General features: G+C 40.0%; 6 protein-coding genes across 9 annotated transcripts; 5 read left to right on the top strand and 1 right to left on the bottom strand.

The window, feature by feature from the left end:
• Positions 1 to 4,195: 4,195 nt before the first annotated feature.
• On the top strand, positions 4,196 to 21,987 carry ipo9 (importin 9). Its single transcript, XM_023400928.2, has 24 exons — positions 4,196 to 4,462; positions 7,701 to 7,762; positions 7,877 to 7,963; positions 8,076 to 8,277; positions 9,112 to 9,200; positions 9,386 to 9,472; positions 9,795 to 9,914; positions 10,271 to 10,371; positions 11,177 to 11,235; positions 11,416 to 11,567; positions 11,641 to 11,739; positions 12,009 to 12,115; positions 12,454 to 12,593; positions 12,925 to 13,087; positions 13,947 to 14,173; positions 14,498 to 14,646; positions 15,722 to 15,850; positions 16,471 to 16,746; positions 17,739 to 17,905; positions 18,468 to 18,601; positions 18,813 to 18,932; positions 19,251 to 19,364; positions 19,542 to 19,618; positions 21,134 to 21,987. The coding sequence occupies exons 1-24, from the start codon at positions 4,303 to 4,305 to the stop codon at positions 21,242 to 21,244; spliced, it is 3,132 nt and encodes a 1,043-aa protein (XP_023256696.1). The 5' UTR covers positions 4,196 to 4,302; the 3' UTR covers positions 21,245 to 21,987.
• Positions 21,988 to 23,571: 1,584 nt separating this feature from the next.
• Positions 23,572 to 32,166, top strand: shisa4 (shisa family member 4). Its single transcript, XM_023400941.2, has 5 exons — positions 23,572 to 23,874; positions 26,427 to 26,604; positions 28,057 to 28,193; positions 28,405 to 28,596; positions 28,914 to 32,166. The coding sequence occupies exons 1-5, from the start codon at positions 23,790 to 23,792 to the stop codon at positions 28,952 to 28,954; spliced, it is 633 nt and encodes a 210-aa protein (XP_023256709.1). The 5' UTR covers positions 23,572 to 23,789; the 3' UTR covers positions 28,955 to 32,166.
• A 1,159-nt stretch (positions 32,167 to 33,325) lies between these two features.
• lmod1b (leiomodin 1b (smooth muscle)) lies at positions 33,326 to 38,173 on the top strand. 3 transcript variants are annotated; one of them, XM_023400940.2, is made up of 4 exons: positions 33,326 to 33,438; positions 33,616 to 33,933; positions 35,215 to 36,936; positions 37,016 to 38,173. In XM_023400940.2, exons 2-4 carry the CDS (start codon positions 33,646 to 33,648, stop codon positions 37,040 to 37,042), a joined length of 2,037 nt encoding a protein of 678 aa, XP_023256708.1. In that variant the 5' UTR covers positions 33,326 to 33,438; positions 33,616 to 33,645; the 3' UTR covers positions 37,043 to 38,173. The 3 variants fall into 3 exon arrangements, with proteins under 3 accessions (XP_023256708.1, XP_087028651.1, XP_023256707.1); XM_087172525.1 differs by having other exon boundaries at positions 33,335 to 33,438; positions 33,640 to 33,933; XM_023400939.2 differs by having other exon boundaries at positions 33,343 to 33,933.
• Positions 38,174 to 40,581: 2,408 nt separating this feature from the next.
• timm17a (translocase of inner mitochondrial membrane 17 homolog A (yeast)) lies at positions 40,582 to 44,618 on the top strand. The gene is made up of 6 exons (XM_023400944.2): positions 40,582 to 40,661; positions 41,474 to 41,573; positions 41,826 to 41,889; positions 42,548 to 42,676; positions 43,417 to 43,527; positions 43,679 to 44,618. The coding sequence occupies exons 1-6, from the start codon at positions 40,636 to 40,638 to the stop codon at positions 43,753 to 43,755; spliced, it is 507 nt and encodes a 168-aa protein (XP_023256712.1). The 5' UTR covers positions 40,582 to 40,635; the 3' UTR covers positions 43,756 to 44,618.
• A 1,423-nt stretch (positions 44,619 to 46,041) lies between these two features.
• Positions 46,042 to 69,102, top strand: LOC111650973 (ras-related protein Rap-1A-like). Of its 2 annotated transcripts, none has more exons than XM_023400929.2 (8): positions 46,042 to 46,176; positions 53,523 to 53,611; positions 54,602 to 54,670; positions 55,053 to 55,109; positions 56,014 to 56,154; positions 60,750 to 60,893; positions 61,067 to 61,196; positions 68,085 to 69,102. In XM_023400929.2, the coding sequence occupies exons 2-7, from the start codon at positions 53,555 to 53,557 to the stop codon at positions 61,154 to 61,156; spliced, it is 558 nt and encodes a 185-aa protein (XP_023256697.1). In that variant the 5' UTR covers positions 46,042 to 46,176; positions 53,523 to 53,554; the 3' UTR covers positions 61,157 to 61,196; positions 68,085 to 69,102. The 2 variants fall into 2 exon arrangements, with proteins under 2 accessions (XP_023256697.1, XP_087028650.1); XM_087172524.1 differs by lacking the exon at positions 46,042 to 46,176 and adding an exon at positions 49,682 to 49,812.
• Positions 69,103 to 102,278: 33,176 nt separating this feature from the next.
• Positions 102,279 to 116,437, bottom strand: inka2 (inka box actin regulator 2). The gene is made up of 2 exons (XM_023400924.2): positions 115,991 to 116,437; positions 102,279 to 105,724 (listed from the first exon to the last, which is right to left on the bottom strand). Exons 1-2 carry the CDS (start codon positions 116,057 to 116,059, stop codon positions 104,474 to 104,476), a joined length of 1,320 nt encoding a protein of 439 aa, XP_023256692.1. The 5' UTR covers positions 116,060 to 116,437; the 3' UTR covers positions 102,279 to 104,473.
• Between the last annotated feature and the right edge of the window lie 6,064 nt (positions 116,438 to 122,501).

Here is a 122,501-nt window from a genome sequence, read left to right as displayed (position 1 = left end):
CCTTTCATCTTGTTCTCTCACCTCTCCCAATCCCACTTCCTCCCCCTCCCGGCTTTAAGTACGTCTGTCTTTATTTTACTGCTGGACTATTATTCTTGTACAGACTGTAAAATGTATTATTTTGTACAACTTTATTGAAGAAAAAAAAATAACTTGTAGAAGATCCCTGTGCCTTGATCACGACTGTACGTGTAAAAATGAGCTAATATGTAAGTTATGTTTCACTGCGCTGTACAGCTGGACGGGTCTGTCCCACCTCGTCCGTGCTAGCTCACCCCTCCGCTGAGGGCTGGGGGGGAGGGGCATCGGATCGGGGCGGAGGCCTTTCGTCTGTTGCTTAGTTTCCATTTTTTTCCCCCATATTTGTTTGTTCGTTGATTCATTTGTTTTGCTTTGACTCTCCTCTGGTTTATATAATAGGATTTGAAGAAAAAGAAAATGAAGAAAAAAAAAAGATAATCAGACACACCACCTTAATGCTGTGTAGTGAAAGAAACTGAACCCTAACACAATTTAATATATATAAAATATATTTCAGATTTTATATTTTATATATATATATGTACTGTACACTTATATCTATCTCCCTTGTGAGCTGTCCCCCAGCTTTCCTTTGCTTTCTGTCAGTAACATCTGCATACATTTTCAGAAGGTGGCGATTCTGGGTGCAGTGGGATGGGTATTAATTTCTTTTTTTTATTTTAGCTTTAACTCTTTTGAAGGAGAGGGAAATATCCAATTGCAAAACATTGCTTGTTTCTACATAAACCAAATTCTTTTTGCTTAAACAAGAAGAAACGGTTGTATTAGTGTTTGGTTCATTCCTAGACTCAGTATACTAGATCCTCTCACCTGAGGTCCACATCACATAAACTCAGTTGCCAGTTTAATAGGTACACCTAGCTAAAACTAATGCAGTCTAATACAAAAGTCCTGCAATAAATTCTTCTTTTATGAAGGTTATAATGTCCAGCAAGAGGTGTTTCTTATACTTTGTCGTCCCTATTTGTCTATCAGTGAGGGTAGACAAAATGTTAGAAACACCTCTCAGTAAAACAAGGTGCAATTAATGATGATAATAATGTTTATTTATATAGCACATCAAAACTGGAGATTATAAAGTGATGTACAAGGAAAAAGAAATTCCAAATATATATAAAAAATAAATATAATACAAAATCATACAACATACAAATACAACATGGTAGCAAATTATCCAATAGGGTAATAAAGAAGCCTTTTGATAGAAAAATATTTTCATAAGAGATTTTAAAACCTCCAAAGTGATCAAGTTAATTCAACACCTTTCTGAAACAAAACAAAAACTGAACATTGTAACCATCATGAAGGCAGTATGTGCTGCAGGACTGTTGCATTAAACAGCATTAGTTTTAGGTAGGTGTACCTAATAAGCTGACAACTGAGTGTAAACTAATTAGTGTTTCTGACACATATCAGTCTTGAGGAATATTATGGTTTTTTTCCTTGAAACTTTTACCAAAGTCGCATCCTACACAACTCACTTTTCATAGTACATGGAATGTATTTAATTGAGACATACAGAGCCAGTGTCAGAGTCTTGTTCCCTACACAGACTATTTTATTCTTGAAGATCTTTGTCAAAGATACAAATGTGGTCTCTGCCATGGCCTTGCTTTGAAGTAGCCTTATTTTCTCATGTCTCTCAGAGTCAGATTGTTCCCTGTGGTCTCAAAGACAAAACTGAGATGAGTATTGTAGGTTGTGATACACTAAATGCACCAACCAAGCACAGGTGACATTATCAAAGAATTAAGAAAAAATTAGTATGTTTTCAGTCTGTTTGGCTTTGCAAAGGCCCACAGAGTATAGATGAGGTTGTCGACCAGCTCGATATTCTACACACTATCTTCCAAAACACAGTGACTGGCTTCCCTGTGGGCCTGTTGTCATTAATATACTGCAGTATATGATTTTTTGATTTATTTTCAGAGCGATTTGAGTCTCCAGGTTTACATCTGTGGCTTAATCCTTCAAATCTGCAGCAGTGATAATGTGAAAGAAGAGATTACATTCACTGTTTATTTTTATGTCAACACCTCCTCACCTGTGTTCTCCTTAATGCCACACAGGCTGCAGCAGTGAGAGAGTTTTATTTTTAGCTCAAAAACAAGAAAAACCCATTTTTCTATTTTGGCATCAAGTGTTCTCAGTATTTGTTGCTTTTCCATTTCTAATTTTTCCTGTACAAAGACTGAGAGACACAGCAGATACAGGTGCGTACATTTTTAGGTAGGAAGGAGTCATAGATTAGCTGAGTTCGTTTGCACATTGGGCTGGTGTGTTTAAGATCTCAAGGACACAAAAGTGTTATTGCAGCTAAACAGCCAGGCCTGTACATGCCTTGTTTATTGTTGATGGCACACAGTGAATTGCAAAAGGAGTAACCTGATGTAATGACTTTCGAAAGACAACAACCTTCTGGATCCAGAAAATTAATAAACCTTAGAAGATGGGAGCTCATCTTAGGAAGAAATTAAACTGGTAAGCATTTGCAGCACACACAGTAAGTTTGACCATCCAGAGAAGTCTTAACCGTCGAGATTCAAGAGGAGTCAAACAGCATGTCACATGCTCATCTCAATTTCATGGAAATCTTGCTGATAGCCCATCTGTTTCCTTGTTGGAGCAACAGGATTATGTGGTGAAGCTGGTAATTCATCCTCTAGTAACATGGTCCAATGCCACTTCCGGGGCTACAGAGTGTGCACACTGACAGTCACGCCTAACAAAGAATCGCACTATAGTTTCACTTTACAGTGGTTTAATGTTATTTGCCTTGCCATCTATGCAAAGTATGAAGAAGTGAAAGGTGTGAAATGAAGGTTCAAGCTCCTCTGAAAGGTCAGGTGAAGCTACACCCATCAACCAGAAGATGCAGAGAGGTTTCACGTTTTCTACTGCAGCTGGCTAGCAACTAGTTAATCTGCATGATATTGCACCACCCACAGGAGTAAAAAGGAGTAGTACAAGGAGTAACTAGGCAGATACTTGCAGCTAAATCCATTTAAGTGCTCTTAAAGGGTAGAAAACTCTGCACCGCTCTCTGTTTTCAAATGTTCACACATGGCCAAAGGCATGGTGACACCTGAGTATTACATCTATATGTGATTGTTGAACACCTCATTCCCACAACATAGGCACAAATATGCTGCTATAACAGTGTCCACTCTTCTGGGAAGGATTTCCACACAATTTTGGAACCTGGCTGCAGGACCTGTCTCCCATTTGGCTACAAAAGCATCATTGAGGTCAGACATTGATGTCAGATGATAAGACCCAGCTCGTACACTGTGTTCTGGATCATCCCAAATGTGTTGGATTGGGTTGAGGTTAGGCCTCATCATGTTAAACCAGGAAATGCTTCCCCAAACTGATGCTACAAAGTTAGAGACACACTTTTGTGTGGTCGCATAAGGATTTCTCATAATGGAAATCCTCAGACCAAACCATGAAAAACAACACAAGTAAACAAAAGTGTAATGTCCGCACTCATGCCTTTACGTTTTAAACCACAGAGAGCAATGCAGCAGCAGATTTATCTCTCTATTGTCTTTACACAGCTGAATGTGTATACTATACATTTATTATAAGCCCTTTTTTATAAGAATTCAGAATAATGTTTTGCTAGCCTTTCACTCGAACTCAAAACAATGTGTCTCTTACAGCTTTTAAGGTTTTAGCCACAAATTGCTGCATGCATGATATCCTCTGTGGCAGTATCATCCACTTTCTTGGTATTTTATTTATAACTTTATTAGGTATGGAAGCAAATAATGTCCATAAAGACGTGGATTTTACAGGCAGGTGAATACGTCATTTTAAATTTAACCACCATGGCATACTTGATGTTGAAGTTTAAACAACACTGCATTTATAGCATTTAAATGTTTTACTTTGAAAATCATAATCTGATTTACTGTGGTCTCTTTGAAGTTTTCAATTTTCAATCTCAGTTTGAGTGTTGCGTCATTTGAAAAACTTTATAAAACTCAATTAGTATGACGGTAAAGGTTCAGACTACAGTGAAAGACATGCTTTTCCCCCGCTCCACAAGAGGGAGACAAAGTTTAAAAAACAAAGACAAACTAAAAAGAAAAAACACGTGGGCCGAACCGGACGACAAAATGTGCTTCCTCCCGCAAAACCCCGCCTCCACGTTTCCATGCATTGGCGCGCTTCCCCTCTGCTCTCTGCTCCTCCCCGGCTGCTGGTGGTGGTGGACTAACTCTGTAGCGGGCTGCGGGTGAAAACACAGCAGGCATGAGTGCGGCGGGTACTGCGCGGTCCGGTTCGGCGGCCGGCCCGGTCCAGCAGGGATTAAAAGAGGCTCTGATCGAGACGCTGACGGCCATCCTGTCCCCGGTTCAAGAAGTGCGCGCCGCCGCGGAGGAGCAGATCAAAGTGCTGGAAGTGACAGAGGGTGAGTGGTAGCCAGTTTCTAAACGGTAGTTTGAGGGAGTTAACGGTGGTTAGCTACCCGGTGTTCTCACTCATTAACGGCGTGGGCCTCTGTAGACACAAGCGCCAAGCGGACAGCTGTCTGCTGCCTTTATTGTTGCTTATTTTGAATGTGTCGGCCAGGCTGAGAAATAGCTAACAGTCAAAACGTTAACATTAGCCAGGGGACTGCCCCGGCTCCCAATAGCTAACGTTAGGCCGTATTTTCAGAAGTTAGTGATGACTAAGTTAGCCTGAAAACTCATTAAAACGTGCTGTTCTTACCCAGGGTCTGAGGTGGTCTCCTTGCCTTGCTCAGCCCGACGTGATCGGACAGGTCGCAGGTAGCCGTGTCACATGGGTATTCATTTGCTAGTGAGTAAGTTATATTAAAGCACATGGGGACTGTGTGGACCCCGGCCTCAACAGCACAGCAACAGGGTGGACACCGGTTTATTCTTCCGACTCAATAAAAACGTGTATGTGACTTAGTAAGTTACGATTTCGGGTCCGTTATTCGTGGGGATATGTGGCCATAATTCTGAAACTATAGCAACGCACGCACCATTCTAGTCTCGAGCACATTAGAAAGAAATAACGTCACTTGAAATGCAGGAATGACAGCAGCAGCTCCTGCACTGTCCTCAGCCAGTAGCCACCCCAACCGTTAATACATCATTTAGAGCGACAGGAAATGAGATATTGAACAACTTCCAGTGGTCCCAAATGTAACCTTAAACCCAAAGCGATTCTTATTAATTTCCACGGTCGCTATGGCAACCGTATAATGTCCGATGATAGATTTTCCCGCGAAGATGCCTTCCAGGGGCTTCTTCCTCGGATCCCGCCTAACAAGCTGCCAGCTTCCTCCATCATCATTGGAGTTGCAACAATTAGTCATTAGTTGATTGATTTAGAGGTTGATCTACAGGAAGATAATAGGAAACTATTTTGATAATTGAATAATAACCCTTGTATAAGCAAAAATGGCAAACATTCTCTGGCCTCAGCCTCTCAAATGTGAGAAAGTTTTGGTTTTGTCATATGATAGTTCATTGGATTGGATATTTGGGGGTTTTTGTCGTTGTTCAGACAAAACAAGCCATCTAAAATCATTACTTTGGACTCTGAGAAAGTCTAACAGGCTTTTTCACTAATTTCAGACATTAGATGAAATTATTAATAGAGAAAATAAGTGAAGCGTTAAAGGATCTTGAAAATGATAATTAGTCTCAGCCCTAATCATCAGCACCATTGGGATGCACACAAGAGAAAGAAAGACAAAGAGCACTACTGCGCTATACAGTTTTTTTTGATCAGTTTTTTCTTTATTGTTACTGGAGGGCAAACCAAAAGTACCCTGAGAGACTCTCAGACATTATGTAGATTTTACAAGCTATACACTACAGAATATAAAGCATTCTTACATTGTATAGTAGTACCATTATCTGTTTATGTACATCACTGCAGTAAAGACCCAAAAGAGCTCCTGCAATCCTCCAAGTTGTGCTGATTGGGTTAAAATAAATTTTCAAGCCTCTTTACAAGCAAGAGTATGAGCATAGTGGCACCTTTTGTCTCTGGTTTATAATTACTTAAAAACAGTGAAAGTATTATGAAGGTCTTCAGTAGCTTGGTGCACAGGAGCATCAAAATGTTAGACCAGAAAAAGATCTTCCCTAAACCACTGCCACAAAGTTAAAAGCACACCTTTTGTCTAAATTACCATTGTGTGTGAAATAAAGTACACTAAAGTATGTGGACAAGAGGTGGCAGTCAGTGACAGTTGGTGTATGTGGACAGAGGTGTCCGTATACGTATTTTGGCTACAACCTGATAATAAAATATAATTGTATAAAAAACAGTGAAAGAGTTATGAAGGTGTCTGAAAGCCCTAAAATGAGTCTAAAGTTATGAGATTTCTTCTATTGAGAAATTAAACCAGTTCAGCACTCTGTCCTCTGGTAGGCAGATAAACAGCTGAATATCCAGTTTTTATTTTGCAGCAACAGAATCTGTCTGCTTTCTTTTGCAATTTATGAATGAATTAAAATATTATCATTAAAGGTCTCAAAATACCTAATGGACTTGGATATTGAAATTGGCAGTATACCCCATGTGAGTAACTGGTGACGGTTGGTGTACAGGGGAAATAATGCCCATAAAAAACCACTGCCTTTTTATTTTGCTAAAGGACTAAAACGTGACAGATGGATACACTACCTAGTGGCTGTAGCTTATACTCCACTAGACTTCCCATTGTCTGTCCAGCGATCCTCATGCCCATGGTGAAAGGCTAATTGTGCAGACTGTCTGTCGACCGTACTGCAGCGTCGCAGCGAGGCTGACCCTTTCAGCTGGCCCCTCTCTAAGGCAGCCGCTCTGCAGGATTGTCAGCATTAACATTGTCTTCTGGCGCCTGATGTCACTCTTACTAAAACCCAGTGAGAGGGACTGAGCTGGTTCAGAGCTGAGGTTGATGCTGAATCTGAACTCTGTTTTTATCTCTCACTCTCTGCATGCCTGCCAGGCCAGGTTCAAACCAGGCTGTTGTTAGCAGCCGTACAGTTACTTGATTTTTACACCACTGATAACCTAAATAAGCAAATCTTGACAGTTGTGGTGGTACCCAGGCTCCTGATAACACCTGGACATTTGAAAAGTTTTGCAATGTCACGTTTGTTTATTGACCCACATCTTTGTAAGAATTCAGCCAATTCGGTGTAGCTTTTCACTTGGCATCACACAGTGTCTTGTTGTTTTTTAATGTCAGTATCTCAGTTCCAAGGAATTAAATAGGGATGTCCTAATTGGATTCCTGGGAAAAAATGAAAAAGCACCCACATATACTTTCTTCTTTAATGTCACAAATGTTCTAAACAACTACAATTATATCAAATACTACTACTGACTTACCTTTATAAAACACAGAATCATCGTTTTGATTGAAGTCACCTTTTATCAGAGACATCTTTGGCAGCAGTTACAGCTTTGAGTTTGTGTGGATCAAATTTGTTTTAAGACAAATTTTTTTCTGTTAATCAGTGTCTGAAAATCCTCAAAAGAGTTTTTTTACCTTCATTTCTTAACTTGATATTTCTTCCTACATCTTATTGCAGTAGGCCACGCTTTGAGCCAGTTGTATGTTCAAAGCTATCTGATTTGTGTTTGCATTAATTAATTAAATTTTTGTCTGCCCTGCTGATACTTTTGTGTTGTAGAGTTTGGCGTCCACCTGGCAGAACTCACAGTTGATCCTCAGGGAGCGCTTGCCATCCGTCAGGTGAGCTGAAAAAAAACCCAAAAACTTTTTTAGAGGAGCTTTGGGACAGACAACACAAACACACATATAAAAAGGCAGTTGCTGATTACATAATTATGCCTGTGACTATTACAGTTAGCATCAGTCATCCTGAAACAGTATGTGGAGACTCACTGGTGTTCCCAATCTGAGAAATTCAGGCCTCCAGAAACCACAGATCAGGTAAACTAATCTTCAACTTAGATGAATTTCTTCTGTCTGTTCTATATTTTAAATTTCTTCCCGAGGGTATCTTTGAGCCACACTTTGTCAAACCCCTGCCGTGTTCCTCCAGGCTAAAGCTGCCATCAGGGAGCTGCTGCCAGGCGGTCTGCGGGAGTCGATCAGCAAAGTCCGCTCCAGTGTTGCATACGCCGTGTCGGCCATCGCCCACTGGGACTGGCCTGAAGCCTGGCCGCAGCTCTTCACCCTGCTGATGGAGATGCTGGTCAGCGGAGATGTCAATGCTGTGCACGGGGCCATGAGGGTCCTCACAGGTGTGTAATAAGCTCCACATACACTAACATACAGATTTTCCGAGTAGGATGTTTTTAAGATGCAGCTGTGATACCAGGTGATTTTTTCCTGAGGGCAGAAGCAGTGTTAATATTGTTGTATTATTATATATTATACTTTTTTTCAGAAATATTTTCAATTTATATGACCTATTTGTTTACATGTAAGCATCCACACATTTATATCTATCTCTATCACATTGAAACTTGATTTGAGTTAATTGCAATGTGCTGCATTCATTACTGATGCACTGATATGATATGTCAGATCTAGTGTTATCTAATGCCATTTAATCTAATCTAATAATCTCTTGTTATAAAATTGAATAAAACTTTCTAGTCCAATATGATACAATTTTTTACAGCCCAAAAACAATGTTGGTGTATTTATATCTATGCTTACAGTTAAGTGACTTTGAATTTATGATGAATTACACATAGAGGAATCCCAATCAGTTTCACACAGGGATTTGAAATTGAAAAGTAATAAGGAGCCAGTGGTATGGGATTGGTATACAGTAATGTTTACCCAAAGAAAAAGTGGGTTCAGTGCATCCCCATTTATTATATCGTATTTCACAAATAGATGTGTCACTCAAGGGTTTTATGTTAGATTGGGAGTCATACTGTCATTTTGACTGTCATCGCTTTACTTTTTGGGGCAAAGATGTTCTCTTTCTCTTGTTTCACTTTTTGCTCCTTCAAGGATGACAAACACTTTGGATCCTCCCTTTGGAGAAGGAAAATCCGAGAAAACAAACACTTTTTTTCGGTTTCTTTTGTGTATGTATGTAACTGTTTGTCTCACATTTCCAGAGTTTACTCGGGAGGTGACAGATACACAGATGCCGCTGGTGGCTCCAGTCATCCTACCTGAAATGTACAAGATTTTCACCATGGCCGAGGTACTGCTACAGCTCTTACCTTCTCTCGTCACTGAAGGTGTAACGATATGTTGCGGCATGCTATTTGTGATTTAAAAAGAATACGGTGACATGGATCAGAGAGCAAAAGCAGAGAACTGCAGTTTATTCTTTGTCCTGGTGAACATGAACTTTGGGTTAATTTTAATGTTCTCTAACTGTCGCAGATTTACAGTATTCGTACCCGCTCCAGAGCAGTGGAGATATTCACCACCTGTGCCAACCTCATCTGTGCTATTGAAGAGCTTGAAAAGGTGAGACAACCACAGCAAGACGTGTGATACTTCTCTTTTAGATACATTAGGTATAATTATATAATAGATTTAGTCTGGATTAATTGTACAATGGAACATTTTTTACTTTTGATTGAACTTCTTTTAGCATGGTTCATCCTGTTGATTTGCAGCTGATAAATTATGTTAAGCGATACCTTTCCAAAAAATGACAACAGATGATAGAGTGTTTTTAGATTTGTTTCAGAATCACATTTATATTTGTGTAAAGGAAGTGACATGGATGAGTAACTTGTCAATGCTCTGCAATTAATGTAACTGTACCTCGTGGGTGTTGGTTTAGGGTGCAGCCAAAGCGTTGATCTTCCCTGTGGTGCAGCAGTTCACGGAGGCATTTGTGCAGGCTCTGCAGATGCCTGATGGACCCTCGTCTGACAGCGGTCTTAAGATGGAAGTCCTCAAGGTGAGAGACTGTATAGGCCAAAGGGTCATGAAGAGTTTCTTGTCAGTAGAAACTTGTATATTTAGCATCTAATGAATTGCTGCAGTTTTGTTTTTCAGAATCTGACTGGAAAGTAAACCTTTGTTCAAATATAAATGCACGAAATACGACTTTGTAAATTTGTTAGTCATTGAACTGATTGTGTCTAATTTGTATGAGCTGTAGTGTTATAGTAGTTAAGGTTTACAACTGGTGGTAGTAGACATATCCTTTCAAGAAATAAGCACCTGGGAAGCAAATTGTAATTTGTGCTAAAAAGGAAAATGTGTTGTAGCTAAAATAAGACTTTAAATCTTCATTTGTTCTTCCTCTCCCAGGCAGTGACAGCGTTGGTAAAGAACTTCCCCAAACCCATGGTGTCGTCCATGCAGCAGATATTACCCATTGTGTGGAACACACTGACTGAAAGTGCAGCTTTATATCCTTTACAAAGCCAACTGTGTATTAGCTAGTTCCATGCTGGGTTAATCATCGCTGTGTGCTGAAAACGTTGTTGCTTCCATTTTTGGGCTGAAAGAACATAATTTAACTGGAGGATTGACTTCCCTTTTATGCTTTTCCCAAAGAGCTGTTCAACACTTGTTGTGGTTTGTACTTGTGTTCTTGTGGTTACAGAGCATCCTCTCTCAACCACTAATCCACTTCACTGCAGCAGTTACATGGTCACCTGCTTGGTCAGCAAAATCAAAACACTTTCACATGTTTAGAGAAAGACAGTGTTGCAATGGGCCGTGGAAAGTAATGTATTGTATTCAGAGAATAAAATCTGCTTCCCGATATAAATTGTGCGAACATTTTCATCTGATAGATTGCATAAGGATAAGAAGAAAAAGCCTTTTTTCCGTACCATGGCAGGACATTATGTCATCTTGCTGGAGTGTGTGACTCTTTAGATAATGTTCTTGTGAACGTGATAACTCAAGAACGATATATAGTAGAAAATTCATACCTACACAGAAAGCAGCCCACATTTTTGAAGCACCTTTCTGCATAAATTTACATATTAATGGAGGGAAACTGATTTCCCAGAAATTGTGGTCACTCCTAAACACTTTCAAACAACAAGTTCAAATTCGTATATTGATTCAAATGGAAACTTTTGCATATTAATGAGATTAGAGTTTTTTTTTGTTTTTACTTCTGTTATCATTCTTGATGACAAGAATGGCGGGACATGAAGCAGTCCAAGTGTTTAACTGAGTATTCCTTAACCAGATGTTCACTTATGTAAGAACAGAAGTCAACTACACGGAGGAAGTAGATGACCCGGTAGACTCGGACGGTGAGCAGAATTCACATCATCCCTCCCTTTTTTTGTTTCTACATCTGCTGCTGCACGTAACAAGGGCTAGCAAGTTTGACAGAAGTGATGATGTACTGAGTTTGTTGTAGGGACACTTCTCAACTGTCTTCTGGTGTTGATTGTTTTGTTTTTTTTTTGTTTTTGTTTTTTTTTTTACAGGTGAGGTCCTGGGTTTTGAAAATCTTGTGTTCAGCATCTTTGAGTTTGTTCACACGCTGCTGGAGAACAACAAGTTCAAGAGCACAGTGAAGAAAGCCCTGCCCGAACTCATCTACTACATCATCCTGTACATGCAGATCACTGAGGACCAGGTGAGTACAGCATTTGTATTTATGTTGAAACACTGGTGTGAGGCCTGATTGTTTTGCACTGTTGTTTCTTTAGATCAAAGTGTGGACGGCTAACCCCCAGCAGTTTGTAGAGGATGAGGATGATGACACTTTCTCGTACTCTGTCAGGATCTCTGCGCAGGACCTGCTGCTGGTGAGATACTGTTAAAAAAAAAAAAAATATCATACAACTGTTACTTTAAACATAGGACAATGCTGCATGAATATGCGATGGACAAAATGTGGCTATTTAAAGCTCAAATTGAAATAACTCTGTGTTAAAGCATGGGGACTGAGCAATGCCCGGCTTTCCTAAGTTCCTAAGTGCAGTGGTTTCATGGCAACTCTTTGCTCACTTTGCGGCGTCTGCTCCGCCCTGACAGTGTGTGTATAATGATGGTAATCTTTGACCTGTGCTTTCAGGCTGTTGCTGCAGAGTTTCAGAATGAGAGCGCAGCGGCATTGGCAGCGGCGGCGACCAGACACCTCCAGGAGGCAGAACAGGCCAAAAACAGTGGCAATGAGCACTGGTGAGGAGCGACTCTACACTAACACTTCTCTCTTACTCTCTGTCTTTATATGAAAACATCCCAGTGTCTGGTCTTAAAGCTTTGCTGGATCTGAGCCACATTCCTGCTGATTGACGACAATGGGTAAATGAGGAAAAAAAAAACCCTGGCGCTGCCAAGCATGACATGTAGAGACGTACCGGGCCTGTTGAAATGAAAGAAACATTGCTGGCGGTACATCATATAAGCTGCCATTAATTAATGTTAATTCTATGAACTTGATGACAGGCAGTTCACAGTTTGATTCCACCTGTGCTTTTAAGTCAGAATAGTTTTGTTGTTGTTTATTTTTAAACTAGGTGGAAGATCCATGAGGCTTGCATGTTGGCTCTCGGTTCAGTCAAAACCATCATCACAGAGAACGTGAAGAACGGTCGTATCCAGTTTGACATGCATGGTTTCCTGGCCAGTGTTATCCTCGCTGACCTCAACCTGGCAGGTGAGCCTGACACTGACCTTTGGAGATTTATAGAAGTGATCGCCAACATAACAGGAAGACCTCTAAAATCTACCACAAGTGCTGACTTTGTGAAGGTTATGAGGATTCTCTCAAAACTGATGATGATTTTTGAGGAACTTAACATAAGTGTTTGTTTCTTGCCCCTGTAAGTGCCACAGTTCCTCATAAAGACCACATTCTTACAATGTAAAATTGCAAATAAAAGTGATAGAATTGTTGCAAAACTGTTTTTCTTGTTTCTTGTTTGGCTTCTCTTTTCACTGCTGTCTCTTGTTGTTGTTTTTTTTCTTTTTTCCTTTCTCTTGACCAGCGGCGTCTCCGTTCCTCCTTGGCCGGGCTCTGTGGGCGGCCAGTCGTTTCACAGCAGCCATGTCTCCTGAGCTCATCCAGCAGTTCCTCCAGGCCACCGTCAGTGGGCTCCACGACAGCCAACCGCCCTCCGTCCGCATCTCCGCGGTCAGGGCCATCTGGGGGTGAGCAGATCTCGGGGTTTTTTAACTCTTTTTAGTTGTTAAACTGTGCTGTGGTAATATTTTTGTAATCTAACACAGTCAGTGCGAACATCTTCATCTCACAGCAGACTCGTCATTTGTCATTTTAGCTGGCAACTGTTGATTTTGTCTTCTGAAAATAACAGCTGTCTCTTGCAGATGTTTATCCGTGTTTGTATACCAGATATCTCTATTACTACAGCTCCACACACACGGCTTTAACATCTGGATAAATCTCAAGTTGGGTGGGGCTGCCATAGACGATGACTGCTCACCAACTGTCAATGAGCATGTTGAAGAACGTTTAAGGCTGAAAAATACTGCACAGTTACAACATATTTATTTATTTTATTTTATTTTTTGGGCATTTTTGCCTTTGTTCTGATAGGACAGTGAGAGATAGACAGGAAAGTCAGGGAGAGAGAGAGGATGACATGCAGCAAAGGGCCATGGGACTCGAACCCATGGCCGCTGCGGTTAGGACTGAGCATATGTGGTACGCACTCTACCAGGTGAGCCACGAGGCGCCCCGATAACTACATATTAATGTTTTTGTTTTCTTTATACAAAGGTTATATACGAAGTGTAGATCTATGAACATGTTAATGTTGTTTATAGTAGCTACTGCATCTCGAGGAGACGGTTGACATTTTTTAATCTCACTTGTACCTTATGGAAAAAGCTGTCAGTTTGTTTCAATATGTTTTGTTTCTCAGAAAAACATGTAAACATTTCAAGACTTTGAAAAGCTCACTAAACAATCATCAACATGTAAAAATATTAAGGAGATACTGGATGCTTGTAGACACCCACGTATCCATGTCATTCTCCAATTCTGCAGCTACTGTGATCAGCTGAAGCTGTCAGAGAGCACCCATGTCCTGCAGCCCTTCCTCCCCAGCATCCTCGAGGGTCTGGTCCAACTGGCCGCCCAGTTCAGCTCGGAGGTGCTTACGCTCGTCATGGAGACGCTGTGCATCGTCTGCACCGTCGACCCGGCCTTCACCACCAGCGCCGAGAACAAGATCTGCCCACTCACCATTGCTATTTTCCTTAAATATAACAATGGTACTGACAAAGCTCCTCTAACCACATCCTCTGCCAGGCTGTTTGTGCTCTTGTCTTTTTATATTTTTTTCTCTCTTACTAAATCTGTTGTCTTTTAATGGTTAAACAGAAGATAGATTTTGCAAGATCTGGGACATTTCCCTGTTTGTCTCTAATACGTTGATATGGATTAGCTCGATGCATTGAGGAGGGGAAAAAAACTTATTTAAGCAACAATCACAAAGTGTTTCTCAGAGAAGACATCAACATGTTAAGTTAAGAGACGCGTAGATTTGATTCGTCTCTTATCTTTTCTCAGGCTGTGTCTCCCCCTCTTCTCCTCAGACCCTGTGGTGGCGTCACTGGCTCAGGACATCTTTAAGGAACTGGCACAGATCGAAGGCTGCCAGGGCCCCATGCAGATGCGTCTTATCCCCACACTGGTCAGCATCATGCAGGCTCCCCCCGACAAGATCCCCTCTGGACTCTGTGCTGTAAGTGGTGCAAAGAGACACCAAGGTTTTCTAAAAGACAAGTAGGAGGCACATTAATGTGTCCATGTTTGTTTCCCCGCCAGCACCAGGCCCTAATGATTCTAAAGTCAGTTGTTATTTCATTCTGTCCTCCCTCTTTGGTCCAGAACAAGATACAACAACAACAACTGGCAAGATTGCCATGATTTTTGTATGTCAAATAATGGCGACCGAGAGGCCCCTGTGGCCCTCTGTTTTGTGCCATTATCAGGTAAAACATTTTCCCTTGACCAACACTTTGGTGCATAACCAAGCTTCTCAAAAGCGAATGGTCAGATTTCAATTAAATTTGCAGCGAATATTCATTGTTACCAGACAATGAATGACAAATTGTTCTCATTTATTGTTTCTCCACCAGCTGCCGTTGTCCTTTGTCCAGCTTCATATCTTTGTTGCACTCCTGACAGTGTCTCCACAAATAACCATTGATCTCCTCTCATAATGCACCAAAAAAAAAAAAAGAATCCTAATTTGCAGCTGTTGGCAGACAGTTTATAGTGTGGGCATGTCTTCCATCTGGCACACACACTCAGTTCATTTCAAACTTTACAGTGTGTAGATAGTTTAATAGACTGGACACAGGGCAGGGTGTGTGCTGCTGAAATGACAAACTGGTCATGTTCCACAAGTCACAGTGTGTAAGCAGTCACCTCAGTCATCAAGCCCAGAGCAAAAGACAAATGTAATTACTGTGTAGATATAAACCTGTAATTTATACTGTAATTTTATCATTTATGCTTCTTTTGCACTTGCTCATGCAACAATACAACAATATATTCTATTGTTAACAATAATCTGACTAAATCATTCTCAGTCAGAACTCAGATCAGCAATCAACCACGCAAAAACTGGAATTGATGCGTTCCCAATTTCCTCCTCACCGTTCACCTTTCTTTTCCTTTTAATAGTAAACGACTCTGCTCATTGACGTTGTTCATCTGAAACCTCAGTTTGTCTGGATGGGACATGTTTGAAAATGTTACAGGACCAAGCCCAAATAATTAGTTCTGCATTGTCCCTTCCTTCTGTACCACAGACGTCCATAGACATCCTGACCACAGTTGTGCGCAACACCAAAGCCCCTCTGTCGGAGATGCTGGTGTGCCAGGCGTTCCCTGTGGTGGCACAGTGCACCTTACGTACTGACGACAACACGATTATGCAGGTGAACCCAGGTTTTTTGTTTTATTCAACCTCACCTTTATTGCATTTGCACATGAACTCATTAAATACAGTAGGAGAATGAGGAGAATGATGATGTTGTCCACCAACTCTCATGAGCCACTTATATAATAATAATAATAATAATAATACCCCAATTCATTAAACTTACTGTCTCCACATTTATTTTTATCTGAGGTCTTCACTGGTTTTGGACCCAATCCAAAATGTGGCTGTGGAAAACCCACCTGAACCCGACTGAATTCATTTTCATAAAAAAAGACACAGCCAAACTCAACCTGAGTAGATCAGAGGATAATTTGAGATGATCCAAAATGTGATCTCCCCGAACAGAGAGAGAACACAAACACTGGCAGCAGCATGATACAATATCAGGTGTGGGAGATATTGACCCAGATTTTACTGAATAGAAGTTGGACCCGGTGACCCTGTAAAGACCTCTACTTGTTTAAGTAGAGGTCCTGTTTAAAAGAATATAAAAATATAAAGAGCAAACATTGCAAAGTCCAACATCTATGATCTGCATCACCTCTGCCTTTAATGCTACACTCCTCTCACTCTCCTTATACTCCCACTCTCTCATCAATGTCTTCCCCTCTCCAGAACGGTGGCGAGTGCCTGCGGGCGTACGTCTCTGTCGCCCTGGAGCAGGTCGCCCAGTGGAGGGACGAGCAGGGGAACAGCGGCCTCTGGTACGTCATGCAGGTAGTCAACCAGCTGCTGGACCCCCGGACCTCTGAGTTCACGGCTGCCTTCGTGGGCAGGTTGGTGTCCACTCTGATCTCTCGGGCGGGAACCGAGCTTGGGGAACAGCTGGACCAGATCCTCCGAGCCATTCTGAGCAAGATGCAGCAAGCTGAGACTCTGAGTGTCATGCAGGTAGGAAGGGGAGGATGCAAACTATTACAGGTCATGTGATTATGTAAATACGATTTGGTTGTAAATTACTTGAGTGGCCAACCTGGGGCCTCATTTGTCATGTGAGAGAGAGAAAAAAACTATGCTCTAATAACATGTCATAGCTGAGAACCCCAGATCACTACAGTAATTAATGAAAATCTGTTAAGCTAAGCCGTTCATTATTTGACACTTCCACAAGTGGCTTATCCAAAGATAAATAAAGATACAGACAATATGGGTGATTGGCAGATCATTCCAGTTACATGATGGTCAAATTAAGATTTGCAGAACACTGGGCACATTACTACTTCCTTAAGTAGTAACAATTCATAGGAATACAAATTTGTTTTAATTTCCTTTTTAATTGTTGTACTTTTTAATAGTTTAAGCATAACTGCAAATATCCCTGTCAATTACGATTTGTGATACTGAAACAGTTCATTATTAATACAGACTAATTCCAATTGAATGTAATTAGCAGATCAGCTGGATCTCATTATATATAAAGTCACATGTGCTCAGTGTGCAGTTCTAGAGAAACAGCATGAAATATGACAATTACTCTGAAAGAAATTATCCAAATAAGATGCAAATCTTAAGGAACAATAGTTAGCGATAATAATCCATTATTACATGGCGAACAGTAGTCATACTTGTGTGTAATTTAATCAGCTTGTCCACAATTATGTCCGTGTTCCACTTGGTGTTTGTTGATACGCCTGGCCAGGAGTGGTTAAAAATGTGTTAAGCACATTTTCAAGCACAAGAAATGGTTAAGTTGTATTCTATGCATAGAAATGAGCGTCCCCATTGTTAAAGCACTAATGAATGATAGGTGAGACCCTTGGCCTTAATTTTGTTATTTATTTCTGCCAACACTTTACTGTTACAGTTCCCACAGGTGCAGTTGCCCCCAACCCTCACTTTTTCTCCCCCCCTGCCCTTTTCTCTCGTCCTCTCCCTCTCTGTAGTCTCTGATCATGGTGTTTGCCCACCTGGTTCACTCCCAGCTGGAGCCTCTGTTGGAGTTCTTATGTAGTCTGCCCGGACCGACGGGGAAACCTGCCCTGGAGTTTGTCATGACAGAGTGGATGAGCAGACAACACCTCTTCTACGGACAGTACGAGGGCAAAGTCAGGTGAGGCAACATTTTCATTAAGAATTTCTTATTCAAATATGATAGTTTTACCAATTTTTATTTAAGAATGAAAACAATTCACTAACATGGGTTTAATCTATAGTCAAGTGACCTTCGTTACACTTGCTGTACACTGCAACTAATTCATTTTTCTTCTTTTGGTCTTTGCACCCAGTGAAATGTATCCACACACAAATTAAAACAGCATTTATAAAGACAAAGAAATGTACAGTCATAACATTCATTGTGCGCAGGTGGCACAAGTGTTGCAGCCACTATTATCATCTGTGCCTGTAGATGGCGACATCAACATTTTTATATTTGCTGCTGTTACTTTTCCTGGAACTGAGGCTCTACAATACTAGTTAAGCCTGCGTTTTAGGTGTTTTGCATTAATGGCACTGTGGTTGTCACAGTTTTGTTTTTGTTTTTTTGTTTTTAATCATTAATTTCTTCTAGTATAGCTCTTCAACAGAGCTGCAACTGAAATGTCTCAAATGAGATGTAATACAAGGATTCTCAATTTTTGATCTGATTTTTTTTTTTTTTTTTTTCCCTGTAGCACGGTGGCGCTCTGTAAGCTGCTGCAGCACGGCCTCAACACCGACGACAAACGTCTCCAGGACATTGTGGTGAAGGGAGAGGAGATCTACAGCCCAGATGACGGCATCCGCACAAGATCCAAATCTGCCAAAAGTAAGGCACCAAACGAACTTGAGTTGTTACTTAACTTGACTACTTCGTTCTATATTGTAAAAACGCAGCTTCTGACTGGTGAGATAGTTGCGTGTGTAAATGACTGTGAATACTTAATAAATATATTTTTAAAGCGGTTTCAACAATCCCAATACATCCACGGAGTGATGTTAGGAGGTTTACCACGTTCACTTTGATGTCTCCTCCACAGACCCAGAGCGGTGGACCAACATTCCTTTGCTAGTAAAGATCTTTAAACTGATCATCAATGAGCTGTCGACAGTAGTGGAGGCGAACGCCAGCAGGGCAAACGCAGCAGACTGGAGCCAAGGTGAGGACAAATAGTACAAATGCTTCCGTTACACTCATTCAGCTGATGTTTTTCCAGTTAGTCAGACTTGAGATGTTTCCGCAGTGGGACAGATTCTCTGTGACACATCTGGGACTATTTCTTACAGTTACAGGTGATGTGATTAAAGGGTGCAACTGATTTGCTAGAAAATAGTTGCAGTGAATTTTGTCACATTTGGCAGATGACTTTGAATTGTATTAAAAAAATTAATAAATAAATAAAAAAGCTCAGTCCCATGTCTGCAACCTAAAGAATAGGACAGCAGACACTTGAGTCACCAGCTGTTTCTTGTTTCAGATTCCAGCGGCATGTGGGAGGAGCAGGAGGAGGAACAGGGGGAGGATGATGATGAGGAAGATGAAGGGCTTGCAGGGCAGCTGCTTTCTGATCTCATTGCCTCCAACAAATACGGTACGAGTATCTCCCCTGCGCATCAGCTATTCCTGTATTTTGTTTTCATTTCAACTTTCATGAATATATACCTGTTTCCTTGTTTCTTATACTTTGTTTCAGGTTACCATTGTTTTCCTCATATCCCTGTGTTTTTTCTTTTCTTATTTCTTTTTTCTTTTTTAATTTTTCTGGCAGATGATGATTATTACGAGGATGATGAGGAGGACGATCCAGATGCCTTGAAAGACCCCATATACCAGATTGATCTGCAGGTACATTCTCTAAACTTTTGATTTCACACATCTTTATCTCAAATATGACCATTGTTGGTACAGAAAGGTGGATTTATAAGTCGGGAGACTCTCGCCCGTCTGGAGGATCTGTGTTCAGGCACTGCAGGGATACTCTGTATGTGAGCTGTAACTGTTCCCATCATAACACCATGCTGCTGATTGTTTTCAGTAATTATAATGATGATTGTTATCATTAATATTGTAGTATTACTAATAAGTTTTGTAGCACATGAAAGGTCTTCTCAATGTGACCGTGTCGGCTCTCTGGGAAGAACCTGTCATTGCTGCAAGACGCAACCATCGTCACTGGTCTAAGAGTTCTTTCTCTTCTAGAACGTCAAATCAGATCAGAAGATGCTTCAATTATGATGGAGCTTTAGGGTACAATTGTGCCCGCCTTGGCGGATTATTACATTGAAGCACGCAACTTGCCATCCCAACTGCTGATGAACAACTGTTATTTAATCATGCAATATTATTTTCCAGGACATTCCTAAATATCTTGGTGAACAAAAGGTAAACTGTCAAAGAGCTTAGGAGCAAAAAGACAATTGAGTAAACACTGCCCGCAAGAGAGGGAATGGATTCCCAGAGATATCAAGGCACAAACTGCAAGTAGAGAACGTAGGAGCCTTAATTATAGGGATGGGATTTGATTAGATTTTATTGATACCAGTGGCATTATCAATTCTGCTTATCGGGCAATTCTTTAGAGATTCCCTTTATGATTGGGGCCTATGCAGATTTTTGCCACACAGTCACACCTGACAGCTTTTGCTCTACAATATAAACATAAGCCTATAGACTATGGCTGCAGCATGATCATTGATTTTATTAAAATAATCCCACAATTCACTTTCAGGCTGTTTTTCTTTTCTTTTCTCTTTTCTTTTTGTGACCAGAAGCAAAGCTCCACTTCATCCTCTCATCAAAGTTGCATACATTGACACCCGCTTTAACAAAAGGGGGATGCGGAGCCCTTGTGTAGTTTGCGGAGCCTTGCGCAACTCTGAAAAACGTACAGAAAAACAACAAAAGAAATTGCCGAGCTTGGGGCGTATTAGTAATGTAAATATACACTCAGTGGTCACTTTATTACGTACGTCTGTATAATCTAATGCAATCCAACACAACAACTCTGTCATAAATTCTACCTTTACAAAGTTTATAAAGTTCACTTTTTGTTGATGTTGTTGGAAACTAAATGTTTTTTTACTTAGGATTTAAATATTACAAGGACATCTGATCGAATGTAGTCCAGTACAAGAGCATCACGACATCATTGTTCATTTATTTACCACGCCTGTGAGTGTCAATAAAAACTGAACATTATAGGCATCAGAAAGGTAGACTTGATGGCAGAGCAGCTGTATTGGATGAGTGTATATACATGTTTAATTGATTTTTCTTGAAGCACTACAGTATAAACGATTCAATGAACCTCCAAAGTGTCAAAGTGAAAACCCCTGACCCGTGTAATGTGTCTTTTCCCAGGCTTACCTGACAGACTTCCTGACACAGTTCGCCCAGCAGCCCTGTTACAGTATGTTCTCAGGTCACCTCAACAACGCCGAGAGACAAACCCTGCAGTCTATAGGTCTCTAGCCCCACCCCAATCTGTCTGCCGCTCCAAGACATCATGTTCCATCTACAATGCCCTGAAACTCTCCTCAATTGCCCCATCACTTACGCTCTTATGATGAATTTACAACCTAGCAAAAGAAAAGAAGAAAAAATTTTGGGATGTTGGTCCTGGCAGAGGGAGAGGACGGGGTGCACTTACGCATAACTCTTCAGTTCTCCACACTTGTGCTGGGATGAAGAACTTTGCAGATGTTAAAGTGAGGAAGATGAAGAGGTGAGAGACTGCACAGAAGGTCAGAGGACTCGCCTTTCTGGAGTAATTTCAAACTGGACAAGAGCTTTGAGGCTTCACAGTCGGACAGGTGAACCATGAAATATGAGTGGACTATTTTGCCATGTCCTGTTTGTAACTTAGCCTGTTATTTTTGTGTTTCTGTATAAACAAAGTGAAATGCAACATGAAAAACACTTCCAAGAGACTTTACATTGATTGAAGGAAAGTTAAACAAAAAACAAACATCCCGATCTTTGGAGAGGGAGAGAAACGTTGGCGGCCTTATAGTCCAACGTAAAACGTTGACTGTTTCTGACAGGAAATGAAAAGCTCTTAGACCAGCTATCATGTCCCGGGGTACGGTGGGTATTTGGTAATTCACACTGTTGCCATGGTGATTCACAGCCCTGTCATTTCCTTGTACCCATTGAAATTTGGGATCAAGAAATTTCTAAATAAAAGTCCTGAATGGACAACATTTCCAGATTGAGTTCCAGACTCCTTTCTTGTCTCCCTGACCTCAGAAAAATATGTCATAGTGTTTTATTTTTTATTTATATAGCAAAAAAAGAATCAGTATGTTCTTGACACTGAAAAAGCATATGACATGCTGTGAAAGGAAGAGTTATTAAATTCTTCACTATATATGAAGCTGGGATAGGAGGAAGAATGGGAGTTAGTATAAAAGGACCATTGTCCTGTGGAAGGCATGATTAACACCTGAATGTGTGACTGATTGAATCATTCTTGTCAGGAGTTGGCAACTGTTCTTTTATTTGCCTAATGGTATATAAAGCAAGACACTGAAAGTCCTTTCAGACAACAACCATGCTATGGTCTTTTCTCCATGTGTCATGAATGAAAGAGATTTGATTCATCACATCAAGTATGTAATTCTTCAGAGAACTAGCAACTCTCAATATTAAAGCAGAATTTATTTTACAAGGTCAAGACAGGTGAGCGTTGGAAGTGAGCTACCTGAGGAACTTGAGGGCTGATGGCAACCTCCAGGGGAGTGTTATTATCCCTTTCCTTTTTAACATTTTAGTAAATGAAATATTGAGCAAAGTGGGAAAAGAACGTAGTCTTTCATTATCTTCAGATGATGGAGCCATCTGGAAGCGAGGAAGGAACCTCTCATATTTTCAACCAAATTCAAAGAAGTCTGGATACGGTGATTGAGTGGGCCAATGACTGGGGCTTTAAAATTTCCACATATTGATATTTTGATATAAAAAGAAATTGGCAAATCAAGTTTTTCAGAATGTGGTTAGATGAAAGGATGACATGGAAAGTTGAGAGGGTTTTACTTAAGTGTGAAAAAATACATGTTCATAGGTAATAATATGAGAGTAAACCTGGCGCTTTTGTGGCCCCTGAGAAGTATCACATTTTGCCTTTCGATAATCCTACATTGAATATAACCCTGACCCTAATTTGCTATAAACAACATCAGACCCATAGACTGTATAAAGTAAAGCTGCAACTATCAATTATTTTCACGATTAATGAAATGAAATGTCAAAAAATAGTGAAGAAATGCCAATCATGATTTTGCAGGATCCAAAATGATGTTTCGAATGCATTGTTTTGTCTTACCAAAAGTCTAATATATGACAAAGGGACGCCTACCTTTTGTGATGCTGGAACTTTTGAATGTGTAGCATTTTTTTTCCATTTCTTTTCATGGGAAATGGCTAAAGTGATTAATCAACTATTAAAATAGATGCAGATTATTTTTCTGTAGATTGATTCATCAATTCTTTGACTGATTGTTCTGGCTCTATTAAAGAGTGTATATATGCATATATCTGTAGATATAGACTGTATCCTTTCAATCTATGGTCACACCTAAATCAATTTCTTGAAAATATTAGATATAGGCTAATATTGTGTTTTTAAATGGTTTTAATTGTTTCATTTCAATTTTACATATCATCGTGTTGCCTGCATCTTTTTTGCACAAGTGTATTATCACAAATCTTGAAACACAGCTACTGCATTGGTCCTTCACGCCCACAAAACTAGCCCTTGCAGAAACGATAGCAGTTATTTCCGACGTTTCAGGCAGTCCGTGAACGCGGCACCCTGCTCATCCCGGCTGAACGGCGTCACAGCCGCGATGTGTCATTTCGACGGATAAATTGCCGACCGTCAAACCCGTCCCGTCTCCTGTGCTGTTCCAGTGCCAGGATAATGACTGAGAACGACCGTTAGCCTGAATACTCTCGTTCGTTTACACCGATGAGAACAACTGCTCTTTAATTTGTTATCGCTGGGTTGATATTCAGGATGGGGATGGTCTTTCCAACGGGCAACATGTCCCTCATCTCGGTGACTTTGGCGCTGCTCGCCATCGTCCTCAGCACTTCTCAGGGTAAGATTGCGGCTCTTCATCCAGGCCGCGCCGCTAGCCGACGGCGGATGGTTTAACGGTAGATTCCTGCTAACGTTTTTCTTCTGTCTGCACGGCCGTTGTTGTAGTTCTCTCAGCCGTGAACAAGCAGTCGCTGCTGGTGCCCTGTATCATCTTACAGGCTCGCAGCAGCCAACATGATCTCGTGCTGCTTTCTGGCTGTTTACTTGTGAACCTCGATGTTTATTTAAGGCCTGGGCAACTGTAACAAACTGCTCAGTGCCCGACCACGTTTAGCATCCACTGGTTCAGTCTTCCGTGATCTAGTCTTACTGGTTTTTGTGTATTTGTTAAGTTAAATTGTTTGCTGTTTTTTTTTTTTCACTTTTTTCACAAATATTTAGCGTTAAGTTAGCTTTTCTGTTAAAGATACTATGCTAGAGCTGCAAAAAAATAGTCGATTAATCAAGTGGTCAATCACAAAAACAAGAATCGGCAATAACTTTGATAGAAGAGTGATCATTACAATCATTGTTCTGAGAAAAAAATGCCAAGTTTTTGCAAAACCGGCAAATATTTCCAGCCTATTTCTCAAATATTAAGATCTTGTGCATATCTTTGTCATATAGCAATGTGAATATCTTTGTGTTTTGGACTGTTGGTTGGACAAAGCTTTGGGGAATGTGGTACATTATAGTGAGAAAATTTACTGTAGCTGGCAAAAAAATGATTTGAGAAAAAAAATCATCAGAATAATCATTAATGAAAATAATCATTCAATCACTAATAAGTACTATTTTTTATTTGTTTTTAAGGAATGCAAAGGTTCCTTTCTTTTCCAACACATTAGGCTACGTTTGCTCAATAGCTCAGGTTTAATAATTCTTGCCTTATATATCACTGTCAAAAATAATTTGTATAGCACCTTTTGTACGGGGGGGGGGCAGTTCAGAGTGTGACATGTAACTGACAAGCCCATAATAACTAGGGCGGCTTCATTAATCTGACAATAATGTTCTCGATTAATTGATTAATCATTTAGTATATAAAATGTCAGAAAGAGTGCAAAATATCCCTTTCTAGTTTCTCAGAGCTCAAGATGATATATCTTCAGATGTCATTGTCTTTGTCCAACCAACAGTAATAAAATAATATTGCAACACTAGTTTAAATCTAATTTTATATTGTGTGCAAAGTTGCCAGTTTATTCAGTACACCTTGCTAAAACTAATGCAGCTTGTGGTACATCTGTATTACGTTATGCATAGAGGTGTTTCTATTATTTAGTACCCTCACTGATAAGAATGGAGTGGACAGAATAATAGAAACACTTGTCAATATAATTTTTCTTGATGCCAGCATTTCAAAGTCCTTGTCCAAAATTAGCTTTAAGTTTATATCAATTTTGGCTTACCACTCTACTGCACGCATCCTCTAATGTAGTTTCCATTGTTTAGTTGAAAAACGTAAATACTTCGTTCAATAAGGAAGACCAGGTTAAATGTGTTGTTTTACTTACAAAAGGGTTTTACTCAGATTTTATGGTCCAAGATACTTTATGATATGTGTCAGGCTTCAGAAAACCCGTGTTGAATGTACAAGGCCGGTGTGACTTTTAGCAGCTTGCACGCGTGGCTGTTGTGACCAAGCTGTAATTTGGTGTTGCCTTAAATTATACATTGTGGAAAACTTAATCATACATAACCTTTTCAATTCAATCATGGGCTTATGTGTTTATTCTTATGCAAGATAGTTTATGTCTTTCTGTTGGTATATGTGAGCCATTATCTTCCAAGCTTAGAGACCACAAACGGAGATTTGAGTGTTATTCCTCCACTTCTTGGCTTTTGAAAATGGTTGGTCATGTGTGCAGGAGTTGATTCAATTTTCTTTATAGTGACAAAAAATATTTCAAGCAAAATCCAAGCAAAAATGCCAAACATATGATGGTTCCAGGTTCTTTAATGTAAGAATTTGCTTTGTCTCCTTGTATTAAATCATAGTAAATTGAATAGGTTGGAGTTCTGGACTGTTGGTTGGACAAAACAAGAGTTATTGACATCATTTTGGGTTGTGGGAAACTCTAAACTCTATTTTCTGACGTTTTATAGGCCAGATGATTAATCGATTTTAATAAAAAGTTAAAATGATAATGAAAATAATTGTTACTTGCAGTCCTATGATTAATAAATCGTCTCCTCTACCGTTTCAGACAAACAAATCTTAAATCTTCTGGTTACCTTACTTGAGCTCTGATCAGTTTTCAACCTCTGCCACAGGGAAGCGTTGAATAATGTATTATGACTGTGTTTGGCCTGGAATAAGAAAGACGTAGAGAAAGAAGAACCAGTACAAGTTTGAAATAAATATTTATTTTCTCCTGAAGGCAGGACAAAGCCGGATCTGTAAGTGAACATTCAGGAGTTTTCTCACTTTAAAACCGTGTGATAAAACGGAAACAACAGCATGTCGCTCCAACTGAGAGATGGGAAGTAAGGACTATTCTTTCTCTCTGCTTCCTTCTTTTCTTTACGCTTTCTGATCATCACCCCCTTGTTGCTCTTGCTTTGCAGTCAGTGGGAACGAGGACTGTTTGTGGTATGTTGATAAAAACGGCACCTGGCACAATGGCTTCGACTGCCCTCTCATCACGTTCTGCTGTGGGAACTGCCACCGGCGCTACTGCTGCCTGGACGCCTTCAAGATGATCACAGAGAGGGAGCAGAAACGATGCATGCTCTTCCAGTTCAGGTGGGGTCAGCAGCAGCAGCTGGGTTTTCATTTAATGACATATTTATAAATTTACTCGACACCAAGAGTCAGTGTTTGTGTTCACAAATCAAGGCAGGATCACGTGTCCTTCGTTTCTTGAAAGCAGACAGATACTTTGTTGTTCTTCAGGAGGTTATTTGTTGCCACAGTCTCTGCCCTGCAAGATAAGATATATATGAACATATATCCATGCTCACAAAGTATACAGTATACTGAAAATAATGATTCATTAAAGCCACCGCTGGCCCATAGAACAAACAATACAGAGGTACAGAGAAGATAAAAAGAACAGTACACATCATATGCTGTGCAGTCTTACATAGTGGGTAGTAAGGCCTGAAAATAGTTACAACTTTGTTCCCTCTCATTGAGGTCAACTCCAATCAAGCTGTAGACACAATAAAGCAAACAGGATGCACCTGACATCAATTTGTGCCACAGCAAAGGGTTTGAATAGAGATTTCAGTTTTTCATTTTTAATAAATTTGCAAAACATTTCCCAAAACATGTTTTTACTTTTTCATTATGAGTTATCGAGTGTGGATTGATGATCTACAACTCAATTAAGTGTGCAAGAAGGGAAGACTTTCCAAAGCCACTGTATGCACCATACCTCCAGTAGATAGTAATATAAAGGGTAATGAAACATAATCACAAAGTAAGTGAGGAGAAGGAAGTTGCAATTAATTATTAAATACAAAAACCTATATGTGAACATGAAACAGTTATATTAATTCATGTAGGGTAATGATAATATGTGTGCGTGGAGACTTAAGTTGGGAGAAAAATAGACTAGAATATAGAATATATGTAGAAAATATCGTCCACCATCACCATGCATTTTTCCAGCTATTCCTACTAAAAGTCTGACGTGTAGACTCTGAAACTGGCCTGTTCCTTATGTCCCATTGGCTGCATTTGACTAAATGACCCTGCTTTGGTCCCCGAAGTGAAATATCTTATCATTAGTCTTTCAATCACATCAGCTACCTGTGCGTTCAGTGGTGTTTAATGCCCCCCACGAGGGATCGTGTTAATGCTGGACTAAGCAAGGTTGTACCTGAGAGGCTGCAACATGGCAGTTTTCCTCCTACCGCACTGGAAACCATCCATCACTTTCCAGTAGCGAGCAGGCAACTTACAGCTTATTAAGCCCAGTGGGAGATCAGATCAGTGGGTGGCAGAGGCTGTGATGAAATGGGGGGCTTTGTTGCTTCACCACGAGGTGATGGAATCTGGTAGAGAAACAAAGAGATGAAGGGTGTACGTCATTAACTGAGATATGATTTCCGTGTGTCTGAATCACATCGCAGCCACCGCTACTTTAATCCTCTCTAAAGTGAGCTGTAATTATCAAGATAGATGAGGAGGAACAACGTGAGCCTAGATGATAAAAGTAAGTGCTTTACTCTCTTCTTCCTCTCTTCTCAGCCCCACCACTTTAGCCGGCATTGCCTCCTCCATCCTGCTGTTTGTGGCCATCATTGCCACCATGGTGTGCTGCTTCATGTGCTCTTGCTGTTACCTCTACCAGAGGAGGCAGCAGCGGGGCAGGACACCTTATGATGGTAAGACACTTTGTGTCAAAGTCAAGTGGAGTCAAATTTTACTTATAATGTTTTACATTGTTAAGCCGCTTGAGGCAGATTTGTGTTTTTGAGATATGCCCTCTGTCCGTAGACCCTAGTTTCAAGTCCACTCTTCGTGTCCATGCTTTTTCAGCCGATGTTAAGTTCATGGTTTTCCTTCACCGTAGTCTGTATGTTTTCAAACCCATAGCCCAGCAGATCCCAATGGCCAGCTACCCACTGGAGCCCATGTACGATGCTTATGGAAAACCACTGGGCCCCTCTGAGTATCCGCATGCAGGTTATCCAATGGCGCCCCAGTACCCTGGCATGCCCCCCCAGTATCCAGTGATGCAGCCTGGACCGTATCCACCACACCCGATGGATCCTGCGTACAGCCAGGGTGAGATTAGCATCATTGCTTCAGAGAGGAGATAGAGAAGGTTATAAAGCCTCCTGACCATGATATGATTTCCACATTTTGTTGGCCATCATTTATCATTTGCTGTTTTGCTGAGCTCCCTGAACCTTCAAAGAAAAAATAAAGATAAAAAAATTCAACAGGATTTTGATTTTTAATCTGGACAGAAAATTGTAGCAGAACCATTGTACCAGAAAATTGTACCATAGTTAAAAGTTGCCTTGAAGAAATTACTTTTGCAGGTGATTCTATGAAGACCTGACTTTGTTTTGTTTTTTTTTGTTTTTTTCTTGTTTCAGCCCCTCCACCTTACTCTCCACCTCAGTATCCTGGTCATTGATGGGCTCGTCTACACACACACACACACACACACACGCACGCGCACACACACACACACAGCGGGGAGACAACAGCAGCTGAGAGACATGACTGTTTCGAAAGAAGACGGCAGCAACACTCTCGCACACTCAAACACAAACACACTCAAATAAACACTACAGCTCGACTAGCAGTGGTTTGCCTGTGAAGTAGAAGGAGCCACTTTAAGTTTTTTTTTTTTTCTCCATTGTTTATTTACAACGTTGTCCTACTTTACGTAGTATTTACGTTAATCAAATTCTGTTCTGCAACCTGACGCCTGATTGCTCTGGGCCAGTTTCACAGAGGGCGTCACGCCATTCCCCCGAAAGTGAGGAGGTGTCCGGCTGGCGTCTCAACTGTGTGCTGCCACCTCTGCTCTCTCACACGCTCACCTCAGTGGCAGGGTGTTACGTAAAGGCAGGGCTCATTACATTCCAGAAGAGGGTTAAAAAAGGGATTTACAACAAAGATAATGCACTCCCTTTTTATGTGTTAAAGGGGAAAAATGCTGTTAAATGTTAAATTTTAACGGATTGATAAACTGCCTAAGACGACATTCCAGGTCATCTGATCCACATTCTCCAAATATGATTACATGATGTCTTTATATCTGTATCTGTTTTGTAATGTGGTAGAGGCGAATGTGAAAAACAAATTGGAAATATGGGACGCATGATTGATTAAACAGGTGACATGTTTGGGTTAAAGGCAGATACTGATACTGCCTTAAGTTTGCTCGGATGACCTAATGGATTTCATGGTACTCCTAATCCTGCGTAAAACGCTTTTAGTCACCTGTTAGTTTCAACTTTGTCTCTTCTTGACTAATTACATCATGGTAATATATTAGCTGCATTGTTCTAATGTAACATCTCAACATCAGCATGCTACCCGGTCAAAGTTACCTGTCCCCTCCTGCTTCTTTTCTCATTTTGAATGAATTAGAAATGAGTTTTAAGATTAATCCCATAATGCCAGGTAGGATGTTTTGTGGCAATTCTTGTTTATTTTCTTCTAACATATCAGGTCAGTGGAGCTGCAGGTCATGCTGCTTGATAAAGCAAAATGTTCCTGCCTTACAATAATTAACCATGAAAAAAAAAACAAGAGATTAACTATTTAAATACATATTTTGTAAATCTGTTCTTCAGCTGAATATTTTATGATAATGTAACAAGTTATTTTAAAACAATGTATTGTTATTGTAACATAAGATATGATGTTTTGGCATTTTGGCATCTTTCCATTTGGTATTTATTATCATTGAGGTTACCTTTTACTGTGAATGGGTTCTCACCTTTTGGACTAAGCTACAAAGCCAAAAATCACTACTGTTGAAAAAGCAGATTTTGTTAACCACCTCTCTTTAAAGGTTTGACATTTTGGGTGATGTGCTTATTTTCGCTCTTGCTCGGAGTTAGAAGAGACGACTGATATTTTACGTAGGTAAAAGTAGCAATACCACAATGTAGAAATACTCAGTTACAAAGGTCCTACATTCAAAATTTTACTTGAGTAGAAGTACAAATGTATTGGCAGTAAACCTGTAATTGTAACTATTGTATGTGCTGCTGGGTAGCTTTATTTATAATACAGCATGGTTTGCTTGTTGATTATGTTTTGTATTAATGTGAATATGCAAAGCAGGAGCTAGAGCTATCAAATAAGTATAGCGTCATATATTGCTGAAAGTACAGTATTTCCCCTGAAGTTAAGTAAAGTACAAGTACATCAAAACTGTACTTAAGTACCATTCTTCCCATTCTGCAACATGGCAGAATGGGAAGAATGGGGGAAAAACACCTGTTCTTCCGACTTGCTATCAGAATTTCATTGTTATCAGAATTTCCCAATTATTCCAACATGCAATTAAAGGTTGGGGACTAACTTTACTGTTTTTTCTGACCCGGCTGCTTATAATTACGGTTTAAACAATATAACCTGAATGCACCGGCTGCAAGGAAATGGTTTGTTTCCCAGTCAAAAAATAGTCTGGCACATAAAGCTATATAATATGCGTAACTGTCATTTATGTACTTTACATTGGGGTTGGGGGGAACTAAGAGGTGGATTTTGTTACCCTCAGAAAGAGCCATCTGTTTCCAGTTTCATTCTAAGATCTGTTCAGAGAATTCACATAATAGATTTATTTACCATTTAAAAACGTGTTCTGTTTAATCACACATTTGATTAAGTGATTACATGAGAATAGTAAAAGGAAATGCCTCGTGTTTAGCAAATGTATTTGGTGGTAATCAAAATATATTCAGAAGTAGCCTATATAATGCATTCACCTCTTAAATCGTGACATATTTCTCTCCTGTACATGATAGTACAATAGCAGCTTTTAACAATAAAAAAGTATCGGCCCTGGTTTCTAACTTGGCATCAGATCAAAACCAAATTTTGTGATAAAACCCAGCTTTATGGTTCGGGCGTGAGAAAGCAGATGGGTGCATTTCCCAAAATGTCAAACTATTCTTTCAAATATTCTCTTACAGATTTGGGCTCCAGTGAGGTCAGGGCCTGGAACCTGTGAAATTAATTTATCTGTAATTGGGTCTAGTTTAGCATTTTGGTGCAGACGAAAACAGCCCTGTGCTCTTGTAAGATGTATGAACTGTAAAACACGACGTCTCTAGCATGTGTTGTATATTTAACTGACTACTAATACGTGATGCCTGGATTATCTTTATTTAGGTGTAATGTATCTCAACCTGAAAGCCAAATGAGGCACATATTTAAAAAAACAAAAAACAAAACACTGTTATATCATGCTGATTAGAGAAGCCTGGGCTTTCTCAAACTTTTCCTTGAGACTTGTTTCACCTCTAAACCATGCAATGAATCAGACAACAGTTATTCCCGCTAGTTTACAGCATAAATTCAGTGGCGATGTCCATGTGTACAGATCTGTTGAGCCTCTGTTAAGCACAAAGAAAACACTGGAGTTCTCTTTGTAAGATGCTTTACATGTAGTTTGACCTAACATTTGCTCAATGATGTTTCTGTTTATTTGTGCTTCTAAACCAACTCCATGAGTGTGTTTAATGAAACTGACATCAGTTGGCAAAGTAACTTGTCTAGATATGGCTTTTTGTCTGTCGTCATATGGATGGTATGACATTGTAATATAAAGTCAGTGAAAAGTTTTTATTTCTATTAACATAAAATTTAACTTTGGAATGTAAATGCAACAGTCTGCTGTGTCCTTTATTATATTTTTACAGGAATTTGTTTCCAAGATATATTATTATATAACATTTAAATAGGGGAATAGTGTGTGTTTACATCATTTTGACCACTAGATGTCCATATTAACTTCAAATCGATGTTATATGTCTTCAGATGTTTGGCAGATTTGATTTATTTCAGTCATTTCATCACAAGCAAGATCCGAAACATCCATTCATATACAAAAGAAAAGTGTGCCCCGAAAAACACTGATTGTTATTAACATAATTTGTCATTTGCATATTTGTATTCAAGTGTGCACAGAATGTAATTGTATAGTTTGATTTACAGCTGTGACACATATTTAGCAAGTTATATTACATATATTTATATTACTCGATCTCAATCAGAATGTATTTATTATTAATTTAGATTGAAACTTTCAATTTACTTTGTTCTGACAAACAATTGAATTATTTTCTAAACTTACAAAGTGCGCTACACATTTTCACTACTACAGCTGTTCCATAAATTCACATAATTAACCATTTGTTTTTCTTAAACATGCATGCCCCCCTCATTCCTCTCATACTGACTCTCATTTTAAACAACTTTTGGATACTCAGGTAGTAATTGGTTTTTTGACCTGATATGTGGTTTGTCCTGCACAGCCTCCAAATTCTAGAGCCTGTAATTTAATAAAAAACAGTGGGATATTTCCATTTCATTTTACTCCACATATTGAACAGAGCGTGTGAATCTAACACATAATTCATCCCCCTAAATCACGGGCTTTCTGGTGTTTTATAGAGCTCCTGCAAAAACAAAATTATATTTTTACCTGGAACTGTTTTCCAAAGATTTAGGATTATGTTGTTTTTTTGTTTTGTTTTTTTATCACGAAACAACGAATTAGGAAAGTTCCTAAAAGAAACAGGGATGCTTCTCATTATGGCAGATTAACTAATGTGACATTCACAGCTGTTCAAATTTATTATTACTAGGGAAATAATCAGGAACTGGTCTCAATATAAACATGAACTGTGTAATAGAAAGTCTCTGTTACTCTGCTCTGGCATCTATGTAAACTTCAGCCCTTCCCATTACCTTTAAAGGAGTGTGTACTCTGAACTAAATATGGACATGCACTTTCACAGGATTTCGAAGAATGTCCAGCCTCACAGTCCACTTTGATGATGCGAGCCTCTTGCAGTTCGTCACTGGTACCCCTCAGTGCAACACTGAGTCTAGCCTCTTTGCACCAGGATTGATGCCTCTGGTGGCTTTTTGGTGAGCGGGACGCAGCAGGACAGCAGGACATCAGCTTTGGCCTATGAGAATATGTGACTTCTCCCCATAGGAGAGAAATTACACGACAATCTGATTTTAAATAAAGGGATTTACTGTACTAACACCATCAGCACCTCCAAAGAAACCAAATTTCTCTGTTCTTCTCCACGGGTGTAGCCTTTACCCCTGATTTTTTTGTAGGCAACCATGTCAAGGAGAAAGGTGAGAGGCCTGACCCGTACGGGCCGCCAGGTCAGCGAGGACCCAGACCTGGACAACCTGCTGTCCACCCTCTCCCCTGAGGAAGTGGAGGAGCTGGAGAAGACCATGATGAAAGTGCCTGACATCAAACCAGAGGATGGCAAGATCATCGTCCAAGGGGAGAGCCAAGCTGCGCAGCCACCTACGAGCAACAAAGTCCGGGACGCTAAACTGGACAGCAAACGGGACAGTGACACTAAAGGGAGGCTCAGTCAGAGGGAACTGTCTCTTGAGGTTTGTGGATGCTTAAATTGATTCCTTATCTGCTTTAGTGGCAACTTGTTTTGGGTTTTACATGAAAAAAACACCTATAAGTGATTTGTGGTGAATTTAATGATTTCTATGAAGATATATTACACTCTTCAGGTGTTTATATTTGAGCTCCTTCCTGTAGTTTTCAGTAGAAATAACCTGAAAATTGGGGCGGTTAGAAGGCTTTATAAAATCCAACAACAATGTATGACTGATGGATTACCGTATTACATAACATCCAGTGTCCCAAGGTATTCTAATGATAGCTTTCATGTGCTATTTTTCATTTAGCTTGAAGCAAATCGCCAAGTGGACCTCATGCACCCTGAGTCCAGTCCATCAGCTCATAAATAGTGGTCCCCAGAGTTGGCTTCTGTGCCAGGAAAAATATTGTTTTCCCCTCTGAGGCATGCTTACATCCATTTCACATTATTAATGCTCTCCTCACAAGCAGAGAAACAGCCTCAGAAAACACATGAAACCATCTCTATTATTCCCATGTCAAGCTATAAAAGTTTTTTTTTAACACAAAGAGCCCTCCCCGGTTGAGTGTCACAAAGCCAGACTTCTAGCAGTTTCTGTGTTTAAAGGAGAGGCACTTCAGTCGATGGAGCGGCGGCCCTGCGGAGCTTCTTAATCCCGGCCTGATGGAATTCCTTGGTTGATTGCTCCTACACTCACTGCCTTTTAAGGATACATCTGCCAGGGCTGCGGCCTCGCACAGCAAAACAGATGGAGACTCACAAATCAAACACTTAGCAAGCTACTCGCTGCAAAATGTATCCCTGCACTATAAAAATGGTTCCTTGTCCTTTTGCTGACTGTAAACACACATGCCATATTGTGCCAGGGAGAATGTGAGTGTTTACATGAGCAGATGGCTGGAGGAGCTGTTTTACAGTAAAGAAATACAGTATTTACACAAGTATTTGCATGGTTAGGTGTTATGTCATACTATACATGCTATGCAGTATCTACTGTCTAACAACAAGCTCTGTACTGTAAAACGAATAAATTATTTGAATTATCAGATTTTGAAGGTGTCTTTTAATTTTGTAAAAAGACAGTCTAATTTTGTATTTTATATGATTTAATTTGGTGTAGGGCACTACATCCTTTGACACACTCCTGCACAAGCAAGTTGGTTTGGAATAATCCTATAATTGTTTGTTTTTGGTGTTGACATACATTTAATTGCTTTACTGTCTAACCCAATTTAAAATCCTCTCTCACATCGCACTCCTAATATTTGCACTCCTGCAGGCTGAGCTGAAGAAGGAGAGCCGGAAGCAGGAATACCTGAGGAAGATGGGCCTGAGCCAGGAGGGGAACGACGACAACAAAGTAGGGTTACGAAGACAAGCTAGTTTCGCAAGCGAAAGAGATACCAAGGTGGAAGACAGAAACAGAAAAGCTCCTGAAAGTACAAAAGAGGAGCGAAGTAGGCTTTCCAGTAGGTTCAGGAAGCAGGAGACCAAAGACAGTGATGCGAAAGAGGAGGCTAGTGAGAAAGAGAAATGTGAAGACAACAGGCTAAGAGACAGAAGAGAAAACAGAGAGAGCACAGGGAGCAAAACAAAGGATATGATCTCTAAGTTACAGGATAAGAAGGAAGACAGCAGAGAGAAGGAGAAGAAAGAAGACTGCAGGAGAAGAGATGACAGCAAAACCAAAGACATTATCTCAAAGCTACGAGAAAAAAGTGAAAAGGAAGTGGGCAAAGAAAAGGAGAGGGAGAGAAAATCAGAGGGTTTCAGGACCCAAGGGCTTGTCTCTAAAATGTTGGAGAAGCAGAGCAAGGTGCAAGAAAGCCAGGAGAGTAAATCAGAAGAAAAGAAGCCAAAAGCAGAGGAGAAAAAAGCTGAAGATAAAAACAAACCTGATGTCAAACTTGCGCGACAGCCGTCTGAAAAGGGTGAGGTGAAGGTGAAACATGACAAGGCAGAAAAAAGAACAGATAGAGAAGAGCTGGTCAACCACAGCGACCACGTGAAAGAAAAGGAGAAGGTGATTAGCACAGAGAAGAAAACAGAGGAGAAAAAGGAAAAAGATGTCAGTAAAGTAAAAGTTAAAAAAGCTGAGGAAAGTGAGAAACTTGGCAACTGTGTTGCCAAAACCACCCCGAACAGCAAGGCGAAGGAGGAAGAGGGGGATGAAGAGTCAAGCATGTTTGATGAGCTGATGGAGTTGGTTCGAAGCAACAACCCCTCCCTCACTGAGCTCAATGTCAACAACTCAGAGGTGATCAAGACAAAAACACTTATCGAGTTTGCAGAAGCTTTGCAGCGCAACACCCACATTAAAACATTTGCTTTGGCTAACTGCCGGGCAGATGACCATGTGGCTTACGCCATCGCTGGTACAATACGCAGCAACAAGACTATCACCTGCATCAACGTTGACTCCAACCATCTCACGGGCAAGGGCATCCTGTCTCTTATCCAGGCGCTGCAACACAACTCCACACTGACTGAGCTTCACTTTCAAAACCAGCGCCATGTCTGTGGTGGGAAGACTGAGATGGAAATGACCAAAATTCTGAAAGAAAACACCACCCTGCTCAAACTGGGCTACCACTTCGAGTTAGCTGGGCCCAGAATGACCACGACGAACATACTGAGTCGCAACATGGATCGGCAGAGACAGAAGCGCCTGCAGGAGCAGAAGCAGGCCCAGGCCAACGGGGAGAAGAAGGGGACATTGGAGGTGCCCAAGACTGGAGGTGGAGGATATCGGAGAAGCTCACCCAAAGCTTCCCCCAAACCTTCTCCCATACCCTCACCTATGCCTTCACCCAAGCTGACACCTAAAAGAGGAGCTGGAGGCCCACCACCACCTCCACCTCCACCTGGGGGTGGACCTCCACCTCCTCCTATGCTGGAGGTAAACAACCTGAGGAACTCTCTGACTCCAGGTGGTAGTAAGAACTCAAGGGACCAACTGCTTGCCTCGATCAGAGGGAGCAATATCAAACAGCTGAAGAAGGTGCGTATGGTGGGTTCATGGAAAGGGTAGCTCAGCCACAGTACATCCAGACTTACTTACATTTTATATTTCCCCACAGGTACCGGTGCCAAAGTGGTTGCAGTAACATTTCCTGTTGGAATATAAAGTGAGAAAGAAGAGAGAGGAAGAACCGACATCAAGGAGTCTTTCAAGGAGATGAACTCTACATTCACCCCGGCTGCAGTTGAAGAGCTGTGCTGTGGGACAGATGGAGGAAGTGAAACATGAGATGCCCATCGGTTGGATGAAAAGCCCTCACTATGAGTTCTCCCCTCAAAACACTGGACCAAAAGGACTCTGTGGAGAATGAGTGATGCAGGGCTCTCTATTAGCCGACTGCAGAGAGTGCCATGAGTTTGTGGTTGTTTCTCCTTAGTTCATATTGACGCTTTGCTGGTTATTTGCACTAGATTATATAAAGCCCATCATATAACATGTTGGCTTGTGTATGCATCTGAATGTGAGTGTGGTGGGAGTGTGCGTTGAGCTTAATAAGAGATTCAAATAACTCTATAAAATTCTAATATACAAAAGTTTATCAATGATATAGTGGACATTAATTTGACCATTTATTTATTTGTGGAGAGGGAAGCCACCTTATACTTGTCACTTGTAAATCTGTTCAAACTGGGAATTCTGAAATGGCGGAAATATCAGGGAATTAACAAACATGGCGGCCTGACTTAAGAAAACCTGGTTAAGAAAAAAAAGGTCAAGGTGGTCCTTGATTGTGTGTCTCATTGCCAAATCTCAAGACATCTCAGGCAGGGTTTTAACGGATTGGAAAGCAGCCCAGTGGAATCCTGGTGCATGACGAAAGAGTTTAAGCATGGAAATAATTACATAATGTATTTTTATCAGGAAGTGCAAATGGCTGTCCTTCAGTATCTGATGTTATATTTTGTACAGAATCATTCTAGCGTGGGTGTTTGAATACCTTACATACCTTTTTATGTAATACATCTACATGTCTTAACCTTTGGGGATTTGGTAAACCATTACTGGCTTATATCAACACTCCTGTTGATTTACGTTGTACTTTTAAGTGAATGTCATTTCTAAAGGAAGTTAATGTGATAAACAAAAATCAGAGTGGCACTAATACTGTATGTGTCCTGTGTAATGAAGGTTTCTCTGCCATATTTGATTACACATGCCTTTCTTACAGAGCCTGTATGTCTTCAATAAAAGATTCTGGTACATCTGCAATGACAAATCACAAGTGTAATGTTATGCCTGGCTGATATCATTAAGAGGAATATGTTCAGTATATGCAAAATGAAATTAATTGACTTTTTGCAATATTTTTCATTATCATAAATCAAGGTATGTATGTATTAACATCTGTTGAGCTCTCCTTCATTTAAATTGGTTTGTGGTCTACATGAAGTTGCACACTGTATTTCCATATGTACACTATGTACATTCAACCTCAGATCTAGGTTTTGCTAGGAAAGGACATACACAAGATATACAAAACCATGTATAGATATGGACACAGCTATCAACCGACCTGCAGCATAAACCATGTCTCTAACTGGATTTAAAGGGCTTGCGCTCCTGTAATTACTGCATGTGAATTCTGACTGAGTTACGTAAGTTAATTTTATGAACTTCTCCATAATTATAAACATATTTACATGTCAGTATCTCAGCAACCACCAATAAAAATGTTTAGAGAATCTGTTGCTGTTTCCATAACATGCTTGAAGCTGCAGGGAAACAGTGGGAGTTGTCTAGTGACTATTCACCAGCTGGTGAGGCAGCCATCATCCTGGGTGTTCAGAGGAAAAGAGGAGAACAGCAACAGCAGCAGCTACAGGCCAGTTTATGTCTATCGCTCTGCCTCAGCCTCAAATGCCTATATTTGGTCATTTTTCAATGAAGGCTTGCTCTGCAAGTCATTCCTTTCTCGTTCCTAATAATGGGCAGCAGGCCAGTGGTCCGTTTCTCGGCTGTAGCTGCTCCCCTGACCAACAGCACTGATCTCGGAGGAAAAAGAGGAGAAGGAATGAAAATGTTGAGATAACTGGTTGGTCAGTGAAAAGGGGGTGGGAGAAGAACATGGTCATCACTTGTGTTCAGAAAATAACTCAGTCGACATTATAATGTAGGACATTTTTTGTTTGGTGTTTACAGCAGGTATGCAGTATACTGGCAATCTGTAAACACCTTAATCTGATTTTAAACAAATTATTTTAGGAATATTCAACATGTAAGAAGAGTAATAGGTAAAATAATGAGGTCTTGAATCTAGATATTGACACACAAGATCAGGCAATAAAGTAGGACTGGCCTTTAAACCCTTACTATGTGGCTTTACATTGTGCTTTAATTGTGCATATTCACAACCAATTCACAATTAATTGTCACACAAAGAACCTGGGTCTTTTGTAGTCTCTGTGGATCTGAATGTTCTGTTGAAGTTGCTCATGTTGCCCTTTTGGTAATCCAGCCTTGCTCTGTAGAAACCAAAGCAGCTCATATAGCTGGATGTTGGTCTGAGCCTTCAACCTCAGGCTGACCAGCACTGTCTCTCTAATGGCCATGAAGTTTTTGAGGATGAGGAACTACCAAGTCTTTTTAGTCCCTCTGGGCCATGTGCCCACTGAGTGAGGACGGCAGAGCTCGCTGCAAATGGCCTCCACCAGGTGGCTCACACTGGGCCAGTTTACAGGGCCAAGTTCAGTCCAAGAAGACAGTTGAAAGATAATCATCAGTGAGCAGTGTGAGTTAATATAGATCTGACATTCATTAGAGAAAATTGTGATATCTGAAGTGAATCTTACCTCTGGAGACTCTTCTTCCCAGGACTGGAAATGTTCTTCCTCTTCGCTGCCTTGAACTGTCCCCTGGGCTGCCTCTCCAGGTATCTGGGAGACAACTCACCATTTGTCCTGCTCTGGCAGGTGTTGGCAGGAGCTTGGAAGTTCTTGGCACTAGCTTTAGGAAAAAGTTTTTGGATCAAAAAGTTACATTGATTCGTGCTGTCATTTTTGGATATGTTTGAGTTTCATTTTTCCAAATGAAAGTAAAAAGGTTTGTTTTTTTATTCGCATGATGAGAACAATATTAGCTCATGTCACAAAATGTATAAATAAAGACATTTATTTTAAAAGGTCTGGTTTCTGGTAGTTATTCTAACGTTATTTCAATGTTTCAAATTCAATCATAGGCCCCTTTCAGATAATGGGTGAATAAGTGTTGATTCAGTGTCAGTCATGATTGAAAATCTGACGTAATACAACGTAATACATAACGAGCGCTTTCAATTTGGTTTCAATGTTAGGCATCAACGTAGATTCAATATTACTGCCTGACATCTATTAAATGTTGTTTCAATCTGATTTTGCAATCTGCGGTTTGTTTTAGAGCACACAAACACTGTACAGACCTGTCACCTGCCCAGCACGGTGTTGATACCTTTGCTGAGAGTGAGCTGCGCTCAATGAAACACACAATCACCAAAGTGTTTCTCTTAACTAATTTTGATTTTAGCTACACGTATAATACTTGTCTGTAGGATCAGTTCATTGTTGGTTTTAGGCTTTTTACGTGATTTGTTGACAATAAAAAAGTATATATATAACCATATTCATTTTCTTTAACACAGCACGTGACGTTGTTACGTCAGGTTATCGATAAGCGTTACGTCAGAGGGAACAGCAAAAGAACAAAATGGAGGAATATGCTAGAGAACCATGGTGAGTCCTAAAAACAGAAAAAACATTACCTTTCGGTCGCATTTTGCGAGGTCCAGTCCCTTCTTTTGTTTGAAGTGGATACCATGTTAAATGTGTATAATTATTTTTATGGTACAAAATGTGGCTTACTCAAAACACTTCATATCCGGCTAGTTAGCTGACGTTAGCAGGAATGCTAATTTTACATTGATCTGCACTAGCAGTGTGTACGTTCTTGAGACCGCAGTTGCTAAATCACGTTGTTAGTGACCTTGTCGGTGTTTCAGTTCACTAACTCATATGTCATTACATTTCAAGAAATAATTTATGTACAATGTGATAGGGGACCTACGGTGAATGTGAAGCACCTCAGTAATAATTTTAGCTGTTTTAAAAGAAGTGAGATAAGGATATTGCCTTAGCATATGTAAGCTAGTTAAGTTAGCGACCTGAGAGCTATCTGTTGGGGCAGCATGAACATTGCACAACATTTGGAGAAATCCCACCTATTGAGAATTCAAAATTACACGTGTCTATGTCGATTTAACATGCTGTGTTTTTTGAACTGGGAATGTAGTGACATGTTTATAGCTATGTTCTCGTATCATTTAGTATACGTATCAGTCCTGGATCAGTGACAATGTTGCTGTCGGTGACACCAGAACAGGTTGTTTATCATACTTTGCCATATCACAACTGTTTTTATAGTTGTGATATGGGAGACAAAGTAAATATCAGACAAAATATGACAACTTCAGTGACTGTTTTTGTATGAATATTATCTGACAGTGAACTGGTTAGCTGGTTGGTTAATGGCTGTGTTATTCTTTTAGCCCCTGGAGGATTGTGGACGATTGTGGGGGAGCTTTCACCATGGGAGCAATTGGAGGAGGAATATTCCAGGCAGTAAAAGGTTTCAGAAATGCACCCTCAGTAAGTTCAGCCATGCAGCTTAAGACTATACCTTACTGTATTGCCTCAGTCAAATGCAACAATGTTTTTCTTGTATAGATCACTCCTCTACATATTTTGTGCAACACTTCAAGGTTACCTGATTTTGCCATGTTTCACATAAATATAATTAAGAACTCTGGCATTTTCACATCAGTAAGAAATGTTAGGTAAATGTTTCCTGAGTAGACATGGAAGTTCCATTGATCCCTGTTCTTTGTTGCTCTCTTGTAGGGGATGAGCCACAGAATGAGAGGTAGCTTGACTGCCATCAAGACCAGAGCCCCACAGCTTGGAGGTAAGAACAAATGCTAAATTTAAATATCATCTGCCTCTAAGTAATATTTTATCTTTAGTATCAAATACTCTCTTTAGGCTGCAAAGGTTACTTTGCCCTCCTTTGAGAAGAACTGGAGCTGTAGTCAGCTTTGACTCGTGTTGTTTACGATGCTTATAGTGCTTACAATTCCAGTGTTGTTAAGTCTTTTTCTGGGATCAATTATTTATTGTATACATAAGGACATACAAAACACAACGCAAAATAAGATATACCTGGAGAGATCAAACAGTTGAGGCAAGAAACCAATAGTTGATAAGTTGATCATGGCAGGAAAAATCCTCCTCAGAAACTTCTCAGACCACTGCTGCATAATCCATTTTCCCATGCCATCTGTATACTAAGTATGCTGCAAATCATCATTTCATCAGAACATGGCTGAATATACTGCTTTTGGAGCCCTTGTTGAAACTCAGACATAAACTGTATGGGAATTTTTTTTTCTTTGGTCCATTAAAATCCTTTCTAACTGCCAAAATAGATACAAATCTTAGTTGTCTGTCATTCATTTTTGAGAAGTGTTGGTGAGGATCTGATACCAAAAGAATACACTTTGTGTCAACAAAACCTAACAAAGCGCAAAGCATATCGTAACAATTTTTTGTTTTTTGTGTTGCAGGTAGCTTTGCAGTATGGGGAGGCCTCTTCTCCATGATTGACTGTGGTTTAGTAAAAGTGCGAGGGAAGGAAGATCCCTGGAACTCAATAACAAGTGGGGCCATGACAGGAGCTATCCTCGCTGCAAGAAGTGAGTAAGCTTAGAGGAAGCTGGCAGTTGAAAGTCAACAGAAAGCACATAGATGCCTCATACAAATGGCAAACAGTGAAGCTGCAACTCAGTAATTGGTATACAATGAACTCACCTTCTCAGAGAGGCAGTGTGACTTTCCAAAACTGTCTGATACCAGTGGAGAAATTGGAACTTTAAAGCTGGTCAAAGTCTTAGTTTTGCAAACTACAATCCTAAGTTCAGGAATTAGGTCAAAACAACTAGATGTGGTTCTGAACTTGTGTTGTCAAGTGTTGTATCTGTGCTCTATGTGTGATCTCATATGTCCACATTTAAACTAAGTTTTAACTCTGTTCACCTTTTGCTACCCACTTCGCTTTTTCGCCTGATTCGATCTCTTCCCAGGACTGTGAGGGCATTTACAGATCAGGCTTGATTGACATCTGACCTCAGTCACCTTGTCTTATTTCTAGCAGAGCCCCACTTAACTTTAACCTAAGCAGAGGTTTAATTAAGCAGAATAAAGGAAAACACCTTAATGGTTGTGCATGGTTTTTAAATGATCTTATAGTGCAAATGTCATGAAGAACAGCATTTTTATTTTTTATTATTACCTTTATTTAAAAACAAAATAATGAAAATTGAACAATGATGGACCTTTTCACGTAAAATCTCAACTTCCAAGTTGAATCTGAAGATTTATGGGAGCTGTGGACATGAGTTGTACTAATGCATCATTATGTCCTGTTCCTCTGTAGATGGACCAGTAGCCATGGTAGGATCTGCAGCCATGGGAGGTATTTTGCTGGCATTGATAGAGGGCGCTGGAATCTTGCTCACTAGGTTTGCCTCTTCACAGTTCCCAACCGGTGAGTGGTGCTTCCAATATTGGATGTTTGTGTCATAGAACTAACTGATTGAGTAAATGAAGATTAAAGGTTATTGCCACTTTATTAACGGCTGTTAGGCCTTTAATTGGCTGTTATCGCACTCTGAGGTTTACCTTTTTTTTCTCTCCAGGGCCTCAGTTTGCAGAGGAACCTGCCCCTGCTCCCATGCCCACCCCTTCCTTTGGAGACTACAGACAATATCAGTGAGAGGACTCCCCATGTCTTTATCCACTAGGCCTTTTTGAATTCCTTGCTGAAGTTACAAAGAAGAAATGGGGATGTAGATTACCACACATCAAAATAGAAGCTGCACCCGATTTTATGGACTGTGTCAGAAGTGAAGGACAAAATACAACTTCATTTTCCTACTCCCAAGAGCCATGTACAGATCTGCCTTTTGCCATTCTCAGCCTTGTCGTGTGCATCTGTTTCACCCAACATTTGTTAAATACAGAGATGTGGTGGGATTTATTGTTTGATGTTCATGGGCTTGTGGGGATGAGGTGTGTTTTTCTATTTTGTTCATATAAAGTATATATACTGCATGTAGCCCAACAAGGGAATTCAGGACAGACCAGCTCTGGATAATGTTGAATCTCGCAAAAACACATGTCACACATGGAACGTAATAAATTATACTTATATATAAGTATAATACTTATGTGTATATACAGTAAAAACTTTCTGCTTGTATTCAGTCATGTTAGTCTTTATTTGCCTTAAATATGTCACCTGCTTGTGCTGGCCATTGTCACTTGGCTGGCTCTTTTATTTGGTTTTATTCAGAGTTATGAAGGCAAACATCTATCAAATACAATTCTATTCCTGGAATATTAGTTTGTTTGAAAGTGATTTATTTATTTTAGATTGTAAAGAGTTGTGCCAGATTGTTGTATTCTATCAGACATTGCTTTTGCATTCAACACAGAGGTGTGGAAAAGGCTGCTAATGACAAAGGATGGCAAAGACAGTACAAATAAATGGAGAAACTCGAGCAAGGGATTGACGCATATACTGTATTAAATCTGTATGACAGATTGTATTATGGTACAATAAAAAATAAGTTGTAAGATCTTCTCTTGTAGCCTTATGAATACAGTTATCCTATTAGTTCTGGTCTGGATTGTGAAAAATATAGATTAAGGATGAGAGTGGGTTTAGTTTTTCTTTTTTTATTACTGTACTTCTTCCACTATTGCCCAGTGTCTCGGCAGGATTGTTTATTCCCCGCTAGAGGGAGCTCCTCCCAAAGATATCCAGACCAGTGCTGCTCTCCTTACCTGCCCAAATCTGTGTAACTGACTCTTTTAGGACACATAAGGGAGCAGTTTTCACTCACATTCTTGTAACTATGTGTCACACACCTGTTATCTGTTTGACGCCAGCTTGGTGTAGGTACAGGTGAAGGACACTGGATAAATAGGGGCCTGGGGAAGGGCCAATGATGCAGCATCTACATTTTCAGTTCAGGGTTAGGGATTGTTCATTCATGGCAGTTCTATAGACGAACATATGTCATGTAATAATAATAATTTCCAGCCTGGCTACATACGGACTTGAGCATTAAAAGAAAAAAACAAGTCTTGAGTTTTAACCTAAAAAGACATTTCCAGAAGATCTTATACTTGCCACACACCTTGGATATCCAATTATTAGGCCTAGAACTAGACTAACCATTAAGAGACTTTATTGATCAATCTGACTATAGTTATCTTGATTAATGGAAGTAATTGTTTGAGTTTAAAATGACGTCACAGTTTCCCGATTGACAATCCCATCTTGATATTTAAATGACCTGTTTTGTCCAGCCCACACTCCAAAACCCAAAAATATTCAGTGTGCTATCACAGAAGAATTAGAAGACCAGCAAATATTCACATTTGAGAATTTTTTTGGGATGTTTTTACTGTAAAAAGAACTTAAACAATCAAAATTGTTTAATTTTATTTTCAGTTGAGGATTGACACACATATAGTGCTGTTTTGAGTATGGCAGCAAGATGTAACAGTGATAACAATAATAATCCAACGCCTGTCCAGGCATACCTATATAAACATATACACATAAAGGGTGAAAAAGCTTACACACGTATGAAAAAAGGGTGAAAAAGCCATAATATCTGCCCTCCTTACAAATTTGTCTCTTTTTCATATCTGACCTTTAGTGCAGATGTATTAGTCTATTTGTTTTTGCAGCCATATGGATAATTAAACATTTGTGTTTTCATATTCCATATCTATATACTATATGAGGTTTTATCTACATAGAGAATACATGTTTGTAGGCTCAATTCATTGGTGGGTTTAGTCTTTTGATGGGATTTGTCGACAGTAAGAGACATACGGAATGTCACTAGACTTAAGCTTTGAATATAAGTCCTGGAAGAAATGTGCAGCTGATTAGACATGTATCACCTACAATGAATAAAAACAGTCTGTGTGTGTGTATCTCTATTGACACTCATCATTACTGTGCAGCCCGTTATCATGCAAATGGTGCGGGACGGGTGGCCCATGTGTCATGCCCTTTTAAGAAAAATGAGAAATAGTGGGGAGTGACGTCTCTGCGCACAGAGGCCGGAGGCAAACTGACACTTGCGGAGCGGCGAGAGACAGCGAGCGAGAAACGGTGAGTGCAAATACCAAACTTTACCAGCTGCTAAACGCCGTCAAATAACTCATTTACCTGGGCGCAAGTAGCGTCGACACTTGGGGGACAATAAGCAGATACGGTAGAGTGCGCAGGGTGTGTTTTATTTGTCGGATAAATGAGAAGAATTGTCCGCAAGTACAAAACGGGAGTGTGCACTCCCATTTTAGTCAAGGCCAGGCGGAAGGGCAGGTAGCGTTAGCAATCAGTTGCCTTTCCCGAGCAAATAACACCGGAATGCGGGTTGATTTAAAGCCTGCCAAGCCCCTTGGATATTTGAGCTGTAAAACGCGTTTGATTGCTGCGTATTCCTGACAGCCTAGCTATGTTTTGATCATACGCCGAGGACAGGAATGTGTCGGCTAGCTAGCTTGCTTGCTAACGAGCCGTAGCTAGCGGTTTATGAAGTGTCGGCCCGTCGCAGGCAGTTAAAGCTAGCTAGTTAGCGGCATTTTGCTAACAAGCTTGATAACAGGACTCAGAGTAGATGCTGGTATGTAACTGGATTGTTTATGGACAGATGCTGGCCTCAGTGGCCGGGATTATAGCTTATGGTATTTTAAGGATTTATCTGTAAGCGGGTTTATGATTTGAACTGATTTTGATTAATTTTAGGGAAGCTACGTTTGTAATAATCACACATCTAACGAGTGTTGGTTGGTGGCTCTCTGGTGTAGTCAGAGCCACAGATTGCAGGGACTTAGCATGACCTGGAGTGATAAACATATGCTACTGCTGTAAGCAAATTAGGTAGATTCACAGTGAGATAACCTTAGAGCTCAAATGATTTTCTCTCGTCTGGGTCCAAGCTTTTTTTGCAGCCTGTTGCAGGTTTTATCTGCTGCAGAGGAGAGTGGTGAGAAACAGGAAAGGTGTGTACTCATCATCCTTGAACTACTTGATTGATAATAGAATATTCTAACAGGGCATCTGCAGATTTTGAAAAGTCTTAAAAACACTGTATTTAGCTTCCCCAGAAGAAGGTCATAGAAAATGTGAGAGAGTCTTGAATATTTTCTGTTGCCTCATATTGGCAGTAATGTTGGTCATAAATTGTCTTTGAATCCAATTTCAGGGTGTAGGGAGGCATTACACACCTTTTAAAACAAAAAGTAGGATTCTTGTGATAATGGATTGTTCACAATTTTTCCTTTTTTTTTTGTTGTGGAGTTTCCTGTAGAAAAAACTACCACAACTGCCTACAGGAGCTAAAAAAAACTTCTTGGCCATATTGTTGATAATTGTTTTCCATCATATCTTCACACTGGGGATGGTATGGTCATGAAACATACATTAGATATGTTCTACATGGTGTTAAAGATGGTCTTAAAAAGTTTAGAATTTATTTTGGTGAATCGCACAGAAACCATCCCCAACTGCTGTGTGAAATAGACATTTCTGCAAGGAGGTTAAGTATCTCAAAGGCGCTGTTTTACACTCTGTGTTGATAGGTACGATACTTCTGCCTCATCCTGTGCCCCCGAATCTCTTCATAACTAAAAATTTTGATAATGATATACAAGCTATTAAAACCTCTTCCCCCTTGTTCAATACAAGCCTGTTGTCTGGAGTCTTGAACAGGAACAGAGACTGGAAGACGCTATTTTAGTAGGCTGCTACTCCTTTTCCATCCTATCAGCATGAAGCCGCCTTGTGCTGTGGAAAGAGGATGTGGTTACAGGTCAAGGCCCCAGTGACACATATGCATTTGGCTGATGGTGTTTGTCAGTTACAGATCTTTGTCATAATTAAGTCACAGCAAAGTTTTCTGAGCCTAGCTGCAGTTTTTCTCTGACTCATGGGGTCATTCAAGGTTGTGGTGGGCCTGAAAGGAGACATAAGGAAAATGCAACTATATAATGGTAACATTTGGTTCTTTAATTTTTAATTTTTTTTTTTAATTTTAGGTTAGATCAAGTTGTGCAGTAAGTTTAAAAACCATCTTCAGAGAGATGAACAAATGTCTGTATTCCCTAGGTAGATATTAGACACATCTCTATTACTCAGAAGGCTTGATTTCCTGAGGCCAGTTAATGTAGGGTTAGTGCCCTAACCCTAACCCATCTATCACACATGAAGATCAGCTTTTAAAAAGTAACAATACAGTACTTGGCCCCTGTGAAAATGTACCATTTCTATTTCTTTTTTAAGCTTTGCTACTAGCATTTGTGTTTTATCATCTTTTATAGGCCCATAGGTTCCTAATTTCCTAGGAAGTTTCCTGAGAAGAACTATGTAATTTGGGACAAATTTCAGGTAAATTAGAGACAGTTCAATTGTTATACTTCCAATTAGTCACTTCCGATTAACTGCTAAACTAGCAAGTCTTTTAGGGCACAGCATGTCAGCTGAACATGCAAAAATGTGCATTTTGACCGCAGGTAATCATGTAGTTGAACATGAAGAGCAACATGAAGCTTTATTTTACAGGTCCATTATTTCCCAATAAATTCTTGAGAGTTTCCAGGGAACAACCATGTAGTTTGAGTTCAGTTTCAGTCTCTGTAATTGGTACCAAACTCAACTGTTTTTAATTTATTATTGACTTCAAGATGAATTTCTGTGAAACAAATGTAAACCCCAGTGAATATTTATTACTAATTTTTGCAAGGGAAGCTCACCTGCAAAATTCTGGAGGTTGTTCCAGCTTAGCGTTTAGAAATAACTGAAAGTGTACCAACTGAACGCTCTTTACTTTACCTCTAATTAATACAAAGGAAAGCCTTTCAAAGAAATCTTATTTGGAATAAGCTGGAATGTACAGACCTGTAAAATAGGCATTACCAAGTTTCAAGTAATTACATAAAATGCATAATAAATTAAATAGAATGAATATTAAAATCATTTTAACTTGGGTTTAAGTGGAAAAGTAGTTTTGAAAGAAATTGCTCTGGAAATCCACACTTATTTCCAGGAAGTGATTAAGAAATTATCAGGATATTAGTTGGAAATAAGTTAGCTTTAAAATAAAGTCAGTTCTTCATCTTCTTTACTTAAACCCTTTCTTTGACAGGTTGTCTGCTCTCAGTAGCGTCTTGGTTATTCCCCTAAACTTTGTGGGTTTCTTATGCTAAGCTTGCTGTGAACAGTAGATGTGAACTGTGGTTGTGGTGAAGGTAATGAGTAACCAGGAGCTTATCAACATCAAAACACACTCCATCAGAACAGTTATTAGCTCACGCTGTTTTTTCCTTCCCTTAAACCTAAAGGAGATACTTTTTTTTTTTTTTTTTTTTTTTACAGTGTAGATGCCATAATTGTCATGTGGGTCAACAAGCAAGCAAAAAAGATCCAACAAGAGTTGGTATCATGCTGCTAGCTTAACCAGCGGATGTGTGCATTTTTACCATCCGCACAGGGTAGAAGATAGAGAGGGCAGCTGTCAATCATACTGCCTGCTGAGTCAGTTGCTGTGACAGCTTCTTTGCTGTCGGATTAGCCTCGCTAGAACAGGAAATAGTGGATGCTGTGTGTTGTAGTTTAGCTGTGTAGCCTCCTGCTCTCAGATTGAGTTTTGTAGTTGATGCAGACTCACATTCGCTGCATATTCTTGCTAGCAGCACCACCTCATCCAGTTTCCAGCCATAGATGGATACATACCTTTGGTTGTAGAGGGTGAGTGATGCAGTGATGTCATGGTGGAGCATGTTTTCTGTGGCATGTGGCTTTCCCTCTCTCCTTATTTGCTGGGGTTACTACGAGAGCAGAGGACCGGCCATGATGTGTTTGTTTTGTTGGGAATGACACTGTGTAGTCGAGGGCAGTGGAAATGGCGAAACGTTTGGTGTTAAAGGGAGATGTCCTTAAATGGCCTTGAGTGTGTGTGTACCCGCGTGAGCTTTGTGAGTGTGTAGGCAGTTGGATGAGAGAGTGCAGCGTTTATTGTAGTTCCCTGGTATGAAAATTTGTATGCAGAATAGGTGTCAGAGCAAGAGCATCCTAATCAGTCACATCCCTGGTTCTGTTTTTGCCTTTTGTAGAAAAGGCTGCAGCCATGAGCGGATAGCTCGAAAAGAAAGGAGTTAAGGGAGATGGGTGTCGTTCACTAATTGAATATTAAGCAGAGTTTGTTTTGAGTCTTGATCAATAATGTTATTTAGTTTGTGGAAGGTGGTGTGTCTTGCAGGGATCAAGCACAACCACATTTCTTTTTTGAGAGCATGAATTAAGACACTAGAGCTAAGAAAGTTTGTCCTTTATTCCTACTCGCGCTCGGTTATACATACTTACAACCTTGCCTTTACAAGGGGTTTAAAGCTCAATGAAGCGTTTCAGCTTCAAAACTTGATCGTCTTTACTTCCAGGCAGAACTTGTTTCATCTTTAAATGACCTGCCAAGCCTCATGTAGCATTATAACATACATATAAATAAAAAAAACACAGGTGGATGACACAGTTACAGTAGGGAGATTTTTTGAACTACTAACCAAATCACCACTGGCAACGTTGCTAAAAAGATGGGTCGTATTAGGCTGTTAAACTAATCGTTTTCATGTTAGACTTAAAAAATAAAGATTTTTCATTTAAACTAAAATGCTTAGCTGGCCTTTTTTTTTTTTTTTTTGCTGTGCTAAGCACTTTCAGTTACATAAGGAGAAAAATTATCTTAGTTCTCTTTTTAGTAAAGTTTTTGGTTACGAAACTTGTGTACATGTCAGTAATATTCAACCAAAAGCTCATCCTCAGTATCCACATAGTGTATAAACCCTACAAACACAGTGCATACAATGGGCTCATATTCAATTTAGGTATTAAAAAGAACACGTATATGTATTTTTTATTTTGAGATATTTAAAAAGGAAAACAATTTAATTATATGTGACTTCAGGTGACTTCCTCGAATGTCTTTGTTTTGTCTACTGTTTGAGAAGCTGGAAACGGGATTTTGGGAGTTTGTGCTGTTGAGCGTGTAACCGAACAACTTTTTGATAAAATGCAGATAGACATTAAACAGATCTACCTATTAAAAAAATTCTAGGTACTTTATTGGCCAAAAATTTAAACATTGGTGTGTTTTATGTGTCTCATTTTTGGCTCATCCCTCAAGGAATGAATTTAAAGATGGTACATTTGGAGGAGCAGATGTCCTTTTATAACAACCTTTTGAAGCAGTCACATACTGTAATAATCTAACAGCCACTTACAGAGTGGGCTCCTGACGTCATCTGTCTTAGCAGGGGTCAGTCCACAGTGTCCATACAAGAAACATGATGTGCAGATAGCTGACAAGTGAGGCCTAGCCTAAATCGAAGTCTGACATTGCCTGCATGACATTGTATATGGTGACACTGTGCATGCACTTGACTCTGCACTTGAATGTTTACATGAGAGTGCAGCAGAGACTGTTTGCATAGCACTTGTGCAGCCCTGTTCTTTTTCTTCTCCCTCCAATGGCTCCTCCCTAATCGTGCAAGGAGAACTTCTTTGTGTGTAGAGGATTAGTGAATATGAATTATTCACAGTCAGGGCTTCATATCCCACATGGTCACTGCTTGTGATTGAAGTTGGAGGTCCTTAGTCCTTTGTCCGGCTCCCCTGAGTATTTCGATGGAGTGTGCTGTAAAAAGAACAGTGTAGGAGGGGATCATCTGCTTCCCACAGTGGCTGGCGATTAGCTTTTGATGGTTTGCAAAAAGGGTTGATTATCAAGCGAAGCTATATCGTCTTCTTTGGGACCTGATTTTAACATAAGCCACTTTCTGATTTTCAACACGGTCATGATGCCAACAAGCTGCACTTTTCAACCAGTGAGCCACAAGTATTAGTCTCTTGTTTTCAGGACCAAGGTTCATTAAAGCATAAGCTGTTAGTTCTCTGGTGTGTACAGTACAGAAACACAGTGTTAAAGAATTTCATTTTTTCCAGAGAGAAAGTGTGGAAATGGCACAGGCAGAGATCAAGCTTGTAACAATTATTGGAAAATTTGGATGGCAATATCAGCACCATTTAGTTGGATAATTGATTAGTCGATCGACAGAGAAATATCCAATTCATCCAGCAAAATATCTGGTTTCAACTTCTCCATTGTGATAAGTTTATATCATTGTAAACTAAATATCTTTGGGTTTTAGACTATTGGTCAGACAAAGCAAGACATTTAAAGATGTTACCTTGGAGTCCTTGTCATTGGCATTTTTTCACTTCTTTGTTAGACCAAATGATTAATTGATTGATAAATTATTCTCCATATTAAATCATCATATTAATAATCGTTAGCTCTTAGTCTCATCTAACTTGAGTGTGTGATGTGATTTGATTTTTAAACTATTACCATTGTGATCTGCTTTACTTTCAGTGCAGGTTGAAAAAATATCTCTAATTCAGCAGAATTGCAAAATTCATTGTATTTACAAGAAAAGAGTAATGTCAACATAAGTTCTAAAACTGTCCAGGTGAAACCATGTATATCCAAAACTAATTATTGTGACTTTTTCATATCAATTGAAGGAAAAGTGTTCTTCGATGAGTTTAGAGAATTTCTTCTGTCTATTAGCCAAATAAAACATTTTAAACCCTTTGGATTATTAGGATTGTCTTAGAGCTCAAATGTTTGTAGTTAAAATCAGTCGTTTAAATAGTCGTTAGCCATAGACCTTTTACAGAATTATAATTTGATATGAAGTCAGGTCAGTAGACGAGGAACCAGAAATCCAACTCTTCATCCAGCTACAACTAAACTTTAGAGAGGCAGCCTCTGTTGCCCAGCTTGTAGTGACCCAGTTGGCTAACTCAACTGACTTTACGCCACAATGTGTGCCAATGATTCAAAGCCTGCATGTCTCTTAAAGGGATATTTCAGTGATTTAATAATTTCCTCCCCATTGCAGTTTCCTCTTCCCTCAGCTGTTTTCTGTCATTAGTGAAAACGACTGACACCATATTGCTGTTTTAAAATACCAAAAATATGTCAATGACTCAAAATCTGACAGCAGGGTGTGTTTTGGTGTGTGTAGGCCAGATGATTGTGTCATTAGGATGAATATCTGCCAGATCCATGTATCATCTCCCCTTCAGTTCCCCCTGCACTCATACACCTCACAGCTGGTTTGTGTTAGAGAGGGGTCACATACTCTTCACCTCCTCCACCCTGAAACAGCTCCACTTATGGGTGTTCCCTCTATTGTTGTGCTGCGTCTTGTCCATAACCTCCAGGAATGACTAGAATCCTTCCTTACTAGAGAGGAAAAATTCAGAGACCAGACTGGGAAAATTCCTTTGTTTTGCTTGAAAAGAAGTAGAACTTGTTTTTAGTTTCGTTTCACTTTTTCTCACAACTTTCTCATTTTGTTTGTCCCATTTTGCTTCTCCCTGTTTGTCCACTACAGACTGTTGGGCTGTCCAGTGAAGCAATCCCGCCATGCGTGAATACAAGCTAGTGGTGTTAGGCTCTGGAGGTGTGGGCAAGTCCGCTCTGGTGAGTATCCAGACTCCTGACCCCCTTCCTGCCTCCCTCTGTCTCTGACTCCTGTGCAGTGTGTTTCCTAAAGACTTTGTAGGACTCTCTCAGATAACTGTCAGTGAAACAGCAAGACATTTTGCTCGCTTTTGGAGAAAAGTATGTGGTAAAAGAAGGTAAGGCAAATCAGGGTGGGTTTTTTTTTGTTTTTGTTTTTTTCTCTTATAGGAAGCCACAAGAGAACAGACGAAAGTGTCCTTTTCCTGATTTTCTACTTGTGTTTCCTGACAAGAGTTCACGCCTACTGTCTTTTTGACCAGTTTTATGTAGTTCTTTTTAAAAAACTAGGTATGTCTGCTGCAGCCTTGTTGATTTGTATCCGTAGTTCTCATCCATCTGTTAGTTTCTAGATGTTGTAATTGTGAACCAGTTTGCTGTGATATAATTCAATCCAAATTCCATAAAGGCAGATTAAATATATTAATCAATTTTCACTTCTTTTTTTTTTTTTTTTTTTGCATGGGTTTGATGAAGAGCAGACACAAAATGTCGAACTCGTATGTATTTTATTGGCAAGGTTGTCAGGAGAACATGCATGTCTGTGAAATGTTATATGCCCAGCTTATCCAACTTCAACCAGGTGTCAAAGTCGGATTAATCCCTCGAACTGGCAGGCTGACATGTTTAGACCTTAAGACGTTATCAGGTGAACTCAGTCTACCCCGAATGTAAACCTGCCACTAAGCGCAGTGCTTTATATAGCTCAGTCCAAACTTTTCATTTGCAATATAGTCACACATGTCAATAAAATGAATGTACTGTGGTTTTAGTTTAATTCTGTCTGCTGCTCATCACCTTGATGAACATCGTCAATCTAGATGTCCGAGTTTTTATAATAAGCCAGAAGACATGGCACTCTGGCCATATTTGCCACTCCTGACATTTTGTTTTTGTGCCCGGAAGGTGACATTGATCTGATGTCGGCTTGTTCTGTGTCTTCTCTTGCAGACAGTTCAGTTTGTACAGGGAATCTTTGTGGAAAAATATGACCCTACAATAGAAGACTCATACAGAAAGGTGAGTGTCCCGTGAGGGGGAAGTGGGAGAGGCAGTGAGCGCTTGCTTGGAATGAGCTGATTGTTAGCAGCTGCTCTGCAAGTTCACGTCATGATATTGTGCTCTTGTTTTTTGTCATGTAACTCCTTTCATTTTCTCAATTCCTCTCTCTCTCTCTCTCTCTCTCTCTCTCTCCTGATTTTCCTTCATTTTCTTTCCTCCTGCTTTACATTTTTTTATTCTTTCTTGCTTTCCCTTTTCTGCTGTGGGTTAATTGTCTCTCTTTGTACTTATTGTATGCAGGAATTTAAACATGGAATATAATGTGCCCAGTGACCTAAAATTAAGTTTTACATTATCTCATTCTGTTGCCATGTTTCTTTTTTTCCCTTTTTATTTACAGCAAGTGGAGGTAGACGGGCAGCAATGTATGCTTGAAATTCTCGACACAGCAGGCACAGTAAGTGAACTCCTTGCCATTAAAAGCTCTGTCAATATCCAGCTTTTCTGTATATCCGGAATGAGTCACTGTATTGAACGCTGACATTGTAGGTTATGGGAAACTCTCTGTCTTCCAGAACAGTAATTTATTTTGAGCAAAAACAGGGCTGGTGAAGATAAATGACATTTGATGGGATGTAAACACATGGAAGGGAGGTAAAAGTACAAAGTTGCAAAGATTCTGCTGGTGAATAAATCAGCAGAAATTGCGTTAAAAGATTTTCATTTGCTGAGAAGCCATCAAGTCACAACCTTACAATTTTCCCCCACATATTGCAACCTCAAAGTAACACAGTATGGTGTGTTTTCTGGAAGAATGTGAGTAAGGTACTTGCCTATGGTATACCCAATGCTATAAGTAGGTTGCCATCATGTTGATGGTGGACAAGCAACAAGTGGAGGTCAATGGGTGCTTGACAGAGGTCAAACTTGACAGAGATCCAAAAAATTGTACTGCACTGTATCCTTTCTGCGTCGACCAGGGCTGTAACTAATCATCATATTTCCTCCAATAATCATTGATGTATAAAATATCCGCAGATAATTTTAAAAATGCATGTTGTGTGTGACAAACCGGCCAAAACCCATACATATTTTTAGTTTACTATGAAGAAACACAAGGAAAGCGAATCCTCACATTGCAGGAAACATCAAATGTTTCACACTTTGACTTGAAAAGCAACTGACTCATTTTTTGACTCAAACATCCGCTATACAGTGCATCTCGGAGCAGTTCACACCGGTGTGACTTTCTGTTAAATGCAACAGACTTTTACAATAAATCTTTAACAGGATATAAAATGCCAGAAGGCATATGACAGAGATCATGCCCGTTCTTTCTCTTCATTTTTTCCGCTGTGTAGGAGCAGTTCACAGCAATGAGGGACTTGTACATGAAGAACGGCCAAGGCTTTGCCCTGGTATACTCCATCACAGCACAGTCCACCTTCAACGACCTCCAGGACCTGAGAGAACAGATTCTACGAGTAAAGGACACAGAGGATGTAAGTATACAGTGTGCACACCGAGGCTTACAAGCATGTTTATAGCAACTCTTCCACATTTCTTCACAGAACCTTTTCTCATTTTATTTTATTCTATATAATGTCTCAATATGTTGTAGTCACCAGATTCAGTGGAAGATAGTACAGATAAGTAAGCGCCCCACTTTCATGTTCTCAGCCACCTACATTGTTCAGGGATGTGATCATGCTGTTGCTATGGATACCATTCAACAGTTTAATCACTGCATCTTATGCCAGTAATTACAAATTTGTATTACCTCGACTTAATGCTCTTGGTGTCATGATTTGGGTTCTGTGTTGTCTGTGGAGTGCAAACAATGAGAAAGCACTTAGTGGAACTTGTGTACTGAATGTAGCCTAGCATTAGCTAATGCTACCATCATGGAGGTCCCTGTGGTTTGTTTACCTCATCTGTGTTTAACATGGAATCACAACACTGGTCCCAACTTAGCTAAGAGTCCAGTAAAAAGTTGGGAAATTTATCTAACTTGGAGATGTTAAACCCATAGTTTTTGCTGTATGTGAATACAATGTGGTACAGTGCAAATAAGGATGTCTCATCTAATTGTTTTCCTGCTTTGCTTTATTTGTCAGCAACACATTTCCATGTTTTTGTATCTCTGGTAAATTGTGAGGCTGTTGGAGTGAGTAAACCCTCCAACCCCTTTCTGGTGGGGCAGTGCGTCAGCAGAATCTAAGATGCCCTTTTTTGGTGATCTCTGGAGGGAATGAATGTTACCATAACCCTCTCTCTCTCACTCTTTCCTCCCCTCTCTTGCTCTCTGTTCCCCGTCAACCATCTATGAAGCTCCTTTGCAGCCTGGTGCAGAAGTTTTTCACCACTCTTTTCTGTCCATCGTTTTATCGGTCCTTCCCTTGTTCCCCTTCCTCTATATCAGTGCCAGTGTGCTCTGCTTTTTTTTATTTATTTATTTATTTTTTGGACTTGCCTTTTCAGTGCCTGTTGCTCTGTATTTCCCCCCTCTTCTCTATGGCCTGCCTTGTGGTCTTACTGTGGTCTGGCACTCTGTGCTGGTGATTGGACTGTCAGGGATGATGTGCAAGGAAAGCCTCAGCTCATCAAAAACACACTGGATCGTGAGGCTGTGGTACTTCATTAGAGCCTCCGTGGTTAGGGAGCTGAGGTTAGCCTCAGGCTAACAGATGGATTGCAGGATCAGTGGCTCCTCAACATGCAAGAAAACAGTTGATGTCCCTTTTCTTCTCTAACTGTTCCCTCTTAATATATCCCCGGTTTAAACAGTTGTGCTTATCTGGCAATTATGTCCACTCTGTCAGCTATCAGTCCAGTGGTGGTTTAAGCCTTTACCTATGATGGCAGTGACATCTGTTTATCTTTCTTTGCCCCTTGCAGGAATGCATGACCGAAGGAAATGCTTAACTTTTTTTCATCCAAGAGGACAGATTTCTTATTCATTGAAAGCTTTCAAGCTATTGCAGAGCTAAAGCAGACACTCTAGTTGCTGCTACAGCTGTTCTCATTCTCAGCTCTGCCACGCACCATTTACTGCAAAGCTGGCAAAATGTACAGACGCACCTAATGTTGCCAAGCTCAATTAAAACAGTCTTTTAATGACTGTACATTGAACACAGTAGGGCCAAATTCCGTCTCCTTAAATAAGTCGTTAGGAGTCAAGAATAAAGTAGTCACCAGTGTATTAAAAGCTCACTTCCCTTCACTTCCTTCCCCAGTTCTTATGTAAGAGAGGTCTTATGACTTTTCCGGGCCATGTCCGTCTCTGCTTGTCTGACTAGGATGGTACAAATAACTGACTCCATGCTTGTGACTCACCACGCCATTTGGAGCGACTGGCTCCATTCATTTAAACTACTCTATACTGTCCTGTTCTGTGTTCCCCGCAAGCCAATCTCTAGCATGCCATTGTGGGCGGGATAGGACCTGTCTGTAGCATGTTAACAGCGTATGAACAGATTCTCTGTGGACTGTGTGGATTCTTCAAGTAGGCTAATGCTGCCTCGTGTGCTGCTGACACTGAGCATTTTTTCTTCCCTGCATACCTTCATCCTTCCATCCCGCTCTCCATCCTTTTCATCCCAGCTTGGCTCAAAGTTTGTGTTAGGAGGGCATACCACTGCTTCTCCCAGGACCCCTGGGAGAAATGTCATTCAGCAGTCCAGTGCGAAGGCTTGTTTGGATATCAAACATCAAGCAGCAACCTCCGTGGGGTTAATCTAAACATCGTAGTTTCCTGTCGTCTGCCCCACAGCCCAGAGAGAGCAAGAGAGGGAAAAGAAAAGAAGGACCCCGGAATATTCATCCTATACCTTCAAAAAGTAGTCGGAGGAATGTGGGCATACCGCTGTCAAATACGACCTCTTAACAGTCCCCCAGACTTGTGGGTGGGAAAAGGTCTGAAGTATGAGCAAGTTAGCACATGTCAGGATACTACCATATTACGTACAAATATCCAGTTTTTTCCAGAGCCACAAGACACGTCTGGGGGCAGTTTCTGGTTCAGAAGAGGGTAGTGAAGACAGGATTTCCCATGCATAGATTTATTTGTTGCAGGCCCACCACAAATAGATTTCTCCAGCTGATAAGTTATTGGCGCCTGTTGTGCTGCATGCAAAGTTTTCCACTCGTTGATTATGTCTGTTAATTGCTAAGCTTCACCACCAACATGAATATCCTGTGAACCTTTGGAAAAATTTGTGCTCAAAGTTGAGTCTTGAGGCTTTGTCTGTTGTCCCAAGGTTTTACAGTGGGATTGTATTATAGAGCCTTGTTTAAATGTGAAATGTGAATACGAAACAAACGCGCGCACAAACAAACAGTCTGACACTATCATGTAATTCCAGGGAGCAGCCAGAGCATGGAATCCAACTGAAATGTTCGAAAACATTCAGGAAGGAAAGCGATGTTATCCCGGCTGGGCGGGGCTGCCATGGCTTCCTCCGGGCCAGCGTGCTCCCTAGATAGCCGGTCAGGAAACAGCAGGCAGGATGAGACGCATCCCGACACCCTGACTGCCCCAGCGCTGCCCAGTGTGACAGTTAGGGCTGAAGTTTTGCCCAGAATATTCTCTCTTCCTCAGAGAGTTTTTGTTTTTTTGACCTTGGTTGTTAAAACATCTGGCTGAGTGCACAAAAGCAGAAGTGTTGGGTATTTGGGAGATTCCAAAACCAGCTGGACTTCATGTCAGCAGTTGTGTTTTCAGTTTTAGTTGGAAAGGATTTCCTCTTTACAGCAACAAAACAAAAATAACCTACCTTCCTTGTTCATTCATATTGATTCTTTAATCTCTTGTTGTGTAACCCAAATGATTTTCTTTGCCTTCCCAGAGGGATGGATTGATTTTCTTAATCGTCTTTGCGACCCTCCCACATTCAGGCTTCAGATTGAAATGAATAGGCTACATATTAATTAGGTTTTCTCTTTTGTACTCTGAGATTGAACAAGTAATTTAGTTTCCTTTATGTGAAAAGTTGTCCTGATATTGATCTTTCCACCTCCCAGGCCTAGTTGAAATGTACTCCCTTTGCACTGAACCTTCACAAACTTTAATGTTGCCAGTGTCATTGTTACACTTCGGGGGTAGGCTGTATGAAGGAATTTTTCGAACATACTGATGTGACTAAAATTAGGTCTGTTTAGAGTCATTGTGATGGTTTCAGTGACGTTTGATTAATTTCATATGTGCGAGTGCAGGAGGTGATTGCTTCATGATGAATGGTACAGCACTGAACTCGCACTCTTTTTTTTTTTTTTTTTTTTTTTTTTTTATTCTCTCCTGCCTTTTTCGGCTGCAGAAGATGCATATGAAGATGCTTTGTTTACAGCACAGCAGGCACTGCAACGCCAGTTTATTCAAGTCTGCTTCCATCAGTTTGTATTGTATTTTGTCTTTATACACCACCTTCTTTGCAGCATCCAAGCGTTATGTGGCCATTCCACTCTATTTTTTATGCACTGCTTCAAAATGCACATGGATTTTTATTTAAAGAAAATATTCATATTCAAATAATATTGAAATATTCATAGTTGTATCTAATAAGTATGATTTTGGAATTCACACTGAAGCTTAGATATTGTATCGGCACTAGTACCAAAAACATTAAAATTGCTACTTTGCTGTAACTCCCTGTCTCACTCGCCTTGTTTTCATCACGTGAATTCCCTCCTCTATTTCATGTTCACTTTCCGCCCCTGCTTTTCTTTATTATCCTTTCTATCATCTCACGCCTCATTTTCCTCTTTTACCACATATTCCTCTCTACTTGCCTTCTCCTTCTTTCCCTCCCTTTACTCTATTTATTTTTGTAGACGTACTTAAGCACCGATGGACTTAGCACTCAAAATAAATGTCACACGTGTGTTTGATTAACATTTTTTCATTTAAATGCTGTTTTTCTTCTTCAGGTACTGATAATTTAGTATTTATTGCTGTAATCATTTTGCCTCAATGTTGTAAATATTTAACACGTTCTATTTCAGTTGCATTTATGAAGCAAGTCTATTTTATTTTTATTAAGACAAAATTACAAATTTGGCTCAGGGGGATTAACTCGTACTTTCTCTTATTTGTCTTCAGGTGCCGATGATCCTGGTGGGGAACAAGTGCGACTTGGAGGATGAGCGTGTGGTGGGAAAGGAGCAGGGCCAGAACCTGGCCAGACAGTGGAACCACTGTGCCTTTTTAGAGTCCTCTGCTAAGTCAAAGATCAACGTCCTCGATGTGAGTACACACAAAAACAAACCACTGGTGACCCTGCACTGTAAACAGCCAGTCCTCAGACACCTGCCTAAATACTACATTGATTAAAGGAATTGTTTAATTGGTGGTGACTCTAATTGCAGTTGTATTTGGTGTCGTGTATCATTTCTCTTTTTGTCTGGTGTCTCTCCTAGATCTTCTATGACCTGGTCAGACAGATAAATAGGAAAACGCCAGTGGAAAAGAAGAAGGCGAAAAAGAAATCCAACTGTGTCCTGCTTTAAAGACCCCCCCCTTCCAGCCCCTGCAGCAGCTCTGAGCCAGGTGTGTGTTTGTCACATAAAACACATAACGTTAGTCATAAATACTCAAGTAGCTGCTATATTCATGAGGTCATGATGCGTAGACGGGCTGTCAGGTTAATTACTTTCATGTAATAGCCCTGTTTTTCCTGTGTCATCTTAGCTACAGGCAGACAAACTCATAATAGAAACTGATGAATGATAAACTACAACTGATGAACGCAGCATCATCTAAGTCAGACAGCATGCTGAAGTCAGATTTGTTTGCTCACAGGGTATCCGTGCATCCTTAAGTCTTAAAAGATTTTGAATTAGATTTTTTTTTTAATTTAAGGCTATGAAATGTCTTATAGTCTTTTACATTCTGAAAAACCTTTTCACCTGTTGAAATTAAGAAGCAGTTGTCCTTCATCCTGATCAGATCAGTTTTATAACCTTCTGGATGTTTGGCATTGTTGAGCAGCCACCTGCCCTCCTGATGTGATGATGATGATTCTAAGCACTTAAAGAAATTGGAGAAACCTTTGGAGATGCATTTCAGAGTGATAGCCCCCCCTCCAGGCAGCTGGGGGTGCAACAGATGCTGTAGGTGGTGGGAATCAAGAGGGCAACAAATAAAGTTTCTGTAGTGGAAAGAAAGCTGACCTTAACTTAACAGGGTCAGTTTATTCCAAATAAACTCGCCTCATAGTCGCACCTGACCTGACCTGGACTCATTTAACTGGAGCCAGTATATGCTAGAAGCGTTGTTTGTGTAGTTTTTCAAGTGCAACTGACTGATGGTGAGGCGGTGTAATACTTCTATAGTCCTTTTCTGACGAAGAACTATTCCTACTATTACTCAGAACATCTTGTTCACAGTTTGTGTGTGTTGGATGTGTCTTAACTGCAGTCATCCTTTGACAACAAGTATTATTTCTGTGATACTAATGACAGATTCAGCAAATGTTTTGGGCAGGCTAACAAGTGCCTTCATTAGCTTTTTTCAATCTTTTTTTTTTTACTGTTAAATGAATAAGTCACTATATGATGGTTGTATTTAAATAAGAACCTCAGAAAACCGTTGCAGCTGGTTTTGTCCTAGGAAATCCGTCTGTCATCAGGTTGTTTCCCAGAAATAAGAACCGCTTCTTCTTTTCTTTTTTTTAATATTTTTCTCACAAAATATATATATATTTTTTTACAATTTGGCAGGATGCTGGTAAAGAGGATGTCTGAAAACAGTCACGCTCAGTAAACCAGACTGCTGATTCCTGTTAACCCCGCCTAAACAGAATTAGTTTATTGATTTTTTGATCGACCCTTAGTGATATTTACTGTATGATTTTGTAACAATGGAATTTTTTTTTTTCCTTTTTACTGTAATTGTAAGGAAATTTTTGTTTTGATTTAACAATCGTGTGTGTGTGTGTGTGTGTGTGTGTGTGTGTGTGTGTTATTTTAGCTGGAGGTGGGCAATGTGAACAAGATCTTCTGTCACAGAACCTCTATTTTTATATTAGAATCCTATTATGTTTCGCAATACAGTAAATCTGCCAAAACTACCACAAAGAAGTCATGCTTATTGATTTGCAGCTCTGCCAGTAATGACCTTTTAACAGCGAAAGATAATAAAGGCACAGCTGCCTTAGTATGAACACTGTAGAAGAATCTCTGCAGGGTTATATATAACATATAAATAGATATATAATAATATAAACCCATATTGCCAACTTCTAATTTAAACTCCTAGCATTATGGGTCAGAGTTCATGTTCACTAAGAGCTCCTGATAAGATTTAACCCCAGTTAAACAATCCCTCAGTGATTTAGGAAGTCAAAGTAAAGAATGTTTTGACTCTAATGTGGAAAATTTCCCTTAGAGGATGCGTTTAGGTTCAGTCACTTGAGGAAATCTTGTGAGATCTTATGATGTGCATCCACCCTCACATGGCGATTACTGAGTTGGGCCTCAGTCTTTCCAAACGTTCAAGGTTGTGAAGTCTAAAGGGTTCAGTATGCTTGAAACTTACTTGGTTGTTTTGTTGGTGGCGGTGGTGTTTATAGCTGTCTCCCATGGCCACACTCAAAGTCAGGAGGAAAAGTCTGTTGAATCACAATACTTCCTCAAAATCTATTCAACAACTTAACGTGCTTCTGTAGTCCCACTGTGATGAATCATTCAAATGGGGATAATAGAAGACACTTTTGGACTCTCTTCTTGATGATGCAATCATTATGTTGCACTCATGTGTTCATGCAAAAAGCGACAGAAGTAGTTGTGACAGACGGCTTGAGAGAGAAGTTTAAACACTGACTTACTTTTGCACCTTCACACACTTGGCCAGTGCTTGTGTAAAGTGGCTCTATGATTGTTGGGTTGTCTTTTCTTTTCCAAAATTGTAACTACGGCCTCAACACTTCTTTTGTGATTCTTGGCCCGTTTGTTAACGATACAGAAGCTTCTCCGGAGACCGTTGCAGCCTAAATTTTTTGGCTGCATTCTGTTTGACCACCATTTCAGTTGGTGGGTGAGACTAATGGACAGCAGGATGGCAAAATGAGTAGGGAAGACTCTGACCTTCAACTGAAGGACTTCAGTACAAGCTGTCGTTGCTGTGGGTGTAAATCATCCTGAAGCGTCCTTGAGCAAGATGCTGTCACTTTACCATGGTTAGGGATCCTGTCCTGTAGCTGATCCTTGTCTTTGAGTGGACAAATAATGTCTTTACATGGATCAGCACATTTCCTTCAATAAGTTAGGTGTCATATAAGGTTCACATGGGGGCTGATTATATCCTCATGTAAACCTCTTCTTCTAACTCTCATATTGTTTTATAGGGGAGTTTTGAAGAGAAACCATTGCCCCACTTTAGTCGTCCCTTAAAATCAGCATCCACACAGCATGCAGGACGGCTGATATGAAAACAGATGAATAATAGATTCCATACTAGTCTGTGTGATCTTTGCGCAATGTGCTATCAATAGAATGGAGAGTAAAAGTGCAAAATGTCAAAGCTAATTATGTGCAAGAAAAAAGAGCATAAACAATTTAGTAGCACCGAAGGTTAGTGCACAAGACTGAAAAATATGCAGATGTGATATAAAAAGTGTATTTTGGCTCAGTAGTAGGACCTCTGTCTTGTGTAGAAATGAAAAAGGGTCTAGCTGAACAACCTACAGTTTACAAGTTTATTTTCTATTGTTTTGGTCTTTGTGAAGTTTCTCATTGGGCCTAACAATGCCTGTTAACACATTTTGGTTAACAGTGTTGTCAGGACAAGGCCTCAGTGCCACCAAACCAGCAAAGCACAGCCAGCTGCAGAGATTTTACATCTACCTTGTTCAGTTACTTTTAACTTGCATTGTAGGGGGAAATAAAACTTTGATATTGCCGATAACACCGGATTAGTGAAACAGACAGTACCATTGTGCCCAGCCCAGACATCAGGGTCGCTAAGCCACCCACCGCGTTCCTCGTCTGAATCCATCTGTGTTGGGCAGTTAGAGGTCCAGAGTGTGTGAGAGTGGGGCCTCTGTCAGCAGGCCCCGGGGCGGTGTCTGTCCCCACTGCCCCCGTTCACACGCTGGCCAGCCCAATGAACCAACACTAATGGGATTACAGCCCCACTGTTCCACTGCTCACAACACACTACCTCACTTTACACTGCAAGAGAGAGAGAGCGGGCTTACAGTGCCAGCCTCGGATGGGGCAGAGAGAGAAAGTTACTGGGACATTTCACTCTGTGGCCCTTTCCCAGTTTGATGACCTCATGGACTCTCTGTCTCTGATTTTACTGTATGCACTGGGGACAGAAATCGGCAGGGAGCTTCTGGCATGATACTATAATGATTGTTGAGGTGCTGAAAGTTAGTTTTTCAAGGAGTCAAAAAAGAAATAATGTGTCTTTAAAGATTGAAAGGTTTACAATGTGTTTCAGAAAAACTCTGGACAGGCATTTTAAGCCTGGTTTCAGATTCTTTTGGGCAGATAAAGCAACTTCTTTTTCCCCTCAGTTTAATTCAGCACAGTGTTGAGTCAGATGAACCCACATGTTGTTTTATCACCGCGATACAAGACTTTGCCATTAGAGTTTATAGACTTGGTAATTGAGCTCTGGGCTGTCTTTTAAACTTTGAAATCTAGAAGTTAAAGTGAATGTTTCTCCAGCTGAGAATTTTGTATGCAACTCTCTAACAGACTTGACGGTGGGCCTTTTTCACGGCAGACATTTTGACCTGTGACGATAGCAAAAGCACAGGAATAACACTACTTAACACTATAATAGCATGGCCCTGGATCTGGAAAACCTAAATGGAATACAGCCATCATTTATCTCATTGAACACCTGTGCTTTTCCTACTATGACAAGTTAAAATGTCTGCAGGGAAAAAGGTCTGTTGGTTCACCCATAGTAAACTCCACCCCTGCACCCTGAGATCAGTCAAAAGCATTTCCTGCCCAGTTGGATGCCCCATAAATGACTGGAGAACCTGCCACTCAAGGAGCCAGCTGGGCTTGGATTTGCAGGATTATGCATATGCTCACTTCTATTTAGCCTGTGCTTCACCCTCAGACGTTGCTATCGGTAAAAACTTGTTAGGGACTTGATAAGACAACACCAACCTGCTCACGAGTGGCTCTCGACATCCAACCACACAAACCTTGTTTTGATTACCAAGTTAAAAGCAGAACTGTTGTGTCAAGCTGAGCAAAGAGGGGACCAACAGCAGCTGCACTAATACCACATTCATGTCATGTAGGGAGGAAGGTAATGATGGGAAAGATTCCCATGTTTATTACTTGTTGAGCGCTCACATCTTTGCACAATAGCTGTCTTATTCACTAAAACAAAACAAAATAGAAAAGACACACGTGTTAGCTATATTTATTTAAAGAGTGTCCTACCACCTAGCAAGCAAATTGTTTAGTGTTCAGTATAGCTCTGTATTGAATTAATTGAGTTAAATTGACTTGTTGGCACTTTATTTGGTGGCAGGCAATTACGGTAACTCTGATGTGATGTGAATACGGCATGAGCACAGAATGAGCTGATAGCAGGAGGTGCTACTGTGTGAGCAGGCTGCAATAAAGTGATAAATGTGGAGGACCATAACAGAGCCAGACAGACATCTTCCACCATTGCTCCTGTACCCTTGTTATGCATCCCAGGAGGAGCTCGGCAGACTGCCTCATACGTGTTTTTGGAAAGTATCAGGGTGGGATCCCTGGACTGTGAGCCACGGCAGCTGGTCAGAAGTTATGAGCAAAATAAAGCAAAGTTCACTCAGAGCTTCCTTAAACTTCCATTTGTCCTGAAAGTGTCTCTGGAGAAAAGGGATTAGTTGTAAATGGACAGGGCTTCTTCGTCCCTCTGGGCTCTCTTATTCACTGCTGGCCTCAATTCCTATTCTAAGGCCTAGATTTTAAGAGGCAGTAGGTGATGCAAATGAAAACCAGCATTCAAAATGAAATCTACATTTTTACAGTCTTTTCAGAGATGGAGAGAATATGTGATGTGTTTTTCAACACCCTGGGTTGTGTAAAACCTCTAAGAACTGCCAGTGATTTAGAGGGATCTTTTGGCAAAGATGGGATATAATATTCTTAATGATGTTTTCATTAGTGTATAATATGAAACTAAGAATCATTGTGGTTTTTTTTTATCGTAGATAACTTCACATCCACATAGGGAGTGTATCCTCTTCCACGGAGCCATGTTGCACCGTCATGTTTCTACAGTAGCCCAGAAAAGACAAACCGAACACTGGCTCTGGAGAGGGTCGTGTTGGTGTTTTTACGTTACTTAAAGGCCACTGTAGGTTCTCCTGCATGCTTAGAAAGGAAGGGGTGAGGTCAGGGGTATTCAGTTGGCTGCAATCTGCAACCTCACCACTAGATGCCACAGAGTCCTACACAGAATGATTGGTCCTGAACTTGACTTGAAAGTCATAAAAGCTTAAGAGTTGGTATAAAAAATGATAGTTTAAATCTAACATTTAAGCAATTTTTAGTGCTGACTGCAAGGTGTGTATGAGCAGGTGGTGCAGCACTGAACATAAGTGCAATGATTAAAACTATCCATCTTCATTGTGCCCAATGCTTCAGTATGCAAGTTTTCCTCTTGAAAATGCAAGAACAAAGCTTACATAAGCCCTCTTAAATAATTTTGAAGCTGAGACCAAGTCTAGACACTTGGAAATAAACATCTGCTGCAAGACACTCTGTTGGTAGATGCGGTACATCATATGAATCATGAAATAAGAATTGTTATTACATTTACCTCTCATTGAAGACCAAATTTTTCTTTTTTCTCTTTTTTTTCAGCAGTTTGATAAATATGGGCCCAGATTTCTCTTCTCTCCTCCAACTTTTTCCTCCTATTCATAGGATTGAGAAAACAGATGTAATAGAGCTTAACACTTGAATCGGGATATTATTGAAATTGCAACATGGCCAAGTGCAATATCCAAAATTGCAGGAGCAATGGCAATTGCAATTTTTTTTGATAAAGGTAAAATGTGTCATACATAGCATACATGAAGCATTGTGGTGCTACAGAGATATCCCAGCCTACAAATCATGTCCTCCAGATGTAAGGAAACATGCGTGTTATAAGACCCTACAAATATTACATCATAATCATCATTTTTATGTCTTTCAATAAAAATCAAAATGCAAAAAAGCCAATTCCAACTGAAATCGTCACTCATATTGCAATCTCAATATCTACCAAAATAATTGCAATGTGAAGTTTTTTTGGGGGCGGGGGGGGGGCATGTCATTCACTCCTCAGATGTAATGTTATTGAACAGCCAGCAGAGGGCAGTGAGAGCTAACAGATGGTGTTCAGGACATCGTGAGGGTTGAGCCTGTGTCTGATCATTGATGATGCATGAAATGAAGACTAAACCACTGTGCTGTTTTGCAGAAATGCTGTAATGAAGAACTGTTGCCCTGATTGGAACGTGCCAGCATTCCAACAGCCCCGACCCCCCCCCTCCCTCCATCAGCCATAAACGGTGAATCAGCTGACTGAACTGCTCCTATCAAAGATGAGGATGATCTACACGAGAGAGAGAGAATAAAGAGAGAGAAAGACAGTAAGAGAGAGAGAGAGAAGACTCTGGTCTCTCACCTCCAAGGACCTTCCTCTGTGTCTCAGTTTCAGTGTGAACCCTGAACGGACAGTCTCCATTTCTGCACCACCAAACAAAAACACCACAAACTGATGATAATGAAAGTAGAAAAAAAAAGTGTCCATGAGCCGCCTAAATGGCCAGAGAGCAGCCCCTTATTTTCATTTCTTTGACAGTTTAACAAAAGGAAGATAACAGCGTTTAAGAAGGAAAACAAAGTTAGAACTTGGATTCAGTATTTTTCATCTTTTTCAATATCAATATTGTATTTGAAAGACATGGAACTTGACCTCTTTAGTTGTATGATTATAAATATTCTTCAAAAATGAGCATGAAAAAAATGCATCAGTTATTAAGTGTAGATGTTTTCAAGTGAAATCAAGTGGAAAAGTGAGACATTTTTTATAGCCATACACCTATTCTCCATGCCTGTCAAGTCAGTGATGATAGATCAAGGTCTATAATATGTATTATTATTTTTATTATATTTTTTTTTTTCTTTGTTCGCCCTGTTGTTCATGGACTTCTCTTCTGCAAATATCTCTCTTTGATGTGACTTAATTTTATACTCAGTCACTGGGATTTCATAGCTCCCATAATATATTCTAATGCCATTTTTTGCATAATAATGCTTCAGAAAAAAATGGGCCTTTTATAGAAGAAATATGGGGAAAAATAAGGATTGATTTCTATGTCTCTTGAAGCTGAAATATATTATACTAAACCAACTCTAATAATGCTTCTTGTGTTTTTCTGTCAATGATGTTCCAGCTTTTATGGATTATTAAAGTACATTTTAGTACATTTTCATTATATTGGTCAATGTATTTTTGTGAATTAAACTTTTATCCAAAGTGGATTTGACTGATTTGAGAGGAGTGAAATTAAAAGGTGCTTTTAAAGGCTTGGAAAATGTACAGATAACAAAAATAGAAATCGCATGGAACGTTTTGTTTGCTCTAGTTAATTGCGTATTGATTCTTTACTTTTACAGACCACTAGGAGTCAGTATATGAAAAGAAATGATTTACACATCAATTGTCTAGTGTCACAGTGTATGGAGTCAAAGCCTGAACAGTAGGTGACATAATATGGCTTAATGGGCCAATCATTCGTAGTGAATAGGGAGCACACAGTTTATCGTTTTAATGATAATACTACTTTACACAAAACATTATGGATAGGAAGAGGAAAGGATCGTGTGTGTGTGTGTGTGTGGGGGGGGGCGTGGGCGTGGGCGGGCCGTAACCCCACAGTGTCTGAGCCCCCACTGCTTGGATTAATTCTAGTTTCTCACCTGAAAGACAGGATTTTCTGTTCTGTAATCTTCTCACACCAAGTTCCAGTGTGAAGGGAAGAGCAGGGATTTAAAAATCAGAATATATGAAAGGTTAAAGAGCACATTGAATAAACGTAACATGATTTTTGTTTGGTGAAATAAAATAGTTTTTTCTTTAATATTTACATATGGAAATTTCAGGTTGCACCAAAGGTATATTACCTTTGGTGCAACCTGAAAAGCAGTGACTTATGCATAACGTGCATGCTTAAAATAATGCTTTCTATAAACTTTTATTACATAACTTGAAAAGCCTAAGCTTGTGTTTTCATCCCAGGAGATGCAAATGTGATTACAGTTAGGTTTAAAGCAAGACTATGTAACTTTTGAACGGAGAACGACCACGATCTTCCTCTTGCAAATGAAACGTTGAGGTCATAAGCAGTAAAACACTCATTCACTGCTGTACACTCTTTGCTGTACGAGCCTTACTTGGTCTGGTATGACCAGTCGCTCATACTGGTTAGTCTCGCTTTAAAGATTATCTTTTTTATTTATTGATCAATGGGTGCCGTAACTGCTTGTTAGGGTTAGTCTATTAGAGCATATATTATTGATTATATAATTTCATATTGCAATATTGATATACAGTATATGATGTACACTGATAAATCGGCCAGGTCTATATGTCAGCTAATATTAGCTAGCTGCAGAATCAGATATCACTTGTTTTATCCAACTAACAGTCTAAAACCAGAAGATATTAAATTCACAATCACATAAGATGAAGAAAAACAGCAGAACCTCACGTTACAAGTTGAAACTAGTGAATGTTTGGTATTCTTGCGTGAAAAATGACTTAGTTGATCATCGTTATAGTTGATAAATCATCTAACATATAGTATGTTTTCTGGCAAATCAACTGAGAAACTTTATAGATTTAAACAAATGCCAATGTTTTATTATATCATTATATGAATATTAAAGGGATGGCTACCTCGGTGTATATGGCATGGTACATTTATATCAAATCATGTCATATATTGTCCTTCTGCGTGTTGTATCACATGGCAACCCCATGAGCAAAAGCACATCTGCAAGTTTTATGAACCCTTGTTTTGTTTTTTTTTTCTAGTGGAGGAAAAAAAAAATGCTGCGTCATCTAAGCTCCTTATGTCTGCGAGGGGGATGTGTCAAGCAGAAGAGGATGCTTAATGTCTGCTGGTGAGGACGGTGGAGAAGGGATTAGAACGTGTGACTCACTTCTTGTTCTTGTTTTTGACTCTTATCACCTACACTGCAGCCTTGATCGGGCCCTTAATCCCTTTAGCGGTTGAGAGGCGCAGTGATACCAAAACACGTTTGCATTCATCAGCCTCCCTGTGAAATAATGCCTGCTGTCATCCTCCAGACTCCCCCGGTCTGACGTTCCTTCAGATCGTCTACGTCCCCTCGGAAAAAGTGGGAAGACGGTTTAGGTACCAGGTGGGCTTGAGTCAGATCAAAGCGCTCACTTACAAAATATGATCCTCACTAGTGTACAGCTTTGAGAACTTGTTTAAAACACGGTATCATAAGCTTAATATTTTACATCATACACTGTGAGTTACACAATAAGGCCAAAGGTTTATGGACATTCTTGTGTGTGCTTACGCTCTGGTGCTGTTTGTCATGGTTTAGACAAGACCCCTTAGTTCCAGTTAGTAATAGTGACGTTTCAACTTTGTAGGTAGTTTGGTGGATGAACTGGAAGAAGACTGGAGACAGTTATAGCAGCAGATTGATAGCTTACATGTTTAACAATCACATATGAAATATCTCAACAACTATTAATTGGATCGTCATGATATTTGGTACAGTCATTCATGCGCTCCAGAGCAGGGGCAGAGCCAGAAACTGTAAACACTTGGGGCTTTGGCCCAACGTCAGCATATATTCAGGGGACATGCTCCCCCAGGGAATTTTTTTCCCCCATTTCACAGCAGTTACAATCATCCAGAGCCTGCATCATATTTTGAATCTAATTGTTCTCTGTCTCCATCATTCTGAAACCACAACACAACAAATTTTGACAATGAGTAATTTTCACTGCTGCCACATAAAAAGAGGCAAAAATTGTCTCATGTTACTATTTTGAATTTACATGACATAGGTGGGGAATGAATTTGGCATAAACCGCATCACTTACTTTGAAAACTATTGTTATTACACTATGCTGGAGCAGAGCTCATAGATTTAACGTTTAGATGACGAATCTACATTTAAATCCAGACCATAATAATATGTGCTGCTCTAACTGAGCAGACACAGATCCACAAGCAGGCCAAGTAAATGTCTTCACGACTCTGAACTGAATATTAGGCCAACAGAAGAACATTTACTCTCATGATATTAAATCTCTTTAAGGAATAGCATCATAGGATAAACAACATGGACATGTACTGCAATTTTACTGTACAGTATTTTATTTGATCTACTCCTTATCACTCTGTTCTCACTTCCTCCTCTTTTCTTCTTCTTTCAATCTATCAGCTCCACTCATCCATCCCTTGAAATGTCCTCCACTCAAAGAAAATATAAAACAAAAAGAGTTTTAATATTTCAGATCATAAACTGAAGATGTAAAAAATATTAAATGCATATCCACCTCTGCTCTCCTTTCTTCCTCTTTTCTTCAATTCTGTCACACATTTTCATCTCCTGTCCTATGGAGGTCGATTTGTCTCAGTCTTATTTGTGTGTGTATTATGTGTAATCTGTTACTATAAAATACCTTCGACAAATACAAAAAATACATTTGTAACCTCACAAAAATATCTTGCAAATATAAAATGGATCTGCAGATACTATCCGCAAATAATACTGCATTTTCTTATTAATCATCTTGACTCTGCTGGGCTGAAGAGCAGCAGGAGAACAGGTGTGCTAACTGGGCAGCTCACACAGGTGCCTTGAGTGTTCTTTGTTCTGCGTCCTGAGCTTATTCTCTGTTTGTCCTTCAGCTGAGCTGGTTCCCTCTGTCATTTCCTCTTTGTTCCTAAGTGCGTTGAGTGAGTTTAGTTTATTATGTTTCCTCAAGTCATGTTCGTTTTGTTAAGTAGTGCATCTAATCTCTTTGGTTTGTTCTCACATGGTTATATATATGTATATGAATATATATATATATATATATATGACTGACTGGAAGCAAAAGATATGACTGTCGTAAGTGTTGGTTGTTGTTGTGCGCCTCTGTTTCATATTGGCACTGACTGTAATGTGTCCACTTGAAAACCTGTTTGAGAGTAGTAAATCTACTGACTTTGTTTTGTTGTACTGTATTGTTGGTATTTGTGCTGACTGGTTTTACATTAAACACTGTGGATTTGTGTACTTTTTCTGTCTTCTGAATGGCTAAACGGGGATGTTTCCAGTTGATGGGGGGTGGGGTGGGGTATGTATGAAACCCTCTTCTGTGTTTGCTAAGTGTTATGTTTTTTTGAAGTGTGTCCCCTGAGTTACCATAAGGATGCCGTAAAGTGTTGGTTGTTGTTGGAAACTCTTTTGGGGTCACATGTGGAGCACAGAAAAAAGAAAAGTGTGGCTATAGTGTTTATTTTACTCTGTCTCCATGTCTTTTTTGGTTAATTGCAATCCACGATCTTAATCACGATCTGCATTCTGTTTCCACTCGCTTTGACACTTTTTTCAGATGTTTGTCTCCTCGTTGCCATTGTAGAGCCACAATGCTGTTTACGAAATGTGTCACAACTAATTTGACTTTCTGCTCAGTTAATATGGAGTATTCATTTGAACAGCAATGTTATTTATTCCTGAGGTGCCATATGTAAGTGTTTTAATTAGAAAGTTCAGTCGCTGCTAACCAGCTAGCTCTTGCTCACTGCGCCTCTTTGTCTTCTCTTGCAGCAGGTCTCTGGTCCAACAGAAGGACTGTAACTTCACCGTCTTGGACTGCAGCTGGTGACAATCTTTTGTTCTTTTCATAGACAGATTAGTTTGACTTAAAGTCCGTCTTTCACTTAAAGGGAAACTTTTTAAAATCTTTCCAGGATTCCTGAAACTGATGGGAGCTTCCTGCATAACACCTGACTGAGTTGATTATAGTAAGTAAATTAATTTCAAGTAAAAAACTTACTCAATACTGTATTGTGAAGAACTCCCTAAAAAGTCCTGGTTTTCCCTGCAATGGAAAGTTTATTTTGTGTAGTATAATTGTGTTTTCATAGGGATGCCACCTTATGGTCCAGCAAGAAATGGTCAGTCATGGGCATGACTACACCCCACATCTGTATGGCTAGATCAAAAGGATTTTGAACTTAAGTGATGTTCACTAATAATTCCAAATGTAGTTATAAATCAGTCAAAAAGGAAAGTAATTTTGTTTAATACAATTATCATTGTGTTTTTATAGGGATAGCAGAGTCCAACTTAGGCTGGTACCACTCCTTATGGTCTCCCACAACCAGCAATAAATGGTAAGTCATGCGCATGACTCCACCCCAAACATATAAAAGCTGAAATTAGGGTCAAAATGATTTTGAGCTTGTAAAGTGATGTTCACAAGAAATTCCAATGTTTGTAGTTGTAAATCAACATTTGTAAACCTATAAAATAAATCTGCATGAGAAATTGAAGTTTGTGTGTGTGAAAATATAGTGCTTGCGTCGGAGACATTTGTATTTGTTAAAAAAAAAAAATAAAAAAAATTCCCCAGTATAGTACTAATAGCTCCATTGATTTGCCAGTCCAGTCAGAAAGATGAGAGGAAATGACAATGACCAACAAATGTACGAGGTGGCCTGTGATCAGAGGCGTCCTTACATTTGCCTAACTAAAAACCTCACTATGCCCCTTCCTGGCATTAAATCACATATGGTGGTACATTACAATGAAAACATCAGTGTACTATCTGATAAAACTTGAAGCTCAAAAGCTAAATTACATCTCCAACACTGAGATGAGACAGTGAAAGACTCTTAGAGATAACAATACTACTAACAATAAACTAGGAAGGGTGAATTCTTAAAGAGGGACTCAAAACAACAGCAAGCTTTTATCCACTCAATGTCCCTGAACCCATTATAAAAGATTATATATTTATTCAGTAATGTCATCCCTCCGTCTCCCACCCCTTCAAACACACACACACACACCCTTTCCCTCCTCTCCTCTCTCTCCAGATCAATTAACAGATTAGTGGTTGTGTGGAATAGATTGAAGGCCCAGGCCAGGATATCATCTGTGTCTAATGCATTTTCAGGAGAGGTAGTGAACATGATCTTCACTGTCAGGGGAGTATTGACAGTTTGGAGTGCAAGGTTACATTCACCCTCTAAGGATGCATTGTCTGCCATTTCCTGTCTGTAATATATTTATTTCGATGACGTACACCAATGCTGCATTGATGCTCAGTTAATTCTCTAATATACCATATATTAATGCCAGTATTCCTCTTTTTGTAGCTGAGATTTCAGAGTTATACTCTATTTCACAAGAAGGCACACGTATGAGGCTACACAAAATGTTTCATAAGTTTAGAAGTTTACAAGCAAGTTTAATATACATTTGAGTAATTTACCCAAATTAATGAGAATGAGTAAGGACTTTTCTGTGCAAGGCGTTACTTTAAACTTGTGTAGGCATCTTCTGGGTTACATTTTTAAAATCAGTTTATTAACACAGACTGCCCTGTCACAAAATACCTTGTTTTTTCCACCCACCCATTGTTGAATGTATAATTTTTCTATTGGCACAGATAGTCTGCTGGGCCGTGATTGCGGTGGCACGGTTTTGTAATTAAAATGAAGGGCTTTAGCTCTCTTTAACAGTAGCAGCTAATTGAAAATGGTGATGATGTTTTTCCCCTCTGGTATTCCTTTATGTTTGCATAAGGAATATAGGCAATTTGTTCACAGCAGATTCCACCTGTATTTACACAGGCAGCCAAACAGAGCAGTCTGTGTCTTTGTTTATACACACACACATACACACACACACACACACACACACACACACACACACACACACACACACACACACACACACACACACAGATGTTATTTCACATACCACTACTTATTATTTATTGTATTGTGTCTTTTCATTTGTTGTTCATGTGTAACTTTTTTGCTCTATCGAAAGATGCACACTTCAGAAAGAAAGAGAAGAAAGGGTTTGGTTGTAATTAATGGCTTTGTTAATGGTTACACAAATAGTCTTTAGGGAAATATGCTAATTTGCTTTCTTGGTGAGAGTTGGATGAGAAGATGAAAACCACTTTTATATCTGTAAAGTAAGCTACTGCCAGCTGCTATTATCTTACTTTATTTCAAAGACTGGAACCAGGGCTATGGTGGTGATTGTCTCTTGACAAGGGCTTTGGTTGTTGTTGCGTTTACAAGAGGTTATAATACCCCCACTAAGCAGCGCTACGTCTTCAAGGCAGACTGGAGGTGAGTGACTCGCAAAGATTTGCCAGGGCTAGCTGGTTAGCGTGCTAAATTCAGAAGAAAAAAAGACATGATACAGAAAAGAGTTAATATTGGTGTTGTGTTGCTTTTGAATCTCTTGGCAAGTGAAGGAATTAAGTTTGATAACATCCATTTAAAGTTTGCTAATGTTAGCTACTAGCCACACCATGGACCACGTGTAAGTCTCCAACTACAAACCCCCCCAGTTTGTTGAATTAAGAAATTATGTATTTTATTGCTTATGGATTCAGCTTTACATATGAAAGATGAAGTGTACATTATTTATTCTTTCAGATGAGTCGGACTTACTTTAATAAGTGAAATCTGGTCCAGATGCCCTGCAGTCCACTGGAGGGTCCTGATAAGAAATCAGAGCTAAACAGAAAAGTGTGAAGCCAGAGGAGGATAAACACCAGCCACCAGCTCAAAGATACATTAAATAAAGATATTGGTGACAAATCTGCTAAAATGTGGCACAGTACACGATGATACCTGGTCTTTTTGATATCACAATATTTCAAAGATTTCACCTCTCTTTGTCTGGTAAAGAAAGCTCCTTGTATGGCTTCCTGATTCATGACCTGTACAGTTTGTGATGACAGGAGAACACTGAAAAATCAATGGCAATGTGTTTAAGAACCAAAGCGGCAGCCGCTCTTCGGGGACCTTCCTGTGTCTGTTGGCTTGAGTTCCAGTCAATTACTCTTTGGTGATAACATCTCAGCAAATCCGTGTCTGACTGGAGATCGAGCTTAATGCCTCTGACTGTGAATGACAAATGGCTCACATCATCTCACCTTGGAGCCTTCGTGAAGTGGTTTCATCACGCTCATGAGACAAAAATAAAAAGATGCAGATGCTAAACAGGTTGTAGCCTGTTTGTTTTAAGCATAGCATCTACACAGGAGAAAAAAAAAAAAAACTAAACATATTCAACCCAGGACAAGACTGAGAGAGGCATGGTCGTAGCTCTGTGAGGCTGTTTGACAGTTACCAGCAGCTCTTGCTCAGTGGTCTTTCTTCTTTTTCATTAAATTAGAGCAGTTAATAACAAAAGATCACAGATTGATTGTGTACTATAACAGTAAGGACACTGCATGATCTCATTATTTATTCATCCATAACTGAATTTTTGTAAGCCGATCCTCTGCTTTTTTCTTCCACTGTGATGTTTTTTTAATCGCTCATCCTCCTTTCTCGTCTGCAATGTCCTGATTTCTATTGTCAGGTAAAACCCACTCAGTTTTTTTTTCTGCCATATTTGCAGTTGGAGCATCTTTTTAGTTTTCATTGCAAATCATATTTGAATTCTTTTTCCTGGAAAATGAGAGGCTGATGTTTTTCATTCCAGCAGCTAAGCGTATGTCCCCTAACTCATCCACTGAAAATGTCAATAGCTCATTAGAGGAGGACGCCCTCTCTCCTTGTCTCTCTCGGTCTGCCATGGGCTTTTTTCATTATTACCTCATTCTCCCCCCTGTGCACCAGCTCCCACATGTCTGCAGCACCATGAGTGTGTGTGTGTGTGTGTGTAAGAGTGTTGACGTATCTGTGTGTTCGTGTCTATGTGCCTGGTCATTAGAGAGGAGGTGATGGCGGCTGTGGTGTTAGTGATGTTTCAATATCAATTCTCTCCAAGGCCCGACTCTGCTGCTCCCCCTCTTTGCTAATCTAACCTCGTCCTCGCCCCCTGTGATAAAGTAGCAGGTCATTGGCCTCTATAGATATTCATGGTGCTGGTGAGGAGACTTAATGTATATTCTCTGTCACCACATTCACCCAAGGATTTAATCAGCAGTGGTTTTCTTTTCTTTTTCATTCTTTTCGAATTGTTTTTCACAAATGTGAGTGCCCTTATTAGTCAGTGGGAAGAATATCTAATAGTAGTGTTATTTGCACTGATAACAAAACACTAAAAAACACATCCACAATATACAAGATTCACAAATTGTTTCACAAATAAAAATAGTCACCAAATGTCATGTTGAATCCCATCAAGGCTAAAAACTATGCATACACACATTTCCATGTCCTGGTTCCATGTTTGGTCTTGCACAATACATGTAACCAGCCGGTCAATGTGTGTGCTTTGACCCTGGGTTGATTCTCAAAGACAGAAACACAGTCTTCATGAAGCAGCTGCGGACATCCGGCCAATTTGCACACACAGAAACCGAGCACAGAGTCTGCCTGTCAGTACATATTTTACATGCTAGTCATGTAGTCTTTCTTCATTCAACCAAAAATTGAAGTGACACATGCCACAGTGACAGCAGAACAGAGTACATAGTCTCTGTGCTATAATCCACCTTGAACTGGAGTCAGGGCTGCAGAGAACACTGCCATTGATCTAAAACCCCAACAAAGGAGCAGAGGGGCGCTTATATTATCACCTGGGCTTGAATTATAAAGATACTGAAGCATTTTTCCTCATGAGTGAAACCATTAAGGACACACATACACATACACTGTGGCAAATAGAGCTCTTGTCTGGTGATGAAACCCTTTCCCTCTCTTCTGGGTGGCTCGTGGAGGAGAGGTTCACCCCTCCACGGTGTGATGGCCACTTTCCGCCTGCAGTTACGTTTATGGGCCGACATTGAAGGGGAAAAAACGTCAGGGACAATGGAAAAACAAAGGTGGGGGTTGGGGGGGACGGGTTTCCGCAAGTGTGGAGATGCAGCTTGGAGCATGAAATCAGAGCCACTGGAGATGGCTGCTCTCTCATTGAATCCTGCTCTCCTGTTCTGCTGACTTGGGGGTTTGTGGCTGTAATGAATATCTTGCCTGGGATTGTGGAGGCTTCCCTGGGCTGCTCTGTATTCAGCTGCAGCTCAACACAAGGTAGACTCTATGGCTCTACGGGTGGATGGTTGGACCCTTGATGAAATTCATTGCTTGTGTGAAAGAGGTTTTATTGTGCGCTGGCTGGGTTTCATAATCTGCTTTTGGTGCACGGTTGAGATAAATCATCCCGCAGAAAATCATTCGGAGGTATAATTGCTTACGCATCCAGTCCTCACCTGGGCTTTGCCATTTAGTTACACTGTGCCTTTGGTGAAATGAGAAGAAAAACACCAGCAAATGTGTAATAAGGTGAAAAAACATAATGAGACGTTTGTCCTTCAGGGCGTAAAAAGGTTGCTTTTCAAAACTGAATGTCTTTTTGAAAATATTCCTCAATGAGATGCTCTCTTTTATCACCAACACTCATTAATGCCTTCTGATTATTTTCAGTCAATGCTTTAGCTTTTTGCTGCCGAGACCCACCATGTATTCCAATTTCCAGTTGTGCTAATGTTATTAAAATAGTAAATTAAACCTTCACTAACTGCTATAGTTGGTTTGGAGGGCTAAAAAAAGACAAACAAAACATGAGCAAAAATGTAAATAACATGTTGGTCTGCTGTACAATGTAAGCTGCTAATGTTAGCATGTCTGGCTAACTAGCAGTAGTACCCCCAAGTTGTACTACCAAGTCCAAGGAGTATTTAATTGAATATTATTTTATAGGATTACATTTAGAAAAAGGAAACAATGCAGACAGTAAGGAAACAGAGTCAAAGTCTCATTACTTCAAAAAAAAAAAAAAAATCAGTGCGGAATAGTGTTAAACAACTGAATTTCACAACAAATCAAACTGACAATAAAACAATAAAACAAAGATGATGTTTTTTTTTTTTCTTCCCATAATCTGACTGGGGAAATCCATTTATACAAAATCCATCGCTGGACTCTTGAGTCTCTGCCAGAGTGGGAGGAAGAGGAGGTTTCGGCCAACTGGCTTCTCATCACAGAGCTTCTTCATCATCACCACTCCTCCACACACATGTGCAAGGACACACATGGACACATGCACACAATAACGAGAATGCCGCCTCCTCGTCCCCATGTGGTTCTCTACTACACAACCCAAGATGAATGAACTGAGCATGGAGCTGCTTATTGGAGCATGATTACACACTCAAAGACCCACAGCTAAATATCACCCAGATGAACAGCCATTTCCCCACAACAATAGCTAATTGAACACAGTACCCTGCTTCTCAAAGACTGTGTCGGGGGGCTAGTGAAGAGCTGCAGGTTCATATTTCTTTCAAATAGGACTCTTAAGATCTGAGCATCCACAGCTGCTGCCTGAGTTAAGTGGCCTGAGTGGTGCTAATTTCCTGCAGTGTAACAAAGGCTGGATAAAATGCTGCTGATTCATCACAAGTGGCAACAATTTTGATCGATGATCCTGTCAGATCACAAGGATACACACACGCACACGCACACAAGTTACAAATTACACAATTCACACGAGTGAATAACCCTGGTTAATTACCATAAACACACTGTGAGTCAACCCAAAATCATGTTTTTATACAACTAAACTACAACAGCAAATGTGCTTTGTATAAAACTTAATTGCAACAGGGTTGTGTTTTTTATAAACATAATGGGGATATGTTGTATGTTTGTGTATTTGGCAAGTGACAAATATGATGATATTGAACATATCAGTAAAATGTTCACCAACATATCTCATCTTGCAGAACAATATCCCCAGTCTCTGGTATGACAGACGTGCACCTTGTACACCTGTCATCCATCTCAACCACCCCCGGGCGACTCCAGCCAGCAATTATGTTTCCTACAAAACGCAATTGCTGATGCAATTTAGTTGTATAGAAATGTAATTCCTAGGGAGACAGTGTTGTGTGAGCAGATGCTGAAATGAAAATGTGGCCACAATGATGATGCATGTGTGTAAAGGGTGAAAAAACAATGGCCTCTTGAAGATCACTACGGGCCAAGACATGCCAGCTGTACGACATAAATACAGCACATTAGCGTATATAAGAGAGCTGCTTTCTGGATGCATCCAAATGGCAATGTTGGGTAGATTGGTCAGTCCACTGCTTTGGTTCAGACTGAAATAGCTCAATAACTATGGAATGGATTGCTATGAAATATTGTACAGACATTAATAATGTGAGCGTGAGCAGCGCTGTGCCTAACAGTGGCTGTAGATCTTAGTCCCGTTAAATGTGGGTTGAAATGATTGTATTCCACTTCCTATTGGTCACAGGACACAAATAGAAAGCCATGTTTTCACAATAGTAAGATCCAGCAGAAATTAAAAATGTGACAAGTTACTTATGATTTTTTTTTGTGATTACTTTTTTGTTTGCACGATAAATGAATGTGTTAAAACTGGTTTATTTAAGTTCTTTAGCTTCTTAATTTATTGGCAGAGATAAAACAGAACACTGAGCAGTATTTATAATCTAAGTTTATTTCCACTTTGTACAAAAAAAAAGGTACACAGGGTTTTATGGAAGAACATTTAACATTTCTCCACAGCTCCATTCTGAGTAAGTGAGCCAGAGGCAGTTTCACTAAATCACTGCCCATATCAGGAGCCTGGTTATGTAGCAATTTAATCACAGCACTAGTAAATTTTATGAAGTTAATAAAATTTCAGATATTGTTGATTTATGGGGGGAAATTATATTTAATTTCTTGAGAACATGGCAATGATGGGATCTCAAAACCTGCCCAAGTAATCTCTGGTCTGTGTCACTGGACTCCATCAACCAAAGCTTGAACCTCTGCAAACATATTATTGTGAAGATATTTCTTGTTGCAAACGATGTGACCCTTTAATGTGCAGACTTATTGTAAGTAGAATTTGAATCAAAGCAGCACGTAAATAGTTTTGATTGTTTACATGAAGACCACTTGTTTCTAAAGGTCTAATGCATCAGATATGTTGCTTACACTCTACAGGGAACACGTAAAATCCCAGTCTCAGAAATCACCAAAGAAAACAACCAAATCCTCTCTGACACAACAAACATTAGCCATGATAAGCTTCACAGCTGAAGTACTTGTTGCAGAGCTGTTGCAGTGGATTGCATAACGCGGGAGTTGCTGTTATTATATCCCGCTGTCCCACTGTAGCTCAGTTACTAATGGGAATACAGCTTTGATATCAGAGCCCAGCATGTCGTCTGAATGTTTGGACACATCGCATCGAGGTGTAGCAAATCTGCTTCCATGGAGTCAACCTGGCAACATCAGGCCCCCTCTCTGAGTGTGTAATAACTCTGGAGATCCCTGCTGTTTAGTGTGTGTTTGTGTGTGTGTGTGTGTGTGTGTGTGTGAGAGAGAGAGACAGACAGAGAGACAGTGAAGTGCTAAATGCCACTGAAAAATTCAGTTCTGATACACGTGTGTATCGCTATACAAAGGCGGTGTGCACTCATGCACTGATGAGTGTGTTGTGTGTTAAGTTTAACATCTAGAAACTGCTAAATCAACTAATAGCATACAGAACAGCTAAGATAGATAGATAGATAGATAGATAGATAGATAGATAGATAGATAGATAGATAGATAGATAGATAAATAGATAGATAGATAGATGTGGGTTCAGGTGAGCTTGCTGCTCCTTCTGGGTGGCTTGAAGGACGATACTGGCTGGTTTGAGCCTCCAGGGCCTCCTGTCAATCTGTCGACTCCCATCACATCTTTATCTTAATAATGATGAGATACGGGTGCTGTGCGGGCTGAGGTCCTCTGATGCATTCATTCATTCTGGCAGGCAGACTTCGACTTCTGCACGCACATACACACCTGGGCACACGTACAGAAGCAATAACGTGTGGCATTGTAGCGCAGTGCCCTCTTGTACTGTTGCTCTCTCTATGATGTTTTATATATTTTGACATTTTCATTTTTTGAAAAGCTTTAATTGGTTGAAAACTGACCTTGGGGAAACATATTATGAACACAAGGTCCGGTCACTCAGCTATTCCTGGAGCTTTTCATTGTATCCTATGGCCTTCTTCAGGAAAGGAGCACGTTCCATTAACTTAAAATAGCATTGAATTTGCATTGAATAACTACATACATGCATTGTTGAGATGTTTAGATGTTACAGTAGTTTTAGTACCTCTTTTTAAAAAAAAAAGTCTTTTAAATCTTCTTAACTCCTTATTTTTAATGTATTTCCATGCCTATGAAAACTTTGATTTGCCTTGTGCCTGAATGGTGCTCTATAAATAAACTTGCCTTATGATGGTGCTCAATCAGAACTTATTATCGTACATGAGTGTCTGAATTAAATTCCATGGCAACCCATCCAGATTAGCTGTGTAGATCTTCTGTACTAACCAGCATCCATAGCATAACTTAAAAATCTGATCATAACAATGATAGTTTGCATGTAAACACACTCTCACACCAAAATACTAAAACAGCATCAAAGCTAAAACAACTCATTCATAACTTCTATCTTGTTTTGGGATGAACTTTATAACTTTGAAAAACACTCTCAAGCAAAACAATTGCAGACTGTACAACCGTGTGCACATGAAGCTGATAGCGAGATTCACTTAACAAAATAAAATCACGAAACAAATGCTGCTGCTTGTTAGACGATACTGGGGTTTTGTTAACAGTGAGGACGTGCTCTGGGCAATTCTAATGGGACACACACATTTTCTGGTTCAGACATTGCAGCTGTAAAGAAAGCTCATTTGGATGTCAAAGCACAAAGCGGCTCTGGCTCCGCTGGGGGAAATCCCTGATTAGTGGCTGTGTTGTCTGGTTTCATGAGAGTGGGTTGTTAATGTTAACAAATGTAAATTGGCTGCAGTGGTCATGAGGGGGAAACTTGATTTCTTTCCTTGTTTGGATTTTTTTTTTTTTTGTAGTGGGCCAGATGAGCATATGAATGCTTCTTTGCCTTTCAGTGCGTGCACGTGTCTCTGCCGAAGACGCACTGATGTTTAAAACTGTGTCATCTGGTACGATCATCAGAGCACAGCGAAATGCCTTAAGGACCATCACCAACATCACCACCAAGAGAGATTAAACTCACTACTTGAAAGAAAGCAATGCACCGTCCAGTTCCTCTTAAAAAGAAAATTGAGTCTTTGCCTGAATTACCACTTTTGTTTGGCATTTGCCTCGTTAAAGACTAATATAAGTGAACTTGAAAGAGGTTTGGATGAAAAACAAAGAGCAGCACAGACCCCTCATCATTTTCTCTGAGCCTCTGGGCTTTGAGTTTATGGCCTGAGTTCCTGCTTTGTAAATAAACACCAAACATCCGCTGCTCTGCTTTACTTCACCAGAGGGAAAATTTCAGCGTGTGTGTTCAGTGAACGTGAATCTGTGCTTGTACATCTGCACGCGAGTAAAGTTTGGGACTATTTGTGGGTCTGATTAATAATTTAGTTGATGTATGCATCTATTAGTGTGTTTGTGTTGTTTGTGTGCATGTAAGCATTTTGGGTTTGCTTTGTGTGTTTGCGTGTGTGTGGTTTCCTTGTAGAATAATGGAAGTAATTTTACAGACAGGCACCAAAATACATTCAATGGATCCATTTTTAAAAGGACTTGTCATGTTTAACACTTCCTGTCCCTCCTTTTCAAAACAAGATATGTTAATAGCAACAATTACATCTGTCAGTGTCCTATTATTATTCACATATACTGTATGCTCTTGCTAAGTAATTGTTTTTGGACTGAAAATGACAAAATGACACAACATTTATGCAAGAGTGTGTGCACAACAGGGAGCACTCTGCGTGAGGAACAATGTGTGTGTCTGTCATTCATTTTACAACGTTGCAGCTCAGCTACAGCTGTGAGCAAGACGACAGGCTCCATTTAATTCAGACACAGAGGCTGGAGGAGCTTTGTAAGGGGGAGGGGAGGGAGCAGCCACGGGGTATTTTACACACTGTCACATGTCCTCTCTGCACTTTGCGCTGCCATCGCCTTTCTCTCCTCCAGTGTTGTTGGAGACATGATGAGCATTGAGAGAGCCCCATCTGCCACAGCATCCAAATATAACACACAAATGGTATCAGACAGCTTTATCAATGACGAATCAGGTATTTATAAAAAACACAGCAAGGTGTGAGGAAGGATAACAAACAGACGCATCATCAATCATAGAGTAGGATGGCATTGTCTCCAGCGCTCAGGTGCCATTTTTACTAGATGTTAGACAATAAGAGGTTGACAATGGGGAGTACTCAGATCCTTTACTACAGGAAAAGTAAAAGATATCAAATATAAAACATACTCCATCACAAGTAAAAGCCCTTCATTCAAAATAGTATTATATTGGTCCTTTTCATACCATATTATTATTATAATAATTAGTAGTAGTATTAGAAGTAGTGTATCTTGCTTTATTCTTTCTGATGTCTTGACACATAAGAGATGTTGAAATGTTGCAGCTGTTCAGCATGTAACAGATTTTTAAGACAGCAACTAATACTTTCATTAATGATTAATCTACTGATCATTTTATTAATTAAATGTTTAGTCTATAAAATGTGAGTAAAAATGTCCATCACTGTGTGCTCCTTTGTACAAGTGGCCACGTGAAATTGCTTCCAACATCAAAACATATTCAGTGTACTGTGATACTAAACAGAGCAAACACCAAATTCTCACATTTGAGAAGCTGGAACCACGAAAAACTCAAGAAAATGACTTAAATGATGACTAATGGACTAATTGCTCAAGCTCAACTACATAATATAGTATCGGTTAGTTCAAGCTATAGTAATGTATCATAGTTAAGTAACCACAGACTATAGTTGTCAAATTAAACATACGGTAGTTGGGTAAAAAACATGACACTTGCCTCTGAAATGTATTGGAACAAAAGTATAACATGGCCTGGCTGAAATTGAAGTACTTTGTTTTTCCCTTACATGAGGTTAACAAGGGAATGGGCTCTTTGTGAAGCAACTACTGTATGTGTGAGTAATGTGTTAAAAACACAACGTAAATATGAATGCACTCCAGTGTTGACTCTGGGAACAGATGGATAGATGATTTGAGCCGGTAAATGTCCGTCAACAGCAACACTGTGACGCTCTGTCTGCTGCACACAAGCTCAACTGTGTTGTCATGTGGCCCCGAGGAGCAACTGGTTAATTAAACCAGTAGGACAGTCTGTAACACTACGAGTCCCTGGGGGCGAGCTGACTTCACTGACACACACACACACACACACACACACACACACACACACACACACACACACACTGACACGCACAGGCATTCAGAGAACACACACACACGCACGCGCACACTCGGGGCATCTCAGGTCAGGTGAGGCTTAAATATTTATTTTTTAACTCACAAAGGGATGCAGACAAAAACCTTAAAGCTTAAATGTACAGGGAAAAGGACACCTGAGAGGGGTTTTTAACTGTGAAATCTTAGCGTTTATCTCCATTAAGACTCCCTTGTGCTCAGGAGAAATAAAAATGCCTGTGAGGCATCTTTATCTGATAATAGATGTGCTTCATGATTGCCCACTGCTGCTATTTTTAGCTCTTTTAGAGTCTTGGTGCAGCAAAAAATTTCCTCCTTAAAATGAGGTAACCATTACAATTTGAAAATTAAACAAAATAAGACATTTACTACTGAACTTTTCTTCAGTTGCTGTGTCCCAGTTCAGAGACTGCATCCTTCGGAAGATGCATTTGAAGACCGATTGCATCACAGCGGCACGACTAGGCTGTCCCATTTCGAAGGCTCCTTCAAATGTGGCTGACAAATGCGGCCTTTGCAGCAACGAAGGCCCCAACAGGTGGATCCTTCGTGGCTCTACCTGTCCCCAAGGTTCATTGCTTAATAAAGTCACTGCCCTCAGTTCAGCATGAGAGGATGAAGAAGTAGCGCTGATCAGAGGGCATATTCTAACCTCTTGTCTTCTAAACACAACAATGGCTGAAGCTCTTGGAAAGTAAACAGCTGTTCATTTTAATGTTGGCTATGGAGCAATAGCAAAAACTTATATTGAATTTGAATCATGAAACTAAGGAACTTCCACTGAAGCTTAACTACAGATAAGCATGCAATGTAGTAATTGCAATTCGGAGTCATGAAGAATTGAATTATGAATTTTTATCAGTCTTTCTATGAGACTCTAGTGGATGTTTACATCTGTTTATGAAATATTATTCACTTACCTGCTACATCATTTCCCAGTTATTTCTTAAATACTCAAATATAAACTATATGGAATTAATGATAGCAACTTTCAACCAGAAAGTTTCATAAAATAAAGTGTTAATGAAATTTATTAATTTTATTCTGTCATGAACCAAAGTTTTAGACAAATGACATTTTTGACCTGATGATGGCTCTGAACGAGTTTGTGAATGGCTCACTTAAGTTATTACAGTTACATTTTGAATTTTGCAATGTGATTTAATTTATATGTGGCATTCAGCATTGAGCTTGCCATCATGTAGCTCCATGCTAGTGGCATCTACACACACAGCACTTTACATTTCACATATTTAATTAAATTGCGCTACAAGCAAGGACACATATTTCCTGACTCACTTTCTTGTGTAAAGAGGGCAACAGAAGCCTGCAGGTTTTTTTTTTTAAAAAAAGGGCTTGTGATGGAGATTTATATACCAACTGGCAAACACCGAGGCAGTGTATGAATGAGTAACACTCTCCCATGCTGAATACCACTGTGGTGCCTTTGAGCAAGTCACACAACAGTGCAGCACTGTGATGTTGCTGGGCAGCTACCATCGGCGAATGTTTGTAACTGACCTTAATTTTTTCTGTGGTTTCATTTGATTTCTGCGTCATTGCTGTTTTTCACCATCTGTGGCACAATGAAGCTCATATGACTCTCCTGATGTAGAAGATTGTAGGCAGATGGATTAACTAATTCCTTGGTTTGCTTTTAGAGATCCAGCAATCCCTATTGATCGAAAGACTGGTGCTGCAAACATACTGAATGGGCTTTTCACACCATTCACCATAGACTTTTCACTGTCTGGATGTCAGAGGTCAAAAGCATAAATCACTGTGTTGTACTCAAGCATGAAGTCCATTTTGTACAACAACAGTATCTGCATGGGTCTGGGGATGGCAAAGTCACAGACATTCATGGTACATGATGAATCCTTCTGACTTAGCCCCTTGTGTTTCACTTCATGACCATAGACCTGCAAAACTAATGACCCATCTAACTCTGTCCACAAAACATTACATTTATTGGGCTCTGACCCTAACTTTCATAAGTTTTGAAAGACACGTATTGCTGACCAGATTCATTTCTATCAACATCATGGGGAAATGTTAAATAACAAGTAATATTAACATTTAGTATTGTTGATATGAAATGTATCAGAGAAATATTCACTGACAACATATTTCTCTTTTTTTTCAATAATATCCACTCGTGCATTAAAATGTTAACTCGCAGCCATTTAGCAAAAGTTGTGAGCATGTGAGCATGAACTAAGATGGCAAATATAGTAAGTATAAACATTAGCATGTTTACATTGTACAGTGGGAGCGTATTAGCACGCTGGTGTTAGCATTCAGCTCAAAGCAATGCTGTGCCTGAGCACAGCATCACAGACTCATGGAGCATGTAGACTCTTGATCTTGTTACTTACCCAACTTACTGCGCTGCTTGGCAATGTTGATTAACTGTTCAACTATTCTATATAGTAACAGACATTTAGGTTAAAATGAAGACACATTAAGTTTAAAAGTGAAATATTTGTTTGTCAAAAAAATATTCTGAGTTAGCTTTATGTGAGCCACAGTCTAGAAAGATGAAAAAGACAGTGGGTCACTGCTAATTCACCCACTTAGAACTGTTTGGATAATCCTGTCACTGTTGCAGTGTGTTGGACGGCCAGAGTGTCCAGCAGCTACAGCAGTGACAGAAATACAAATATTTCTGGGCCCAAGTTGAAAGATTCACGCATCTGAGGAACACAACATGCTTTATAGCTCCGATGACACAGAAAAGGAGACCGTGACACAGAAAAAAAGCCAGCAGAGATTGTAGCCTAATGGGTTAGTGTTCCAGTAGTGTGCCTTTCTGCACCAGGAGATGATGTGATGTAAGGCTACACAACAGCGGCTGCTTTCAGCCAGCAGTGTCATCGTGCCCTGGTCTGCCTTCATATCGCTCATGCACTGACAGAGTCTCCTTGCATATTCATGTGCTGAGGGAAAAGGATTTTGTTGCTCTGAGAAACTAGTAAAAGTCAGCTGTTAAATGTTTAATGGCCACTGCTGTGCTGAACTTTCAGGATGAAAGACGGTGAGATGAAGAGATGAACGAAGGGCAGGATGGAAGAGGCTGAAGAAAGGAACATGATGGAAGTTTCTCCAGAGGATTGTTTTGCAGAGGTCTCCAGAGGTCGCACAGCACCACCACAAATATACACACAAAGAAATGCATGGAAAAATAAGGGTTCATATCTGACTAAATCTAAATTTGACAAGCTTCAATGTAGTATGTTTATTTTCATTTTAGCCTGGATGGAAAATTGGGGCTGCAGAAGAAAAGTAAATGAATCCATCAAGCATTTAAAATTTTAAACTTATGTCTTGGTACAACTTGGAACGCCAAAGTGCAAAGTTTTCTGGAGCAAAGATCGAAGGAGAAAGGATGTTAAACTTCTGAGACAAACTTGTGATTCTGGATCATATAATAAACAGAAGCATTTGGTTCTGACCTCAAGTGAGCAGCCATTATGGTTATCTAGGTCAACAGGATGTACGACTGTGGATGTACACACATTAGCTGCTGTCTGAATCAAAACCATGACTTTAAAATTATAGGATGGTGCCAAGCCACTAAGTTATCTGGAACACAAGCTCTTTCGAAACCTCTTTCACTGGAAAAATTGTAAAGTATGATGCCATGAATTATATACAGGAGGCTATTCTAAAGTCAGATGTCTTAGTCAGTACTTGCCTAAATATAAATACATAGATGAGGAAGTATTCTGGTTTACCGTCTGCAGTATGATGTAATAGTTGCTTTTAAACTACAAGAAGACATTATGACAGTGCAGACCTCAACAAGCTGCAGAATCTGCAACAGTTTATGTTTTTTTCATTTCTCATGTGGGTTTGACTTTGTTTCAGAGTAGCACTTAAATGCAGTGTTGACCAGCCAATTTGGACATCACAAAATATTCGGTTTCACCATACGGACATGAAGTCAGAGTGATGGTTATGCTCCCAAACCCCTAAAATGATTAAGTTCCCATAAGCAGGTCAAAACTAAAAACCTAAAACATCATGGATTTCCATTCTGCTGTTTTAACCAAAGACCTTTACAAACAAAGGAGAAACATCAGAAAAACATAACCTTACTTTAATTCTATGAGTGAAGTTGCATTCACTGACAAGAAAATATGGCTTTGCATTGAATTTACTGAAGTTATTGTGTTGGGTTTTACTTCCCATTTCTCATCTCAGGCAGTTTTTCCAATAATAGGCCAATAATGTTTCACTCTATTAATGTTTATATATAATGTTTATTCTATGTAAGTAGCCGTTTGACCCCAGCCCTGCTCCAAACAGTACAAACAAACATCTGCATGTAAAGATGCAGTTCCTCTCACCACAACTCTACAGGGATATTTCATCTGTCCTCCCCAGCTGTATCCTTCTCTTACTTTAGTCTCAGCTTCACCACACTGGGTTTGTTCTGGATCGAATCGATGTGCCCTCTAATCGCCAGGCCGCAACAGCTGCACCGGCTCTGGGCAGGGCCGTGCCATGCCGAGCTGCTCCACAGGGGTTAAAGTTGAAACCCACATCTTTCATTTGGGATATATCTGGGGGAGTTAATCACAGAGTTGAGAGAAGCTGAGGTAAACTGAGGGCCATTCATTACCATGCTCTCTGCACACATGCACTGAGTGGTTGTTAAGACTAGAAAAGCACTAAATGAATGCAGTCCATTTACCATTTACATTTTTACACACACGCATAGGTGCTGAAAAATATATGTGCACACTTGCATAGTCAGATTTTAAAATGTTTTATTTAGACCCATTAGTTTCATTAATGTTCATGAGATTTAGAAGAGGTTAAAGCTTTATACAAACAATGACACATTCACATGCTTCACCTTCCACTTTTCATCAGGCTTCCTCAGTGCTGTTGTTGTTCCTCAGGGTCAGTAGTGAATGTCTCATTGCATCCTCCTCCTCCTTCTCCTCTTCCTCCTCATATTCAGATTTAAATAAAGGGCAGAGATGCTTCCCCCCCTTTTCCTCACTCTCCTTTTTCACCTTTGCTTCTGCTTACTCTCCTCACAGAGAAAGAGGACTACAGCAGGCTGGAAGCGATGGTCAAAAAGCAACACCCAGGTGTGTCACAAAAACCGGGTTCACAGCATTACTATCGCAAATTGTTTCTCACCCTCTGAACTGATGCAACACAGGGGTTGTGTTTGCAATATGCCTTATTATCCCCAGACCATCTGCACTGTTTTTTTTTTTTCTGAGTGCAGCAAGGGCTTGAGAGGATGTTGCATAAATTTAAGTCATTTTTTAACAATCACACACCCACACTGGGTTAGAGTGCTGTGGGTAACTAATGTGTGTTGCTGCTAATTGTGGTTTAAAGCTGCTGATAATCCACGTCATTACTGCATGGACATCAATCGTTAATTTTCGAATACATTTCATTACCAGCTGATAAATTTTGGAGACAATACGACCCTTGAGTTGGCCCAGGGAAATTGGATATTTTAACAACACTCAGTGTATTTAAATGTGACTACTTTTATGCCAGATACAGCAGTTACACTGGCTCTCTACCGTGACTCTCTCCCTCTCTTACCTGACACTTCTCCACATCTCTTTATTTTTTTGTGCAGTTGTGGCCACGTCGCCTCTCTGTCTTCCCCTGTAAGCAATCAGCTTCACTTCAGCTAATGTGTTTCCAAAACTCTTTCCTCCTCCTGCACTAAGTTGATTTTTATGTCCAGATTCAAACCAGTATTTAAGTTTGAAATATATTTGGGTGATTCATGGAACATCTTTTCTTGTCTATGTTTTCACTGGTGACACAAATAGCCCTAGTTCCAAGCTTGTAAGCCGACTTTGTCTAGACAGTACATTCGTATAAAACTGAACTGTAACAGCAAATACATTTCGTAGGAAACCTAATCAACTGAATTATGTTCAGAGACTTTTACAGAGATTTTTTTTTAAAACTTTTTTAAACCTTTCAGCCAATCATAATTGAAAATTGTCAGTGGCCATGGTGTAACAAAAAGTGATATACACAGAGGACAGTACTTACCCAATTTACCCATTACTGATACCCATTTTATTCCTGGCAGTTGGAAGAAGGCTTTAAGCTACAATGGAGACCTTTATTTGGGTAAATAAAATTCTAACTAACTCTTGGCAGGAAAGCGAATAAGTTTCCCATAAAGCCAAAACTGTGCTGGAGATTGTTGACCTCAGTTTTCTAAAACTCTGGTTATGGCCTGGGTTTTCAATGTTTTCAGTTTTATCACTTTTTAATCACAAGATGAATTATTCATTGTAAAAGTCAACAAAACTCTGTCATCACCCTGGTCTCCTTTTTCCCCTGGTTCTCAATAGTGTTTAAAAGTACAGTTTTGGTATTTTAGAGCTTTTAGGTTCTGGTGGCTACAGAGCAGATCATGAAACATGAAACATAGATTTTAGTGTAATTGAGACCCTTGAAATGTTATAATGTTTTATAATAACTCTTTAAAATGCCCCTGTTCTCATTTGAAGTAATACAATCTCTATCTTTGTGTTTCCATTATCAGCATATTTATAAGCTTATGGTTCCCAGACAACATAAAAAAAACTTTCTAAATTTCACTGATGTGTATTCATCACGCTTCTGCTTCAGCATTAAATATGTGGAATTACTCTGTGGGAATATAAAAGACATTTTTATCAAACTTTGCAGTTTCCACTAAGCCGTTCTAATTTAGTACATCGTCATTTGCATGAAAATATGTGGATGTAATAGACCCAGAACTTGACACGGCAATGCTCGTACTCTCACTTCAGCAGAAGAGGGTTGATACTTTAAGCCCGGTTTTACTTTCTATTCATTGTCAAGTGTGGAGGAATAGATGTGCTCAGAGTTAGCAGCAGGCTACCCGTGACATTTCAACTGTGACTATCAGCGTTCATCAGATGGCAACCGAGACATTTTGTGTGTTTCGTTTTGACTCGAGGCAGTTGTGTTACCAAGCATAACGGTCTGTCACAGAGATGCAGAACAGAGGAGATAGTGAAGGAAGGATGCAAAGGAGGAATCAAAAGGAAAAGTAGACAGGACGGAGTAACTGTGGAAGGAAACTGGAGGGGGTGGAGATAAAGAAGAAGAAGATGAAGTGTTAGAGAGGGTTGCAGGAGAAAGTAAAAGACGGGTGGTGAAGGAAACGAGGTGTGGGAACGGGTCAGCTGCAGGGCTTTAAAAGCATGGAAAAGGTAAGTAAAAAAGGAGAAGAGTAGGTTATCTTGTCTCAGGGTACTTTTTTTTTTTCATTATTTAACCAAGTAAGACTCTAGTTCATTCTTCCACCTCTATGAATTATTAACACTACTTTTGGCACAGGATAAGATGGCACAGAGACAGAAAAAAAAGCTGAATCAAAAGGTCAGGATCTGGGTCACCGGAATCAAACTGCTTAGTCACAATGATGGTGAGAAATATACTTCAGGGAGACTAAATATTGAGACATACAGTATAATGAACCACAGCTCAGTAAGACCTGTTCTTAAATACCCAAAAAGTGTGTTTTGCCTGCTGTCTATAACACACACTTTCCACTGACTTTCATCATCTGTTGCTCTTGCTCACTCAGACATCATTCGGACACCTATAGGATCACCAAGGACTCCATCAAGAACCTCTTCCCCGTGCTCCTCCCTCTCCGTTCCTCACCCCTCTCTCTGAGAAGATTCAGTGATGCAGAACCAATGTTCCAGCATGCATGATGAGGAGGACTTTTGGACTTTGTGGGCCACACATCACGGTGGATAGGCTGCGACGGCGGTTGCGGTGGTGATACCAGACAGAATTGGGGCCACGATTAGTGAGTCCATCCCTCGAGGCCACATGCTGGGTAAGGAGGAGAGGATGGAGGGCAATGAAAAGCAAAGCAGTAAGAAGAACAATGTTTTGCTAGTTCCACTAAGTTGTAGAGACAGAGTATGTTCATATGCCACTAATCTGCATTAGTAAATTAAAATTTAAAGGCAAAAGATAATGCGAGTGCAGAGGCGGTGTGTGCATTCAGGCAGAAACTAGAGGGTGGTGGTGATACAGGTGGATGGACGTAGCTACAAGCTACATACCAGACATAACATCAATATTTCTTTTGTTGACTGATAAACAATCAATCCATTACAATTATATAAAATAGTGAAAAGCTGCAAAACCTGACATTTAAGAGGCTAGAACCATCAAATGTTTGTCATCAAAGTTATCAAAACTGTTTATCAATTGTCTGTCAATCGACTAATTGATTAATCATCAAATCCTTTCATGTTGCCTCTTCCTTCCAGAGGACCGTGTTCACTTCCTGTCTCATACTGTAAGTCAGAGCAAACTTCCAGTAAGTTGCAATGATCACAGTCTTTCTGTAACTCAGGCTGACTGGTTTTAGTTTGTCATGTCAGTGTTTCCTGACTACTACCTGCTGCAACATAAATCCAACGCACCCCTTGATCTCAAGGCAGGTACTTAAACTGTCAGTGCCCCGCCCACTGTTTGGCCCTGTTTAACCTGCATGCTGCACTGCAGTAATACCTGCTGCTGATGAAGCTTTTAACAGGAAGCTAACCTGCTAACATTTTCATAATGTGGCCTCAGGATTAGGTTGTGCAGGAATAATTGTTTGCTTTGATCACTGCTGCTGCTCCTGCTGCTGCTGCTGCCATTCGGCTGCTTGTTTGTAGCATTAATTGTTGCCTCTTGAAGCCTGAAGAGGAGTTTTCCTGTCCTGCTGTCTGCCCTGGACCACTGTGGATCACTGCTTCACATCACCAAGGTAAGAACTGGCATCTTGTGCAGACATGCATGTCTTCAGCTGGTGTTGTGAGCTTGGTTATTCACAGTTACTGGTTGAGGCTGCTAAAGCTGATGTCTTGGTTTCTCTTGGCTGCTCTTGTGTTGCTTGTTTGATGACATGTGAAGTGTTTTGCTTCTGTACTAATTGTGGTTTACCTCTTTGTAGTAGCTTAGCTCATTCATCTTCTGTTTTGTTATTTACAATAAGTTATGATGCTTTCATCCTGTTGATTGTTGAAATATGTTTGTGTGTCATGAGTGTTATGGGCTGACTTGTTGGCTGATGTTGAGTTGGTCAGGTTCTTTTCTACAGTCATGAGACACTGAACATAGTTTTAGTTTTTTAATTCTTTCTTTACACATTTAATATTAAGCCAAGCATGGGAGAGATGTATTAAGTCATAGGTAGCGGCAGCTTGCTTTCCTGTTTTGATAAGCACATGTGAAAAACTGAACTGCAGTTAAAGCTGGTTTTTAAATGCATATCCAGCTTTAAGCTTATTATCCATAAAGCCCTGATCTGCATGGATATCTCCCAAAACTCATTTGACATTTCAGTCACATATCTGATCACAAAATTTGTTACAGGCAGAATGTAAAAAAAAAAGAAAAATCAAACTCACCGGATGCTAGGGAATCATCTTAGGGAGGTAAAAGCTGGATAAAACTAGGTCAGGTTGGTTATAAAAGTAACAAAAACTTGACTGTAGTGGTGGAAGAAGTATTCATATTCTTTAAGTACTTGAGTAAAAGTACAGTAAGTCTTATCAGGAAATGTGCTTAAAGAATCAAATGTAAAAGTACTGGTTCTGCTGTAAAAACGGGCCCTGTGACTAAAATATTAATATATTTGATATCTTAACAGCTGTGTAAGCAGTAGTTTACTTTTGTAGCTGGTTGAGTTTGTACTAGTTAATCTACCTAAGATACAGTTTGGTAGATTTGCCCATGGAAGAAATAACAAATAAATTCTATGTAGACCCTAAAGTTGATACATTTTCTGCTATAAAGCCAAAGGCTCATCTGGTGCTGTATATCAGGAACACTGCTGGGTCTATTTATCACTTTCAGTTCAGTATATTCCTTACAATGTTTGGAGGTGTTTGGTGGAAGAATGGCCATCTATCTGTCCGTCCATCCATTATCAAATTTCTTGTAAAAAGTAAACCTCAACCGTACAACCCAATAAAGAAAATCCATACAGCAGATGTTGTTATTGATACATCTGGGGAGGCCGCGCTTCCTCTTCCTCGCGCTGCCGTCAGCTTCAGCCTGGAAATACATTAACAGGGGAAGTGATGTTCAACTGGAAGCATCTCTCGCTCCTACACTATGCATTCCTGTCCTGAAAACGCTCCTCTGGCATAGAGACAGACGTGTAGGAAGATGTGGGGAGACAGCAGAGACAGTCTGGTTAGTTGGTTTTGGAGAGACTGTTTTAAATGTTGGACAGCAGAGATCGACTTAAGAGCAAATGGTTGAAAAGAACAGACGTTGAGAACGTTGGGTTTTATTTTTATTTTTTTTGATTAAGATGCCCCAGTAACAGACACAAAAAATGGCTGTAGATGATGACTTAGGTTGAGTAACAGGATGCAGCGTTAAATAACTGTCTGTGGGTGTGAGTCAGAACCAGAGATTTGTGTTTAATCTGGATTAATGATGACGAAGAGCCGCGATTGGCCCACAGTGTATGATTTAATGAAAGCTGGGAAGAGGCAGACCCCCCGGGGCGGTGTGTGTGTGTGTGTGTGGCTGTGCAGGAATGACAGGAATAGAGGGAGAGGGGGAAATTAATAGAGCAAAAGGTGGAGGTAGGAGGGATTGGGTCTGCACATGTGTGTGCATCTGTGTGTGTGTTTGTGTCGGTATTTAAAAAGAGTGTGAGTGCAAACAGCTATTTCATGAGAGCAACACCCTGCAGAGATAAGACCGGCTAAGTACAAGGCTCAATTATTCACTGTTTGAAGGGTTTAAGAGAATTGCAGGGGATTGGAGGGGCTTCATGAAAACTGATGCTTTTGTTGTTGGGGGGGTGGTGAAGTCTAAACAACGGCCGCTGGGCCATTAGCAGGGGTCACCTCTAATCTGAGTGTATGTCGGTCATGTTGGTGGTGGAAGAGTCTCTCCCTCTGACTGGCAGGAGGAAACCAGCTCCTGTTTAATGATGACAACCAATCTGACGCTCTTGAAGGAAAAGGGTTTCATGCTGCGGCTCTGCTGGCGCTCGGATCTGAAGCTGTTGCTGTGAGATGATCTCCTAAATTATTGCTGAGGATTGGTGAAAGGAAACAGCATTTAATGATACGTTGTGAAGTTGTCAGTGTGGGAGGCAGCAGGCTTCATGCTGCTTGTGCTGACTGAAATAGGGTAAACAGAAACAAATTAGTGGCCATCTTTTCCCACATTGCCACTGTGACTAATGTGAAATTAGATGGTAGATATAAAGGGCTGCACATAAAGATAGTTTTATTATTGGTTCATCTTCTGATTATTGGACAAAACTGTGGAGACTAATTTTCTGTCCCACCAGCCCTATTATTTTATCACTGAAGAGCAATTTGATACTGTTTTTATTGGCCAAAAGAATTAACCATGAATCATAATACATTGTTGCTCAACTATGAGGATGAATCTTCATCTCTAATTAAGTTTTGATAGTATTTTCTTAAAAGATAAAAAACAGGAAAACTACCAACATGACGCATTTGCATTCACTCATTTGGCAGACGCTTTTATCCAAAGCAACTTGGAACAATCCTCAAGCTTCAGTTCAGTAGGAGACCTTGGAGTGATCACTAAGTACTAAATCTATTCATGAAGACAAATTCCAACAAGGTCAGGTAAAGAGTAGGTAAGAGGAAGTTGGGCATGTTAGGGTATTAGAGCTGTTGCTGGTGCTCTCGGAAGAGATGAGTCTTCAAGAGATTCTTGGAGATACAGAGGCCCAGATGCCCCTGCTCTGATAGCATTTGGTAGCTTGTTTCACACATCGTTTCCAATTCCTATTGATTGATCTGAATATTATATTTGATATGAATTTCCTCTACTAATGTTTACTGTGATAACTAACATAAATTGTAAAAAAGGTAACTATATACTATAGTTTTAGTTCTACTTCCAATTTTATTTTCACTACTGATTATTCCACTGATGATTTTCTCGGTTTATTTGTCTATAAAATGTCAAAAAAAAAAAAAGTCAAATTTTAATCACAATTTTCTATAGACTGAGGTGACGTGTTCATATTCGGTGATTTGTCTGACCAAAGGTCCAAAAACCAAACATTCAGTTTACGATCACATGTGACGAAGAAAACTGGGAAATTCTAACATTACAGAAGCTGAAACCAGTGATTGTCATTATTTCTTACAAAATTACTTAAATGATCAAAAGTTTTGTCAATTCATTTACTGTTTATCAACTAAACAATGAATCCACCAATTGTTTCCGCACTAGATTAAATCCCAACTGCATATTCAGCACCAGGATCAAACCGTTTCTGATTTCACCCCCCAGGAAGATTATGGGCAGGACACAGCAGGAGCCGGAGAGCCAACAGCCCTGAAACAACAGCACTTCTGCCAGTCTGTGGTGGAGTTAAACTCTAGAGCAACATCAGACTGCATTTGTACAAATACACGTTGAATTCCTCAGATGCACAAAAGACTGGCAGGCAGCAAGGAGATCAAAGTGTGGAAACATTCCTGTGTATTAGGTTCAACTGTCAGAGCACCTAAAGACATCAATCACGGCTTCAGAGGAGGGTGGTCTGCGGGGAGCTTCATGTTGCAGTCTGGCCAAAAAAAATAGGTGCTGCGTTGTGTCAGGTTGAAATATTCAGCACTGCTAGGAATGGTCTTTTAACACAAGTCCCATGTTCAGAAACGTTTCCCACTGATGGAGAACATGAGAGAACAGTCTTGGTGCACGTACGAGGGGCAACATGCAAACATACTATAGGTCTACTGTACTTACATTACAGCTTATTAAATGTGTTAGTTAACACGGCAAAATCATCATTCAAATCCTCGAGAATTTTCCCAGAAAATAGTGAAAAATGCCCCTTTAATCATTTCCCACAATTCAAAGAGATGTTTTAAAAATTCTTGTTTTATTATGGCCATCAGTTAAAAAACCTCAAATATATTCAGTTTACTTACTTTACTTATTTACTTTAATCAAATTTTCAAATTTAAGAAGCTGGAACCATCAAATGTTTGCCCTTTGTTTGGCTGGAGAAATTTAGTAAAATAATTAATTGGTTCGTCAGTTGACAGAAAATGATTTGACCAAATAACAGTGGGACACATTTTCGGTTGCATAAATAAATGTTATTTATCAATCTCGGATGAATAGGCTCACTATTACCACTGATTCAGTTATATGTCCCAGTCCCAGTATGTTTCACTATATACACTTATTTTTCCACATGATACTGTAACTGTGCACAGACTGTTCCGCTGGAAATCCGTTTTCACTCAAGTCTTTGTTGCATGGCTTGTACTTTTATGTTGAGTTATTTACAGAAATATGTATCATTAACACTTGGCAAGAGGACATTTAGAGTCAACATCTGTACAAACAGGTTGCTATTTTCTGTATTTTAAATCTGTATTCATCTACAAAAACAAATATGCATCTGTTTATCACTTCCTTAAATTCTTATACTTGAATTTTATGAGTGAACACATTGAACATGTTTAACTGTACAAGAAAAATGAGCATATGTTCATAAACACATGGAACATAGTGATCAACCTTTTGAAGTGTTTTTGTTGTGTAATGCTGTGCCCCTTTCACCTCATTGCCACCCCGGTTTAATAGTGTTTAATACAGCATCGTTGCGTGCCTGTGAAGTTCCACTTTACATGCATTAGCAGAACAAGAGAGTGTGAGACTTATCTTGTACGATAAGCATTGCACTGCAAAGCAGCCAGATGTTAAATCCCAAATAATTCGCCCTAGATTTTAACTCTTGCATTTATCTCTCTGCCAAATCTGGCTCTGCTTTGTGGCTTCAAGATGTAGTCTTTCATTTCCAGAAGTGGGGGTGTTTATGTGCTAGTACAAATGACCTATGGTTTTGCAAGCTTTAGCATGTGTGAGTGTGTATATGAAGACGTCTCGTGTTTCTTGTGGGAACTCCTTGCAGAAAGCCGCACTGAGTGACGATTCTGGGCTTTCAGTTGCTGACGATTATAAAAAGTGAAACGTGAGCGCATTCCTCAGGGCCAAGGTAGAGCTGTGTGGCTACACAGCTGAGGGCTCATTGAAAGATGAGCGCTTAGCAGGAAATTAGCCTACAGTTGGATCCAGAGGGGTCACAAAGACACAGATGCACACACATAAATGCATGGACTGCACAGGCGTCCCCTTTCTCTATGCACTTCCCCCCACTCATAAAATTATCTCCTTTTTTTTTTTTCATCACATTAGTCCCATCATTGTGTCCAGGCAATAAGTCACAGTTGACTGCTGAATCCTATCAGGACCAGGCCTTTGTGCTCAGTCCTACTATGATTCTAAGCTGAGCAGTCTCTGACTTGAAAAGTTGTACAACTGTGCTGCGCTCAGGCATTGCGTGCCCCAGATTTGGGGTGGGAGTGGTATTGTGAGGCTGTGAGAGAGCGACAGCTGACTAGCTGGGTCCTGAGAGGAGGAGGAGGGAGAGAGGAGGAGGAGGAGGGGGTGGGGGGGTCAAGTTAGTCAGCGTCCACTGTTGGGATCCCAGGGGAAACTGAGCCAGAAGAGAAGGGACTACAGTTGCAGCTGTTGTTGCTCAGACACACACACACACACACACACACACACACACACACACACACACACACACACACACACACACACACACACACAGATTATTCTTAGCTCATTGCGAAATGAACCTGTTGTCTTTTTTGACCTAGAGTCCTCCCGGACCTGTTAATACGGTGTTATGTAAAGTTATAAAATAAGAGTATTGACAAATTGTATTTTACTTTGGAGAAAACTGTTGCACTTCACTTTCATAGACATGACACATTAACAGAGGGAAGTGATGGCATTTCCTTCAAGAATTAGAGCTTCAACTAACATTTACAAAAGAAAAAGATTAATGTGTAATGTGATTTTTTTTTTTTTTATTCATGTTTTTATTAACTTATTAATCATATAATAAAATGTCAGAAAATAGTGAAAGTGCCAGTATAATTTCCCTGAGCCCCGGCAACATCTTCTAATGGCTTTTTTTTAATTTTATTTTCCCAAATAAACCGTCTAAAGTCAACACTTTATTATAAAAATAGGATTAATGGTTTCATCACTGTTGGAGCCAGAGAATATGATGTTGGAGAGTGATTTCTACACTACAGCAGAGAGATTTTATAAAAGACTTGGACCTCTGCAGAAGGTATTACTTGCTTTACTTGGACAAAGTGCTCTGGGACAGAAAGATGAGCTGATTGATGTGGTCTGATGTGGTCTGATGTGTGTCTCATAAAAAGCGTCTCAGGGATTGAGTGTCATGAAGTGCCTGTGATGAACTGCAGGGCTGCAGAGTTCACATTGCTTTTGTTTATTTATTGAAGACACTGATGGAGTTGTGGTACAGATTTAGAATCAATTTAGTGCACAGTTGATGCACAGGCAGTGAGTGACTTGCCGGCTTTGCCCTCAATGAACCTGTTAGTCATGCAGCAGCACTTTACTGTAGTCAGGATGCGGAGCAGAGAAACAAATCACACTAAGAGCTGAAAGCAAAGGCTTGATGCTGGGGTCTGATATTTTTCTTTTCTATATCGACCATTGTGATATTCAATATTTCGTTATTATGTGCTGCACCAGATTAGATAACCAACATAGGCTATAATGTATTAGTTGGTGAGCTTCTCCTCTTTCTTAGTCTTTATGCTAAGCTAACTGCCTGCTAGTGGTATCAATCTTGCTAAGGAAGTGATTAAGTGTATTTCCAAAAATATCAAACAATTCCTTTTAAATCATAGCACAGCATTTACGAAAAACGTATTGTGATCACATCGTATTTTATTAAATTCCAAAATGAATGATTCCAAGCAAACGGTAACTGAATTGGGTTTTTTTGTTTCACACTTGTGATGAGCTTCGCCAGATGTTGTGAAAAATATAACACTGTTGACTGCATTGAACATTTTGTTATGTGATATTGCATATATCAAGAGAATATTTTAATTGATATTGTGATATTGATTTCAACCATATTTAGCCAGATGCCGTTTACCAGATGCTTGCTGGAAAGTTATAGCTCCACATTAGAATAACTAACAAGTTGTTTCACATACCAAGTAACATATTAACCAATTCATGCACGAAACTGAAGTCAAGACACAGTGACATTTCTTTCTGAAAACAGATTTAATTTACAAAGAGTCAGTGACAGTTTTACAGTGCACATGACACAGAATCACTACTGAAGGTTCGCAGAACCCCAATGAAAAATATCAACAGTGCTGAAAATTAGACTTAGACAACTGTAAATAGGAAGAAATAAATGTTACATTTACATACACGTACTGTGTGATATGACATCTCAGACTGTAGACCGTCTGTGTGTGTGTGTGTGTGTGTGTGTGTGTGTGTGTGTGTGTGTTGGACCCTCTGTGTGTGTGTGTGTGTGTGTGTGTGTGTGTGTGTGTGTGTCTGTGTGTGTGTGTGGTACGTATTGACCTGAATACTGAGACAACACCATATGGATCGGGCGGCCAAGACACTCAAAAGACCTAAGGCCTAATCCCTGCTGGCTAAGTTGATTGGTCTGGTATCACATTTAAAACTGAGTGAAATTGACAGTTTTTTTTTTAAACAATAAGTTAGAGTATCAGATTGTCGCTGCATAACAGTGATCCACTATAAAAACGAACAAGTGTTTTGTGTCAGAGCGGGCAGTGTCATCTGTAATCCTGAGGGAATCCTGACATTTCTATGAATTTGTGAAGGAAGCTGTAGTTTGTTCTTGTCTGCTGTGATGCTGCTTGAAATGACAAACACTGTAATGGTTTATTGTGATAAAAGAGAATAGATACTGTAGGTTAAAGATTGACTCATCAATTTTATGGTTTAAGTACAAGTGTGGTAGCTTTGTTTACATGTGATGGTAAGAACTGTAATATTACTGTTACATATTTATCTGTGTGCAGAGTCATGAAAATCATGCGGTGGGATATCAGAGTAAATGTCTGTTATTGCTTCAGTTTGCTTGATGGCAAATATGTACAATGATCTGTACATTTATTCTGTCAACTTGATCCCGTCTGATAGAGATTATGGGTCTTTACCTCCACTCTCTTCACTGTCTTGTCACTGCAATGTGTTCACCTTTGTATATACACTATGTGACACAATCATCATAATTCAGTTCGTCTATAAAGCTTTGGGATTAACTGGGCCGTTTTGCATCTTCTCCGAGCTTGTGGTGAACAAGCTTTACATAACGTCCGGGTACCAGATGGCAGTCAGTCAGTCAGTCAGTCGGTACTCGTGCTTGGCTGTGACATCTTTACCCCCTCCTCTCTCTCTCTCTCTCTCTCTCTCTCTCTCTCCCTGCTTAACAACCCAGGAGGGCTGACAGTTGACTCAACATGTGCCATGTCTACATGGCAGAGAGAAAAACAAGTTTCTAACATGAGAGCAAGCACAACATCGCTGATCACGAATGGACAGATCTCAAAGTTTAATGTGCCCTCTTTTGGACTAGTCATGCACTGTATTGCTGTTAATTATTACTAGATGAAATGCGATGAGGAGGCTTGTCTAAACTGTATATAAATCCCATTTAAATGTGGCAGTGTCTCAGAGTTTCCTCCTGTGTTGCATTCATTCCCTGAGCGAGGTGAATGAGGCCGATGGGTTCAATTAAACCTGAGTTTCCGGTGTTGGAAACAAAAGGGAGCTTATGACTGTGTTTAGTGGCAGTGCATTCGATAACAGCTGTTTGTAGCATCACTTATAAAAACGGTAACCATGCAATCCAACAGTTGGCATTTCTATTCATAGATGCAAAGAAGTGAGATATGAGAGTATGTCCTGTAGCATAGAGGTGAAAAAGCCTGTGCATGTTTTTTATAAAGAGCTGCAATGGTGGTGACATTCTGAGAAATGTGTCCTTATTTTTTTTTTCTTTTATTTTCTTTTTTTAAGTACCGTCTTTTAAGACAACCAGAGAAACCAGTCATACATGCATACACGCATAAAGACATTGGAATAATACAAAAACCTGCAGCATAAATCCTCAAAAAAACTCTCTCTTTAACTATGTCTCAGACACTCTCCAGCACACACTCACAAGCTCAGACACACACGGCAAACAAGGTTTCGGTTTCTAGGATTGTCAGACAAAATATTGCCCTGATAATCTCTCAGTCGCAGGAGAATCGCGTTGCGGGTGTATCGGTTCATTTTTGGAAGATAACTGTATCCGAGCCTCTCAGTCATTCGTTCATGCATTCATTCATTCACTCCCCTCCAAATCCCCCAGCACCTGTCACTCACTCAGTCTGGCATCACTGGCGGGCTGTTGGCCTGAGACTCACTGTCAGACCCACACAGCTGTGTTGTAGTCAAACAAGGGCTGCATTTTCTCCAGACCAGTCTCTGGCTGTCTCCTGTCTAAATAAATCCCTGCAAATGGTTGCTGGTGGAACTGGGGGAAGGTTTGCTGATGGTGCTGGTGGTTCCTTTCTGCTTCAGATAGACAGGGCCTGCCTTTGCCCTGCTGTCCATTTGCCCAGAACGGCAGGTAGAAGCTGCCCTTTGAGCTTTTAGGAACCAGTTTCTTGGGCCTTTTGAAGAGGTCGCCCTCTGGCAGCTCAGGAGCCATCCAACCGGGCCTCTCCTTGAGCAACTTGTCCCTGTCGGGCCGGACGCTGCGCAGGAACTTCTTGAAGATGTTTGTGGTCAGCGAGAACTTCCTGCAGATCTCCTGTGAGCGGCTGAGACGAAGAGGGTGAGCTGGGGTGTCCGGTCTGTCCACTCCTCCATCTGCCATCCTCTCCTCTCTCCTCTTCCTCCTCTCCTCTTCTTCCACCTCCTCCCTCTCTACCTCGGGCAGGTCCAGCCAGTTGCCCACTAGGTCGGCGAAGACGTTGTCGCCCAGTACCAAGGGTTGACGGTTGCGGCTGCGACTCATGAGTGAAGAGGTCCAGTCGCTTGCGTCATCTGTGCTGTCCTGGGAGTAGTCGCTGTCCAGTGAAGGACCCTCTCTGGAGAGGCTGTACAGGATGCCAGGCAGGTCCACCACCTGAGCATGATGGGGAGCCTGCGCCTGAGGGTAGGGCTCCGGTGGAGGGTTTCCCACCATTGGTCCATAGAAGTCCACCTGAGGGGCGGTGTATCCTGACCACCTCCTGGGTATTGACTCAAGGTCGTTCTCACTTCTTGCAGTTCTTGAGGTCCCTTCGCTCTCACTCTCCAGACTGGACGCCGAGGAAGACGAGGTTCTCAGGCTGCTTCTGTTTCGAGATGGGCTGTTGTCATCTCGGCTGAAAGTGTTTCTACTCGCCAAAGATGGCTGTGGACTTGACATTGGGCTCGGACTGGGCTCCACTGGCAGGATTTGGTTAAAGCAGGACCCGTGATCCTTTTCTGAAGCTGAAGCTGCTGCAGCTGCTGATGCGTCCGGAGGAGCTGACGTAGCAGGATGTGGGATCCCTCGGTTAATGGGCCGACCTGAAATGTCAAGGTTTTCTAGCGCTGTCTGAACCTGAAGGAGCTTGAGTTCCTGGAGGGCTCCCATCATTGAATTCATCTGAGCGTGGAGGCCATCCCCGGCTTCTTTCATAGACAGCTGCAGGGAGACAGAGAGAACAATAAAGAGATGAAGATGAGTCAGAAATCAGCAAATGTCCAGTTCGGCTTAAAGGCAACATAATTTCATTCATTTCACTCTTGCAGCTCCCATCTCATCCATCAAAGACTGATTTCCTCACTGTCCCCTCCTCTTGTTCATCATTTATCTCAGCACCAGCACAAATCCAAATTACACACCATCAACTGACGGTATCAGAAGCATTAAATATATCTATCACATCACAATAATAGACCTGCTTTTTGTCTCTGTGTCGGTGAGACTTTGTGCTCTTCTCTTGTGCGTTTCAGGCTGCGCACCTTGTTTGATTATGGGTCATGTGACCTAGTTTTGGATGACAGGCCTGGGTCCCATATGGCCTGCGTATGAGAGAGGATCCAACCCATGACAGCTGTACAACAGACAAGCTTGCTGTTTTTTTTTTTTCTTCCCCACTCTTCTACTCGTTCTATTTCAGTTTCTCTTTTTGTATCCTTCCACTTTTGTATTATCTCATATTTGCTTTCTCCTCCGAGCTCTTTGTCTTCACTCTTACTTCCTTCTGTGCAGCAGTAATCACACACTCTGCTTTTTACTTCCTCCTGCTCCTCCTCTCTCTTTCCGCTCTCATCTCTTTAAGAGCCTGTGTCATGTGACCTGACTAACCGTCTTCTCCTGAGGGCAGAAGGAAAGCCCAGAGGCAGCATCCTGACCTGTGTCTTAACTTGCAGGCCTGAATCATTGCCAATGTGACCCAGACTTTGACTCTGCTCTCTTGAAACAAGTTTATCTTCTATCATGCACACATTGGCAAAGGTAGCGACTGATTCATGATTTTTAAATAACAGTGGAGACGAGAGAAAGCATGTCAGGAATTTAAAAAAAACGTGAGTGTGTTGGAAAAGGTTGATGAGAAACTTCATGAAGCACACCCACAGCAGACTGCAATGTGTTTTCCAAATACATCAAACTGACAGTCAGGATCGGTTACACCACAGCACCTAAGTGATAACTGTCAACTAAACATGAATGCATTTTAATGCAAACAAAATTTGCTTCTATTGCGAGAACAGCTATTTGATTTGAGTTCTATAGCAATAAATAACCTCTGGAAAAAAAACAATAAAAACATGTCTTTCAACTGACAGGAACTCCAGCTCATTCTATTAAACAAATATATGATAAAAACCCACCCCTTACCTTCTACAGTGACAAAGCAGTAGGTATAGATATCCCTGTCTGTCTCTCTGTTGTTGTTAGTCTGCACCTCTGCCAGCCTGTCACTGTCTCTCACCTTTCAAACGGATCAGTCTGACTGCCCCTATATGTATCTCTCTCCAATGGGGGGACACAGCTGGGTGTGACAGCCAATCAGCACTGCCCGTCTAGACTGTAATCCCCAAATGGTGGGGGGTGGGATGGTGGGAGGTGGGTTGGGGGGTGTCACTCAGGCGAAAAGGGACTGAACAATGATGGGGAGATAGTGAGAGGGGGCGGTGAGAGTCATCCGGATGAGTAGGGATGGAGGGGGAAGAGGGTTGATGGCGGGGAGGGGGGGTCCCTCACCATATGTTTAGATGTCAAAGAGAAAACTGTTGATGGATTCAATTATGAATGACACCATAAGAACATAGGAGGGGGGTAGGTGTAACAGGCTGTGATACTTAATCTTGGGGGAGCAGTGACTGTGTTGACCCCCCGGGTGGGAAAAGTAGCTGTGTAGAACAACTGGCAGTATAGCATCATAAACAAGGACTACTAAAAGCACCGTGAGAGCAGGAAGTGTTGTTGGAGAATAGGCTTACATACAATCATCAACAGGCAAATGTAATGAATCCCATAAATATATCAATACCCCCCCCCCCATTATTCCCATCAGCCTCAGCTGTAGTTTGTGTTTACGAATATCTAGCTAAGGTTAACATGCTAACACAGTGAACTACGATGGTGAGCATGGTAAATATTAAACCCACTAAACATCAGCATGTTAGCATTGTTGTTGAGAGTGTGTTAGCATGTTACCATATAGCCTAAAGTACAACCTAACAGAACCATTAGCAACCCTTTAGACTTATAGTGTTGTTCTAAAATAAATAACTTTGCAAAACTTTTAGAACAGTGACACTTTCTTATATACTAGGGCCACAACCAATTTTAATCTTGGATTATTTTCTTGGATTAGATTTAATCTATAAAATGTCCCCATCACAATGAATCATAACCCAAGGTGAGGCATTGAGAAAAGCAGAAAATCTTTTATTGTGAAAGGCTGGCACCACAGAATGTTTGGCAATCTTCCTTGATAAATTACTTAATTGATCATCTAAATTGTTGATGATTAATTATCTGTTAACTCACTGTTTCAGCGCTATATAGCCAAAGGCCATTTTTACTGTAAGTATCTTGAAATCTTTCCAATACCATGCATCATTAACATTAAACCTCTGGGTTAAAACACTTTGCTCATCACTAACATATGGCTGAATAGGTGCATGGGGGCGTTGGTAGCCTCTAAGATCAGATAATAAACCCATCAGTGCACATGCTGGGAACAAAAGCCTCTGAGCTTCCCCTTGGCTCGCTAAATTAGGCAGTGAAGGTTCATGTAATTAGCACAATCAGGTTGTCTCTTGTCTTTGTGCCTTCCACATATGGCTGACTTCATTAGCTATAATTGGCTGTGTCCTGGGAGAGGCTGGGAAAGAGTGCATAATTATGGTTTACTTTCCTGCACATCAAAGGTCAACAAGTCTGAAGACAAGATGAGTGTGGATTTGTGTTTTTGTCGTTACATCTTCGGAGGGAGACGTGTGGCTTCAGTAAAGTTTGTGCAGGGATCAGCTGAGGGATTACCGCACTCTGCGCTGCTGCTGAAATCTGTACCACTTATATGTATTAAATTTGTTTTTGAAATATTATCTCCTAAGCAGACCATTTTCATGCATTCTGAAAGGCCGCACCTGTTTGCACATGCTAACCAAAAACACCCTAATTTAGCACTCACATGCAACTTTTCCATTATCCCCAAAACACAGGCATTCCTCCTGGTTATTTAAAACACGCTGAGTTGTTTACCGGCATTTCTATTCTAAGGCAACATTAATAATTCATATTGCGCCCTGGGGAACAAACAGAGGAACAGTAGTAAACTAGAGCCTATTATTCCACCTTAACCATGCCAACTAACTCCAGGCACTCCACGACTGCCATTTCAAGGCTGAACTTTGTGGCCCAAATATGTCAGCCTTTTCAACCTTCATTCTGCCTTCTACTCAGGATGCTGAAAGTGACTTTTAAATAACGTCCCGCGGCAGTTCCTGGTTGAGACACAGATGTTGTTCATCCTGAGATGTCTCACTTTTACAATGTGTGAATCAGCTGAGGGCTTCGTTAGGACAAAGACACAGAGGATGCAGACCGGATGGGACCCACACAAGCACCTTAAGGTCTTAACCAGAAGAAAAGGAGATGAGAAAAAAGAAATGTCTGTCTAATCTAATTTAATAAGAGAACTGGGATGAAACTGGGGCTGCAGGGAATTGCTGTACTGCCCAGAAAGACTGGCATCATTAACCCAGCCTTGTGAAGTTTACTTAAATCTTCTTTTTGAACCAAAGCCTCCAAGTGTTCCAGCCATTTAATCCATCAAGCGTGTATATCTATAAAAAAGATGGTTTTAAAAAAAGCTAGCCAAGTGAAAATCTGCTGAATGAATGAAAGGAAGACAAACAAGGACTGCCCAGATTCTGCCCTTTCAACCCCCCGCCCACTTCCTCTTCTTCTTCTTCTTCTTCTGGCTGCAGTGATGCCAGCCAACCAGACATAATTGCCAATTAAGTGCTGAATGCTTCAAAGTTAAAGAACAATGGCTGGCAGTCTTGAATTAATACTGAATGGAGGCTTATTAAAGAGTTCTGGCCATTTTAATTAAAAAAAAAAAAAAAAAGATTCAGTCGATTAGTAATTCTTTATTTTACATCCTCATGTCATGATCCATCTAGTGTGAAGATGCGTCCAGAGGCCATTCAATATGCATGCAAGTGAATTAAATACCACAAAGTATAAATAAATCAATGCTTCTCCTCTGCTGTCTGTTGAGATCGAGCTCTCCTCCTTCACTTATGTTGGGAAAAATATCCACTGTGCAAACACACTGAGCTCACAAATCCACACACATGTCCAGACATGCCTCTCTTCAATGAAGTCATTGTGTGTGTTTTTAAGGCATGGATGTGTGTGCATGCATGTTGCGCTCACTCATATACATTAACTGGATTATTAGGTGGAAAATAAAAGCACAAACAAAAATGAGAAACAAGCCACTGCTCTGTTCTGGCGGTAAACTACAGGCTATTCACTGTTGTTGTTTATTTGTTATTGGCTGGAGGGAGGGAGGAAATGGTGAGACCAAGGTTATCAGACCCAAAAGGTCTTCCTGTTTAGAAGGAGCTGGCCAGCAGCAGCAACAGCTATGGTGTACTCCACCCTCCCTCCACCCCTAATTAAAAATGAATGGTGGGCTGTATGGGTCAAGGACAGGACTGGGGGTCTCTGTCCGGGGGGATACAGAGAAGGTCTCTGTGACTTAACTGCTGGACACGCCACAGACCGCTGTGGACAACCCTGGGGTCATGATCGAGAGGGCAATAAAGCTGCGCAGCATTCACTGAAAGAAATGAATTACTGTGCACACAGCAATGAATGCCTCTTTGATGGGAAAAAAAAGCTTATATGGTGACTCTGTTTGGTCCCAGTGTCCTCTGGGTCACGTTCAGTGGAAGAAGAAGTGTGAAAACCTCTTGTATTTGGTCATGTCAAAGTTGTTGTAAAGTCTTTTGTAATTTTGTACTTATATTATTTAATATGCTGCTTGCACTGACTGTAGTTTGAATATGCCTCTCGTGTATTTTAACTATATAACGGATCCTCACAGAAAATGGGATTCGGTCCATCCAAATTTCCAAAAACATTTTCTCACCAACGCCTTATGAAATGTTTTTTTATTTTTTTAGATTTTGAAACCCTATCGCCAGACAAGACTGAAATTAGTATTACTGAGAATGAGGAAAAAAAATCAAGTTACAGTTAATTAAAAAAGCAAAAGTAATTATGATGGAACACAAACTCTGGCTTTTAGCATATAAGTCTGACGACCTACATCCACCTCCACACTCTTACTTTCAAGCTCGTTACATAAAGGGCACACTACGTCTTCCACTTGTACTGAGCATTGGTGTCCGACATAAATTTTGAGGTGCAAAAATGTCCAATATGGATTTAAGTCCAAGGAATCTCTTGAGAAATGCTGTCCCCTGGTCACTCTGGATAATCCACAGACCTCGAAGTGACCAGTTTTTGCTGGAAGTAATTTCTACCATAGAAATAGTTATATAAAAACTCATGTCAGTGATGCCTGTGCATTGCCCAGAGTAATGAGGACACTGTAAGAGGTGATGCTGTTGCATGACGAGACAAGTATCTGAAAAACCTGGCAAATAGAATCCAAAACTATCTGCAAGAAGAAAGTGGAAATGGGACCTTGGGTGAACTGTCTCTTTAAAACCAAAAATATTTTAACCAAATCTATCACTGTTTCTATGGACGTGCTGCCCAGCAAAGACTCCCTGATGGCCTTTTGAGAGATGGGAGGTGGTTTAATTGCTTATTTCCTGCAAGAGCTCATTTATGCCATCAAGAAAATGATGCTGCCGTGGGAGATGCAGGATGATTAGGATCCACATCATCATCTTTGGCAGATGATATTTGGAAGACAGTCTGGGACCCAATCTGTTGTCTTCCCGGCTGTAAATCCTCTCTGGAGGCAATAATTGTTAGATAAATGTTTGATAACGCAGCAGTTGACGTCAGCACCTTGTGTGTGGGCAGTGAAAGTGCTAGGCCAATTCTCCAGCCCACAGTTGTAACATCAAGTGTGACGTTAATTTTGCAGATACGCCCCCTTCTTAATCTAACATCATAAAGAGTGTAAAATTCACAGAAGCATTTTCATGAAGAAAATGTGTGCGATTGCTGTAAGCTGTCATGAGGAATGGGCTCGAGTTCAGTGTTATATTTGTAGTGAATGAGCCTGCAGCAGCTTTAGCACATTATATTATAGCACAATCATGAATGTGGAAAGTTATGTACAGTTGTTCAGAGTGGAATACAGAGCATTTTGGAATTTGAATGTTGTACTGTATGCAGGTGATGTGGTATAAATATAATGGAAGCAAATGCGCCTCCATAGATTTTAAAGCTGCACCTATCAATATTTTATTCTAACAGTGGATCAAATGACTAGGCGTCATGTGAAAGAGGTGCATGCTTGTAGTGATGAACCCACAGAATTATCATTCAAATCCACTCTGCTCTACCTAGTGTTGTATTGTCTTTCAGCCCGTTGCTTTGGTTTTACGGCCCGTGGCTTTATTGTTGTGGTTCACTCTCACCGTCGTCTCATTGATTGTTTCCAGTCGCATCTTGAAGCTGTTTTCATAAACAAAGCTTGGATTAACCTACTGTAAGCTGCCTGACCCACGCCAAACAAGACAAAGTTCATGACTAAAGTTAGTGGAGACCAAAACGGAGATAAAAGGAGAGTGAATACTGAACTTACATTCGTCAGGTGGCCAGAAAAACGACTCCAAATTAATGCTAACATTTGCTATGTGTTTGCTGGGTGTGTAAATAGACATCTGTATGATAACATGTTCACCACAACAACTTTATGCAACAATAATTTGGTAATATTCTCTCTTTTCATTATTAAATTTTAAACATGTCCAGCTTCTTTTTGCGGCGGACAAACCAAAAATGTTAAAACGAAATGTAATTTGAAGGCCCAAAAGATACGACGACAGTGGACAGCACCATATTGATCTACACCTCAGTGAAAGCAATACCCATGAGAAATAATTCACATATTTTTCTCCCAGTGAAGGCAAACAGAGGAGAGGAGCTATGGGATTTGATTTTAGACCAGAGGGGTCACATCTAGTTACAGCAGCAGATTTAACCACTCTGCTGTTTCTAGGAACAATATCTCCGAAATAAATCTGCACTTTGTTGTCCGAGGCAATGATTTCATTTTTCCATTCTGTGAGCCATGATTTAACAGGTCATGTGTGTGGTGCCTTAATGAAAAAGAGCCTTTGTATAAGGTTTGTGGTTCTAAAATCAAACACAATGATCACCCACGCAAAACCCCACAGCTGCCACTAAGAGTTGGGCCAATTTTAGCCGAGGGGAAGGAAGGGCAGGTTGGAGAACAGGAGCCATGAGGGAGGCACAAAACAAACGAGCTTAAAGTTAAACCACTACACTGCTTTGTGTTGTGTACAGGTTTCTAACCCAACGCCCCTAAAGGTAACAAAGAATATTCAACGTTACGAGCTCTTCACACACTATAAGTTTGGCACTTTTGTGTATTTTTCTCAGATTCCCTGACCTCATGTTTGCCGGCTTACGGTGAATTCCAAGGTGACAGACATGTTTGAAACTTGCCTCGGGTGTGAGAAGGATAAAGGAGTATGATGCATGTGAAATCAGCTTCAGAGGTGATGATATCAAAAGCTCTGATTTATGCTTTAGTGTCTGGGATGACGCTGTTAAGCAGGTGTGAACCCAACATTTAAGGAAGATGAGTCAAAAGCATGTCAGTTTTTGTATCTCCGACTTACAAGCTGGCAGGAAGGACTCTTTTTCTGTCTGTTGGATTGATGAGTCATGCATGAGATTAAAAATATTTCATTGTTGCCATCATACACAAGCCTCTGGATTTCTGTGGAGTCTTGAAGTGCTTTTGAAATGAACAAATGGAAGCTAACAGCCTGTTGGCAAACACTGTTTTCTTTTAAACATAAGTAAAAAAAAAAAGGAAAGTGATGATACATTCCTCACTTGAAAACTAATCTGGCAGGTTTGAGTTTAAGTGTCACTGCTGTGTTGGATGTGGTCAGCAGTAACGACAAATAGCCCCACGATCTGGTCAGGTTGAGGGTCAAATGTTCAAGTGTGACCTGACACTACCACACACAGAGTGAACCCCCCCCCCCCCCCCCCCTTCATCTAACACAGTGTTCACACGTTCGTATGGCACTCCTTTTTTCTTTTAGAGCTGATGGTGCACTGGGATTTTAATGGTGTCTGCTGTGGGGCATTGAGTTTACAGTTGTAATTTACGTGACTTTTACACAGGCTTGAATGCCACACTCACATTTCAGTAATACTACAGACAGTACAACACATTACAGGACAATACCAGCTTAGGTTGCTTTCAGTTTTTCAGATACAAGAGTTGACACTTCGCCTGATTTCACTTATTCACTTCCACCTAAATAGAATTACTGCAGATTTTTTGACATTGGCTGGATGGATTTGTCACTCACTACTGATTGGTTAAATCAAAATAACAACCCTTCCCAGCAGAAAACGGATAACACAAACATATGTCAGACTATATATAATAAAGAAGTAAAATTAAATGGTAGTTTAGTGAGATTATTGGGATGTTTGAAACTGGCTTGTAGTCATCACACTGAATATCGAGACAAGAGTCCAGAGTTGCAGAAGCCTATACTGTATGATGAACGATCAAATCAATCATTATAATGCACAATAATGTAACTGTGAAATAAATAAATGCAGACTTGATATTGAGTGTGATGTATCACACAACTCAAGCAATGTTCAAGAGTCTACTAATTGATTTTCAAACAGTAAAGCAATGAATGGAAACCAGTGGATGCCGGGGGGGGGGGGGCGCACTCAAATCTCTAAAACACAGCAGCATGGACTGATCTGTGGTTCAAGGTTTATGTAGCGAATTTCTAGAAAATGGTCCAAGATATGCACAAGAACTCATATGATCCTTTTTAAAACGACATCACAGTCTTTGAAGCACAGTTACAAGTGATACTGAAGAGCTCCTCGACTCAGCCTCGCAGCTGCAAGTCGGTTGTTAGATGTTTGTGATCTGCGTGTTGCAGATGGAGCCGGTTTACCACTCTCCAGTGAGCACTGGATGAGAATCTGTCACAGTGGAAAGAAAAGTGACAGCCTTGGCATAGACACCTCTCGTTTTTCTGAACAACAGATTGCATCCCACATGGTCCTGTGCAGGAGGGGGACTGCCTTGGCTTTTTAACCGGCATCTGCTCTCCGTTCTCCTGTTTTGATCCCCGGCATGGCACGGCACTTTTTTCTATTATGTTACCAAACTGCGATATGGCAGCTATAACGCAACATGTCCTCCTGGCATCAACGTCTATACTCCCCTAAAATCTCATGTGCCACTTCACAGACGTGCGGCTAATTTGGAGCCGTGAATCAAGAAGTCACAGAGCAGATCATGTTGCAAAACATGCAGCCATGCGAGGCTTTTCTGTGGGCCAGTGGCTGGAAGGAAAGAAAAGAAAAAATCTGTGTCTGCTTTGAAGATGATTCCAATTGAAATCTGTGCCAGTTAAGGCTCCTTTTTGAAAATTGGTCTACACTGTGTCCCTGCCAAATGATTGTGATGGTGCAGCTTATACACATTTGCTTTTACATTTCAAAGAAGGGGGTGAGAAATGGCAGCCCAAAGTTGCTACCATCAATCAAATGTGTTTATTAGAGGAGAGGAGATGTGAACACATTAAATAAGGGAGACTGACAAATTCATTTAGGGCATGATAATGTGATGAAACTCTGTGACTGCCAGTTTCACTCACTCCGCTGTGAGAGCCAGACCTCACAGCAGTCTATTGCAAAACATGATTACATTAAAAACAGCAGATAAAAATATTCAGTGAATCTACTATTTCTTTAGCTACAACCACCAGACTAAAAAAAAACAAAGCTTATGAGAAGAAGGAGAAGACTGTCTTGAGCTCATTTAGCTTAAAACATCTGTCCCAGATGCGTGGACAGAGGAGGAGGAGGATGTGTACACATGCCTCTGGTCTGCTCAAAGCTTTCAGCCTACACAAATTAATGCGATTTAGAAAAAAAAAGCCAAAAAACCCCCCAAAAAACTAACTAAAAATAACACCTGCACCTTCAGCTGAAACAGTGACAGTCAGGAATACAGAAGTCAGGACATAGAAAAAGCAAAGAAGGCGACATATTGGGTTTTATTATGATAATCTGTAATTTATGGTTTAATGTATATTTTTGTCTGCCTGCCTATTACAAACGCTGCATGTTTACAATAGATAAAATAATGAATAATGAATGAAGTAGCCCAGTGCTGATCGCAATAATAGAAGTAGATACAACAGAACCTACCAGTTCTTGCTTCAGTCGCCTCAGACACGCATCCATATTTTTGCTCTCTGGTTTGGAGAGCTGTTCCATTTTTTTTTTTTTCCTTTTCCTTTTTGTAAATACAAGAATCTCAGATGGAGCGTCGTCGCTCGAGCATGACTATGAAAGCTTTCTCCCGGGTAGAGACATTAAAACTGCGCTCTGCTGGAGAGCTGGGAGAAACAATTTGCGATTTGGAGATGCGCAAATCCTGCTGAGGAATGCGCGCGCGGCTCGTAATGACGTGAATCCTGTATTAAAAAGAAGAAGAAGAAGAAGGAGGAAAAAAAAAAAACAACTCCTGATGACGAAAATGTGTTTACTCCAAAAAATGATAATGAGGTCCTTCTTGTGGCTGCGTCAGGAGACTCAGTCTATGCCTGTGTGGGTCTCTCTCTCTCTCTCTCTCTCTCTCTTTCTCTCTTTCTCTTTCTCTCTGTCCCCCTCTCTCTCTGTCTCGCTCTGTGTCCAGCCCGTTTTTCCCCCTCTCTGCTATTTTCTCATTCAAGGCGCGCGCTTACGTTGCCCATCCAATTTCCTCCAATGAGGGAGCCTCTCAGGACAGGCTAAATCTCATTCAAACGAGGGATGCATCATTTATTATGTAGGAGTAGATTTGTCCACAGCAGCTTCTAATGATTTCTCCGAGATTGGAAAAGAGAGTCTGCAACATCTGGAAATGTTTGAGTCGAGGCTGAAAGATCTCATAGTTCAGGCTGTTCAAAGAACATGAAAAATGAAATGTCTCTATTCCATAACTTACAGACTAATAGAACAGATCCTGCAGCAACTGTTGCAGCACAAGACTGAAGTAGGAAGTTTAAGGAGGATGTGTCTAAAAGAAAGCATATGTGTCATGAAACGAGCAGTATAGGGACAGTTTCCTGGCCACCATCACTGAGGTCAGAGAGGAAACACCTGAGCCACAGGCTTTTGTTGTGTGACCTGGATATAATACTGTGTTAGCAAGGGAAGGAAGAGGTGCATATACAAGGCTGACAATCTGGAAGTTGTTTATCAGTGCCTCCCTCAGAATATATATCTGACATATCTCAGTGGTTGCACAGGCAGTATATAAAACATTCAATGCATCTCCGGCAATCTGAAGATGTCAAGGAAACTAAATGAGGTCTGTTTTTAGAAATGGGCTTGTTTGCTTTTTTTTTAGTTTACATTAAGGAAAATATGATATTATTTTAGTCTGTGGTGTATGTCTTTACATGAGGATGCACATTTGGGCTGGGTATTGAACAGACATATCAGCGCTAATATAGAAAGCATTTAAAAATATATTGCAGACATTAGATCAGGGAGATTATACAGTATGTGTACAGTCCATTGGGTTACATACTGTATAGCGCACCACATGCATAATAAAATCAAAATCCAGTCAGTCTGTCCAGGTCCTCACTGCTTGTCCAGGGAAGACCTCTAGAAGACAGTCAGGAAAAACTTGGTGCCCTCTGACCTGCTTCTGTCATCTGGAAGTTTTTTAATATCAGGCCTGATGTTGGGTGATTTTTCCCAGATGGATGGATGAATGCTAAGAGAGGAGGAAGTGGATCCATTTCAGATTCCAAAAGCAATGAAACAGGGCTAATGAATAAATCATCTGAGCAGAGAGAGAGAGAGAGTTATTCTTTTTATCTTTTCTAAATATTCAGAGTCTGGGTATGATAATTGTTTTCTGATGAGTTCATGCAGCATATTTAACTGTTTGTGTTCAGTGCAGATTAACAATTTTTTTTCATGACTATGATTGTTGTATGAAAAAAAAATCCTTCCTGCCCTTTTTGAACTATGAGCTTTCTCCTCAGGTAGACAGTGTACACTAGTAGACCAAAAATGTGAAGAGCTAATCCTTCTTGCCAAATGCTGTTATGATATTGAACTAATTAACTAACTTCTGCAGGAACACAGGTGACAAATAGTCAGTTGTTTCTTTAAGTGTCTGTTTTGTGTCTGCTCCTCTTACTGCTTTGAAGTGGGCGGTTTTCTGCTGGAGAAAAGTGGTGTCATATACGGCCATGCACCAATCAGGATTTAGCAACATTTGAATTTGACAACAATTGGTGCGTTGTTACCTGATGTCAGTCAGGTCTGATCTGATGACTTTTGTCAAACTCTTGAACTTTTACTCCATTTGTTGCATGCTGAATTTGGTCATTAGAATCACAAATTTATTCATGTGTGCATTATGAAAATTACTGCAGAAACTAATTGTACACTAAATATTTACAGACACAAACATCTTAGATGAGTCAAGTTTTAAACCAGCTCCCCAGCAGAGAGAGGGCGCACTGCTCTCAGCAGGCGGCTTCATGATTCGGAACAATTTCATCCCAAATGTGACCCCGACCGGCAGCTGCTTCTTATGCATGTGTCTGCTTCCTCCCAGCTGTCAGCAAAAACACACACTGGATAAGGAAATGTCTCCTCAGATCAGTCACCGCTGTAATGCAGGCAGCACATGCAGCAGCAGAAACTGTCCATCTATTCATCACTGCAGACAGAAAGTTATTATAATCCTTTCACTGACTCACTGACTGTTATGACTTGTTTGGTTATCCTGAAGTTTTTTGTGTTCAAGCCAGGAATGAATCAAAGCACCAAGCAAAGACAAAACATAATTGCCCCTACCATGAAAAACCACTCCCTGTGGTGTTAAAACTTTGTATCATAGATATTATTACACACACATACATTGCCTGTGTTTTAGTTGTAAACAGAAACTGCTACAGGTCCCTCCTGTCTGAGGAAAAAAAGAGATTAAACCAAGTATGAAGCTAAAATGTGTTGCAGGTTTGATTTGGGTGTTTTACCCTCCGAACACTGAGTGCATCACTTCACATTTATGAACCAGAGGTTTGGGGAGCAATGAATTTACTGGTTTTTGAGTCCAATGATAGAAAAGATGATGTTACCACAAAGCAATAAATACACCAGCCCATGTCAGTCAGTCAGTCAGTCAGTGTGAAGTGGAGTTATCTCCTTGTGCTATATTACTTCTCTTCACTGTAGCAGTGAGAATAATTAGATGTGATGTAATGCTTTCATGTTTAGGAGGAAACAGGAGCAGGCGCTGTGATGACGCAGTGTCTGCCAGTTAGTGTAATAACTATCATCTCTAAACTGTTGAATATGTAATAAAACCACATCAGTGCTCTGACCTTACAGGTGATATAATGAAGCCTCATCTGTTACTTCACAGAGGGGCTGATGGGAAGAACAAGAGGAATACAGTAGCTTTATTGATCCAGTTATTAGTTAGTTGATTAGTTATTAGTTCGTTATTACTCAGTACTTGTTATTACATGATTAGTCAAAGTCAAGTTAAATCCCTTGTGAGGTGGCAGTTTTATGTATGTATTTATTACCAGAGTTTATTATCAATTTTTGGTGAATGATTAAGTCATTTTGAAGCTAAAATGCCAAATATCCACTGATTCCAGCTCCTCACATGTAAATATTTGCTGGTTTACTCATGGTCTTCTATGTTAGAAAATTAAATATCTTGAACAGGACAGTCTTCATTTCCAAGAAGTTGCGACAGGCAATTATAATGATTATGTGACATTTTAAAAGACCAATTAATCAAAATGATCAAAATGACATTACTGTTCTTCTTTCACGCCATTACAATTATCTTCTCAGTAGAATTGGTAATTGCATAAAAACATGATGGGATGGTGTGAAGGACATACATGGTACAAGTGTATATCTGTATTATTGGCAAAAATGTCTTTTTACAGCATGTCCAATTTAAACAGACTTAATAGTCTTTAGCTACTGGAGATGTTATACTGCCATCTAAAGTCCAGGATGTGTCACCACAGGAGTAATAAGTGGTTAAAAGTAGATTTTCTGAGAGTTCCTGGTAATCTTATAGTTTTAAGGCGCTGAACTGTCTCCATTTCAAATCCGGCTAATGTCCTTAGTTGCATCTCTCTTCTCACATTACCTGTCACATCTTGACTGTCAATTCTCAAATAAAGGCATAAAAACTTTTATTCCCAAAGCGTTATGACACATCGTGGTAGCAGTTTGGTGAGCAAGGGAATTTCAGGATTGTTTCATCTGTAATACATTTTCATACACAGGGAGACATGAGGTTTTGAGTCATGAAACATCAGTCAAATTGTAGCTTTTATAATAAAAACGGTAATAATAATATTTATTTTTAGAGCACCTTTCAAAACTTAAGTTACAGGGTGCTAAGATAAAAAGAAAAAGCCAATTCCAGTGGTGCAAGATAAAAGGTTTGGTCTCAACATGGGTAGGAACAACAACAACCGTCCCTCTAAAACAAAGAGATGGGTTTTTTAATACCGTCAGCCTAAAAGTTTATTAAAATATAAGATCTGATATTATATTCAGGAATGCCCATATACAAATGTAATGTGTGTATATATAATATATGTATGTATATGTGTGTATATGTGTTGAATTTCCAAATATGAAATATATGAACATATGAAGGAAAATCATATATGTATAGCCTATACGTAAAGATATGAAAACTGTTAGAAAATGGAAAATATTAATATATATATCTAGCTAATCGAAACATGAGTATTTCTGTTTATATTGTATGTCATTATATATTCATGTAACATATGTGTATGTATGTATGTGTGTATATATATATATGTATGTGTGTATGTATATATATATATATATATATATATATATATATATGCCGTCACAATATAGAAAGGAATAAAACGTCATAGTATAGTGAGGCATATTAACTCATAAAAATGACATAATGCCTTACTATACTAAGACGTTTTTTTGACTTTTTATGCCTTACTATACTATAACCTTTAATGCCTTACTATGCTCTGACCTCTAATGTCTTACTATACTGTGACGTTTTTACGACTTTTTATGCCTTCTTATTCTATGATGTTTTCATGCCTTTTGTGCCTTACTACACTATGACGTTTTTATGACATTTCATACCTTACTATACTATGACGTTTTTATGCCATCCTATACTATGACATTTATATGACTTTTTATGCCTTACTACACTATGACGTTTTTATGACATTTCATACCTTCAAAAAAAAGTCATAGTATAGTATAGTAAGGCATGAAAAGTTATACTATATTAAGGCATAAAAGGTCATACTATAGAAAGGCATAAAAAGTCATAAAAACGACAGTATAGGAAGGCATGAAAAGTCATAAAAATGACATAGTACAGTAAGGCATAAAAAGTCTCAGACACGACATAGTATAGTAAGGCAAAACAAATTCATAGAATAGTAAGGCGTTAGAAGTCATAAAAATGACATAGTATAGTAAGGCATTAAAAGGCATAACAATTCATAGTATAGTAAGGCATAAAAAGTCATAAAAACGTCATAGTATAGTAAGGCATAAAAAGTCATAAAAACGTCACAGTATAGTAAGGCATAAAAAGTCATAAAAACGACATAGTATATTAAGGCAGAAAAAGTCCTAAAAACGACATAGTATAGTAAGGCATAAAAAGTCATAGTATAGTAAGGCATAAAAAGTCATAAAAACGACATAGTATAGTAAGGCATAAAAAGTCATAGTATAGTAAGGCATAAAAAGTCATAAAAACGACATAGTATAGTAAGGCATAAAAAGTCATAAAAACGACATAGTATAGTAAGGCATAAAAAGTAATAAAAACGTCATAGTATAGTAAGGCATAAAAAGTCATGAAAATGTCATAGTATAGTAAGGCATAAAAAGTCATAAAAACGACATAGTATAGTAAGGCATAAAAAGTCATAGTATAGTGAGGCATAAAAAGTTATAAAAACGAGATAGTATAGTAAGGGATAAAAAGTCATGGTATAGTATGGCATAAAAAGTCATACTATAATATAATAACGCATAAAAACGTAATAAACGATATAGTAAAGTAAGGCATAAAAAGTCTTAGACACGTCATAGTAAAGTAAGGCATAAATAGTCTTAGACACGTCATAGTATAGTAAGGCATAAAAAGTCATAAAAACGTCATAGTATAGTAAGGCATAAAATGTCATAGTATAGTAAGGCAAAGAAAATTCATAGAATAGTAAGGCATAAAAAGTCATAAAAATGACATAGTATAGTAAGGCATGAAAAGTCATAAAAACGTCATAGTATAGTAAGGCATAAAAAGTCATAGTATATTAAGGCATAAAAATTCATAGTATAGGCATAAAAGGTCATAAAAACGACATAATATAGTAAAGCATGAAAAGGTCATAAAAAGTCATAGTATATTAAGGCATAAAAAGTCATAGTATAGTAAGGCATGAAAAGTCATAAAAACTCATAGTATAGTAAGGCATAAAAAGTCATAGTATAGTAAGGCATAAAAAGTCATAAAAATGTCATAGTATAGTAAGGCATAAAAAGTTATAAAAACGACATAGTATAGTAAGGCATAAAAGGTCATAGTATAGTAAGGCATAAAAAGTCATAAAAACGACATAGTATAGTAAGGCATAAAAAGTCATAA

The sequence above is a fragment of the Seriola lalandi genome, unplaced genomic scaffold (genome assembly GCF_002814215.2).
Source record: "Seriola lalandi dorsalis isolate HSWRI2012SDOR001 ecotype SW California unplaced genomic scaffold, Sedor1 jcf7180002053074, whole genome shotgun sequence".
NCBI lineage: Eukaryota > Metazoa > Chordata > Actinopteri > Carangiformes > Carangidae > Seriola > Seriola lalandi.
The sequence above is the reverse complement of the archived record's forward strand: the minus strand, read 5'-3'. Positions and strand labels throughout refer to the sequence as shown.

Coding starts and splice junctions, on each gene's coding strand:
- LOC111650973 (XM_023400929.2), top strand. CDS start 53,555: ATGCGTGAATACAAGCTAGTGGTGTTAGGCTCTGGAGGTGTGGGCAAG. Junction 54,671..55,052: donor TAGAAGACTCATACAGAAAG/GTGAGTGTCCCG, acceptor TTTTATTTACAG/CAAGTGGAGGTAGACGGGCA. Junction 56,155..60,749: donor GAGTAAAGGACACAGAGGAT/GTAAGTATACAG, acceptor ATTTGTCTTCAG/GTGCCGATGATCCTGGTGGG.
- timm17a (XM_023400944.2), top strand. CDS start 40,636: ATGGAGGAATATGCTAGAGAACCATG. Junction 41,574..41,825: donor GTTTCAGAAATGCACCCTCA/GTAAGTTCAGCC, acceptor GCTCTCTTGTAG/GGGATGAGCCACAGAATGAG. Junction 43,528..43,678: donor CTCTTCACAGTTCCCAACCG/GTGAGTGGTGCT, acceptor TTTTCTCTCCAG/GGCCTCAGTTTGCAGAGGAA.
- inka2 (XM_023400924.2), bottom strand. CDS start 116,059: ATGGAACAGCTCTCCAAACCAGAGAGCAAAAATATGGATGCGTGTCTG. Junction 105,725..115,990: donor GGCGACTGAAGCAAGAACTG/GTAGGTTCTGTT, acceptor GTCTCCCTGCAG/CTGTCTATGAAAGAAGCCGG.
- shisa4 (XM_023400941.2), top strand. CDS start 23,790: ATGGGGATGGTCTTTCCAACGGGCAACATGTCCCTCATCTCGGTGACT. Junction 28,194..28,404: donor GGGCAGGACACCTTATGATG/GTAAGACACTTT, acceptor TCAAACCCATAG/CCCAGCAGATCCCAATGGCC. Junction 28,597..28,913: donor GGATCCTGCGTACAGCCAGG/GTGAGATTAGCA, acceptor TTCTTGTTTCAG/CCCCTCCACCTTACTCTCCA.
- ipo9 (XM_023400928.2), top strand. CDS start 4,303: ATGAGTGCGGCGGGTACTGCGCGGTCCGGTTCGGCGGCCGGCCCGGTC. Junction 7,763..7,876: donor GAGCGCTTGCCATCCGTCAG/GTGAGCTGAAAA, acceptor TGACTATTACAG/TTAGCATCAGTCATCCTGAA. Junction 9,201..9,385: donor AGATTTTCACCATGGCCGAG/GTACTGCTACAG, acceptor TAACTGTCGCAG/ATTTACAGTATTCGTACCCG.
- lmod1b (XM_023400940.2), top strand. CDS start 33,646: ATGTCAAGGAGAAAGGTGAGAGGCCTGACCCGTACGGGCCGCCAGGTC. Junction 33,934..35,214: donor AGAGGGAACTGTCTCTTGAG/GTTTGTGGATGC, acceptor GCACTCCTGCAG/GCTGAGCTGAAGAAGGAGAG. Junction 36,937..37,015: donor ATATCAAACAGCTGAAGAAG/GTGCGTATGGTG, acceptor ATTTCCCCACAG/GTACCGGTGCCAAAGTGGTT.